Raw genomic sequence first — 144,179 nt, 5'->3', positions numbered from 1 at the left:
AGCAGCATCCACTATCATGACAATCGTCCTTGTCACAAAAGTAGGGCTTTCCACATTTCACTTCTGAGTGCCCAAAGTAACTCAAGGCATTCCATGAACAGCAGGCCTGATGCTATCAACATGACAAAATTGCACCCCTATCAGTTTTATACCACATGTCACCATCCATCAACTTAAACGTACTGTTAATCATAGTGATATTATAAATCATAGTTGGACGCTGAGGCAGACTTAGCCATACTCACCTGGAAAAAATTACAGCCTCCTCATCAATTGCCCATATAGGATGAATAACAGCTATTATAATGTATATTCCAATTATAACAATCCTAAACATACTAATTTATATCATAACAACACTATCTTCTTCTTATTTATGCCCAGATCATGTACTACAAGAGTATCATTATCACACACATGAGATAAAACACCTCCCATCACAATCCTTTTCCTCACCATTATAGTATCATTAGGACATCGCCCATCACTATCAGGGTTTTTACCCAAATGAATAATTATCCAAGAGATAACAAAAATGATAACATCATTCTACCAACACTAATAGCCATCACAGCAGTCCTCAGCATATATTTCTACTTGCAGCTAACATACTCCACATCACTAACTATATTCCCTTCAATAAACAACACAAAAATACAACAATTTGAACATACAAAACAAATAACCTTCCTATCATTACTAATCATAATAGCCACACGATTACTACACATAACACCCATTCTATCAGTGCTGGACTAGGAATTTAGGTTAGTTCAGACCAAGAGCTTTCAAAACCCTAAACAAGTACAATTTACTTAATTTCTAAAAATAAGGACTGCAGGACTTTATCCTACATCAATTGAATGCAAAGCAAACATTGTAATTAAGCCAAATCCTTACGAGATTGATGAGCTTTAACCCCAGGAAATTTGAGTTAACAGGCAAATCCTCTAGTCAACTGGCTTCAATCTACTTCTCCTGCCTTTGAGAAAGAAAAAAAGAAAAAAAAAAGGCAGGAAAATCACTGGCAGAATTGAAGCTGCTTCTCTCAAGTTACAATTCAATTTGTTGATTCACCACAGGGTTTGCCAGAAAGAGGGCTCAATCTCTGTCTTTAGATTTACAGTCGAATGCTAGCTCAGTCATTTTACCTCTGTTCATACACTGCTGATTATTTTCAACAAATCACAAAGATATCGGCATTTTATCTTTACTATTTGGTGCTTGAGCTGGAGTAGCAGGCAGCACCTTAAGTATATTAATCCAGGCTGAGCTATGCTAACCTGGAGCGCTACTTGGAGATGCCCAAATCTGTAAGGTAGTCATAACAGTCCCTGCACTTGTAATAATTTTCTTTATAGTTGTACCCATTATGATTGCAGGGTTTGAAAACTGACTTGGGCCACTAATAACTCGGACACCTGAGGTAGCATTTCCCCAAATAAATCATATAAACTTTTGACTACTTCCCCCATCATTCTTACTCCTACTCATATCACCAATAGTAGAAGCTGGTTCTGGTACAAGTGGAACCGTATATTCAGCTCTAGCCTGCAATCTGGCCCACGCAAGAGCCTCTGTCGACCTAACCATTTTCTCCTTACATTTAGCAGGTGTCTCTTCAATTCTTGGTGCTATTACTTTTATTACTATAGTCTTTAATACAAAACCAGCAGTCATATCCCAATACCAAACACCATTATTTGTTTAATCTTTCCCAACTATAGCCATATTACTATAATTACCACTCTCAGTCTGAGCAGCCAGAATTGCCATACTGTTAAGAGATAGAAATCTAAACACTACTTTCTTTGACCCTGCAGGAGGAGACCGAATCCTATACCAACACCTATTCTGACTCTTTGGTCACCCTGAAGTCTGTATTCATGGCCTACCAGGGTTTGTTATAATCTCACATATCATGACATACTATTTAGGACAAAAAGTGCCTTTCAGCTATTTGAGAATAGTATGAGTCATGTCCACTGGATTTTTAGGAGTTCTCTTGTGGGCCCATCATATGTTTACCATAGGGATAGCTGTCAACTCAGGAGCATACTTTGCATCAGCTACCGTAATTACTTCTATCCTTACAGGAGTAAAAGTATCTAGCTGATTAGCAACTCCTTTCTAATTTTTTTTTTCTTGGCTGCATTGTGTCTTCGTTGCTGCACGCGGGTTTTCTCTAGTTGCAGCGAGTGGGGGCTACTCTTCGTTGTGGTGCGCAGCCTTTTCATTGCAGTGGCTTCTCTTGTTGCAGAGCACAGGCTCTAGGTGTGTGGGCTTCAGTAGTTGTGGCACGTGGGCTCAGTAGTTGTGGCTCACAGGCTCTAGAGAGCAGGCTCAGTAGTTGTGGCGCACGGACTTAGTTGCTCCGTGGCATGTGGGATCTTCCCAGACGAGGGCTCGAACCCGTGTCCCCTGCATTGGCAGGCGAATTCTTAACCACTGCGTCACCAGGGAAGTCCCTGATTAGCAACTGTTCACGGAGGTAATATTATATGATCTCCCACTATATTATGAGTTTTAGGCTTTAGTTTTTCTTTTTACAGTAGGTGGTTTGACAGGAATCATCTTAGCCAACTCATCCCCAGACATTGTCCTCCAGGATACATACTATGTAGTAGCACACTTCCATGACCTAATGTCCATGGGAGCAGTCTTCACTATTATAGGAGGCTTCCTACACTGATTCCCACTATTCTCAGGTTATACACTTAACTCAGCATGAGCAAAAATTCACTTCACAAGTATATTTGTAGTAGTAAATATGACTTCCTGCAGCACTTTCTTGGCCTCTCAGGGATGTCACTACATTACTCTGAGTACCCTGAGGCACACACAACATGAAATATTTTGTCTTTAGGCTCATTCGTCTCAGTAGCAGCAGTAATGCTAATAGCCTTCATACTTTGAAAAGCATTTGTGTCTAAACAAGAAGTCTTAGCAGTGGAAATTGCTACTCCTAACCTAGAATGGTTACACGGATGTCCTCCACCATATCCTATGTTAGAAGATCCTACCTATGTAAATGTAAAATAAGGAAGGACTCAAGTCCTTCTCAACCAGTTTCAAGCCAACACCATAACAATTATGTCTTTCTCAATAAATGAGATAAAAGTAAAAAGTGATGTAGCTTTGTCAAAGTTAAATCATAGGCTAAAATCCTGTGTATCACGAAGGCATATCAATTTCATCTAGGCTCTCAAGATGCAATATCGCCGATTATGGAAGAACTTTTACATTTTCATCATCACACATTAATAATGATTTTTAAATAAGTTCTCTAGTCCTCTATATTATTTCACTAATATTGACAACTAAACTAACTCATATACATACAATAGATGCACAGGTAGAGAAAATTTGAACAATTTACCAGCCATTATTGTAATCTTAATTGCCCTATCATCATTGTGAATCCTTTACATGATACATGAAATCAATAACTCTTCCCAAACCATAAAAAACTATGGGTCAGTAATGATACTGAAACTACAAATACACAGATTATGAAGATTTAAACGTTGACTCCTTTGTAATCCTCACATCAGAGCTAAAACCAGGAGAATAATGACTAATAGAAATCAACAACTGAATAGTATAGAGCTAGTCATTGAATATTAGTTTCATCTGAAAAGGTTTTACACTCCTGAGCTGTTCCTTCTTACGCCTAAAAAGAGCTGCTATCCCAGGACGCCTAAATTAAAGAACCCTAATACCAACAGGACCAGGCCAATGTTGTGGACAATGATCAGTAGAGGTCGTTTTCCTGAGTTCCAAGACAGGACAGAGGGATATGGCTGAGATATGGGGTGAATCTGGAGCCCATGGGGGATGAACTCTCCAAGCTCCAGGATAAGAATGGGGCCTCTGGGGTCCCAGGCCACCCACCACGCCCTCCCGAGCAGGATCTGGGCAACATTCCCTGTCAGTGATGAGGCAGCCCTAGCACTTGTCATGCCTCAATGCTGTGTCCTATGTGGGCCCCATGCTCTTGGGACCACACCCCACACTCTGCAGGTCCATGCTACAGGGTCCTTCGTGCCTCAGGAGTAGAGACCACACAGCAAGCAGTTCCCTCCCCAACCAGCAGGAGGAGGGGAGGAGAGCAGGGGCACCAGGGGAATCTCACTCAGACAACAACACCCCAGCGGTGCCAGCGGGGACAGTGATGATGCAGATGAGGCACAGACCAAGAGATGGGACCAGAGGACCCAAAAGGCAGCTGGTCAGGTCCTGGCTCACCTGCACTCCGGACACCTTTGTCCCGCATACACCCCCTTCCTCATACACCCTCTCCTTAAATGCAGATTCTTCAGATGCAAACAGGCAGAGCTTCAGACTGAAAGTCAGCTCTTCCAAAATGACCCGTCAGCAAACACTGCAGGATTCCACTCCAGTGGGTGCCCTGGAGTCGACAACTCAGGGACTGAAGTGGATATCGGTGCCAGGGGCAGTGGGAGGGAATGGGGAGTGAGACTTTCATGGTTGTGGAATTTTGGTTTTGCAAGATGAAAAGTTCTAGGGATGGTGGTGATGGCTCCACGAGAAGGTGAATATATCTGATGCCTCAGAAACGTGCACTTAAAATGGTGATGATGGTAAAGGGTATGTGACGTGTGTTTTATTTCACTTAAAATAAATTCTTAAAATAATGTCTTGTTAATTGAGATTCCATTTCGACTCCCCTTCATCACAAATGTCGGAGGCCCAGACACAGTCCCCTACCTTAGGGGCCATCACGGTACCCTCACAGAGCACGTGGGAGACCATTCTTAGGGGGGAACTAGTCTGTGCTCACCTGACCTCTGTCCAGGGGGACCCAGGCAGTGGTGACCCCCATAGATTAGACATATGATATGCTATGATATTAATATGATACCACCAAGTGTTGTCACTCACCAGAACACAGAGCAGCAACCCACTAAAACATGCCTGACCTCATATGATTGTGACAAGATTAAGAGAAGAAAAGGAACCACAGGATAATCAGGGCAACACTCTTCATTCAGATGTTGTAAATCTCAAAGGGGACAAGAAACTCTGTAGGCAAAGAGCAGATATGGGGTCTCCCCGTACATGTGATCCCTACCCATGCAGATGTAGTGAGACCCACACAGTCCCCACACCCTATACCTGGGGTCACACATCCACACTCACCACGGTGACCCACCTCCCAAGACCCTGCATCTAAAGTCACACGTTCTCACTCACCAGGTGACCTCACCTACCCAGACCCCTCCACCTGGGTCACACGTGCACAGTCTCCAGGGTGACCCCACCTCCCCAGACCCCCCCACCTGGGGCCACATGTGCACAGTCTCCAGGGTGACCTCACCTCCCCAGACCCCCCACACCTGGGGTCACAGGTCCACACTCACCAGGTGACCCCACCTCCCCAGACGCTGCACCTGGGGTCACACGTCCCCTTGGTCAGGACACCATGGCTCTGCTGGGTTGTCCCCTAATGTGGAAACAAGCTGAGTCCCTGGGAACTCCTGGGTTGGCAAAAGAAGTGTGAGGTGGGTCTCCTCTCCCCACACTTGTCCCAGAGAAGTCCTCCTCTTCTCACTTTGGTTCTGTGTGATATTCACTGTTTTTGAAGCTTTCATACTAGAGTTGAATACACTACCTTGGTTCTGGCAGGCTCAGTCCTTTCTCGTCTCACTTACATGTTGAGAAAACTCACAGGACAGCAGGGCTGAAAGCCGAGGGGCAGCTCTGGACTCTGCTGAGTAGGGACGGTAGACTGGAGGGAGAGCTCAGCAGCAGCCTCAGCTGTTACCCATCGGCCTTTTGTCCGATCTGCGTGCCCTGCAATCAATTCACCAGCTAAACCTGTCTCCCTATGAACCATGCACGTGCTGGTAAATTGGAATTATTGTCAGGTAGCCCTCCTGAGGATTCTCCACGAGCCCCAGGGAAGGTGAACTTGCAGGGATAAAGACTAAGGCCCCGACCATAGCACTGACCCTTGGGAGGGCCAGGTAACCACACTCAGAAGAGAGGCTGTTACGTAGACAAACCCACCTCAGCTCCAGACCCCAGACATCTAAGCACTGACATTCAGATGCAGGCACGGAGCTTCCCAGTACTGAGGCCAGGCCTGGTCTCTACCCAGGTCCCCATAGTCCTAACGTACACAGAACATGGTCAGGTGTAAATGTTCTTATTATAGACAACACATGGTCAGCTCTAAACATAATCAGTAGACAGGACATGCAGAGGTCTAAATCTACCATGTAGACAGAACTTGATCATGTTTAAACTACCTTAGGGCTGATCTCATAGGAGGTACAGGTCACACACATGGGTCTCTCATCTTTGGACACCCACATCAGGAAACTGAACAAAATCTTTGTCATTAAACATTTCAACAGGCAAAACAGAAATGTTCCCAATTTCTCTGGCCACCTGATGGTCAGGATCCACGGGCGAGCCACGAACTTCTTAGAGTGCAGCCCAGTCTGCTGCCAGGACAGACAAGAAGTGGCCTGATTCCAGCCTCCCAGGCTTCCAGAAGGAGGCGGCCACACTGGAAGCCCAGGCAGGAGAGTCCTGCATGGTCCGGGCCGGGAGATCCGGTCTGTCCATTCGGCTGGCCGATTCCGGGCGGGGCGCTCAGGGCCGCTGAGAGCCCTGCACTCAGGTCCTGCTTCCCTGCAGCGTGTGCGGGGGATGGGGGGGGGATGGAGGGGGGTGGCTGACGGCTCCTATGGCTCCTGGTCAAGTGACCTCATGCCCTGGGGCTGACACCCAGCACGGGCACCGAGCTGTCTTCGATGGGAGGCACGGGGAGAGGTAGGGACACAGAAGCCGTTGGAGAAGAGAACTCCACTGCAGAACTCCTTGCACACTGGCTCATCCCCACCTGGTGACCCGCCTGCCCATCGTGGGCCGCATGCCACCACCCCACCACCCCTGAGTGCAGAGTGCCTGCTCTTTCAAAAGCACAGGGTCTCACATGAAGGAGACCCAGTGGGGACTGTCACCCTTCCCTCCCTCCTGATGCTGTGTTTGGGGAGAATGAACCCCCTTGACTGGGCGATGGGACCCTGTGAGGAAAGAGGTGGCAGCCCCATCCAAGTTGGAGCCTGGCTGAGAGATGGGAACACAGGAGCCACGTTCAGGGCCTGGAGGCCATGCCAACAGGAGGGGCACACCCAGCCCTTGCCAGGCTCTCCAACTGTGACATTGTAGCTTATAGGGGACCCGGGGCAGGTGACTGAATGTAATGGGTGCCTAAGGTGGACCCTGAATGGAGTTTAAAGAAGGTGTGAAGGATGTTACTGAGACAGTGACAGTCATTGGAAGACAGACTCTGTGTCAGGACATCCTGCTAAATCCATTTAAATCCCTGAGATCTGTGACCTTTACGTGGCTATGCAGGATTGTTAGAGCAGGTGCGTGCGGACATATCTGGGGCACAATTCAGTCTGCAACCAACTTGCAAGTGGTTCCAACAAACACACAGGTGTGCGCACAGGCAGGCACAGCACACACACAAACATATGCACGTGCACAGCACAAATATATTCACACACTAGCATGTGAACACACATGCACGCATATGCCCATGCACACACTAATGTGTGCAAGTGCACATACCTATGCACATGCACAGCACATGTATGCAAACAGGCACATGCACACGCATAGCACACACACAGGAAATAAAGTGAATACCATATAGCATTAATTCCTGAACACAAGTGAAGCTGACATGTATTCTTCCCTTTTTCTTAGCTTTGATGTTTTTCACAATAAAAAGTTTAAGAAAAAAGTTAATGGCAAATGACTTTTGATTCATAGGACTTTCTGACGTTATTCCATAAATATTATACGACATGAGAAATGAATGTAGATATTACATGTATCCATTAACGAATGAATGGAGAAGCAAAATATGGTCTATCCATACAAGGGAATGTTATTCAGCCTAAAAAGGAAGGCAATTCTGACACAGGCTGCAGCAGGGATGAACCTTGAGGGCATTATGCTCAGTGATGTAAGCTAGACACAAAAAAACAAACAGTGCTTGATCCACTCATACAAGGCCCCTAGAGCAGTCAGAACCATAGAGACAGAAAGCAGGATGGTGGGTGCAGGGGCTCAGGGAGGGAGAATGGGGAGTGAGTGTTTAATGGGGACTGTTTCAGTTTTGCAAGATGAAAATGTTCTGGAGGAGGATGGCGGTCAGTGTTGTACAACAGTGCGAATTACTTCATGACCCTGAAATGTGCACTTAAACATGGTTAAGATAGTAAATTTTATGTTATGTGTATTTGACCACAATTTTTAAAACTTTTTAAAAAACAACAGGAAATAGTCCATGAATACCACAAGATGCACAACTTCACTAATAACCCAGGGATTAAAACCATAAGAAAAAAACTGCGTACACCTACCAGAATGGCAGACATGAAATACACAGTATCAAATATCAGCAGGACGTGGAGCAATGGAAAGCCTGGTACGCAGCGGGGGGATGCAACCACTTCTGAAACAATCGGGCCTCAGATAGCGAAGTCCCTGCACAGAGACCCACAGTGCTCCTCCCAGCTGAACACAAACCCACCAGCCCTGCACCAGGACACACGGACATGGACTCGCAGCCACAGGAGCCAAACCTGAAAGCAACCTGAAGGCCATCACAAGCGGATGCAGAAATGAACCATGCACGCTCCTATGAAGGAATATTCCACAGCAATGGAGTACATTTTGTTTAAAGGTAGTAAAACTATAAAAATTATTTAAAAATACTATATTCACAAGATGAAAGAATCTCATGGACACAATGCTGAGCCACTGAGAGCAATAAAGCAGCCTGCACGGTACACCCACTTACCGACTTTGGAACTAGGCAAAGCTGGGCTGCGTTATTTAGGGATGCGTGCCTGGGCATAAACTATGAGGACAAGTCACTGACACAAAATCAGGAGAACAGCTACCTCACGGTGGGGAGGACGCTGTGACGAGGGAAGGGCACTCCTGGGTGTCCACTCATCATGTTCTGTTTCTTGATCTTTATGATTATTCTTTACATATGTATAACCTAATCCTTAATATGTACTTACAGCTTATCATTTTTGTTTATTAAAAAGGGGGTATCCCAACAAAGTAGAAGGAGACCTGCTTCTCTCAGGGAAGAAAAGGAATAGTTTCTACCAGTGAAATCTCGATACCATGTCTGCTTCAACCATCAAGCCTGACAACAACTCCCGTGAGAGGGGCACTGGGGCCACGACACTCAGAAGGAGACTCTGGGACCTCAGTCCGGGGTCACTGCCTCTGAGGAGCCCACGGCACCTGGTCAAAGTTCTCAGTCATTCTGTGCATGACGCTTTTGCCTTGGTTGCTCTGGCACAGCTTGGCCAGCACCATCGCTGGGAGAGAAAGAAGAAACGTGCAGAAGAGGGAACAGGGCTTCAAGCTGACCCACCTCCTTCTACGGAGACGATGCCACAGTCCCTAAGAGAGGACAGCAAGGCCACAGAATCCAGCCTCTCTGCCTGAGGCCTAGCCACACTAGCGCCCCACGCTTCTGATGCCACAGGGAGAATTTCGCAAGGTGCCCTCAGACCACCTGGTTGGACACAGTGGGGCTTTCAGACACGCAGGTCCTGTCCGACCCCACACCTCTGCTGTCAGATTCTGGAGGTGGGCCTGGAAGCCTCCAGTTTTTCACTTTTGATAACAGCTTTATTGAGATTGAATTTCTATACCACACAGTTAACCCATTTTAAGTATTAAGCTCAGTGGTGTTTTGCATATTCACAGGGTTGTGCAGCCACCAGCACAATGCATTTGACAACATTTCCATCATCTCCCCAGAAACCCACTCTTTAGAGGTCACCCCTAATTTCCCACAGCCCCAGCATCACCAATCCACTTTCTGTCTCTGTGGGCTTGCCTGTTCTGGATGTCTCATGTAAGTGGAATCCACTAATTGTCTTTTTGTGCCTGGCTTCTCTCACTGAGCATCATGTTTTCGAGGTTCATCTACATCATAGCCTGTGTCAGTGCTTCACTCCTTTTCCATGGCTGAGAAACCCTTACCCTCTCTGCTTTTAACTCTATAATTAATTGTGTCTCCCTGCCTTCACTGCACAGAGCTGATGAGAATTTCACCTTCCGTCATTCTTGGGGTGTAAGCTGAACTTTGAACCAACACCAAGGGGTCCTGTGAAGAGGCTGAAAGCCCAGCCCCACACGGTGCACAGTCGCCGTGTGTGACCAGAGCCCAGGAGGAAGGGTGAGATGGGCCTGCCTGTTTACAGGACCAGCGTCCTACGGTCTCATGTGAAACGAACTCGCTGGACAGCGTTCCGTGGGAGCTGCTCCCCACGGTGCCAAGCGGGCAAGACAGAATGGTCAGGGACCACGGTGCTGCCTTCAGTTCAGGCCCACTCATGGTAACTGTCTATTTGGAAAGTGCTGAGGCTCCAGGGGAGGGTCCTTCCTGCTTCTTCCAGCTTCTTGGGGCTCCAGCCATCCCTGGGCTTATGGCTTCATCCCTCCCATCTCTGCCTTCATCTTCATGTGGCTTCCCCTCTGTGTCTGTGTCTCCGCTCATCTTATAAGGACACAGTTACACAGGATTGGGACCACCCTAAGGCCCTTGTCTTACCTACTTACACAACCAGGCCCTATTTCCAAATGAGGTCATGTCCTGAGGCCCGGGGGTCAGGACATGGATGTCTCTTTCCCTGGGGGTACACAATCCCCCTTCACTCTGAGATAACAGATAATGTTGCCCAGAAAACAAGCAAGCCCCTTACCTAAGCCAGCCCCTCAAAGAGGTCTGAGCCTGCCTGGTTTCTTGGAAACTGACTGGGCAGGAGAGTGCGGCTCATGACCCGAGTGTGAAGGACACCAGGAAGCACCCGTGTGAGGCTTCCCTTCGCAGCTGCAGCACTGGACCAGCTGATGAGGTCCAGCAGGGCAACTCCGACCTCCTTATAGGACTCGACCCACGTGGTCTGGGGGCGACAGGCAGCAGTGAGTGGGTGTATGATGAAGTGTATGTGACGGGCCTGCAGTGAGCAGGTGAGCACATCTGTGTGTGTGACATCAGGCACACCTGATGGGTCAGCAGTGAGCACACATGTCTGAGAGATCAGGTGCGGTACACACTCACGTGATCAGGTTCACGTGGCATCTTAGCGGGCAGGGCACCACAGGGCTGCACTGCTGCCACGGGCTCGAGCCACCGACCCTGCCTGGTGTGGAGCATCCCTCCCCCACCACGTGCCCCAGCAGCTCCCACGTCCGCAACTGCGCAGTGGCTGCACCTGCACAGAGTACTTCCCCTGGGCAAATACTTCTTGAAGAGGGTCACCTCCGTGGTGACGGCGACCTTCCTCTTCTGCTGCTTCAGCGGGCGCCGCCCCCGCCAGTGGCTGCTTGCACCAAGGCATCCGGGCCGCAGATGGCTGGTCCCTGCACCTGAGACCAAAGAGAAGGACTGGAGGGGCTGCGCTTTCTCCCACCAGGAGCCCCGTTTCCAGGGGGGGCCAGCGCGGCCATGTCAGACACACAGGGCCGGACATTCTGGTTCATCTTCCCCAACACGGTGGGGGAAAAGAAAGCCATGTGGGACCTCAGACCACGTAGGACAAGGCGCGTGTCGAGGACCATCTCACCACTGTCGATTGGCCCATTCAGTTTGCACTCCTGTGAAATGCTCTTCATGACCGGCTTTTCTCTACGTGAAAGCTGAAAAGAACTGCTTGTATTTAAAAAGTGACACATTTGTGTGAATTTGACGAAGGGGTACGTGCAACCAAGCACACAGCTTGGTAGGAGGTTACTGCTATTCAGGAGGGACAGATACCTTAATGGTTTTACTGCTTTTCTAAATGTGGGAAGAGGCAAGAATCCAGGTTCATAAAAATTTTCTCCTGAAAATATCGAACTCTCTGAGGGTCAGTTCTGCCAGTTTTCCCAGAGTACAAAGTGCCTCATCCTGATCTTCGCCCTGAATTCCTTTCAGTGTGTCCTGTAAGTCCGTGATTGTGGTGGTTGATGACTTAATTCTTGTACAACTGAATGGTGGGCAACATTCTTTATGTTACAATCCCCCGTCTTTTGGTCTTAATTTTGACCAAGGTTTAGGAGGCATTTCATGACCAATTTATCCCACGGTGCCTGGAATACTCATTCCCAGTTCAGGCGAGGATTTCCTTGATAGGCCACTCAATGTGCTGTTACTGGACTAGGCCCTGTTAACAGTAGCCCAAAGCCTCTGGGTCGCCTGTCCTACTAGTCTGTTATGGTCCAGGAAATGGTTCCCTCTTGTAGCGTCTTCCCATATCTAGAGTTATACTACTAAAATCACTGATCTTAGAGAACTATGTATTTGACAATTGTTTTAGACACTGTCCTGTGCCTGCCCGCCCTTCCTGGGAAGGACCTGCTCGTGATTTTCTGAGCTGAGAATCTGACTCTGTTCTACTTTACACACAAGTTATTTCTATATGGCTTTAAGATAGGCTGAATTTTGCAGGAATAGAACAACGATGTGATTCTAGGAAAGCTTGTTCGCACAGTTATTCAGAACTTTACCAAGAATTCTCTGACATTTTGGAAAATCCAATCTCCTGGTAAAGTGGCTCAGAGTTTCTGAATTGCCAGTTAATGCACCAGGATTGCTGTCACCACAGTAATTCGAATTATATACAACAATGCCTATTTGTCCTCATTTAAAAACATTAAATATAAAGTTTGAAGCGAGTTGAATGTTACCTGCCTTTTCTTAAATCTAAATTGAAGAAAAATTTAAGCAAACATCTGATTACTTAGTGTAGTTGAAGCCAAGCATTCACCTATTAAATTATGTATTATTTCATTAAAATGTATTTATCTTTAATTCTCCTCTCTATTGTAACTATAGCTGCATACACACATATACATAATTATACTTAAATTGTATGTGTAGAGAGATTATCTTATCTCTGCCTCTGATTTCAGAAAGTGAGGGGAGCGTTACAAAGTACTTGGTATAAAAGGGGTGAGGGTCTGACGGGCTGACAGAACACCCATGACATAGCATTTCATTCCCTCTAAGGTACTAGAATCCAAAAGACAGACAATAAAAAGGAGAGAAATTGGAACCTTCAAACAGCGCTAGTGGGAATGTGAAATGGTGCCACCATTTTGGAAGACAGTCTGGCAGTTCCTCAAAATGTCAAACATGGAGTCACTACAAGACCCAGCAATTCCACTCCTACGTATAAACCCAAGAGAAAGGAAAACACACGTCCACACAAACACTTGTACATGCATGTTCATAGCAGCATGATTCACAACAGCCAAAATGTGGAAACCACCCAAATGACCATCAACAGGTAAACAGAGAACAGATACACACAATGTGCTCCATCCACACAATAGAATATTACTCAGCCATGAAAAGGAGTGAAGCACTGACACTCACTACAGTGTTGACAATCCTCGAGAACACAATGCTCAGTGAGAGAAGCCAGACACAGAAGGACACTGTCTTAGTCTGCTTGGGCTGCCATAGCAAACTACCAGGCTGGGGACTTCAACAACAGAAATGTATTTCCTACAGTTCTGGAGGACAGAAGTCTGAGATCAGGGTGCCACTACGGTCAGGTCCCAGTGAGGCTCTCTTCTTGGTTGTATGTGGCATCTTCTCCCTGTGTCCTCACATGGAGAAGATGTGAGGGAGCTCTCTGAGGTCTCTTTTATAAGGACACTAATCCCATAATAGGGGCTCCACGCTCATGATCTAATCACTTCCCAAAGGCACCACCTCCTAATACCATCACCTTGGGGGTAAGGATTTCAACATGTGAATTTTGGAGGGACACAAACATTCAGCCAAGAACAACCACAAACTGATTCCATTTATATCAAATGTCCAGAACAGGCAAATCCACAGAGTTAGGAAGTGGGTTACTGGGCTAGGGGAGGGGGAGGGGGTCTCCTTTTGGGGAGATGAGAATGTTTTAGAACCAGAGGGAGGTGGTGCTGGCACAACATTGTGAATGTGATAAATACCACTGAGTTGTTCAATTTAATGGTAAATGGTGAATTTTATGTTACATATATTTTAATCACAACTAAAAAAATAATTATTCGTCACATCAACAACTTGACACCTCAGGGAATTTCCATTTCTGCCAAGAGACCCTGTCTGCTTGCCCAGGTGATTCCTGGGACCCCGGGTGACCTCGTGGGGGCCGTGGAGTGTAAATGAGGGCATGAACAACCCCTCACAGGGACGATCCAGAGGCAGACCCAGGGCTCGTCCCCAATAGCACAGGACAGAATCCATTTGGATTTATTGTAGCACTGTGAACAGCCCCATGGGGCCGGTGACCGTGTACTGCCTGACTGCAGCCCTGGACACCAGGGCCGTGGCCCGATCTCCCTCGCCCCAAGGCTGGAACCTTCCAGGTGAAGCAAACGGCGCTGCAGTCAGTCCTCGGGAGCTGCTGGAGCACGGGCACAGCCACAGAGTAAGGCCAGAGCACTTCCAGCTACCTGAAAACCCGCATATTAGAAACATGATTTTTCCATAACGCACGGGGGACCTGAAAGTGTGTTTTCTCAGGTAAACTGATAACACCGCCCCCTCCATGTGTGGACGCCACGCTTATGGCCGCAGAGTTGAACCCTTACCCCTCCCCCACCAGAATTGACCTCCAAGGCCTCCTGGGGGTCCTCCCCAAACCCTGAGGATGTGTCCTGCCTGAGGCTCCTGACACAATATACTCCCACTCAGGCCGGCCTGCAGAGGTCATGCAGAGGTCGGGCCCCAAAGCAGCAGGATGTGACCCTGGACACAGACATGTCCACCCTGCACAGATTGGGTCCCTACGAACAAGTGTCAGGTCACTTCTTAGGGCCACGCCCCTGTCCCGCTCGAGGTGCAAGGCCCACCCCACTGCCCGGCCCACGTCCCTTTCTCTGGGGCACCTGCGGGACTCAAGCCCGCACCTTCCCCAGCCCTGCCTCCCCACATTGTAAGGCTGTCAGCATAACTGATGCCATCCTGGGCTCGTCCTTCCGCTGACCCTACCCAGGACTGTACTGTGTGGTCAATCACTTCTCTGTCCTCAAGGCATTTCTAGTTAATAGAGGCTGTTTAATAATTATCAGGACCAGGTGGCCTCTATGCTTTGTTAGTCCCCAAACAAGGAAGACCTTCGCTGATGTGTTCCCGGCGCCCATGAGGCCAGTTACCCATTCATGAACCTTGACTTAGGAATGTACGTCCTGTTTCCAAGCACCCCCCACCCCATGTTAACCATAAATTGTCCCGGTGACCCCTTGGCCATGCAGAGCGCGGCTGCACATGCTTCCGATCGTTGTCCACCACATCCCAATCCCACTCTGTGAGTAAATTACCCAATAATAAACTGATCCATTAATTACCTGGAGCTGCCTGCCTCGGTTTTCGGTCTCACGATGCCCTGTCAGTTCGGTGGGCACTTCTCATTCCCTCCATCCTCTAACACCTCACCTACTACTGTGGGTTCAATAGTGTCCCCCCCCCCAAATTTATATCCATTCTGACCCCAGAATCAGGCCTTATTTCTGAAACAGGGTGTCTGCAGATGTGGTTAAGATGAGGTCATGCTGGATTAGGGAGAGCCCTAATTCCAACAGCTGGTGTCCTTATAAGAAGAGGGAAATCTGGACACAGACACAGAGGAGAAGCCACATGACGATAGAGGCAGAGGTGGGGGTGATGCAGCCCCAAGTCCAGGGACGCCAAGGATTTCTGGAAACCAGAGAAGCCGGGAGAGGCCAGGGCAGATTCCCTGAAGTTCCAGCAGGAACCAACCACACCTTCATTTTGTATTTCCAGCGTCCAGAGCTGCGAGAGAGAAATCTCTGCTGTTGTGACTCCCCCGGCTTGTGGCATGTTGTCACGGTCGCCCCAGGATCCCCACACCTGCCAGATGATGAGACACGAGGCATCGGAGGAAAGAGCCCCTCAGTATCTGGATGAGCATCTCTACACACACGTCTGGGTGCTGAAGATGGAGGACACCCAGCTGCCTCCCCACCTGAGCTGTGCCTCGGGCTGGCCTTGCTGTCCAGCTCACTCTTGTCATATGTCCAGTGGATGACCAGCCTCTGTTGATGCAGGCATCCCACCGCTGTCCTGCAACCTCCCCACACACATCCCACCCACAGGCCGTGCTCCGGCCCTGGCCGCTCAGCAGCCTCAGCTTGGCTGCAGTGACAGGTCATGGGACACGCTGGCCCCTTCCAGCCCAGGGGCAGTGCCCAAAGCAGGAGGCCCTGGGCAGCCGCCCTCCATTCCTGACCAGGTGAGTCCTGGAGCAGGCACCTCGAGCTCCTCAGGGCCCTGGATGCAGTCCCACATGCCACCAGCCCCACACACTCCCCGGCAGGCTGGAGGCTCTGTGTCCCCAGGCACAAGGCACTTCTCGAAGGCGGCCCTGGGATGTGTCTTCAAACCGCTCCACGTTTGGCCCAACCTGGCAGGGAGCCCACGGCCAGCCGCCTTCATAGGAGCAGACAGAGGGCATCCCTGAGGCCACCGTGCCTCTGCCCCTAAGTGACCCCGCACGTCGCAGACCAGGCCGCCCGCCTCTGACCTCCGCGTCCCACCCGCCAGCTCCGGCCCGGCCCTCTAGAGACTCCTCACTCCCCGGAGGGCAGGGCTGACCGCCCCTCGGCCTCCCTCTCGCCTCTGCCTGTCCGTCCATCCTCCCTGAGTCAGGACACCACTTCCTCCGTGAGGCTCCTGGATTCCGGCCTGGGGCCCCGCCCCCCACACGCCCCCACGAGCTGTGTCGACCACCAGGATTGGTCACCTCAAGAGGCCCCGGAAGACGGACTCCCCGGGACGTCAGAATGGGACTTTGTGTGCAGATGGGCCACCGCAGAGTGGCCGGGTTGAAACAAGGTCACTGACCTGTGTGTGTGGGGGTCCTCATGGGGGGAATTTGGACACAGACACATGGGGGAGAAGGCGATGTGACGGCAGAGACAGAGCTGGGGCTGGGAGTGGCATGGGACCGACTGACCCCAGAACCCATGAGAGGAGCGGGCCCCCAATACCTTGACCTCGGGCTCCAGGCCTGAGAGTAAGCGTCCCCTGTTCCAACCTGCCCCCTCCCCCCCGCGGTGTTCTGTGACGGGGCCGCAGGAATCCCACACCCGGCCTGCGGGGGGCGGCGCTGTGCTTGTTGACACCCAGGACAGTCACCGGCCGCCGCCCCTCTGGGCATGATGCCCACTCCTCCTCGGGGAGGGACCCAGGGCCCAGGACCCCCGTCCCACACATCCTTGTCACGGCGACCTCCCCCCCTCACCCAGCCACCCCTGGGGCATCTCAGACCCCAGAAAGGAGCTACAGCGGCGTGGTGACCACGGTGAGTGGCCGCAGGCCACTGCACCCACCCCGAGACCTGAGTGTGGCCATCTGAGAAGGGACCCACCAGCCCCCCGACCCAGGCGCCCCATTTCACAGGGCAGGTCCTTGTGCCGAGTTCCTGGAGGGGGGTGTCGAGCAGGGGTGACTGAGGCCTGTGAACATGTGGGCCAGAGAGGTCCTCCCCAGGAGCCCAGGCACAGCTGGGCCAGGCTGAATCCATCCCTCCCCTCCTGTACCCCACAGAGCGAGGATAAAGCCCCAGTGACCCCCAAGAAGAGACATGACACCCAGAGGACTAGACCATCCACAGACCGGGGACTGAGTGTCCACCTCATTCCCTCAGACTGAACAATGTCTTCACCGGGGCTGCCAGACTGGCCCATGTCCCCACAAACACCCAGCTTCAGTGAACCAGCCAGACAGAAAACCCCGTTCCAGGGTCCCCTGTGTTAATAGACCCAGCCTTCTGGGGAGGTGGGGCCGGCCTGAGGGAGGATGGATGTGCTCCAGCGCCGGACACTCACTGACTGTCCCCCTGCCCATCCCCCATCCCTCTCCTGCTCCCTGTGGTCTCACGCCCTCAGGAAACCCTCCTCTCCAGGCTCCAAGCACCCACATTTCCCACCTCAACCCCATCACTCTCCACTTCAATTTGCCTGTTTCCCCGCCTGGTGAAGAGGAGGGCAAACGTCCCGCACCGATGTTTTCAGCAGTGTAGACGGGGCTTCCTTTCTTGTCCTGGCGGGGGTCTGGCCGGACACCAGGTGGCTTCCAGCGGTGCGGGGCTAGGCGCTGTCCTGCAGGGAGCAGCCCTAATCCCCGCGCCTACAGCGCTGCCTGCTGGACACAGGGTGGTTTCCAGCCCTGTGGGGCTTGGGCGCCACCCTGCAGGGAGCAACCCTGATACCCGCGCCTACAGCACCGCCTGCTGGTCTCTCCATCCTCCCGTCAGGCACAGTCTTCACCTTACCCGCCGCCTCGGATGATCCCTCTCCACACTGTCCGGCGATCAGCCCCTCTTCCCCACCGCTATCACCCCCAGCTCCACAGCCCTTGTCCAGCCTCAGGGATGACCCAGGATCCTTCCTGGGCTCCCCCGCCTGCCCACCCTTAGTCGGTGTCCTCAGTCTACCTGTGCAGACAGGTGAGGATCCCCTCCAGATGCTCCCAAATGCTTCACCCCAACATCCTCCCCGGGGTCGGCCCCGTGTCCCGTCGGGATGTTCCACCGTCACCAAGACCCCAACTCCATGGCGAGGGCAGGCATCAGGACTGCTACGTGCACTGCTGTGTGTCCTGCTGTATACACAGGCATGACCCTGCCCCAGCACTCAGGAAAAGCAGCCCTACAGTGGGATGTGGGGAGACGACTGACCGCAGGGTGGACGTCAGCTCTCGGCTCACCAGGCAAGGGCAGCTGGATTCTTGCTCCTTGGACCCTTTCTCACCCAGCCTGACTGTGACCGGCTTTTTTTCCAACCCTTTTGTCCTTCCATTGGCCTTGCTCTTGTGAGCAGAGCAGGACAGTGTGGTCAGCGGTCACAGGCTGAGGCACACAGGCACTGGCTGACCCGCATGCACCCATGCTGACCACATGGAATGAGCACTGCACCAGGGCCTGTGCAGTGCAGGTTCACCCACCCACAGGGAGGCCGGGCCTCTGCTCCTGACTCCGGGAGGTCACCGTGAGTCTGATGGGAGTGTCTGTGCTCCATGGGCCTCGCTCCAGGCTGGTCTGTGCTGACGGCGTGATGCATAGTGGCGCTTCCTGAGTCCCCCCCGGGGGCTGGAGGCCAAGGTTAGGCACATGGTGGTCCCCACGCTGACATGAAAGACCCCAATAAACCCTGCACCTCAGGACTTAGGTGGGCTTCCCTGGGCTGCCACAGCCAAGGACGCTGGACCCTGCTCCTCACCTCTGTCCTCGCTGATTTTAATCTGCATCCTTCACCATAATAAACCCAGATTGTAACAGCTTTAGGGAGTTCTGGGAGCCTCCAAGAAAAAGAAGCCAGGGAGGGGGTCTCTGGGTCCCCGACTCTGCAGTCAGGGTCAGAAGTCAGGGGTGGTCTTGGGCTCTGGAATCTGAAGGGCCCCCCTACCAGGGGAGGGGTAGGAGACCCCGGGTGAGTTAAGCTGAGTCCAAGGCCCTCCTGGGTAGGAGGCATCCTGGCCCCCGTGGATCACAAAGAGGCCGGCTCCCTCCTCCCCTCGGCCCCCAGGCCTGGCCCCTGCTCTTGAGAAATTCCCTAGGGTGGGGTCCTGGTGCTGGAGGTGCCCCAAAGCTGTGGCCTCCTGAGCCTCCAGTGAGGATAACGGGAGTGGGGGAAAACTTGTGCACAGAAAGGGAGCTTCTACCAGAACAAAGCCTGGGTCTGCCGCCACCCCACCCTGCCCCCGCCCCCAGGCACACTGGGGGCAGAAAAGTGAGAGCAAGGCTCCTTCACCTCCCAAGACACACAAGACACGTGGGCGCTGGCCACTGGACTCCCACACAATATTAAAATCTCCCACGCAGGCCTGTTGGGTGAGAGACACAATTTAAAGACTATTATTGGGGCCAGGGGGGCCCAGGGGTTGAAGCTGGGGGTGGGGAGAGTTGGAAAGTCACCCAAGGACGCTCTCCCTGTAGTGACCCCCAGGTGAGCCCAGGTGGAGGTGGACCCCTCAAGTCAGAGCCCTCATGGCTCAGACACCCATATTCTGGGCATTTGGGAGACAAGTACCCAAGCACCCCCAGTACTTGCCTACACCTACTGCAGTTAGGGCCTGCCCTGTCTTCTTCATGGCCAAGTTCTCACCCCTCCCAGAAGGCCTCTTGAAGGCTAATGGGATGGGGGTTCCATGGGAGGAGCAGGGGTCCATGACTGGATGGGGGTGTCCACAGCAGGACTGGAGGGTCTGTGGTGGGCTGGAGGCCACGTGGTAGGCAGGAGGGCACCCACCCATCTTGCCAGTCCACATGTCATGGTCATAGGCCTGCACACAGTGCACCAGGCTGTGGATGTGGTAGAAGGTGCCGGGGACCAGTCCAGCCCATGCAGGTGTCTGACCACCGAGCGGTCACTGTAGGGTATTCACAGGGAGCCCTGGCCGTGCTCGCACACTCCCGGGAAGGACCAGCATGGTCCCTGGAATGACCAGGAGGTCGGCCAGCAACGCCCCCGACCCAACCTCACTGTTACCACAAGAAAATAAGACAACTCCGTGCAGATAGACAGAACATCACCAGCCTGATGCTGTCCTGAGGAAGGTCGGCTGGCATCTGGGAACTGGGTGCTATAGTGGGTTGAATGGGTGGGTCCCCCAAAAAGTTATGTCCAGGTCATGCCCCCCAGAATCTGAGAATGGAACCTTTTTTGGAAGTAGGGTCTTTGCAGGTATAATTAGTTATGGATCTGGAGATGAGGTCATCCTGGATCAAGGTGGCCCTAAATCAATGACAGTGTCCTTCTAAGAGACCAGAGGAGAGACACAGACACAGAGGAGACAGCAGGTGAAGACGGAGGCAGAGATGGGAGAGATGTGGTCACAAGCCCAGGGACGCCTGGAGCCCCCAGAAGCTAGAAGAGGCAGGAAGGATCCTCCCCTGGAGCCTCTGGAGGGAAGGTGACACTGGGACACCTTGATCTCAGACGTCTGGTCTCCAGGGCTGAGAGAGGACAGGTTTCCTTTGTTCTGAGCCTCAGTTTGTGGTCATTTGTCACAGCTGCCCCAGGAAGCTAACAAAGCTGGTGAGCAGCTCCCTGCCTTGATCTAAACCCTCCCGCCTCCCATTAGGGGCAGCCCCCTGCGCCTGTGCTCTTTGCACAAGCCATGTGGTTCATGCTGAACCCCAGCTCCCCTTCTGGGCACTGGCATTTTGGAGGGTGAGGGCAGACAACACCACGTGACCAGCCCCCCAGCTGGGTGCCAGAGCTCTAATGAGCTTCCCTGGGGGTGTGGGTAAATGTCATGGTTCTGCTCTTCATCACTGGAGAAAGAGACACCCTAGAGACCCTTGAGGGAAGGAGGGGGCATGAAGGGTCATGAGGTGACTGGAGGAGGAGGGGTCCTCCCACCTGTGCATCCCTACTGTACGCCGTGACCCATCCGTGAGCACACAAATGTGTGCTGAGTTCGTGTGAGCCGCCCAGCAAGTCCCCGAAGGTGAGGGCAGCCCTGCAGACCCCACCCCTTTCCTCCAAGCCTAGTAGATGGAATACCCACTTCTCCTTGCCATTCCAGAAGTGGTTCTGGAGCTGATCTGGGAGTGGTCCTGGGGTTTTGTAGGCTGAGCCCCTGTTGCTATGACCCCACTTCCCTACAAGAGCATCCAGAGCAAGCAGTTTGCTCTGTTGCCTGAATGCCCCCTTCCACCAATATTCTCAGGAAAGAATCAGAGGACACTTATTCACACGCCCCTCACAGCACAGAGGGCTCTCGTGGGCAGGCCCCTCCCAGGATATGGAGGACACCGGGGCAGGCACCCAGCAGCCCACGGGGCTCACGTGGACAGGCCCCTTCAAGGGCACAGGGCCCATCTGGGCAGGCACCCCTACAGGGCTTGGCACACAGGAACCGTGCACCTAGCCCTCATTGCAGAGCACCCCCAGCTCACCTGTCGGTCAGAGCTGACACAGAGCACCTCAGAGCAGGACTTGAACTAACAAACAGCAGCTCCGACAGGTCTGTGACCCTGGGCTTCACTCTGTGCGGCCTCCCTCCGCCTGGTCTTCCAGAGACTTCCACTGCAGCCAGGGCACCAGGCCTCTGTCTCCACCCACCACCCCTCCTCTCTCTGACTCCTGGGTTCTTCTCAGTAGGAGAGGGTCTTCTTGAAATTGTCTCCCACTCTTGGACCAGATAAAATGATTAGAAAACAAGCCAGAGCTGCCGCCCCTTGTCTATCCTGATCCCCTGGATGCCACACCTGTTCCTTGGACCTGGCCGGTGCAGCAAGGCCCATTTTCTGCAGCTATGAGCCCCTGAGGGGCGAGGATTGGCTGACATGGGCGGCCTGACCCGACCAGCCAGCCCTCCTCAGGTGTGCCTGGTCTGAGGTCAATATAAACACCCCTCCAGGCAGCAAGAGCCCCTGCAGCTGTGCCTGATGCCACATTCTCTGCCCCATCAGCAGTCTCGGGGCTGGGCTGGTGGGAGGGAGTAGGGCCTACGGCTCTGTGGGTGGCCCAATGTGAGTGGGGCTCTGCTGGACTTTCTGCAGGAGTTACCAGGCTGCCACCTGCTAAGGAAGAGGATGTGTCACCCATACTGCCATTGGAAGTTCTCCCCACGTAGAGGAGAAGAAGCAAGAAAAAAGGCAGTGGAAGATCTACCCACCACCAGAGCATCCCATCAAGCCTCTTAGATAGCCTCAACCACCAGAGGGCAGAGAGCAGAAGCAAGAAAAACTATAATCCTGCAGCCTGTGGAACAAAAACCACATTCACAGAAAGATAGACAAGATGAAAAGGCAGAGGGCTATATACCAGATGAAGGAACAAGATAAAACCCCAGAAAAACAACTAAATGAAGTGGAGATAGGCAACCTTCCAGACAAAGAATTTAGAATAATGATAGTGAAGATGATCCAGGACCTCAGAATAAGAATGGAGGCAAAGATCGAGAAGATGCAAGAAATGTTTAAGAAAGACCTAGAAGAATTAAAGAACAAACAAACAGAGTTGAACAATACAATAACTGAAGTGAAAACTACACTAGAAGGAATCAAGAGCAGAATAACTGAGGCAGAAGAATGGATACGTGACCTAGAAGACAGAATGGTGGAATTCACTGCTATGGAACAGACTAAAGAAAAAAGAATGAAAAGAATGAAGACAGCCTAAGAGACCTCTGGGACAACATTAAACGCAACAACATTCGCATTATAGGGGTCCCAGAAGGAGAAGAGAGAGAGAAAGGACCAGAGAAAATATTTGAAGAGATTATAGTCGAAAACTTCCCTAACATGAGAAAGGAAATAGCCACCCAAGTCCAGGAAGTGCAGAGAGTCCCATACAGGATAAACCCAAGGAGAAACACTCCAAGACACATAGTAATCAAATTGGCAAAAATTAAAGGCAAAGAAACATTATTGAAAGCAGCAAGGGAAAAATGACAAATAACATACAAGGGAACTCCCATAAGGTTAACAGCTGATTTCTCAGCAGAAACTCTACAAGCCAGAAGGGAGGGGCATGATATACTTAAAGTGATGAAAGGGAAGAACCTACAACCAAGACTACTCTACCCGGCAAGGATCTCATTTAGATTCGATGGAGAAATCAAAAGCTTTTACAGACAAGCAAGAGCTAAGAGAATTCAGCACCACCAAACCAGCTCTACAACAAATGCTAAAGGAACTTCTCTAAGTGGGAAACACAAGAGAAGAAAAGGACCTACAAAAACAAATGCAAAACAATTAAGAAAATGGTCATGGGAACATACATATCGATAATTACCTTAAACGTGAATGGATTAAATGCTCCAACCAAAAGACACAGGCTTGCTGAATGGATACAAAAACAAGACCCATATATATGCTGTCTACAAGAGACCCACTTCAGACCTAGGGACACATACAGACTGAAAGTGAGGGGATGGAAAAAGATATTCCATGCAAATGGAAATCAAAAGAAAGCTGGAGTAGCTATACTCATATCAGATAAAATAGACTTTAAAATAAAGAATGTTACAAGGGACAAGGAAGGACACTACATAATGATCAAGGGATCAATCCAAGAAGAAGATATAACAATTATAAATATATATGCACCCAACATAGGAGCACCTCAATACATAAGGCAACTGCTAAGAGCTATAAAAGAGGAAATCGACAGTAACACAGTAATAGTGGGGGACTTTAACACCTCACTTACACCAATGGACAGATCATCCAAAATGAAAATAAATAAGGAAAGAGAAGCTTTAAATGACACAATAGACCAGAGAGATTTAATTGATATTTATAGGACATTCCATCCAAAAACAGCAGATTACACTTTCTTCTCAAGTGTGCATGGAACATTCTCCAGAATAGATCACATCTTGGGTCACAAATCAAGCCTCAGTAAATTTAAGAAAATTGAAATCATATCAAGCATCTTTTCTGACCACAACGCTATGAGATTAGGAATGAATTACAGGGGAAAAAACACAAACACATGGAGGCTAAACAATATATTACTAAATAACCAAGAGATCACTGAAGAAATCAAAGAGGAAATCAAAAAATACCTAGAGACAAATGACAATGAAAACACGATGATCCAAAACGTATGGGATGCAGCAAAAGCAGTTCTGAGAGGGAAGTTTATAGCTATACAAGCCTACCTAAAGAAACAAGAAAAATCTCAAGTAAACAATCTAACCTTACACCTAAAGGAACTAGAGAAAGAAGAACAAACAAAACCCAAAGTTAGCAGAAGAAATCATAAAGATCAGAGCGGAAATAAATGAAATAGAAACAAAGAAAACAATAGCAAAGATCAATAAAGCTAAAAGCTGGTTCTTTGAGAAGATAAACAAAATTGATAAGCCATTAGCCAGACTCATCAAGAAAAAGAGGGAGAGGACTCAAATCAATACAATTAGAAATGAAAAAGGAGAAGTTACAACAGACACCGCAGAAATACAAAGCATCCTAAGAGACTACTACAAGCAACTCTATGCCAATAAAATGGACAACCTGGAAGAAATGGACAAATTCTTAGAAAGGTAGAACCTTCCAAGACTGAACCAGGAAGAAACAGAAAATATGAACAGACCAATCACAAGTAATGAAATTGAAACTGTGATTAAAAATCTTCCAACAAACAAAAGTCCAGGACCAGATGGCTTCACAGGTGAATTCTATCAAACATTTAGAGAAGAGCTAACACCTATCCTTCTCAAACTCTTCCAAAAAATTGCAGAGGAAGGAACACTCCCAAACTCATTCTATGAGGCCACCATCACCCTGATACCAAAACCAGACAAAGATACTACAAAAAAAGAAAATTACAGACCAATATCACTGATGAATATAGATGCAAAAATCCTCAACAAAATACTAGCAAACAGAATCGAACAACACATTAAAAGGATCATACACCACGATCAAGTGGGATTTATCCCAGGGATGCAAGGATTCTTCAATATACACAAATCAGTCAATGTGATACACCATATTAACAAATTGAAGAATGAAAACCATATGATCATCTCAATAGATGCAGAAAAAGCTTTTGACAAAATTCAACACCCATTTATGAGAAAAACTCTCCAGAAAGTGGGCACAGAGGGAACCTACCTCAACATAATAAAAACCATATACGACAAACCCACAGCAAACATCATTCTCAATGGTGAAAAACTGAAAGCATTTCCTCTAAGATCAGGAACAAGACAAGGATGTCCACTCTCACCACTATTATTCAACATAGTTTTGGAAGTCCTAGCCATGGCAATCAGAGAAGAAAAAGAAATAAAAGGAATACAAATTGGAAAAGAAGAAGTAAAACTGTCACTGTTTGCAGATGACATGATACTATACATAGAGAATCCTAAAGATGCCACCAGAAACTACTAGAGCTAATCGATGAATTTGGTAAAGTTGCAGGATACAAAATTAATGCACAGAAATCTCTTGCATTCCTATACACTAATGATGAAAAATTATTTCTACTGGGCATATACCCAGAGAAAACCATAATTCAAAAAGACACATGCACCCCAATGTTCATTGCAGCACTATTTACAATAGCCAGGTCATGGAAGCAACCTAAATGCCCATCAACGGACGAATGGATAAAGAAGTTGTGGTACATATATACAATGGAATGTTACTCAGCCATAAAAAAGAACGAAATTGAGTCATTTGTTGAGACGTGGATGGATCTAGAGACTGTCATACAGAGTGAAGTAAGTCAGAAAGAGAAAAACAAATATTGTATATTAACGCATGTATGTGGAACCTAGAAAAATGGTACAGATGAACCAGTTTGCAGGGCAGAAGTTGAGACACAGATGTAGAGAACAAACGTATGGACACCAAGGGGGGAAAACCGCGGTGGGGTGGGGATGGTGGTGTGCTGAATTGGGCGATTGGGATTGACATGTATACACTGATGTGTATAAAATTGATGACTGATTAAGAAAAACAAAAGAAAAGAGGCAGTGGGGGTCAGGAGAAGAGGGGTAGCTCAGGTAGGTAAATGGAAAGCTTCCAGAAGAGCACCCGGGGCCAGGACCATCCTGCATGGCTTGCGGGAGCCAACTCTCAAGCGTGCTGTCACTGGCGTGGCTCCAAGCCCTTTCCTCCAGCCTGTAAGGTCCTTACACATATTTAGGTTTGCTTCCCTGGGAAGGGTGGATAAAGTTCAGGAGCAGCTGGCCTGGGGGTCAGCTAAGGTTCACTCAGAGACGCCTCCGCACCAGCTTTGCAAGGAGGACGCTCCTTGCGGGGCTGAAGGGGGTGCTGGCAGTTAGGCTGCTGGCTGCATGTGAGAAAATACCCCACCTCTGACCAACTTCAGAATTGTTCATCAGTGTAGCAAGTGTCCTGATAGGGTTTTTCTTCTTTTTTTCCATCTTTATTGGAGTATAATTGCTTTACAATGGTGTGTTAGTTTCTGCTTTATAACAAAGTGAATCAGCTATACATATACATATATCTCCATATCCCCTCCCTCTTGCGTCTCCCTCCCACCCTCCCTATCCCAGCCCTCCAGGTGGTCACAAAGCACCAAGCTGATCTCCCTGTGCTATGCGGCTGCTTCCCACTAGCTATCTATTTTACGTTTGGTAGTGTATATATGTCCATGCCACTCTCTCACTTCGTCCCAGCTTACCCATCCCCCTCCCCGTGTCCTCAAGTCCGTTCTCTAGTAGGTCTGCGTCTTTATTACCGTCTTGCCCTTAGGTTCTTCCTGACTGATAAGGTTTTCATCTGTGTAAATGGGTTCTTAATTAGCAGCCTGAATGGTGATATCAAAGGTCCTGAATCAGGATTGAAATACCCCCCACATGTACAGGTGTAGAACCTGGGGAGGCTGTGTGCACACAGCACCCTTAGGGCTTCCGACTTGACCCCTCAACATTCTGGTGTCCAGCCACTGCTTTAGGATTTCTGGGGGCCCAATGCTGACTCTAAGGGTTCCATAATCCAGCGTCTGTCTGCCTTAAGTGAGACCCACATTTCCAGGATCCTACAGAGCAGAGTCTGTGTGACTGTTCTGTAGCTTCTCTAACAAATGACCACAAGCTGGGTGGTTTAAAACGACAGGAATTCATCCTCCCCCAGTCCTGGAGACCAGACATCTGAGATCAAGGTGTCGCAGAACTAAAGTCCCTCCAGAGGCTCCAGGATAGGGTTCTAGCTGCCTTTTCCAGCTTCTGGGGGCTCCAGGCATCCCCAGGCTTGTGGCTGCATCCCTCCTGTCTCTGCCTCCATCTTCACGTGGCTTCTCCTCTGTGTCTGTGTCTCTCCTCTTTTGTCTCTTACCAGAACCATGTCATTGGATTTAGGGCCACTCTAACCCAAGATGACCTTATCTCGAGATCCTTAACTACATCTGCAAAGACCCTTTTCCCAAATATGGTCCTGTTCTTGTGTTCTGGGGGGACACATCTTTTGGGGCCAACATTCAACCCATTATCTGTGCATGAAATAACCCTCTCATTTTAGGAGATTGCCAAGGTCCTGTATAGACTGGCACAGACATCAGCCATGTGAGTGGGGGTCTGGGGAGAATGAGGACCCAGGAAGCACCTGGAAAGGATCAAGTCGTGGTGAGCTCTTCCACCATGGGGCCGTGAAAACAGCCAGTCCACTCTGTCCGTGGAAAGGGTCCCAGTGCCAAGTCCAAAATTAGTTACCTTGCAAAGCTGGCTCTTCTGGGATTTCATCATCAATAGCATCATGTAACCAATAACTATGGTCTTGGAGGAATCGCTTTCTGGTGTATAATGATGGCACTGTCACTTTAGGCTCATAAGCCTAGAATAGGAATGTTTGAAGGAGAAGAGTTTGGGAGATTGGGAAGGAATCTTCTTAGGGAGATTTTGAACCAATCTTCCCTGGTTGTCAAGGAAACCAAGCAGGTTTGTCCAGGTTGTCAAGGAAACTGCTTTGAAGCACCATTACCTGAGTAGTGGTCTCAGCATGAGCTGTGGTTTGAGAAAAGTGTGATGAGACTAAGCCTTACTTTCTGTGACAGCTGGGGAGGGGTTTGTAAAGTACCTTGGTTTTTAGGGCAAAGGTTCATTGCTGGAACGAAGTGTCTCCCAAAATGGGCCGAGCCTCAAGGTGTTTCTTTCCCCTTCATGCAAGAGTCCAGGGCAGGTGGGTGTCAGGGCCCAGACTCTGTCCCCCTTGTTTCTCCTCCCTGCTTCTGGGTGGAGAGCTCCAACCAGCAAGGTGGGGTGACCACGTGGGCACAAAGCCCTATGTCCTAGCATGCAGACTGGCCAAGACCCTCACCTCCTCCAACACTTCCCCTTGGTAACAGGAGACACTGTGCCCCAGCTGCAAGGGGTGGGAAGGCTGGGAGGTGCAGGGGGGCCATGAACAGGGAAAAGGGAAGCGGGTTCTGGTGGGCAGTTGGGCAGCCCTGCCGCGAGGGTCACCCAGACACCAACACACAGTCTCTGGGTCCTGTGAAATGTGATTACACATCAGCATGAGCTCTTCGATGCTCTGTGGTTCTGCAAATCCTATAGGGGATGGTTCATAGCATGTGAAGCTAATGTTCTCAGTGGAGGTGGTCAAGCCAAAGGTCTGCAGTTCAGACTGAAGGTGTCGATGTACATACAGAACAAAACCACCTAGTGTGAATGCAGTTCAGGCACGTTTAACATGAATGCAGTCGTGTTATGCCTAAAATCTTCTATCTTGTGCCTCTCCTCAGGGACCCCCTCTTCAGTTCCTGAGGTTCCTGTGACTCACGTACAAGGGAATGGAGAGTGGGCTCTGTCCAGTCTGAGTCCTGAGTTACCCTGTGTGTGAGTCTGCTCGGGGCTGCCATAACAAATACCACAGACAGGGCAGCTTAAACAACAGACCAATCTCTAGCCCCCGTTGCTGTCCACAGGCTGGTTTCTCCTGAGGCCTCTCTCCTTGGCATATAGACAGCCATCTTCTCCCCATGTTTTAGGTCTTCTCACATGGTTTCCCCCTGTGCCTAAATGTGTCCTAATCTCTTCTTGTAGGACATCAGTCCTATTGGATTAGGATCCACCCTACTGACTGCATTTTACCTTGATCATCTCTTTAAAAACTCCATTTCCCAATATAGCCACATCCTGGGGTTCTGGGGGTTAGTGATTCAGCATATGAATTTTGAGGGTACACGACTGAGCCCACGCCATCCTGCTTAGGAAAAAACACATGCCTTGGTCCCTCTTTCCCTCAAGTCACACGGGAATCATGCGATGGCCCAGGGAGAGGCCACTCCTGCAGTGTTTGTGTCCCAGCTGGGGAACCCTTCTCTGCTCTATTTGATCACACAGCAGCAGTGCCAGCCCCTTCCTGAGGTGAGCAGTTCTGGGGTTTTGTGCCATATTGCCTGGTTTGCTGAGGTGCTCAGTGTCAGGGAACCAAGGAGACAGCAGTCTAGTAGGGATGCCGGGGACTCTCAGGGCAATGGCAGATGTCTCTCTCACCAGACACCACAGCAAATGAGGGAAAACCTTTGGGGGGAATCACAGGAGGGAGAGAGTCACAGTCTCATTTATGCTTCAGAAAGACCACACTGGGATGGGATATGAGATGCACCGTGAGGGTGTTACCAAGTCCGAGCTCACTCTGCTCGCTGCACGACAGGCCAATGAATCAGAGACGAGGTGTTGAGGCAAGGAATATGACTTCATTCGGAAAGCCAGCAGACCGAGAAGATGGCAGACTAGTGTCTCTGAAAAACCATCTTATCGGGGTTTGGATGCCAGCTTCTTTTATGGAAAAGAGAGGGAGGAGATGAGGAAGTAAAGTAAAAATGTCATAAGATTTGCAAATGTCCCCTGGAATGGCCAGCCTCGGGGAGGTGATGTGTCAATTTCTTCTTTCTTGACGCCATACACAGATAGACAGGGTCAGAATGTACAAAGGCACTTTGGTTTAACATTCAGGCAGAGGGGCAGGGTTCCCTGAGGCAGGCCATTATGTATGACTATAATAACAAAAGCAGCAAAGAGCAAAGGTTAAAGTCAAAGAAACAGATCGAACTTGGAGTCCTATTTAGCTCTTCCCTGTTAAAATTCCCCACTGTCAATGTCCATTCCACAGTCTTGTGGGAAAAGGGGTGACAACGTTCTAACTGCCCAGTCAGATGGATCTTTCTGGGAGTGTCCGCCATCGGTGTCAGTGTTCCAAATGGTGAGATTTGTCTTTTGTTCTGCTTTGGAAGTGTTTACTTTACACCTGTAGATTTAAAAATATTCACAACCTAAAAATTGAGAGTTATCAGGAACTTTGAGGGCTTCAAGCCCAGGAGGCCGCATCTCAAGTTAAGGAATTTAGCATTTTTTTAATGTGTGGGAAGATGCAAGAGTCTGGGCTCACCAAAATCATTTTTTTAATATGTACCACAGCTATCTGGGACCTGCATCCAATATTTGCATATCCTGAGTTTCCTCAGGGCTCACCGGCTCATGTTGGAGGGCTGCAATCACTGATGACTGATCCTCTCCTCTTGGTCAGGAATTTGACCAATATTAGGGAGACATTTCGCGATCAAATTTTGTCCCATGGTGCTGGGAAGCTCATCCCAGGGCAGGCAAAAATTCTCAATATGCCACTCCAGGTGCTAATTTTCGGATTAGGCCCTATTGATAATTAAAGATTCTCTGGCTCCTCTGTCTAATTATGATCCAGTCGACATTTTCCCTTGTTGCTCCTTCCCAAACTTAGAATCACATTATTACAATTATTTTATGTTATAAACATGATCTACTTCCTTAAGATTTTCAGCCACAGAAGTTTTGCTGGAGGCCTGGTTACACACTGGGTACTGCAAGAGACAACAATATTATAAAATAGGATATAAGTAATGCAGCTAGTAACACTGACAAAGACATAGTGCAGCAGGGAGACACAAAGCACAAAAAATTTGGAAGTAAAAATAAAATAAAACTATGATTAGCATAATATCAAGTCCACAGGAGAGCCAGGTGGAGACGACAAATTCTGACAGGATCCAGTAGAGAGAAAAAGATAAATGCTTTGTCTTTGTTTACAAAGTCATACTTTATCAACTTGTTGTAGGTCATAGCATAAGAGAAAATGTTTTTCCAAAAAACGAAGATTAAAGCCAGTATATTTCCCAAGTCATAAAGTTATAAATCATATTTACCAGTTTATTTAGTCCCATGTCATTAATTCCTGTTGATCTGGATGAAATCATCAGGTTTCCCATTAGTTTTGTCATTTGTTGCCCAGTCCAGTGATATTATCTAAAGGCTATCAGAAACTTATATTTGTTGCAAAGTTCCTTTTTATCAGTCTTCTTAAAAATCTTCATTTTGTAAAAGCATCAGGACAAAACTTAAAATAGCATGGTTAGGCTGGTGAGGGCCTGCACTCTGCTGAGTACTCACTGTCCCCCACCAAGTGGTCGGATTCCAACATTGACCAGGGACTGGGTCTTGGTGCTCTGGCCTGGTGTCAGGCCTGAGCCTCTGAGGTCAGAGAGCTGAGTTCAGGACATTGGACCACCAGAGACCTCCCGGCCCCACATAATAACAATCAGCGAGAGCTCTCCGAAAGATGTCTGTCTCAACACTAAGACCCAGCTCCACCCAATGGCCAGCTAGCTCCAGTGCTGCACACCCCATGCCAAACAACTAGCAAGACAGGAACACAGACCCACCCATTAGCAGAGAGGCTGCCTAAAATCATACTAAGTTCACAGACACCCCAAAACACACCACCGGATATGGCCCTGCCCACCAGAAACACAAGATCCCGCCCCACCCACCAGACACAGGCACTAGTCTGCTCCACCAGGAAGCCTACATAAGCCACTCACCCACTGGGGGCAGACACCAAAAACAAAAACAACAGGAACTACGAACCTGCAGGCTTCAAAAAGGAGACCTCAAACACAGTAAGTTAAACAAAATGAGAAGACAGAGAAATATGCAGCAGATGAAGGAGCAAGGCAAAAACCCACCAGACCAAACAAATGAACAGGAAATAGGCAGTCTACTTGAAAAAAGAATTCAGAGTAATGATAGTAAACATGATCCAAAATCTTGGAAATAGAATGGAGAAAATACAAGAAACGTTTAACAAGGACCTAGAAGAACTAAAGAGCAAACAAACAATGATGAACAACACAATAAATGGAATTAAAAATTCTCTAGAAGGAAATAATAGCAGAAAAACTGAGGCAGAACAGATAAATGACCTGGAAGATAAAATAGTGGAAATAACAACCGCAGAGCATAATAAAGAACAAAGAATGAAAAGAATTGAGGACAGTCTCAGAGACTTCTGGGACATTAAATGCACCAACATTCAAACTATAGAGGTCTCAGAAGAAGAGAAAAATAAAGGGTCTGAGAAAATATTTGAAGAGATTATAGTTGAAAACCTCCCTAACATGGGGAAGGAAATAGTCAATCAAGTCCAGGAAGCACAGAGAGTCCCATAGATGACAAGGAGAAACACGCCAAGCCATATATTAATCAAACTTTCAAAAATTAAATACAAAGAAAAAATATTAAAAGCAGCAAGGGAAAAGCAACAAATAACATACAAGGGAATCCCCATAAGGTTAACAGCTGATCTTTCAGCAGAAACTCTGCAAGCCAGAAGGGAGTGGCAGGACATATTTAAAGTGATGAAAGGGAAAAACCTACAACCAAGATTGCTCTACCCAGCAGGGATCTCATTCAGATTCAACACAGAAATTAAAACCTTTAGAGACAAGCAAAAGTTAACAGAATTCAGCACCACCAAACCAGCTTTACAACAAATGCTAAAGGAACTTCTCTAGGCAGGAAACACAAGAGAAGGAAAAGACCTACAAAAACAAACCCAAAACAATTAAGAAAACGGTAATAGGAACATACATATTGATAACTACCTTAAATGTAAATAGATTAAATGCTTCAACCAAAAGACATAGACTGGCTGAATGGATTGAAAAACAAGACCCGTATATATGCTGTCTACAAGAGACCCACTTCAGACCTAAGGACACATACAGATTGAAAGCGAGGGGATGTAAGAAAGATATTTCATGCAAATGGAAATCAAAAGAAAGCTGGAGTAGCAATTCTCATATCACACAAAATAGACTTTAAAATAAAGACTATTACAAGGGACAAAGAAGGACACTACATAATGATCAAGGGATCAATCCAAGAAGAAGATATAACAATTGTAAATATGTATGCACCCAACATAGGAGCACCTGAATACATAAGGCAAATACTAACAGCCGTAAAAGGGGAAATTGACAGTAACACAATCATAGTAGGGGCCTTTAACACTCCACTTTCACCAATGGACAGATCATCCAAAATCAAAATAAATAAGGAAACACAGCATTAAATGACACATTAAACAAGATGGATTTAATTGATATTTATAGGACATTCCATCCAAAAATAACAGAATAAACTTTCTTCTCAAGTGCTCATGGAACATTCTCCAGGATAGATCATATCTTAGGTCACAAATCAAGCCTTGGTAAATTTAAGAAAATTGAAATCGTATCAAGTATCTTTTCCAACCACAATGCTATGAGACTAGATATCAATTACAGGGGAAAAAATGTAAAAAATACAAACATATGGAGGCTAAACAACACACTACTAAATAACCAAGAGATCACTGAAGAAATCTAAGAGGAAATCAAAAAATACCTAGAAAAAAATAAAAACATTATTCTTTATAATAAAAACATGACAACCCAAAACCTATGGGATGCAGCAAAAACAGTTCTAAGAGGGAAGTTTAAAGCAATATAATCTTACTTCAAGAAACAAGAAAAATCTCAAATAAACAACCTAACCTAACACTTAAAGCAACTAGAGAAAGAAGAACAAAAAAACCCCGAAGTTAGGAGAAGGAAAGAAATCATAAAGATCAGATCAGAAATCAATGAAAACAAATGAAAGAAACAATAGCAAAGCTCAATAAAACTACAAGCTGGTTCTTTGAGAAGATAAACAAAATTGATAAACCATTAGCCAGACTCATCAAGAAAAAAAGGGAGAAGACTCAAATCAACAGAATTAGAAATGAAAAGGGAGAAGTAACAACTGACACTGCAGAAATACAAAGGATCATGAGAGATTACTACAGCAACTATATGCCAATAAAATGGACAACCTGGAAGAAATGGACAAATTCTTAGAAAAGCACAACCTTCCAAGACTGAACCAGGGAAAAATAGAAAATATAAAGAGACCAATCACAAGTAACGAAACTGAAACTGTGATTAAAAATCTTCCAACACACAAAAGCCCAGGACCAGATGGATTCACAGGCAAATTCTATCAAACATTTACAGAAGAGTTAACAACTATCCTTCTCAAACTGTTCCAAAATATAGCAGAGGGAGGAACACTCCCAAACTCATTCTATGAGGCCACCATCACCCTGATACCAAAATAAGACAAAGATGTCACAAAAAAAGAAACTTACAGGCCAATATCACTGATGAACATAGATGCAAAAATCCTCAACAAAATACTAGCAAACCGAATCCAACAACACATTAAAAGGATCATACACCATGATCAAGTGGGGTTTATCTCAGGAATGCAAGGATTCTTCAATATATGCAAATTCATCAATGTGATACACCATATTAACAAATTGAAGGAGAAAAACCATATGATCATCTCAATAGATGCAGAAAAAGCTTTCGAAAAAATTCAAAGTCGATTTATGATAGGAAAACTCTCCAGAAAGTAGGCATACCTCAACATAATAAAGGCCATATGTGACAAACCCAGAGCCAACATCATTCTCAATGGTGAAAAACTGAAACCATTTCCTCTAAGATCAGGAACAAGACAAGGTTGCCAACTCTCACCACTATTATTCAACATAGTTTTGGAAGTTTTAGCCACACCATTCAGAGAAGAAAGAGAAGTAAAAGGAATCCAAATCGGAAAAGAAGGAGTAAAGCTGTCACTGTTTGCAGATGACATGATACTATACATAGAGAATCCTAAAGATGCTACCAGAAAACTACTAGAGAGATGGTTACTAAATTTCTTGAGTCCCAGTGACCCAAACTGGCCTCACATCCCTGGAGCCAGAGCTGGCTTAGGTCCCCAGGCGGCACTGTCATGGGGCTGAGAGAGCTGGGGAAGTAGTGTCAGCAAGTTCAGCCTCCTTAGACTTGTACTGCCTGGTGCCAGCTACACGGGACCAAATTCTCCAGGTCCAGGCAAGCCCGGCTACAGCTAAATCATGCCTAGGACACCCAAAGGATGGTGGACCCTCTGAGCTGGAAGAAATTTGAAAAGTCACCTGCTCTCCACATCTCCCAGTGTTGGGGTTCCCACAGCTAGCCTTTTGTTTTCTACAGTCGCCCCACCTGCAGGAGACAGCATCCTCAACAGGCGGTTGGGCGGGGCTTGGAATTAGTCCAGGGCATGATGGGTAGCGGGGGAGAAGGAATGAGATACAAGCCCTTGAATGTTTGGGCTGGCACATTCCCCTCTAATTTCCAATCAGGATAGGGATTCTCCCTAAGGCTCAGGTTGCCCCAATAAACAAAGTGAGGCATGAAGAAATCCTGCTGCCTTGCGGCCATTTCCCAAAACAACAACTTGAAAACTGGTGCTTAAGAACACTGCATATTCACAAGGCCCTCGAGACTGTACATGACACCTGTGTCTTGGGGCTAGTCATCTAAAACGACTTCAGAACAAGGCAGAATTTCAGGAACCGGATTTCAAGTGGAAAATTTTACTCCCACTGTTTGGAAAAACATAAAGCACATGAAAAGCTACTCAACATGGCAAACTAGGAGGGTAATGCAAATCAACACTACAAGGAGGTATCACCTTTCAGGAGTCAGAATGGCTGTCATCAGAAAATCTAAAAGGAAGAAATGCTGTAGAGGGCATGGACAAAATGGATCCCTGCTACTCAGCTGCTGGGAATGTAAATTGCTAACAGCCACTCTGGAGAACAGTATGGCAGTTCCTTGAAGATCTAAAAACAGAGCTACCAGAGGATACTGCAATTCCTCTCCTGGGTGTCAATCCAGGGAAAACCATAAATCGACAAGACACATGCACCCCAACGTTCACTGTAGCACTGTTTACAAGAGCCTCGAATTGGAAGCAACAAAAGTATCCACTGAAGGATGAATGGATAAAGAAGATGTGGTACATATATACAATGGAATATTACTCAACTCAACCATGAAATGAATGAAATAAGGCCATTGCAGCAACTCAGATGGAACTAGATACAATCATACTAAGTGACATAAGTCAGACAAAGAGAAATATCATATTCCACTTATAGGTGGAATCTAAAACTTGATACAAATGAATGAACTACAAAACAGAAACAGAGTCACAGATTTAGAAAACAAACTTATGGCTACCAACGGGGAAGGTGGGGGAGGAGGGGAGGCATAAATTAGGAGGTTTAAATTAGCATACATACCCTTATAGAGAGAAAATAGATAATCAATAAGGACCTACTGTGTAGCACAGGGAACACGACACAACACACTGCAATGACCTCAAAGGAAAAAGAATCTGAAAAAGAATATATAGACGTCTCTGTATAAGTAATTCAAGTTGCTGTACACCAAAAAGAAACACAACATTGTAAAACAGCTATAGTCCTCTATACAATTAAAATTAAGTTCCAAAAATAAAGAGAGAAATGGTTACTAAATTTCTTGAGGTGCTGTGACCCAGCCTGGCCTCACATCCCTGGAGCCAGAGCTGGCTTGGGTCCCCAGGCGGCACTGTCATGGGGCTGAGGGAGCTGGGGAAGTAGTGCCAGCAAATGAGGCACCCCTGGAATTGCACTGCCTGATCCCACTACAAGGATCCAAATTCTCCAGGTCCAGGCGAGACCCCCTACAGCTAAATCATGCCTCAGTGCCCAAAGGATGGTGGACCCTCTGGGCTGGAAGAGATTGGAAAAGTCACCTGGTCTCCACATCTGTCAGTGTTGGGGTTCCCACCTCTAAAAACATAACCTTGAGTGAAATAAGGTGCAGAAGAGTACATACAGTATAATTCCATAATTCCTAAACTACATGGCTTAGGGATGTGTGTCTAAGTGGTAAAATACTATGAAGAAAGACAAGTAAATAATTATCATATAAGTGAGGACAGTAGCTACCTTTTGGAGGAGGAACACTTTGTAGTTACAAATGGATACATGAAGCACAGGGATAGTTTCCTGAGTTGCCAATACCATTCTATTCCTTGACTTGGATGGTGGTTAACAAATGTTCACTCTATAGCTGTTTCTTAAACAATGTATATAATTGTATGCATGTTTCTGTATGTATATTACATTAGGGGTGACAACCCCATGCAGTCAAAAATAGGGGTACTTTAATCTGCGCCTCAAAAACAAAGGAATTGATAAATGACTCATCCAAAGGCATGAAGCTGAAACAGTTTGGATAGAATCAGGACTCAAACCCTAGTTCTTTTGATTCCACATATTGTGATTTCTAATTGAATACAAACTTTCCCCCACACTTGAAGATCTATACAATGAAAATACAAGTACTATATTTATTGAAAAAAAATCTGCATATTAAGTGGACCCATTCAGTTCAAACCCATGTTGTTCAAGGTTTAGCTAACTATCTCATAATAAAAAATTGTAGAAGTCATACTATTAATTTGTTAATTTATTCAATAAATACTTATGGAGCAACTTTAGGATGAAAGGCACAGTTCCAACGAGCATACAGTAATAGAAAGAGAAGGTCTCTATTCTCATGGAGCTTACAGCTTTGTGGGGAGATAGACAGTAAAAAGTAAGCCAATAAAAAGTAATTTCAGATTACAATAAAGAGTACAAAAAACAGGGCTACACACAATGGAAGGTGTTGGGGATGAGAGCCTTGAGCCAGATTTGTCAGAGCAGGACTCTCTGAGGAGATGACATTTGAGAACTGGAGAGTGAGGCATCTCATATAATAATTTGGAGTAAGTGAAAGGCACATACTTACGGGAAGTATACTTCAGGGAGAGAAAATAACAAGTTCAGAGCTCAGAAAAGTCTGGAGAAGGAGAAAGTGACACAGGAAGGATTTGCAAGCTAACATCAAACATCTGAAGGATTTGCTTTGGATGGACTCAAGGAAGTGGAGTGAGGATCAGCAGGTGAGCCGCAACTAAGGAGCCCGCAGGCTGCATCTAAGAGCCAGCACAACCAAATAAATAAATATTTTTAAAAAAGAAAATATCAACTTAAAATCATAGACTGTCAGAGCTAGAGGAGACTAGGAGCAGACAATCTGAATCCCCTCGTTTTACATGAGGCCCAGAGACAGGGCAGGGACTGCCAAAGAATTGACAGTACAGCTTGTAATGGCAGAGACAAGCTTTAATCTAAGCTTGCTACCTCCTCCTCCAGCACTGTACCGTTATTTAACTTGTAGCCCTGTCAAAAGCCCTATGTGGGGCTTCCCTGGTGGGGCAGTGGTTGAGAATCTGCCTGCCAATGCAGGGGACACGGCTTCGAGCCCTGGTCTGGGAAGATCCCACATGCCGCGGAGCAACTAGACCCATGAGCCACAACTACTGAGCCTGCGCGTCTGGAGCCTGTGCTCCGCAACAAGAGAGGCCGCGAGAGTGAGAGGCCCGCGCACCGCGATGAAGAGTGGCCCCCGCCTGCCGCAACTAGAGAAAGCCCTCGCACAGAAACGAAGACCCAACACAGCCATAAATAAATAAGTGGATACATGTATTAAAAAAAATCCATATGTGTTAGAATTGGCTAAATGTGTCCAGTCCACAAAGGTGTCAGGAGGCAGGCCACAGAGGAATTTATGTTCTTTATTGACACTGTTAAAACTTGTGCAACTTGCAAAACCACAGTGACATCTAGTGGTGCTATTTGATAATGCAACTTTTGATGCAACTCGGTTTAAGCAAGCTTGTCGTAAAAAAGCGAATATTGTTCTGTCATCTGGGGTTGGTCTGCTTTCTCATAAATAGGATTAATTTTTAACAGAACTATAACATACATGAAGTTGTGCCTTCCTTAATGCATCATACCGAAAGACACATGGTGATACATGCCCTCATTGTGCAGGGGTCCCCTGTAATATACATACAGAAACATGCATACAATTATATACATTGTTTAAGAAACAGCTATAGAGTGAACATTTGTTAACCACCATCCAAGTCAAGGAATAGAATGGTATTGGCAACTCAGAAACTAGCCCTGTGCTCCATGTATCCATTTGTAACCACAAAGTGTTCCTTTGGGGACACATGGTCCCATCATTGGTGATACTAACTTTGATGACTTGCTTTACCCGCCTTAAACTTACTGTCTTTTCCTTTCTAGTTAATAAATGATTTATGGAGCAATATTTTGAGGCTATATAAATATCTTTTTCCTTTTCAAACTTTCATCCACTAGTTTTAATATTCATTGATGATTCTTGCCTGAATCTGTTATTACTTATAATGGTTACAAAATGGTAATTCCATAATTATGTCATTCCTTCCTACATTTGTATTAGTTATTATTTTACTGAAAGAAGACATTTCCCTATTCTCTTATTTGTTTATATTTATTTCTTAGTCTGGATTCATGAATTCTTACATCATCTATCATCTATACAATAGATTATATGTATAGATATTCAATATGGCTACCACACTGGACAGAGCAGAAACAAAAAATTTCTTTAGGTTTTCAACCAACTATGTCTTCTCTTGCCTCTGGAACTTTGCCCTTGCTGTTGTTCCCTCTCACTCGAAGACCTAATCCCAATAGATTATAGATTATGAAAGAATTAATGAGTATGTTCGCGTATGCATTATATGGTACATATTATATATGTTAGATATGTTGTAGATTATATATTCATGTATATATTATAAATTATAATGTTTACTATACATAATCTATACTCTATCACTATTTTTATTTCTCTTCAAAAATAAAAATGTCATGAAAGTCAAAAAAGTATGAGAAACTGTTCCAGATTAAGGAGATTGAAGAGCTATGACAGCTCAATGCAATGTTTAATCCTGGATTCAGTTTAGTTATCAAGGACATTTTGGGATAATTAATGAAATTTGAGTAATCCTGTGAATCACCTAGCATGGATTAAATAATGATACTGTACTGATGTTAAATTCTCTGTCTTGATCATTTTACTGTGATTATGTGAGAAAACGTCCTTGTCTTAGGAAATATACTGTAAAATATTGAGGGGTAAAGCAGCATTATATCTTCATCTTATTTTCAAGTGGTTCAAAAAATAATAATATTACGTGTGTGTTGAGAAAGAAAATGATACGCAAATGTGGCAAAATGTGAACAATTGGTGAATCTGGGTGAAGGGTACACAGATTTTTTTGTACTATTCTAGCAACTTTTCTGTAAGTTTAAAATTTACATCAAAATAGTAATGACAAAAAAAGGTAAAATAAGGTTTTAAGGAATTTTTTGTCTTATTTATTAAAAAACAAATTTAAAAAAGATCAAAGTAAATACATAAACTTGCACCTAGAGGCTTGAGAATTTCAAAGTTTTAGCTACTAAGCTTCTTTCCACTGCTGCTCTTTTCATTAGGGAATTATCTTGCTAGTCAAGGAAATCTATTATAAATTACTAGTTCAAATTCCTCAGATGCCTGAAGAATCCCTCAAAGGTACACATATTTTATAAAAGCTCACACATTTAATATCATCATGTACAAAAGACTTTTATCAAGGCTGGGTTCTGGCATTGAACCCAACCAACCAAACAACTGTGATTACCCTTAATTTAGAATGAAGTTGGCTATGAAGAAGAATTGCTGTGAAATATAATTCTCCCCATCTAAGAAGGAACAGAAAATGAATACTGGTGAGGATACAGTCGCAGAGAGTGGCTCACTTGGTTTGGGGGGAAGTTGGTGTGAACACTGTATATAGAGAAAAATAAAAATAAAAAATAATCTCAGGCTTTGCAACTAAATGGACATGGGTTAGAATCACAGTTCTGCAACTTACTCGCTATGTGGTCTGTGAGGTCTATTTATTTAACCATTATGAACCTCAGTTTCCTCATCTGCAGAATTGGGGCTATTTTGAGTGGGTGTTCTTTACCTGGCACTATAAGCAATCCCTGTCCTCTAGGTCCTGAGCCAAGCACTATGGATAGTGGATAATGAATGGATAATGTCTGACTGCTGGGGCATCCTGATCTCTTACCTAAACTACCACAGCTTCTTATCAGGTCTCTAGCAACCATTCCTTTCCTCCTTCCAATCCATTTTCCACACAACAGCAGCATGAACTTCCTAAATGGTGAATCTTCTGCTCAAAGTCCAAACTGCCTAATGCGGAGCACCAGCCCCTTCGTGACCTCCTGACCTCGTCCCTGAGTGTCTCTCCAGCCTTTCTCATGATGCCCCTTCCCAACCCTCTTCCTTTCATCTCCTCCACTCTCTAAGCTCTAGTGCTGTCCAGTAGACTTATGTAATGATGGACATGTTCTATATCTGCAAGATCCAATATGGTAGCCACTACCCACACATGGCTACTGAGCACTTGAAATGTGGCTACTGTGACCAAGGAACTGAATTTTTTTCAATTTTTATTTAAATACCCACATGTGGCTAGTGGCTACCGTAGTAGACAGAGCAGACCCGCAAAACTTCTTTAGGTTTCCAACCAGCTATGTCCTCTCTTGCCTCTGGGTCCTTGCCCTGTTGTTCCCTCTTATTAGAAGACCTTCTCTTCAACTGTTGTCTCAGCCTCCATGTCACTTATTATATGTTGCATAGGATAGGATGTATATAAATTATGCCACTAACAACTTTCAACCAACAAACTTTCACTGGTGCAAAAAAGTTTATATTTCAGAGCAAGAACACATTAACTATGCCCTTTACTTGCCATGGATGATTTGCAAGGTGTTTTTCTCTTTGCCCTTGGCTTTTCACTGATCCAGTGGGAGGAGGACATAGATGGTTGATCACAGGCCATGATTCATCCCATCAGTATATTTTATTTGATCTTCACAACATTTTTTAAATGGAGCCAACATTTTAAGTGGAAGAGACTTCACTAAAAATCTGGATTCCTGGATGGATGCTCTGGAAAGACTGGAACATCTGGGCCCACATTCACTTCTGCTCAGCAACAATCAGCTGGACTCTCTCCAATGTGGTAGTTACTAGGCACATGTGGCTATTTATATTTAAATTAATAAAAATTAAATAAGATTGAAAATTCGATTCCTCAGTCTCACTAGCCACGTTTCAAGTGCTCAAGCCACATCTGGCTAAAGGCTGCCCTATTGGCCATTTCCTTCATCGTAAAATGTGCTCTTGAGCTGCATTACCTAGAGGGTAGTGGGAGTGCTGCCTCTCACAGTTGGAGAAACAGCTCTTCAGGTCTCTGTGGTCCCCAGCCAGCCCACTTCATCCCTTTATGTTACCTCCCTGACCCCTGTAGGCATTTGAACTTGAGAACCTGGGCTACCATGTGCGTTGGGGTTTCTGCTTAGTTTTGCAATGTTTTGGAAAATACCACCAACCTTATCTGGTCATGAAAGTATAAAAGGAGTAAGAGCTAGAAGTGATCTGAAAAAGTGGTTACGAAAGTAGAGATAATAAACCTGGATAGTGTGTGTGTGTGTCTGATCAGTGCTTCCTTGGTAGAAACTATTCAAGCAGGAAGCAAACTGTGGTTAGAAAGTGCTGTGCATATGTAATCAATGCTCAACAAAAGGTGAGCAACAGCACCTGTCAAATGCAGTAATTCCTGAGTATGTGACCTGCAGGGGGCAAAGGTAACATAAATCATGGAGTCTTGGCAGGACCTGATGAAGTAGGGGGTCAGGGGAGTCAATGCCAGCTTAAAGGGCAGGAGCCCCTAAGCTCCTGTTGAATATTACAAGTGGGAGTGGGCTTCTACTTTCTGATTTTTCCAGAGAACTCAGGAACCCAGATTCTTTATGTGAAATCTCCTAATTTTTAAATATTAACTCAAATTTTTTAGAAACACTGTCCAAGCAAAATAAAACAAGTTTACCAGTCAGATTTGGTCCCCAGGTACCAGTTTGCCAAGTCTGAGTCCATAGTTTGGTGGTGGCAGCAGAGATCCACTTGCCAGGCTGAGTCAAGAGAAGACTGGACATTGAGAATACAAAGGTTCAGGGTGGGGGGAATTGTGCAAAACCCAGGGACCCGGGTTGCAAAGGCCCCCAGCTCATCAAGATCCAACTGCAGGGCATTCAAGTGACAGGGCAGCAGAGAACGCTGATCTCTTGAACACTGATTCCCAGACTTTGATGCACATAGGGATCCCTGAGGAAGCTTTTCAAAATCCTGATGTCCAGGTCTCACCTCAGCCTAACAGAATGTCTGTGGGAAAGGGGGGACCCCAGAGGATTCCGATGTGCAGCAAAGTTTGAGAACCACTATGCTAAGGGATGCTCTATGATTCCAAGAACCTGTCTCCACAACATTGATAAAGCTGGTCTTTGGAAGTAAAACATGCTTCAATATGCCTTACAGAAGGCAAGAAGACTATTTCAATTTTAAATATTGAAGGTTTCTCACATTTGGTGGAAAATGAATCCAGGAGTAACAAGCTTAAACCCCCTCCTTAGTCACTTTGGACTATGAACAATGGACTTCACAAAGAGCCACAGGTAACCTGAGAAATTGGGCTCCCCATAAAGGAACTCATCACACTTTATTGTTCTTATTTAACTGCGTATCTTCCGAATGGACTATGAAAGCTCTAAGAGGGCAGTGACTACACCTGGCATTGAGCTCATGGCTGGTGGCCAGGAGTTACTTACAAACATGTGTTGATTAGATGCCCTGGGGACATAGGGAATGTAAACTAGTTGGGGAACGGGGAGGATGTGAGATGGGATACTGGTTGGAGCTATGTTTCTACAACACCTTACACAGAACTGAGAAAATATCAGTTGTCCATATCAAAGAACACAGGTGGAGTTTGGAGATCATCTGTCAGCTACTGAACAAATGAAACCTACAAAGTACCCAGCACAGAGAAGTGTCCAGGAGGGAGTCCCTGAGATGTCTTCCTTATCACCTCCACCGATTTTAAGGATAAGAATGAAAAATTCTAAAAGCCTGCGTCTGTGAACAGGCATGCACCATAATGTAATTATTAAGTAGACTCTGAAGCCAGACTGCCTGGGTTCAAATACTTAGCACTTTGGACTTTGAGCAGGTCATTGAACTCCTCTGTGCCTCAGTTTCCTCATCTGGAAAATGGGGATGATAATACCTACCTCAACAGAATGGTATAAGGGACAAAGGAGGTTTTTTTGTGTGCGTAAAGAGATTAAAAGAGAACCTGGCACAGGGCAAGGGTTAGCCATTATTTTGTGGGAGAATACAAGAAAAAAAGAGGATGTAATGCTACTTTGGGATAAACATGTCAGATATTTGGAAAACATGGACCACGAGCTCAGTTAACTAGAAAGCAGGTATTCATAACGCCTTGGGGTCAACCCTAAGGGGAAAGGGAGGGGATTCAGTTCCCTAGTTCTCAGGCCTTATCTAACTCTCTTTAAATACAAGGCAATAGTCACTAGAAAGATTGGGTGGCTCAGTGAAATGACTGTGCTTACACTGATCCCCTCACCCCCATGCTGGGGGTGGTCAGCGGGGGACCTTCAAAGTCCATGTCCTACAATGTCCATGGTGTGTTATTAATTGTGCCTCCACATTGGATTCTAAAGGCATAACACTGGACCTGAGTCCACTGAACTCCCTCCACCTCTGTCTTCAGAGGTAATGTAAAATGTATGCACATCCATCTGACAAAGCAAAATGTTAGCTTGTGTTTGCATTTGTGACCTAGGAAATGTCTGCTCCATATTTCAGTAAAAGGACTCTTCTTCTAAGTAGTTAATACTGCTTTTTTTTTTTTTTTTTATAAAAGTTGGGTTTTTTTCTTCCTCCCGAATGACCAAGTGTACTTCGGTTGCTCCTTTCACTTTCCACTCTAGATGCAAATGCATTTCTTAGGTATCATTTCTTCAAGCTATTATTTGCTTTTTTTTCTTAAATGTGGAAGAAATGACAAAAACCTAAACCCCTAACATAAGATAAATGGCGGTGGCATGAAGGCAGGCTGTGGGCCTGTGAGATACAGATTGAAAGTTTTAAATGTTCTCATGATACAAAGTAGCTCAGTTAATTGGTTTCCTTCCCTTGGCAACATACTTCCTCACACACATGGCCTTTTAGGAATCAATCCTCTACTGTCAGCAACACGAAAACACAGAGGCTCGCATCTTTCAAGCTGACTTCTATTTGAGTAGCACAAAACATTTGGTTTTTACAAATGTAAAAAACTGTGCTTCTTTTTTCTAAGGGAGAGGGAGGAGTTTCAGGGTAATTTAGGGAAGGCTTTGGAAAAGATTAAACAGCTAGAGAGAAGATAGGGATTTATATATATATTTACATCTATCTATCCGTCACGTGTTGTCCCTCAGAGCGATGTTAATATTTATCTAGGGAAGGAAGCAGTTTTATTTTAAAATTCTCCAAACCAAGACTTGACTCCCAGTCTCAAATACTTCCCATCTGTCCTCACAGTGTGATCACAGGGTCTGCATGATTTGTGGTTCTAACAACATGGACAGCATTTTCCAAATAAATGGTACAAGGACACCTTATAGCCAGCAGCTTACAACTTCCATGTCTTGATGGGCTGTGGCTTGCAATATATTGATTTATTCTGCACCCCAATTTTTATTTACTTGCCCTTTTCCCTTTTTAAGCAATTCACCAAAATTTTGATGTCAAATTGATAGTTTTACATTTTATAATATCCCAGAAATTCTGCTTCATCTTTTCACCAAAGCTTACATATAATACCTTTAAATGTAATGAAACGGCTCTCGTGAATGCAACGTAATAGACACAGGTATTTGGATATTGTTTTGAGGTGAGCAGATTATAACAGAAAGAGCACCAGACTGGAATTCAGGAGATCCAAGCACTGTTCCCAGCTCTGCCATCAACTGTGTGGCCTTGGACGAGTTGGTAGTTTGCTTTCTTATAAAATAGGATAAATGATCGAAATCTCTGAAGGCTGGTTTACCTCCAAAAATTCTATAGTTCTTTAATTCTGTATGCTTGTGGGAAAGAAACTGACAATGTTTTACCTTCAAATATAAATAATTTCAGGCATTTCTGGGTGGTTAATCAACCAAAGTGGTCAGTAACCTAGGTCAGATCTCATGCATGCACCTGCGCTGATGTGCCAGCCAGGCTTTGCTGCTTCACTGCAGAAGCCCTGTAGGCTGTTACATCGGCTGCGATCCTTAACCACAAGTGTTCCTCAGAGGCAAACATCTTCATGTCTATTTCTTCTCTAAGAATCTTCTTCTGTAAAAGCAGTAGTTCCAAAAACAAGGACCCCCCGCCCCCACCCTCACCAAAAGAGCAGGAGTATTTGTTCCAGATCAAACACTCTCACCTTCCAATGGAATCAGAATCATCTGCAAAATCTGTAAAAAGGTAAATACTCAGGTTCCATCCCAAACCTACCCAATGAGAAGGTACAGGGTGGGCCCAGGCACTTGTATTTTTCACAAGCTCCCCACCTGCTTCTAATGCCTAACAAAGATGGAGAAACACTGTAACAATTTGGTGATATCAACAATGCAAAATTCAGATGTAGATCCAAACTGAAAATACATTCAAGTGAAACACTTGGTCATTGATTTTTTTTTTAATGACTAATGTAATTAAAGGAAAATGAGGTTTATCCACATTGCTTCTGGTTCTCATATTTTTCACTTTGATCAATACAGAATATTTGCACTATACGATTTTATTAAATGAGAAACCAAACTTGCCCAGTAATCACAGCATCTCTCATGTGAACAGAGGGGTTTGATGATTACAATCTAATTTTCTAGAGCAGGTAGTGGTGGGGAGGGTATCTGGGGTGGATTAGAAAGCCCCCTAGACCCACCTCAACTCCTGGCAACTGCCACCAGGCAGGAATGAGTAACCTCAAGTGGCCAGCTCTTCCAATTTTCCAAAAGAAGCTAGAAATTTTGTATGTATAGTCTTGCAATTTTTAAATGGTTGGCAACTAAATCAAATGGTTTCTTCAAACATCATCTAAAAATGCACCATTGAGCCCCAACAATAAAACAAAGCAAAGTTCATCAACCCAGATTTCACCTGAATATCTGAAGTTTTCAAGTTCTGTTCTACGAGTTCTGAGTTCTGTATCTGAATTCGGTTAGATAATCAAAAATTATCTCACAGAAATTACTTCCAGCTGACACGTAACGTTATGCTCTCTGCCTCTAGAACTAATAGAAGTCTCTGCCATTTTTGAACTAAGGGGTTTACACAAGGAGCTACGTACTAAGTCCCTCTGTTCACTCAGTAGGTATGCAGAGGGCTCCTGCCCTATGCCAGGCACTGAGAACACAGCAGTAAACCAAAACTTAGTTAAGTTTAGTATTTGGCATAGCACATAAAAAGTACATAAAGCTCATCACTCCATCAGTGGTAAAGATTAAAAATACAGATGGGCAAAGCCTTAAGAGCAAAATGGTACCTCAAAGATTATTTTTTCAGATGAGGTTGAAGCCCAGAAAAACAAAGGCTGGCCAAGGATCATACAGCTTGAAAGGGAGTAAAAATGATAACTCAGAGCTTCTGCCTTTACTCAAAGCTCCTCTCACCCCTTCTGCTGCCTACTTCCCTAAATACAAGGGGACTGATAAAGGATCGTCAAAGGAAATTAGCAGGCTTGATGCCCATCAGAGAGATGAGTTCAGTTTGGCAAGCTGTCATTTGGAAAATAATAGAATATTCCATCTAGAACTGACTCAGAATTTCATCTACATTCATGGAGATTATTATTTCCAGCTAGTCAGAGGCCATTCTCTCTTACCTTAGAACATATAAAACAATAGAAAAGCAAGGAATTGCTTATATCTATTAAGAATAGAAATAAAAATTAAGGGTCAAACAGCCAACATTCATAAAAAAATAGGTTAGGAAAAGAACACCAAGATCAGTGTCAGCGAGATTAAGTAAGATGAACAGGACACCAGGAGTGTGGTTAATAGCAGGGTTTACTGTCTTCACTGGCAATGTCCTACCTTTTACTCTCAACCATACTGCAACCGAATGTCCAGTCCACTGGAGGAAGGAAAGAAAGTATTTTTCTGAGTGGCCACAATCACTCATTCTATAAACTGCTCCCAGTATTCTTGATTATTTTCTAAGTAAGCACTACCTACAAATACAACCCTGTTTATTTTTTCTAATTTTTATTTATTTATTTATTTATTTATTTATTTATTTTTATGGCTGTGTTGGGTCTTCGTTTCCGTGCGAGGGCTTTCTCTAGTTGTGGCAAGCGGGGGCCACTCTTCATCGCGGTGCGCGGGCCTCTCACTGTCGCGGCCTCTCTCGTTGCGGAGCACAGGCTCCAGACGCGCAGGCTCAGTACTTGTGGCTCACAGGCCTATCTGCTCTGCGGCATGTGGGATCTTCCCAGACCAGGGCTCGAACCCGTGTCCCCTGCATTGGCAGGCAGATTCTCAACCATTGCGCCACCAGGGAAGCCCTACAACCCTGTTTTTAAGAGTATTCTCTATCTTCAAAGGTGGGAGAAACAGGTGTGCCGTAACTGATAAACCACAAAATTGTTTGGAATGTATTTGAATTTCAGAAGCTAATGACAGGCAGCTGACTTCAAAAAGAGATGTGAAAGAGACCCTTGGGTGGGCAGAGTGCTTGTCAATGGGGGTAGTTCTGCTATCACTGAATATAAAAGCAACTTGAAGAGACTAATTCCAAAAGTGAGATTATGGGTGATTTTTGTTTTTTTTAATTCTTTACTTTCCAAATAATGTGTTGAAAAAATGAGGGAAAAGTATTTTTTTAAATCATATAGCATTTAAAAAAAATAATCAAAATCTAATAATTAATTCCTGTTTTCAACTTGCCATAATTCTAAAACTGGAAAAATTCTATTTTTAATATGAAAGCCAGAGTAGAAGCAACTGGAATGTAAAACTTGTTCTTTACAGCTTTTTCTTTTCCCCCCAAGATCGGCACATGATTTAGTAATACTTAAATCTCTGTAAGGTTCTTGTCCCATTACCACAGACATAGAAAAAAGCCTTCCCACTTAAACACGGAGACTACAAAATTTTTCCTTCTCCATTAACCAATTAAATTTACAATTTGACATACGTTAAAACCTTCTGCGAAAACAGAGTGTTTCCGATGTAAAAGGCTTATGAAAACAGGGCATGTTCTGAAGAGAAAACATGGAAGCCCTAATGAGGGATTTCAGGGAGCCACATGTTCAGTGTTGGAAAATCAGACCTCTAGAGACATGCTGTGCAAATAGCATGATTTAGATCATTAGGACAACAGTTTCACATGAAAAAAATGAAAAGCAACACAAAGTGGAAATATAAGTTGAACAAGTATGACAGTTTCAACTGTTTAGTAACTAACTTTGATGTCAAAGTTCATAAGGTGATAAAGTTTTTAAGAGGAAACTGATCATGACGGAAAATACGTATGCACTGTCTGAAAAACAGTGGAAATCATTAAGCAGACAGGGCTTACAGGGATGTGATATTTTCTCACTTAATTTGATCAAGTATCATAGAAGGGAAATTGAATCTAATTTTCTGGTTTTCTCTTCAGTAGTACAAATTAGGCGGTTTAACTTTATGTCTTCTTCTTAAATCAGAGGTCTGACAGTGAGTTGAATACTATTAAAAAAAATGACCAGAAAATAGAAATTTGAAATACAGATGGCATTATACAGTGCTACTGTCCCAGCATATTAGAACAAGGAACAAATTAAGTCAGAGGTGCTCAACTGGTATATTTTCAATCATTCACAGGTGTGCTCCCAGATTTTGAATAATGTGTAAATAAAAAATTAAGTGGTGCTTCCACTGAGGTGTGGCAGTCATCAGCACATCTGATGCATTCTCTTTCCAGGCCTAGGAGGAAGACTGAACTTCCGCAGCCTCTTGTGCGGGTGGGACCACAATTCTGGCCAGGGGGTGGTGCATCCACTGCTGGGAGGAGCAAGTAACTGCTAGAGGACAGCCTTCCAGAGCCTTTTCCCTTGCCATGACCATCAGGAAGGTTCAAGACAGTGACTGTTCCACTAGCCTAGATCCCTGAGTACCTGCACCAAATACAGCACCCCACCCACTCTCCGACAGACACATATGCAGTGTGTGGGACATAAAACTTTGTTTTGAAGCCACTGAGATCTTGAGGGGTTTTGTTACAACAACATAATCTTGCTCTCCTGACTGAAACAAAAGGATACACGCTGATAAAAAGAGTGTTATTTGCCCACCAGGCTGCTGGGCTGAGAGGCTCATGTGACTTGGTTAAGTACAGCTGGGGTCTCTGTGCTATTAGGAGGTTAAAAAGTGTTTTGTAGGGGCTTCCCTGGTGGCGCAGTGGTTAAGAATCCGCCTGCCAATGCAGGAGACACAGGTTCGAGCCCTGGTCCGGGGAGATCCCACATGCCGCGGAGCAACTAAGCCTGTGCGCCACAACTACTGAGCCTTCACTCTAGAGCCCACGAGCCACAACTACTGAGCCCGTGTGCCACAACTACTGAAACCCACGTGCCTAGAGCCCGTGCTCCGCAACAAGAGAAGCCACCACAATGAGAAGCCTGTGCACTGCAACCAAGAGGAGCCCCCGCTCGTTGCAACTAGAGAAAGCCCGTGCGCAGCAACGAAGACCCAAGGCAGCCAAAAATAAAAATAAATAAAAGAAAATAAATTTATAAAAAATAAAAAGTGTTTTGTAATATGAAACTATGACAAATAAATAGTTTTATGAAAACATCTGAGAACTTTTCCTGAAGTCTATGAGAGAGTCAGTCCTTTGGTGCTTAAGGATGGCCGAGTTCACTGTGCCATAAATAATTTCAACTTCATAGGCAATTTTATTCCTTTAAACAAGGCACCAAATATTTTTTTTTTTTTTAATTTTATTATTTATTTATTTTTGGCTGTGTTGGGTCCTCGTTTCTGTGCGAGGGCTCTCCCTAGTTGTGGCGAGTGGGGGCCACTCTTCATCGCGGTGCGCGGGCCTCTCACTATCTCGGCCTCTCTTGTTGCGGAGCACAGGCTCCAGACGCACAGGCTCAGCAATTGTGGCTCACGGAGCTAGTTGCTCCGCGGCATGTGGGATCCTCCCAGACCAGGGCTCGAACCCGTGTCCCCTGCATTGGCAGGCAGATTCTCAACCACTGCGCCACCAGGGAAGCCCGGCACCAAATATTTAATATTTGAATATGTACCTTTTACACAAGGGCTGAAATTCAGTTTGAAATCCAAGATTACTACTAGGTTTTTGCACAACAGCCTGACTACCACCAGAGGGTGCCATCTGCTGTTTTCTACCTGACCAGGATCACCAAAAGGACAGTGAGAAACTTTCGGCTATACCTGGGGAGAAATTCATTCTGGTCTAGCCACTTCCTTTCTAAATGTAAAATCATGCTGGTGTCAGGCTAGTTGGACAGAATCACCCAGGAAGCTATGAAATGCACATTCTCAGGCACCCCAAAGGTTAACTCAGTAGGTCTGAAGTGGGGTTCAGAAATGTGTAATTTTTTTAAAAAGTTCCCTAGATACTTCTGATGCAGAGCTAGGTTTGCTACCACTGGTGTAGAAGATTTCAAAGAACTGATCCTTTTCAATCAAAATGTTTTGCCATCTGCAGGGCATTTTTTGACAGGGATCAAGATATCAGAAGCCCAGCTGGATAAGCAAAACCTCCTGAGAACAGAATTTCGACAAGACACCTTACAATAATAATCATCACAGAAATAAAACACTGTTATCTTCAAATTTAAATTTATTAAGACATTCAGCTATGTCTGTCAGTCTACATCCAAATTTGCTACTAAAAATAAAATAAAGTCACATCCCACATTAGGAATACCGAGTCTGAAAAACACTTTTTGAGCCAAGCCTATTGTATAAATAAATGACTAGTTTCTTTTCATATCAAAATTCCCATAAAAAATTACATTCCCCCCCTCCCCAGTTCCACCTGTAGCCATGATGAATGTAAAAATTTAAATATGACAAATCCTTGTCAAAGAAAAGGTGCAAAGTCTATTAACAGCTTTAAAAGTGGCATTTGCAGAGTGTGATCATACAGTTATGTACTCATTCCCAAAGTGCAAATATTGCCATAATTTAACACTGTTTTGATTCAGTTGCAAGAATTAAACATTACACAGGATTGAAAAGTACACTTAGGGCCTTTATCAGTGCCCTAAAGCCCTTCCCACTTTGGTCTCCTATACTAATGTGGACTCCAAAGTGTTCATTAGAGTTTTAGTTTACTTCACACAGCCAACACAGTATACGACGTATTAACAAAAGTTTCATATACATCAAAATATTGAAGACTCCATCATAAAGTTCAAGAGTCTCAGATTACATGAATGCACCCACAAGGCCCAAGTGCCCACCCACCCCCTCCCCCAAAGCACATACGAAGTATGAGCGTGCTTCAATCTTTGAATACAATCAATGCTTTTACGTCTTTGATTTCGTTTCAGTGCTGTACAAATAATCACCTGACTGAGTTCCAATTAACTGAGGGAAAAGGGGGTAGAGAAAAGGGCTGGTCACCACTCATACTTTGTAACAAGAATGGTCCTGTCCCATAGAAAGTGAAATATCAGTTCCACTTCTGCCTGCTTCCTCCCATGGTGTCCTCATGCTCTTTATCCTCCTTTCTTTAGCCCCTTTCAGACACTCAAATCTGATTTTATTTATCCCTTACAAATCAGGGGCCGTTTCTGAAGTTGCTGAGGTTGAATTTTCTTGGCAAACCTCTACCAAACATCAGCATAGGATATATAAATACATTTTGATTAGCATACTTCGCAAAATTTCTCCCACAAAGTCAAGGGGATGAAAGCAGGTGGTCTCCACTGAGAGTACTTCCTGGATTAGATCCTTGGAATGTCAAGTTTCCTGCCTAATCACCTCATATATTCACTCCTCAAATCTGGGCACGAATTCCATCATGAGTTAACTTCTCCTCCAGAGTAGCAAAGCATTACTCCTGCTGCTTTTCTTCTAGGCTGACCTCAACAGGATGTGCTGCATCTTTTGCACTACGAGGATTTTCCTTGGGATCACAAGCCCCTTCCTGGCTATCTGATCTTCTGGCAATGCACTCGTCATTGTCCCTAGAACCTTCTTGCACCCCGGTCGCCCGAGGACGCTCCTGGCCTGGGGGTTCCGTACCTTCCTGAAGCACATTTTGCTCAGCTCCAGCAGGAGGCTGTGGAACCGGGTCAGCTCCTAACCCTGGCAGCTGCGAGGAGTTTTTGAGGTGGCAGTGGCACAGAGGGCACGTCTCCTGGACATACAGCCACTTCTTGAGACAGCCTGCGTGGAAGAAATGACTGCAAGGTGTGATCACAGCAGATTTCATGTCCTAAAAAGGGGGGAAAAGATAACTCGTAAATGTCTATTATCTAAAATCTTTGCTGCTATGCTCGAGTTCTTGTTCCAACATTTCTTTATCACAAATTCTCCATCGAAAATTTGCAACACAGATCTTACAATAAAACTCATTTTATATTTTTGTAATAATCCTCTTGCCATCAGAGACCCCTTTATACAAATAATACAGGAACCACTGGCTAAGCAATTTTTAAAAAGAAGTAAAAACCAATAATGAGGAAGAAACGACCTTCGTAATGGGGTTCGGACTTAGTATGAAACAAAGGTTATAAAGCTGTAGCAGTATGATCGCTGGGTCTCCACGAGTATAATTAGAACCTCAGGAAATCTGATGAAGATTGGACTTTTTCCACTTTTTTGCTTCAACACAGCTCAACACATTATTCCATGATGAGATTATTGGCAAGGAGACAAAATCAGCCACATAACACCAGGGTATTGGCAAGGAAGTGGCAACTTCATTAGGGACAATGTACATCCCAGTTTTCACGATATAAGCCAGTGTTTTTTCAACGTGCATCAGAATCACCTGGAGTGCTGGCTAACCATGCATATTCTGGGGCCACCCCAGACCTACTGGATATCTGAAGATGGCATTCACAAATCCATAGGTAAAGCAAGCCACCCATGTGACTTTAATGCACACTTAAGTTTAATAACCACTGGAATAAGAAATGGTATACTTTGCACTAGTAATCCCTGCATAAGATATATTTGGGGAGGGAAGGCTAGGGATATGAAGTTTAAATTGTAACAACATACATTTGGTTGATCAACCATTAATTTTGTTTAAAGTCCCAAAACAAGGAGTTGTGGCTATAATAGAAATTCCTTGCCAAGAACTGGTAACACCTGGGAGTCAACTTTTAAGCAGAAAGCCATCCAAGGAAGAGCAGCCAGCTAGGAAGGTAAGCAATTTGAGTTTTATTTTCAGTGTGGTATCAGCAGGTAGTTCAAGCACCTCAAAAAAAGTGATGTGACAACAGGAAATACAAAAAGAGGACTCTCAAATCCCAGAGATGGTATATTTAGACATAGGCTGCTGAAGTTGATGTGCCCCAAATCTGTCTTGGCTATGCTTTGTCCTGCATACAACAAGGCTACCGAGCACAAAGGACCCGAAAGAAGACAATGGCCACTTAAGTTTGGGGGAATCTACATGGCTCCTCAATCCCCCCAAATGCAAAAACAACCTGGAAAATATTATTTTGCTAGTACCCAAAAGTATGCTCTAATAACAATCAAAACGTGGCAGCTTAATTTTACTCTTAGGAAAAATTCTTACTCTAGATGGCCTTCACGCACAAACACACATCCCTTCTACACTGTAAAGCAGCCTTGGAGCAAGTACCTCCCCTGTATACTCATTGACACTATCTATAGTTTTATTCCGCCAGCCCACACTTTTTAAGAGTGATTTTAAAGGAACAGTTTGTGTTGTGGCCCAGAATTTCTGCCCATACTTCCAACAGTACAGTTTAGCTGTAAAAGCTGCTACTCAATCACCCTCCTGCACAGGTGACTGGTGACTAAACTCTAGGCCTGTTGTTCGTTACTGTTATATTTCCAAGCTGATTTAAAAACTATCTTTCAATTCTTGCTAGAAGGCAGTCATCAGCTATTGAGGGCTCATGTGCCAAAGATGCCAGGGAGGCCAACCATAATGTACACCAACTGGGTGCCTCTGCCGTATCTCCTGCCCCCTACTTCCACACAGAGGCTGCATCCACCTCAGATATACCTCAGCCCACAGGGAAGCACTCTCCACCCACATCAAGTGAATGAACGTTTACTCCCTACCCTGGAAATACCAGAGGGAAAGAGTCAGAATCTTGGCACACCACTTTTCAGAAGTTGCTGACTCCTGATTGATAGTATGTATTTGATAGTACACATATGTGTGTGTGTGTGTGTGTGTGTGCACGTGTATATTCAGGAGTAAATATAAAATACACCTGACCTGTTTTTCCTTTATTTATGGGTGAGCAATAATGTTGAAAATAACAATAAATTAGAACTTGAGGAACTAAATTTAAAGCTTACTTTAGAAATAAAATGGAAATATTTTATCAGGTCTTTAATAATATCTGAGGCCCACTTTTTTTTTACCCAGGAGATAATTTCTGCCTGGAAATTTAACTTGAATTTGGATAATGTGGTTAAAGTCCCAAGGGATACATGGTATGAACCACCCAAATGGCTTCTTACTGTATGAGTTACCTGATAACAGATGGCACAAATATCATTGTGTTTCTCAAGCTGCTCTTTCGTAGCAACGGGTAATGATTTAATCTTATTCACAGCGTCCCTTCGGAGAAGGAAGCTCTTCCACCCCAGTTGGGCCCGAAGCCACACATTATAGTAGGAATGGATGAAGATGATCATTGAGCCCATTACTGTCCATTCTCCAAAGATGGTCTCAGAGACGCCGTAGGCCACCACACAGAGGGCCACGAGAAACTCCAGCAGGCGGTAAGTGCCGTTCACATAGTAGATGACATCATCCATGTTTTCTACTGGCTCTTTTCTGAATTCCTCAACCATAAATAAGACATAAATAAAAAGTGTTCCTAGAACCTGAAAAAAAAAAAAAGTATGTATATAATCACTAATAAAGGTTTTTCCTAGACTTTAAGTGATAACACATTACTAATACCTTTAGTATACCAGATTTCATATCCAGAGGAGACAGTGGTACAATTAAAATGTGGGTGATCTCAGTAATACAGGTCTTTGATACTGAAAAGTACCCTGAGATACAACTTTACTAAAATGATTCTGATTAGTAATCAGTCTTCTCTGACATTCTTTCTCTCTTTCCCCTGGTCACCAAAACCCTCACAATTCTATCTAAAATTTCCTAATTCTGTACTCATATCTGTTCCTCAACTTTCAAAGAACGTTTACTTCTACAAGGAACAATGAATAAATCTTTATCGCCAGTGCTACATTTTTCTTTTACTTGTTACTGATTAGGCAGCCAAGATACACTTTTAAGTTACAGTAAGTTTATCCATTCCATGGTAACATTGTGTGTGTGTGTGTGTGTGTAAAGTATATATCATGTCCGTGTAATACATACACAGGTATCATTTATTTATATACATTATGAAACTATGGATATTTTTGAGTGGGCAAAATGTGCTCCAAACAAGCACTAAAATCTTTTAATATTTTATAGTTACTTATCTATTTAAGATTTACATGACAGTTCTGTATCATACCATTTTGAAAAAGAGATATTGCGAAGTTTAATTACCTTGATTAAAAAAAACTACAGTGACAGATAGGCTTAGTATTTTAATAACCTACCTTCTAACTCCTATGCTCAAATAAATGTAATGCATTCTAGTAAAGAGGATGGGAAGTAATCACCTAAATAGACCACTTATCATCATTAATCTTGAAAAAGTTTAATTCCTTTTCTGGAAGGAAAAATAAGAAAATCAGTTATTATATAAAGTTAATTAATCCTGGGCTTACCTGAAGAGAGGTGAGAATGCTGCTAGAAATAATGATAAGAAGCCAAAAATCCATGTGGAAAAACTGGCAAATCATATAAGCCATATAAGCAGGGAACACCAGTAAAAATAAACAAAGGCTCACAGCGCGGAAGTGTTTCCATAAACTCCTAGAGAAAGAAAAGTATTCTTTTAACGTGCCTGTCACCTAGCAGCACAACTAACCGATCTTGTGCCATGCTTCAATTTCACAGCATTTTACTGCACACCCTTCTCCATGCCAGTCACAGTGCTAGATTTCAGGGCAAGTCATGTCAAAGGCTTCAAAGCACCTTTTCTCTTAACACCCCACACTCAGTCAATTGACAAGTACCACCAATTCTTTTTTTTTTTTCTGAATAGTTTGCTTTCAATCTCATTCCCATTCCAAGCAATCTCAAAGCGATGTCAGGCTTTTATAACATTAAACTTCAACAATTTTAACAGTAATGTGCTGTCTTAAGTCGTGACGTCCTCTCCTCACCTGCACCACCCTGGATGAAAATCTCTGCAGCCGTGAGTTCAGTGTTACTAAGAGGAATGGCTCTCCGATGAGCAGGGGTATTACCCCTCACATCTGTTGAGGTTGGGGAAAAACTATGAACCACTGCACTTTAAGACCTACTAGCTGATCTTCCTCCCTTCTAGCCCCTGTTCCTAGAGAGATTAATCATTCCAAAGCTCTGCTAGCATAATACTGTCAATACCTTCTCTAAACTTCCTAGCCTGGCATTTTAGGTCCTCCACTCCCAATTTTTTTGTTTTTTTAGCCCTTTTTTATTTATTTTTTTTGGGCTGTGTTGGGTCTTCGTTGTTGCATGTGGGCTTTCTCTAGTTGTGGCGAGCGGGGGCTACTCTTGTTGCCGTGTGCAAGCTTCTTATTGCGATGGCTTCTCTTGTTGCAGAGCACGGGCTCCAGCAGTTGCAGCATGCAAGCTCAGTAGCTGTGGCCCACGGGCTTAGTTGCTCCGCAGCATGTGGGATCTTCCAGGACGAGGGCTTGAACCCACGTCCCCGCATTGGCAGGCGGATTCTCAACCACTGTGCCACCAGGGAAGTCCCCATCACTCCCAATTTTTTGGTCCAAACTTGCCAACATCTGTCCCTCACTACAAGCAAAGATGGTTAACTCTCTTCCCAAGAAAACACAAGCACTCTTAAAAATCCCACCAGAAATGCCTGCATCCCACTCTCTCCTTTTCTAAACCCTTTAGACTAGCTCAAGCTAAACAAATATATTTACACAGGTAATGATATCCTTTCTCCAGGAATCACCTACCCTCTCAGAATTCTTAACATCTGTACCAAACAATCATACAATATATTGCAGCACTGCTTCAATATATAGATATTTATATATAATATTTTATATATTATGTATCATATACACCTAAACATTCTTACTTATATTTTTATTTTATATTTATTATTTAAATAAAAATATTTTATATATGTACACACATTTTAAAAAAGTCTTATCACCCATATTTAATCTCCTCAAAAATAGGATAACTCCAGCTCCTAAGCACAGAGGCTTGTTTGAAATAAGTGCCAAATAAAACTTGAAAACTTATTTCTGCTTGATATTTTTCAAATTATTTTCCATCAGTTACTACCTTTTCTTACCTACCCACCTATCCACCCAAGTGCAAAGCCCTATGATATAAGCAGGACAAAAGTTAATTGTGGTCATTACACAGCAGAATAGTTCCATGTATAACTTTATGCTTTTAAGACACCCAACAAGTCAAGAAATTTCTTAGACTTAGATTTCAGCTTCTGATTCCACTTGAACCCTCCTTGTCAATAGTGGAATACACAGCAGGAGTCCCCTAGTTATGGCAAAAGGAGAAGGAACATAATCTTTTCTTTTATTTAGTTCTTCGTACATTGTACTATTCTAATAGATCATTCCTTAAATATACCCCCAATTTAATACAGACTGTAAACCAACTTCTAAAAGAAAAATGACACAAAACCCTCCCCCAACAAGTGCCTTAAGCAGAACCTTGAAAAAATCTTTTTGTGCAATAAAAAAAAAGGTATGATTTCCACCCCCTACAAGTTTATTGTTTACTTTATATATCCAATTTATAAGACAAATGATGATGTAATGACTTATTACCCCAACAAGGGATTTAAAAAAAAAAAAAAGATGCTAGATACTTCCATTTCCTTGGTAAATAAAAGCCAAAGTTGGAGTAATTTTTTAACATAAGGATCACAAATCTAGAAAGAAATCAGCGTGAGCCCCAAACAGCCATTCCCTCTCTTAAAAACAAAACTCAATTACAATCTATGTAAACTGAATATCAAGACTTAAATCATTTAATGACTTCCTAATAAAAACAAACACAGATTATTTAAAAACATTATGAGGAAACGTGAATTTCAACCAAAATAGTTTAAAGCTCATAGCCACAATAATTATGCTGTTTTAATTAAATATCAGCATCTGTGATATGTTCTCAAGTCCATGTGAAGTATCTCAAGGAGACAGAAAAATCATCCTGCCTACCTTTAACTCTATTACAACATAGGTGGGAGGAAAAATAACCACACTAAGTTAAATGCTATACTGGGTGGGACTGTCCATAATTAGCAAGTCTGATAAGAAAGTAAATTATTATTCTGGTTAAAATTAAAGCTAGGTACTTTGGAAAGTGTTTTACATCTTTTCTTGTCAAACATTTTTCTTACGAGAAGTTAAGGGACAAATATAAACCTGCCACAGTAGCTCTGCTTTGAGATTCCAAACTTTTACTTTTTTTAAAGAAAAGCAGGCAGAAAGGAATTACTGTAACAGTAGTTATAATAGGGCAATTTGCCTTAAAACTTTAAATATTTTTTTCAAAATCAAGCTAGCTGTGATCCACTTATATAATTTACATATATATACAAACATATATTTATACATGTACACAGAAAAGTAAATATAACATTATGCCAACAGTTTTAAACTTACGTCTAATTTCTGTGTTTTATATACACACAGACATTACATACATATTTATCCTTATTTAAGCAGTTAAAATTCAATAAAAATCTAATTTAAAATTAAACATAAAACGAATAGCGGAAAATGATGCTAGAATCACATCCCATTAACAGGTTAAGCACTATAAAGTGAAAAAAAAATGTTTTTAATTCACCTCAACCCATTTCATGAAAAGTTAGTCATTTGAAAATCTGCTATATCATTTGAATACAGTAGACTCTAGTTGTAAAATTCCTTGCTAACAACTGTAATAAAATTCCTGGATAAAAGTAACAATTACATCTACGGCTAAAACTATCTGAGACACATTTTTAAGTTTAAACACTGGAAGTTACCTCCAGTCCAAGCAACACCAAGACGTGTGAGGATTTTCCCCTAATAATTACTTCCTTAACGACAGAGAGAAGCAGAGTTTCAATATTACCTTTTAATTGTTCTCCTAATGTGAGAATTAGGATATTTTTCATTTCCTTTTTTAATGGTACACTTAATTGAATTAATTACAATCCTGGTACACTTAAGTGAATTAATCACAATCCTCTGTTTAGACTGCACTATCGTTATGGTCTGTGCATGTCCCTCTTTTTATTAGTTCGTAATCCAATTAGCTATTTTAAATACCTGAAATGTAGCAAGCATTCATGAACCCATCTCCCCGTACAAAAGAGGCCCTGGACCACATGGCAGGCCAGGCTAGTCCATGTCCTGCCTCCCTCCACCCAATGAAACCATTTCATGAGTCCTGTGCTCTTCACGCTCTTGCTTGCTTCCGTTTCTACAGTTTTGTTTATCCATATGTACTCCTAAAGAGTGTATTTTAAAATTCTGTTTTTGACATAAAAATAACATTCTATATTGTCATCTTTTTGGATTTACTTCATCTATTGCTATGAATCATTCATAATGTTTAATGCATCACTATGTTTTTAACATTCCACTGTGACTATTATCACATTTATTCACCCCCTTTCCTGTTTGATTGGCATATGATTTGTTCCCAGGCTTTTGCTATTGTGAATTGTGCTATGAACATTCTTCTACATGTCCCTCCTGAACATGCACAAGAATGTCTTGAGTATCTACGTAGGAGGAGACAATGCTAAACTGTTTTCCAAAGTGATTACACTAACTTACACTCCTACCAGAAACCTGGGATATCTGGGGATCTATGTTTTCTTCTACCCTAGGTATCAGCTTTCTTTCCTCTCTCTCCCTTCCTTCCTTCTTTTCTATTATTTTTTCATTGCCACTTCCATAGGTTTAAAACAGTATCTCACAGCAGTCTTGATTCACATTTCTCTGACCACTAAAGACACTGAACCTCTCTTCATATTCATTGTTTCCGCTTTCACTAAAAGCCTGATGATGTATTTTATCCACTTCGCTCACCAATCTGAGCTATTTACATATTCTTGATACTAATTCTTGAGCAAGTGTGAATACTATAAATATCTTCTCCCAGGTTTGTAACTATCATTTCTAATACAAGTTTCCTTTAGGTTTAGAAAATGTTATTAATTTTGATAGTTAGATTTATCATTCTTTTCTTTCATAATCATAGTCATTCTTAGTCTTTCACGGCCAGTTCCATCAGTTTAAGAATTTTTTTTCCTACTTGAAGGTCCAAAATATACTACTCTATGCAGATTTAATTTTTTATTTTGACATTTAAGGCTCTACCATTCTGGAGTTGATTCTTTTGTTTACAGCCGTGAGATAGGAATCCAATTCCATCTTTTTCCAATTAGAAACCATTTTTTTCCAGCTACATTACAGAAGAGAACCACCTGCCCCACTCATCTGACATGCCACTTCAGTCATACACCAAAGTCCCATATATATATGGACCTGTCTGGGGGCTCTGTTCCATTGGTCAAGTTGTCTATACTTGAGCCAATTATTATAAAAACTTCACAATATCTCCTATTGTAAGTGAAATAAACTTTAATTTATCTTTCTCAAATTGTCTGTCTGATTTCAATATGGATTTATACTGGTTTCAAAGAATGAGCAGGGGTAGGGGCATAGTCTTTCTGTTGTCTGAAAGTATTTGTTTAAAACAGGGATATCTGCTCCTTCAAAGTTTGGCAGAACTTGCCTATAACACCACCTGAGTCAGGATGTTTACCATTTGCTTCCATTTCTTTAACAGAACTATCCAAGCTTTTTACTTAAGTCAGCTCTAATAAGTTTTATTTTTCTCACAACTTTCCCATTTCATTTGTTTAAAGAAGTACTGCCATTTAACTGTTGATTGTATTTTCTAATTACCATAGGCAGTGGTGGGAGAGAAGTAAGAACAGAACCCTAACTGTTCATTCCTATCTCATCCTGTCACACACAGCCAAGAGCCTCTCTTGCCTCAGGCCAATTAATGCTGCTACAGACACGAGTAACAACAGTGACACCAATCCAAAATAACCACTCCACACCAACACACAGGGCTTCTCAGTCTTGCTTCTTTCCCTCTAAATTTCCTCTGTATTTGATCTTGGAGGAAGAAGCCAGTAAAATGATGCTAGTTCAGCACCCTGGAAGGACCCAGAACTGAATTTACTGGTGCCTATGGCAGTGAAATTATGGTCTTATTTCTCTCTCTTTTCCAAACTTTCTATTGTATTATATCAGTCTTTTAATTGGTATAATTAATAATACTAAAGGATACTGCCAGATAGGACAAAATAGTAATTGTACTTAGGTCAAAACCCCAATTTAAGTGACTATTTAACTAAGTTCACCATTGAATTCAACATCTTAAATGCTTCTGCTGAGAAACCTTAAACCTAAAAACCAAATCTCAAATAAGTATAATGATTAAAATTATCTGAAACATATCCAAGAGCTTTGAGCTTATTTAAATTAAATTGACTCTTTCAGCCATTCTACGGTTTGACAAGTTTTCAGAATGTTTGGCAATATGGGATATGGGGATAGAAAGATAAATCTGATTAACTATAATTAAAATGTTAATTTCCTTACTTATAAAGCACCACCAAGGAAGCAATTAAATCGGGTATTTCAATAATCAATAATCAGAGTGTGTAGAAGGATGCTGGAAAAAAATAGTGGCACTGAGTTTTAAGCAATTCCTTATAGAAAATCCTGGTATAAATTACCATAAGCCTACCATTAGGTAGGTTACACTCCTACCATTCTTAGATATCCACTGAATTATACATATTCATATCATAGTATCTTAAAGAGCCAAATAATAATTTGACTTTTATTCCTTATGAAAATTTCTATAATATGAGATGAATATGAATCCAGCTAGTCCCATAAGGTATCAAGAATCCCCATTATAACCTCAGTTAGTTGCAAAACGCCATCAGATGAGACTTGTTATTCCATAAATGCCTATCTTTATGACTGTCTGACCACCTTTATTTTTCTCTCCTTCATTTGCCCTTTCTCTCAATGTTTCCTCTCCTTTAGCATTGCACAGAATAAAACTGTATATTATTTGTTATATTTACTGTACTGAATTTTATGCTCTACATTCTTAATTTTTTTTTTTTTTAATTTTTATTTATTTATTTTATTTATTTTTAATTTATGGCTATGTTGGGTCTTCGTTTCTGTGCGAGGGCTTTCTCTAGTTGTGGCAAGTGGGAGCCACTCTTCATCGCTATGCGCGGGCCTCTCACTATCGCGGCCTCTCTTGTTGTGGAGCACAGGCTCCAGACACGCAGGCTCAGTAATTGTGGCTCACGGGCCCAGCTGCTCCGCGGCATGTGGGATCTTCCCAGACCAGGGCTCGAACTCGTGTCCCCTGCATTAGCAGGCAGATTCTCAACCACTGCGCCACCAGGGAAGCCCTATGCTCTACATTCTTAATTTAAAAACTGGATAAGTATAAAAAAGTACTACATTTCTCTGAAGAAGAAAAAGCTGATTTGTAATTACTTGGCCTTTAATGTGACTTTTATATACAGGAATGTTGAGAAAAAAAAAAAAAAAACAGAAAAGTCAAATACATACAAAAAAATAAAAATGTAAACTTGTTAATAAGCTAATACCAATTATTCATCCACCTTGTCTCTAAACAATACCTAGATCTTCAGACAACAAATTATGTAAACAATATGACAAAAATTTCTTTTAGGAAGTTTCTTACTTGTCTCTAGATGCTCCCAGCGCCAAAACAATAGGATCTGCAATCTCTAACATAGACTGCAGGATAGAAGCTACAACAATGAAAAGGATAATACTGAGCAGGAATGCCCGGTGAACAACCTGCAGCTCTATCAGACCAGTCTGCACCGCCAGGATTAACAGCGTAACTCCTTCTGTCATGCCCCTAGAAAAGCACACGTTTTTGGAAAAACAAACAATAATCAGAATCACATTTAATTCTGAGGGAAAATAATTCAAAGGCTTAGACTGTTATTACATATTTGTGATCTATTCTGACTTCGACAAAAAAACTTGATCAGAATATTAATGTCAATGTAATAATATACAAGCATAATGTATCACTACATGTGCAAAACATAATAGCTATAATTTTAGCATACAGTGAGGAGAAAAAAGCAACTTCTCAGATAAATAAAAGTGCTCTAACCAGGCTTTGCTAACGAGTCAGACACTCCTACCATTCTTAGATATCCACTGAATTATACATATTTACATCATGAGCTATATCCCAATTATAAAATAGAGAACCACAGGTGAATGTCTCTATAATCTTGGAGTAGGGAAGGTCTATTTAAGAAGACCATAAGAACCAGAGATGTAAACAAAAATACTTTTTTTGAAATTCAATTTCCATATGGAAAATATATACAAAGTCCTAAGACCTTTTTATCCTATTGACTTGAATTATAAAGAATCTCACAAATAAATGAGAAATGAGCAAAGGACAGGTACAGTTTTCAGATACACAAATTAGCAAATATTTCAAAGTTTGATGACCCAAGTACTGACAAGGAATGTAAAAAAATATGGGCAGACTAATATTGAGATATAAACCGGTAAAATGTTTCTGGAGAAGAATTGCTAATAAATTTAAAATATACATACCCTTCAGTTCAATAATATTATTAGTAATTTACCCTATGGATGTACTACAAAAGTTAAGATATATAGATATAGATTTTTAAGAGATATATATATACACACACACACACACACACACACACACACACACACATAGATTTGAGAGATAAAGTAAACAATGGAACATGTTATGTGACATCATGGGGATACAATCAGTAAAATCCAGACTGAAAAACTAAGTAGGACAAACAATCTGATGTCTTCAACAAATAACATTAAAGGGAAACAATACAGAGATAGCAGGGACCTAAATATTGAAAGAGACTTAAGAGGCATACCAGTCAACTACAATATGGGCATTATTTGGATCCTGAGTTGAGCAAACAAAATGTTTTTAAAAATTTAGACAGATAATTAGGGAACTATGAACACCAACTGGGTATTTGATGTCAAGGAATTCTTCTATCAGAAATGAATGCTCTATTGTAGTTACGGCTTTTTCCTAAAAGATTTAGAGGTAAAATAATATTATATCTGGGATTTGCTCCAAACAAATGCAGCTAGGGAGTGTTATGGGACAAGGTAGGTGGAACTGACAGGGGCACACAACACACAACACTGGCCATATTACTGGAGATGGGTGCCAGGTACATACATAGGGGTTCATTTTACTATTTTCTCAGCTTTCCTGGTTTAAAATTTTCCTAATTAAGGGTTTAAAAAGAGAGACATGAACAAAGACACTCATAGCAGCATTATTTTTAAATAGCAAAAAAAAAAAAACGATACATTATTTTTGCAATACTATGCATTCATTGAAAAGAACGAGGTATATGTGTTGACATAAAAACAAAACAAAAAAACCTATCTAAACCATATTAAGTGACAAGATAAGGTACAGAACAATGTGTATAGTATGTGGAAAAGACTATATATACTTTTCCCTATAAGAAATGTTTTAAATTACCATCTATAGCTGTTACCTTTGGGGAGAGGAAATGGGAAGTAGGGGAAGAAAGTTGTCATTTTCCATTTTGTGCTTTCTGAATGGTATGAATTCTGTGAACTTAAACATGAATTATTTTTCTGTCTTGTCCCCACTCCCTTTTTCCATTATAAAGGTGTTAGCTGGGACTGGCAGGAAAATTACAGAGCATAGGTTTTTTCTTTTCTGTCATTAAAAAACTAATATACAACAAATTAAAATTTCCCCTCAATTTACAAGGTACTCAGCATCTACTAATTATGAAATATCCCATAAAAATTTAGATACTTTAAGAAGAGGTTACATAAATTTATATAAATAAAACCATTAAACCTCTATGTTAATTCAGATAACAGAAATCATGACAAGTTTTAGAAATAGTTTCCTAATACCTGATCTTAGTGATTTAATAACAACTGGAATAACTATTCTGCATCCTCATTAATGCATCCTTTGAAACTTCAATCAGTATCAAAATTATGTTCAAACATAAAAAAAAATCTTTAAGAAAGTATCAAATTTAGAAATCTGATTTTAACAGAGCGACACAAATGTCAAATGGGAAAAAGCAAGCTATCCAAAAATCTCTTAAATAAATCTAGGAAAGGAAAGTGTCTAATATACATTGTTACGTACATACAATAAAAATACATCTTTTATACACAGAAATTTAGTTATTTTTTCATAGTATTTTAATCTAAATATTGCAACCATTCCAAAAAAAAAGTCCTCAAAATTCCATTTCCTCTAAGATTCATCAACAAAGAAATTCATCATTCCTTCTTCAAGTTACATAAGATTTAAATGCCTAGAGCTATTCAGGGTGAAGAACTTACCGATTCATGGCAGGATCATTCATGAAAGCTCGATAACCCTGCAAGTAAAACTTGCAGAGTGTCAGAACACCCAAGGCAACAAAAGAAACCGTGAAGACCAAACCCAAAAGTGAGTAAGGAGTGCTGCAGCATTCAGCAATACTAGAAAAAAAGAGGGGGAAATATTGACCGATAAAAAATTGTTTATTTGGAATTGAAACATCTTAGGCCTTTAAATAACCACCAAGCTTGATCTGATCCTCAATGAAAACACCCAAAATTTGAGATGAGATCACCTAACCACTCTGTTAATAATTTAAATCCATTCTTATTATTATTCTAACCTCATTTTTCTAACTCTTTGGCAAATATTCAGCACATAGCACCAAATCTGAAACACAGTCTTTTTTATTTTTATTAACTATCATCTCCTTCAAAGGTAGTAAAACTCTGAAGGCTTAAATCTTGTTCAAACCTTAAGAAATATCTAATTAACATGCTGATAATATTCAAAAGAAACGTGTATAGTTGCCCATTGTTCTTCTGAAAGGTTCTGGCTGTTCAAATCGATCAGACTGTACTGCTAATGTGGTTCCTTGTCAAAACTCCTTCTCTGACCAAACTGCTATGGGGTAGGGCCTGTGCAGACTCTGCAGCCCCTGACTCCTCTCACTCCAACAGTGCCTTCCATGCTACTGGTGCTTTACATTTTAATTAATTTAGGCGTAGGTAAATGCAGGTTTTTTTCTGGGTTATTTCAAAAGCACGTCCAAGAATACAGCCCAAGACCATTTAAAAATAATTTTAATACCAATTTTTAATAAGGAGAACTGGACTTGCACTAAACCTTGGAAATACTTTCATATTTTATAGAAATACATTCAATACTTTTATTGAACATGTTTGAGAATAATTTAACAAGTATTTTGCAAATATATGTAATATTATGTACCAATAATTTGGATTTAGCATTTACAAAGCAACTAATAAAAAACCGTTCAAAGCACAGTATCTTAAGTTTTGAAATTTCAGTGAAGAGTGTCTTGCATGGATGAGGAATTCATTCAGGCAAATCAGTATCTGCCCTTTACTATGTAGGTCCATGCCTCTGCTACACGGTTATCCTTCTTACACAACTGTTTTTAAGTTACTTTTTATGTGAAAACATCTAATTTTACGTAGACCACTGTGCATTATGATGTGGAAAAAAATGTTTGGTTTTCCATTAGGAGCCAAAATATCTACCAATCATGGTAGTTGACAGCTAATGAATAAATAATTTTATGGCATTCTTACAAGTCTAATTTCTGAAATGTTTGATATTTTTCTCAGAAAAATCATTATATAACATGTTTCAACAAATTGTCCGGTAATTTAAAAATATGAGAATCACGGCTAAAAATAACACTAAAAATTTTACTTCATTCCCATTGGAAAAGTCTGAAAGTTTTACTGAATGTCCATACAATTTCTCTATTCTTGTATCTATATTTAAAGAAATCTTTTTTACCCAAACAGTATGATTTAATTACATTTTCAAGAGGAGCACATTCTTTTTCTCTTACTTTAAAAAAGAGTGTGGTGCTATTTTTCAAGAGCACACTAAAGAAAACGAAAGGTTTCAACCTAGCTTTGGGGAAGTGAAAGAGGCTGGGAAATTTATAAAACTTTTCTTCCCATCTCTCCTCAATGAGACATTTTATTGATTTTAGTTTCTATTTCCTGGCTGCAAAAAAACCCTTCTTTTTGTTTTTCAGTTTGTTTGCCGTGCTTTGTTGGTTTGTTTTAGTCAGGGTATCCTGGTAAACTTGTGATCCTCCTTTTTGAAAGTAAGTTGTTCTTTGGCAAGGCAACATACACACATAACCTGACTCACGAGAGCATCAAGAAGGACAAAGAACAATGCTGACAGAGATACAAATTAATGAAAGAACCACACAGGAACTTCTCTATAAAACACCAAATTAAAATATTCTTATATAGAGAAGGGGCAACCTATCCTATGTATGGAAAAGGAATAAAGAAGAAAATTATTTTGGCAAGATATCTAAGCCTCACCTAAAATCTCAGCATTATTTTCTTACTTTGTTAAGTCCAAATTCATTCATAACTTACTGATTTGTTAAGCCTCTTACATTATACTGTGCTTCATTTGATTGTGCTTCACAATGGATAATAATTTGGTTTAAAACATGACCAATCCCAGTCCCACACTTAGGTTATCCTAACCACAGAACTTTATATCTCTCTTTCTCTTTAAATTCAGTTACTTTTTGGACCATTTTAAAACTCTGCATAAAATCTCCATAATACTTACATAAAAACAAATAGCAGTGAAACAATGAATTGGCCATTAAAATATGTTTGATATCAGTTATTGCATGTTTATAAAAGCTACTTTTTAATTAAAAGTCTCAGAAAGTACAAAATCTGACTCAGTATCAATAAGTTTATTTTACTTACTTGTCAAAATAGGTATTGCCCCATGACATTTTTATTGCTGTTTAACTTTGTAACATTTTCAATCTTAACAAGTAACATGCTCCTTAAAGAGAGTAAATTTGTCTTAAACTTCTCCTCCCCTACACCACTTAGTGCACAACACTCCATCATTTTGGATGGCTGGGAAACAACAGCTCTACTAACTAAAACTCTAAAGTTGTATTCGCCTGTACTTACTTCCCAGGAGGAGAGTTTCTTTCTTGCCTTTTAAAGTGACAATGAGCCAGGGAATGAAGATGTAGACCCATTTGCTAGATTCTGAGGGCTTGAGATGGAAACTTGGAATTTAACAGTGACAAATGTCTAGATAAGCTCACAACAAAGATAATGAGGTGGAAAAAGGACTCTAATGACTTAAGATTTTTTTTTAATAATTTACTTTAGAAACCAAGTCTTAGAATTCCTTTAGGTTAAATAGTAAAATACTATGATATACTCATTTTACCATTATTTGACTCTATCTTAACACGGAAGCAAAACATTGAAAATAACAGGGCATAGTGAAAGTATATAGGTAAGTCATAGGATTTGGACTCAGATGGGGTTTGAGTGTCAGCACCCCTTCTTTTGGCACTGGCACCTGGGCAAGTTACTCTTGGTACAGTTTCCTTAGCTCTGAAATGCTAATGATAATAAACGCACCTTTCTTGCAGGGCTGCTATAAAAGTAAGTATGAAGAAGTGTTTATTAGTGTGGCTGGCACATATTAAATACTCAATTAAAGTGACAGTTTTTAGTAACATATTTCTTTTCCAGTAGTTTAACTTGAAATTGAAAAAACATTTTTACAATTTGCTACATACCTTTCCACAAATCATTTGCTGTACTACAGTGTACAGTGCAGCCAAATATACCACCATTATTATATTAGCACCTCCCTACATTGCCAGACCTAGGCATCCACTGAGTGAAAATCCTATTTTAATTGAATATGAAGCACTATAAAAAGACTGACAAAAGTTAATTTGAAAAACTTACTATTCCTAGATCAAAGTTTTCTCTTCCTAAGGTTATATATAGTATCGTATACTCTTATTAATTACCTTGTGAGGAAAAGGAAAAGAAGCCTCTCTCGTGATGCAGGCTGATCTCGAGTACTGAAATAGGAGTAAATCTGAAGAGCAAATAAGACGAGCCAGAAAACCATGAACAGTACAGGGACTACCAGCTGATTCCACAGGGACATCCCCAAGGCTAGAAGGCCATATACCTCCACTACCTGAGTAAGAAAATACGACTTTAGGAAAACACCTTGTATCACTTCAATAAACACATTTAAACACAAAAGAGTTTAACCTAAAGTACTTAAAGAGAAAAACTGAGTAGCTTTTCTTTTCTTGCAAGATTATTTCAACTCAATTCCTTCAAAGTTAGCTCTATACATACAAGTAGGAATTAGCATGTCTTTGTTAATTTTCTGATTTTGCATTATTATTAACAGTTGACACACATTCATCAAATGGCAACAGTAAACTGCCCTAACAGTTCAGGGATAATGTCAAAATAAAGTCACAGTCAGAGTAAAACTACATCAAGGGAGTTTGAGGAGCCTTGGTAAACTTACTCATGTCTAACAGGACTAGCATGAACGATGCAATACTGCTTAAGGGGCTAGGAGGAAGGGAAATATAAAAGAATTTTCCAGAGTTTATTCAGGAAGGTCATAGATGAGAAGTAGTTTGATGGAAGACAGAATAATCACTGGAGAAGTTTATTATGGAGCAAAGACAGGAAGTCTTTTCCCCCAGACAAATCAATTCCCCTTGCTCCTACTGTGTATTTATCAAGCAACATTTCTCAAATGATTTGGTTTGCCAAGTGCATTAACACCAGGAAAAAAGGTACACCTAAAAAAATTTATTAAACTACTATAAGTCAATAAATTAGCTGTCTAGTTTATAAAACAATTTCTTATGAGACTGATTAGGAGGAATTAATTCTCATAATCTGATTCAGCCTAAGAGTATAGCCGTAACCAAGTTTCTGGAGTTACTAAGCCAGGGACCGGATCCTGACAACACAACAGGGTTTTGCCAAGTAGGTTACAAACTCTAACCTAAGCAGCCAATTGGTCTTGCCGGAATGCTCGGTGTGACACCAGAATGTTTCAAAAACTATAAAGACCTTAAATGAAAATACACTGACTTGTAGGTTATTCTAAATTTACATTTTTTCATCTGTAAATCAAATATTTTTTCTAAAACTGAGTTATGATTAACCCCTATTTTTTCCCAACTAGAAAATACTGAAAGAAAAAGGAAATTGTCCAGCTAGCTGCAAAATTATTATTAGCAGCAAACTAATCACTGAGAGGTAGAGTACTTTTCCTCCTTTCCATTCAAGGAAAAGACCACTAAAATACCTGACAGTTTCCATCTCTTGTCTATCCAATTCTTTCCAGGTCACGAATTTCATAACCTATACTTTATTTTCAACTGCAACACCTTGTGCTACAAGAACCTTATGGCAAGCGAGAAGGTAAACATGACACTGAAAAACGGAGGCTTTGTCCTTACAGTGACTAAATAAACAGTATCCAAGTAATATTTACTGAATATCTACCGCTTCTTACAAACCAGGGTAATTCCACAAGATTGAATTCAAATAAAAAATACATAAACTCGTCATTCTGACTCTGAATACAACAACCCTTCCCCATGAAGAAACTGTTCAATCAGAGTATGAAAATAACTTCATCTTCTTCGGAAGATCTACTTTCAAGAAAGTTGCTCAAGTTAATCATTACGTAAGATGAAGAAATCAGTAGAATCAGGGTAAGGCCAAGAGCTTAGGTAATTTTTCTGGGAAATCTGCCCCTGGGGCCACAACAATAACAACAAGGAAAGGATTCATTTAGTAGTATCAGTTTGACCAATCTGAAAGCTTCCTGTACCTTACGGTCATGCACACAGTAAAGAGCTAGGAAAGAATGCCCATTTTAATTCTCTCTTTATACCAATGTCAGTTTTAAGACCTATTTTATATACTGAAATTCACTGATTAAATCAAATAGAACTATTTATCTGCTGAATACCTACTGTTTGTGTCTGGAAATAATCTGTTTGAGAGCAAAGGCTGATAAAAGTAGGAGAAACAGAAGCACGTTATGTTGGCAAAATCAGTCCAAGCACCACATCTAAATGAAATCTGTCATACCATACCAGAACTATTTAACTTCTCAGTCTATTAAACAAACGTAAGGAAAAAACTGTACTCACAGGACTATAATCAGGAAAAAAACAGGATTTGACCTCTAGGTATTCAATTCTACATCATTCTTGTCTTTGTTATCGTAGTTAACACTGAATATCATCTACCTGGCACTGAACTCATTCAAATCTCACGGCTACCCTATGCGTTAAGTACAACAGTTATTATTAGCTCCATTTTACAGATGAGTAAACTTAAGTGAGTAACCCCAGGTTACACAGCTGGTAAACAGCAGCATCAGAGTGAGAACCCAGACCATCTGCTTCCGGAGAAGCACTTACCTCACTTTACTGCCTCTCAATAGAACTTAATAAAGAATCTCAGATGCTCCTAATTAGGTTGAAAATAGTTACTGTTTTGAAACTGTCAAACATAATGTTACCATGACCATGACTGTGAAATAAAAGTGAACTAAATCTTTAATATACTTAATATTTATGTAGAATTTTATCTACACAGTCTTACCTGAACCAACTCTCTGTATGCAGACTTGGCAAGGTTATAAGGTACTAGAAGGTTAGACCCAAGAAAATAAAGAACTTCCAATCCAGTAAAAATCATAGCAAATTTGTTGATGATAACAATTGTCTCCAGAGGAACAAGGCAGAGGCGTGCTAGAAGAGGAAGCATGTGAGCTGAAAAGAGCCAAATCTGCTTCGTTTTCATGACACAGGAGCATAAAGTACACACCACCAACTGACCTAAAAGGGGGGAGGGGGGGAGAACGTATTTAATTTTGAGATTTGGTATCCACAAAATAAAAACAAGACACTGTTAATAAGGATGATGACACAGCTTTTGAAGGAGTTTAGTTAGGATCTCTTAGATAATATTTTAAATCAAATTTTAATTTCATCTGACCAAAATTACATATTCACATGTTCTGTGAATTTTGAGCACCCATTCCCTAGGATTGACTTAAAAAAAACAGCACAAATATCCACTGGTCTTTATCACATTCCAGATGGCATATATAATATGGCAATTTTTTTAAATGTCTCACTCAAACAATAATTCAGCTACAACTAAATATATTTAGCTCCTTTTACAAAGGCCCTCAATATTTAACTGTTCTCATCTAGAGGTAAAAGTATAAAATCCAAGAGATACAGTTACTTGTCCAAGATCATGCTGTGACAAGATTTATTCTGAGGTTTTCAATCTTTAATTGCTTCTACAGGACCGTGCAAGCCTTCCCAAATGACTCAGTAATGAGAAGTTAAAACTGAAAAGTTTAGGGGGCTTCCCTGGTGGCGCAGTGGTTGGGAGTCTGCCTGCCGGTGCGGGGGACACGGGTTCGAGCCCTGGTCTGGGAGGATCCCACATGCCGCGGAGCGGCTGGGCCCGTGAGCCACAACTGCTGAGCCTGAGCGTCTGGAGCCTCTGCTCCGCAACGGGAGAGGCCGCGATGGTGAGAGGCCCGCGCACCGCGATGAGGAGTGGCCCCCACTCGCCGCAGCTGGAGAGAGCCCTCACGCGGAAACGAGGACCCAACACAGCCAAAAAAAAATAAAAACATAATAAATAAATAATAAATAAAAATTTTAAAAAAAACTGAAAAGTTTAAACAACAAATTCTTCTCACAGAGGATTATGCATGATTATAGAAAAGTTAGGAAATACAGAGAAGTAAAAAGGAAAAAGAAGCCTCAATCTCCTACAATCCTGTCACCCAAAGGTAGCACTGTTAATGTCGTGTTCATTAAATAAGGTATTGCACGTAAAGCCTTAGCATTTTATCTGAAACCTAGGCAGTGCTCAAAGTTATTCATGTTGTTACCTTTTCAGATTTATTCTATGCATGTGAATATACACAAATGTTTTATATAAAGGAGATTATAGCATACACACAATCAGCTTTTTTCATTTAATACATTATGCATATATCTCTCAAATAAATAAATAAGTAAATAAAGCCTTTTGTTGTTTTTTTAGTTAAAAAACTGAATGCATATGACAATATTAGCATTTGGCTATTTTCAAATATTTCACAATTATAAAATGCTTTGTTATGAATAAGCTTGTACATTTACATCACTGTATAAACTACTTGGAGCACATTTCCTAATATTTTCTTAGCCTAAATTCCTATAAGTGGGATTACTGAGTCAGAAGAAACATTTTTTAAGGCTTTTGACACATGTACTGTCAATTGCCCTACAGAAACAAAACACACAGTGTACAGGGTGCCCATTTTCCCACCTACCTGTCAACAGTGAAAATAATTTAAGAAAGGGCAGGGCAAGGAATATTTTCTAAGTTTTTGTTAAATTTGTATTTTGTCGTTTACCAGTAGCACTGAACATTACCAATAAATAATGGGTTGGCCAAAAAGTTCGTTCGAGTTTTTCTGTAAGATGTTACGGAAAAACCCGAACGAACTTTTTGGCCAATCAATATGTAAAAGCATTTGCAATTATTTGGCAAAACGTTTGTTCACATTCTTTGTCTATTCTTTTACTAGGATATGTAGCCTTCTGTTGTTTGATCAAGATATTAACCTCCTTTATCATATGATTGTATTTTACCAATCTGTCATTTGAGTATTTTAATAACTTTTTTCTCTCATAGTATAAAAGTTTTTATTATAAAGAGTCAAACCTATCAATCTTTTCCTTAATGGTTTCTACTTCTGGTGCCATGGTTAATTATATGGCTCCCCCTACTCAAGATTATACATGTAATCACATATATTTTCTTTAATTTAAAAATTAATATATATGGAAATTATTTTAGAATAAGGTAAAAAGTAAAGATCTATGTTTGTTTTTCCAGATGTGTAGTCAGTTGTCTCAAAACTAGCTATTGGAATCATCCAATTCTTTTCTCATTAATTTGAAATGCCACTTTGGTATACTTCAAAATCTTCTGTATATTTTGTGTCTGTGTCAGAACTTGCTATTTTTTTTCAGTGCTCTACTCTGATGACAGTGCCCAGTATTCCTTTTCACTGACTGGACAAGTCTCCTCTTATTGCTCCTCTCAGAATTTCTTAGAAATTCTTGAACATGTCATCTTCCAAATTAATTTAAGAATCAGTCAAATTCTTTTCCTTCTTGCCAATGAAAAGCAAAACAATATTTTTAGATTCTAATTTGTGTTCTATCCATATTATTGTTAGAAGAATTCAAAAACGGCAACTATTTTTATACAAAGCTGAAAATTTATTAACAATTTACTACACTGTATGTAACATATGTGGTATTTTTTCCCACAAAGTACTAATTTTAGCTTTTAAAGAACTGATATTCAAATCATATGAAAAACATTCATAAAGGCATTAAGAAAGAGAAAAACACCTAATAATAAAGAAAATTGAGGCAGATCCCCCCGCCTTGCTCTCACCCTCTGCTCCCTTGCAGTGTACTCAATAGATCTCGCTTTCTACCCTCACTTGTGGCTTGGTAAATTCTTTTACCACCCACACTGCCAGCCCCATCACCGCACTCCACAGCATTTTGGTGGCCCATACAGGGAATGCCTCTCTCTCCTCTCTCTGCCTTTTCTAATCAGTCTTCCGATAGTAATGATCGACCTAATGACTTGGGGCAATTGAAGGTCCCCGTCCAGGGTTATTGCTCAGCGGGACCCAAGGCCTCCGGACAGGCTCCGACTCACTGTCACCCCAAGGCCTACGTTCTGGAAAGTCTTTTCTCCTCTTCAACACTGCCGATGGTCTAAGGTCCCTGGAGACCAGGGATTGCACATCCTGACTCTCTGGCGGACCTAAAGCCCAGTCCCATATCGACTGACTGTCCCTGCCCAATGGGGTGGCAGTGTCCTTTGGGCCTAGCCTTGGGACTCCTCACTTCTAACACCTGGTGCATTCGGCAGCGGCAGCTCGTCTGTGGCAAATCCAGGCACACTGTGAGATCCTCTTTTCTCTTTCCATCCTGATCCACCAACGTCACCAAGTACTTCAAACAAGTTGCTACAAAACCGACTTCATTCCATCAAGCTACAAATGGTGACAAGACAAGGATTCCAACCTCTAGAATCAATACAGTTGACTACTCTCAAACAGGCCTCCCAAAATTTCTATTCACACAGAATCCCACAGCCCCATAGCCGACCAGCAAAGCCAACTGGGACCCAATGTCGCCCCTTCTCAGCAGGAAGTAGCCCAAGATGATGTCGTTGCCCAGATGTCAATGATTTGACTCTGCTGATCTGACAGGGGGGAAATGTAGAGCTTAACAAAAGAACAGCCATCTTAGGCTGGGGCAGTCCTTTTAAGATAAGACAAATGCACTCTCCCCCCAAAAGAAATTACCAGCAGTCACAAGCAGTTGGCATTCCAGGCAGATAGAGCTATGACACACTGAGCCCTAACCACCAAACGGGTGGAACATTAACCCAAGGGTGACCAGAGCGGACCATAAAAGAAGCCCAGTTTCCTTCCCCCAGCGCAGACCCCCTCTTGGTCTCCCCCGCTGCTCCCCTGCAGTGTACCCAATAAATCTTGCTTTCTACCCTCAGAAAAAAAAAAGAAAGAAAGAAATAGAAAAAGAAAACTGAGAAGAGAGGCCACCTAGTAATAAGATAAGTCAACAAAATCTTAGGGGCTAGAAAACAACCATCAGGCCACTACTCTTTCCCCACCCTGAGAAGAAGACTGAATTTTGCTCTCCGGAAAGGCTGAAATAGGCTCCTGGGCACCGTGCACAGCTCAGGGCAGAGGTGAGGTGCAGTGCCCAAATGAAAAACGGAGATTAAAATAAAAGTCTGCACCCAGAAAGATGAGATCGCTCTAGATCTCCAAACACTGCTGCCATGTTTATTGCCACCCAGCTCTTGTCACTGACACTAGCCTCCCCTACAGGAGATAGAAAGATTCTTCTTTGGGGAAACTGACCCAAGTCCAAGTGAAAAGACCTACAAATACGCACACTTAGGGGTCCCCCCAAAAACAGCCAGTCCCACTTGACACCAAATGTGAAACATACCCGTTGGTAAGCCTTAAAGAGATTCCAATCGACAACTTAATAACTCACTTTAATACAAATGATCACACAAGGATATTTAAGTAACACTTACAGTTTATCAGCCTCATATGGGGTCTAGGCATCAGTATTTATAATTTTTTATGTAATATAACCAGGTGATTCTAATCCAGGCTTAAGAAATACTGCTGTCCCAGGTAAGGCAAAGACCAAAACAAATGGAGAGAACGCAAGGAACAAAAGAAAGCTTCAAAGTAAATAATATATCTAAGAAATTTAAAAGACTGTCACAATAAAAAGAAAACAAACTCCAGGATATTAAAATATATAACAACAAAAGGGTTGTAAGATAAAGTTGGGAAATCTCAGAAAGTAAAACAAAAGACAGAGAGACAGAGAGAGAGAAAAAGGAAAATGGAACAGTAAGAAAATTAGGGGCTCAATGTGGGAGGAACCTTATCCAATTAAGAGAATTTCCAGAAAGGGACAAAAGAGAAAACAGCAGGGAAAAGTTACGGTGAGTTGAAAGGAGAGAGGCCTCTGGGGAATGATACCTGAGAGTAGAGAGGAGTGGTACAGGAGAAAGCCAATTTTCATCATAAAATTGTGGTATTTCTTGACTTTTAAAAGTAAGTATATTTCTTTGATTAAAAAATTAGCTAAAACTCTGAAAGAAGTAAAATACTCAGAGGAAATGCTTTAATATTAGGAATGATTAGGAATTTTCATTCTGGTATGTCTTACTTTCACTGTACTCATAGCTATGATATTTAAATTTCCTTGTTCAAGTTCTCAGAGCTTTCTGAGAATCTGCTGCCTGTGTTATAATCATCAGTTTGGCTCAAATAAAATTCTCTTTTTTCTTCTTAAAAAAAAAAAAAAATGTTTCCTTGTTCAGCATGATGTAAACTTCCTTTAAGCTCTGAAAATTCCCATAAGTCTAGGACAGCACATTCGGTGTTCAGCTCTGGGGTTACAGGCTTCATTTATCTTCTTTCACAGAAGAGTATGACTCATATGCTGTGATTCTCTTTAAGAGAAGACTACTCCTCTTATTTAGGTGAAAGAAGGAAGGAGTCATACTGTTAGTGGAAATCTTTCCTATAGCTCCAGAAGAATAGGAAGTTGTTTAACTTGACATGCCTATTCCAACTGACAATTCTGAATAAATCAAAATCACAATGTACTCTTTGGATTTCAGGATTCCACTGTAAGAACTATCTCTAAGAAGTCTGTAATCCTAAGAAATGATGGCATATTCAAATTACTTAATTTTTCATTAAAAGTTCATTAGTGAAATGGAAGAAAAGGAGTAGAAAGTTACTTTAAAATCAAAGTCTAAAGAAAATTGCTACTTAATAGTTTATGGATTTTGTTTTATTTCCAATTAATTGAATCTTAGTTGAGTAAACACACTATCATAACCATTGATAGGAAAAATTTAAGGAAATATACAGATTTACACTAAATTGTGTCCATTATAGAATAAAAGAGAACACTTTATGAGTTTTCTAACCTAGCAAATATTTTCATACTTGGATGTTACCACTACTGAATATACCAATTCATGGGAAACAGCCATAAAGCAACATTATTTTTGTGTCCTACTGTTTTGTTTTTTTTTTTGTTTGTTTGTTTTTTAATTAATTTATTTTATTTTATTTATTTTTGGCTGTGTTGGGTCTTCGTTTCTGTGCGAGGGCTTTCTCCAGTTGCGGCAAGCGGGGGCCACTCTTCATCGCGGTGCGCGGGCCTCTCACTATCGCGGCCTCTCTAGTTGCGGAGCACAGGCTCCAGACGCGCAGGCTCAGTAGTTGTGGCTCACGGGCCTTGTTGCTCCGCGGCATGTGGGATCTTCCCAGACCAGGGCTCGAACCCGTGTCCCCTGCATTGGCAGGCAGATTCTCAACCACTGCGCCACCAGGGAAGCCCTTGTGTCCTACTGTTTTAAAAGCCACTCTGTGAACTGAGTGTTCTCCTGCCCCTAAGGCAAGTCCCATACCTTTTCTAATCTAGCACAGGTTACACAATCTAATCTAATCTAATCTAACCTCAATCTAATAACAAACAAAACTTTGAAACTGATTTAAAGTTGAGAGTTTTCCTTTATTACAGCTGAGGCCTCCTATGGCATCACAGAAAACCTGCAATTGTGAGAGGGAGTAGAGAGGTTAAGGCAAGCTTCTTCCTCTTTCTCTGCCAGCACAGTCTCACTCTTTTCCTGACTTACTCACGACTGAAGCAGGCAGGGAAGGAGAGGGAGGGAAGTAGAAAATTCTTACTGAACTATGTTCTTACAATGGTATGGTATTGGTGCTCCCTGCAGTTGGCGTATTTAAAATGGATCTCCTTTCTCCTGGGCACTTTTAAGGATTCTTCTGATTGTTCCCATCACTGTGGATCTCTCACCTGCAGTACCCTTGATGCTTGTTATGTACCCTCCTCTGGCTGTTTTTGGTTCTTTCCTCAGCTCCTTGGAATCTAGAAGTTCAATCCCTGTTGGAGTCTTCTCATCTTTATAAGGGCCCTCTTGGGAGGACCTAAGAAAATTCCACTGACTCTTGGGGCCCTCATCTAGTCCATAGTAAACTAACATCGTTTGCCTACACAGATTAGATGATACAGGAGAACCCCGCAAGACATTTTCACTCCACAGTCAGAAACTCAACAGCCAGCCAGCCAGCCCAGTGCTGGCCTTTATATCAGACTAGAATTATAATACAAACCATATATATAATGTTTAATATTCTGGTAGCATCATTTTATAAAGGTAAAAAAAAAAAAAAAGTAAAATTAATTAATAATATATTTTATTTAACCTAATATATCCCAAATATTATCACATAGACATTCAATCTATATTAAAAAATTAACAAGACATTCTACATCATTTTTGTACTACGTTTGAGAAATTGGGTGTGTTTTACACTACAGTATATTTTAATTTGGACTAGTCACATTTCAAGGGCTCACAAGCCACATGTGGCTTGTTTTGGATGGTGTAGCTTTAGATATTGCAGGCCTAGGTTGGATACCAGTCTGTAGTATCCCCCCTAAGCCACAAAAAAATATGTGTCTCCAAATGGTCTACCACTAAATTCTCTAAATGAGAAGGGCCCGGCAGGTATTTTAGAGAAAACAGCTCCCTAAAGAAATCCTCCTTCAAATCCCAACATTCAACCTCTTAACACCCTCTACATGGGTGAATTTAAGAATCACCTACTGGTTTTCTCTCACTTTCTTTTTTGCAACTTTGGCATGGTAGGGTCTAGTATTTCACTTTGGACTGTATCTATATTGTTTTGGGGTCCCAGCCAACACTTCTATTTTAAGCATTCTGCTACCTGAATATTTCAATCATGTCTCAAGTTCTTGATGTTTCTGGCACTTTATTTTTGACTATAGGATAATGGCTTTCAACAACAGTAAACAATATTAAGACATTACATATTTCATTTTAATCTTACAAAGTAATTATTAGCTTTATTTTACAATTAATCTTCCCAAATACTTACATTACCCTTAAAAAAACACAAGGAACTACAGGCTATATGTGATCATAAACATGTAAAATAAGAAACACCTATGTATGAAAGAAAAAGACTAACATTTAACAATGGCTATGTTTTGAAAGTTGTCATGAATAACTTTGAGTTTTCCAATTTTTTGTATTAAGTATGAACCAATTTTAGAAGATAGTAATTAAGATTGGTTGGTTCCTACGTACACTTTTAATTCTTTTATAATACTTACCTATTAAGGCTGTGGTAAACCGATTCATGGAGAGAGGTTCTAAATACATTGGTCCTTCATAGGCGGACTCCAGTTCACTCCTAACGTAGTCCCTAAATAAGGAAAATGATACGAATGCATTAGATACATTCCAAGCACATATGGGAGACAGAAGTTGCTACAGCAAAGCATTCTTATAAAAAGCATATTATGTTAATAACACCTCTCTCCACATCTATACTAAGGAAAAATTTAGGTACAAAAAATTATAGAGGGATGGGCTTCATCTCCTTCGTCCATGCACTGGAAACAGAATTTACTGAAACTGAATTTTACTATGCAGAGAAGCAGCCAAAGCTCCACTTTGTGGGATTTTCTTTCTTCCCACGACCTTATTAAATAATTTATGCCCAGGAAAAAGCCAGTTGAGATGCCATCTCTCAACCCTACTACTTAACTGATAACACCTAATACTATTACATTGAATTTCCCCTCTTTTGACTAGCTTCCAACATCCCTCCCATCTTCTTTTCCCCAAAGTTTTGTCCCAAGTTATACTTAATTAGTTACAGGTAAAATCACAAACTAGCTAGCAAACTAGCTTGTAGCAGGACAGTCCTTAAAAACTGTCACTTTCAAGTCTACAGGGAATCTATAATTAGAATTATAATATTTAGTAGGCTACAAACTTATTTTGAGATATATTTTAAATCAAATCAAATATTCCTTTTAAAACTTAATTCATTTAACATTGATCACTGAGAAATAACAAGATTTAAGTAGTGGCCAAAGAGCCTTTACACTCTGAGAAAACAGAACTTTTAGGGCAGAGGAGGGAAGCACAAAAAGGGAGAATTTAATTTATTATCAATAAGTTCAGTGGTAATAGTAGAACATGGTTGTCTTAAGTTCTTCTGACATCAAAGTAGGAAAGTTTGTGTTAAAAAAATTCTCCTTTTCTTCACCTGCTGAATGCTTTATTCACTGTACTTTAATACAGTTTTAATGTTTCAAGTATTTCTGAAAAACTCAGATGGCTGTATTTACTTTTTCCATGAAATTACTTCCTATTAGGCAATCAAGTTGAATTCCTTTAGCATAACATAGCCAAACAAGAAATGACCCTTACATAATTAGCAAGGAGAGTATTGCCAAAAATCAACATTAAAAACTAAAATAAAAATTTAAAGCAGTTTTGGGAACAATTATAAAAACCAATGAATGACTAAGCTTCTTGGGTGATTTAGCAATTCTCCTCTATAACTCTAGGAGGATTATTTTTAACAAATAACATATTAATAGTCTCTTTCTAGTAAAGAGAAAGCCAAATTCTCAAGGGGAATGATTCTAATGCAGTGGCTGTCAACCAGGGGTGATTTTGCCCCTGAAAGGATAGTCCACAATGTCTGGAGACACTTTTAGTTGTCACAACTTGGAAGGGTGGAGGGGTGCTACTGGCACCTAAGCCAAGATGTTGCTAAAATATTCTACAGTGCACAGAACAGCCCCCACAACAAAGAATTACCCACTGCAGAAGGTCAGTGGTTGAAATCCTGTTTTAATGTAGAGAGACACGAACGCTACACGTGCAAATTATATATAAATATCTGATTACTAGAGTAGTATAGGTAACCGTCAATGTAATTATTATATTTTATATAGCTTTAAGATAGAAAGCTAAAGAATTAAGAGAATTATGAAGTTTAAAATAAAATAGACACATAACTACCATTTACATTTACGAACTCTTTGAAAATGCTATTAAAGAAATAAATTTATATTTAAAAGATATGTAGCTCTGAGTCCCAGTACTACCTAGGCCTTTAAAGCCAAATAATTTCTTCTTGGCCATAGCACATCCCTCTCAAATAGATCCAGTTTAAAAAGAGGCCACGTGGGACTTCCCTGGCGGTCCAGTGGTTAAGACTTTGCCTTCCAATGCAGGGGGTGTGGGTCTGATCCTGGGTCAGAGAGCTAAGATCCCACATTCCTAGTGGCTGAAGGACCAAAACATAAAACAGAAGCAGTATTGTAACAAATCCAATAAAGACTTTAAAAAAATTAAATTAAAAAATAAAAAAAAAAATAAAAAGAGGGCAGGGACAACCCATAAAGACAAAAGGCAGGTTGGTGTTTGCCAGGGGATGGGGGGAGGGGGAATGGAAACAACTATTTAAGGGTAGCAGGTTTTATTCTGGGGTGATGAAAATGGAATTAGATAATGGTGAAGGTTACACAACATTATGAACGTACTATATGAACTGTTCGCTTCAAAAGGTTAATTTTGTTACGTGAATTTCACCTCAATAAAAAAGGGGGGCCTACAAGAGCACTATCTCCAAGGGGAAAAGCCAAAAGATGGACCAAAAGGACCTCAGTCCCAGGAGCTCTCTCATAGAGAGGGGCGAGGGGAGGAGATGACAGAGTTGGGTTCCCTGTCTTATTTTCTCTCACATGTTTGCTTTTGTCATTGTATTACTGATGTTTCATAATAATCTCGGGAAACTCAACATTATCAAGAATTTCTTAATGCTGAGACATTTGTTAATTGTTTTGTATTATTTCCTAGCCTACTTTAGTTTACCCTCTTTTTAAAAGCCTCTTTGTTTTTCTTTAGTCCCTTACCTTAAATTCTAATTTCACATAACAAAACTTCTAAGGAAAATTAATATTTTCTATACTTTTTTATCCTAACTCAAAAAGAATTTGCTGTATACCTATGTTGCTAGCACACTGCTAGGCCCTGAAAATACTGCAGTAGACAAGAAAGACACACTTGCTGTTAGGATGAAGCTTACAAACCAGGAGAGGAGACATACATTAAACAAATACTTAGGCTAACAATTAGTAAATTACAATTGTGTCAAATGCTGTAAGAAAAAAATATAAGAAGCCAGACGGCTGGGAGGCGGAAACGGGAGGGACACAGGGACGTGGTTTTGAGGGCCGAAGCGTGGCTTGTTTTATGAAATAAAACACTAAGCATGAAATAAATAAATAAATAAATAAAATTAAAAAATTAAAAAAAATTAAAAAAAATATAGAATGTTGTAATGGTTTTTTAAATTTTTATTTTTATATTCACAACTCTATTTATTTAAAAATTATCTTCTATTATCTTCACTTCTAGATTCATATTTTTCCATTTAGCTAGTTTTTTCTGCCTTTTTATTTTAAATATCACTTATTTTACCTCTCATTCTATTTCATAGGGTTATTTTAAAGGGTTTAATGCAACTATTTCCTTTTCTTTTATCCTACCCTATGTTCCTTTGGTTGTTTTGTTGTTGTTGTTTTTAAAGTTTCCTCTTAACTTTCTAATTCTTTTTATGATTTTCTTTTTAGTTCTTTTTCTCTTTCCATGTTTCATCACTCTGTGATTTGTTGAGATTATAGGACACTAAGGGACGACTACGTTCCAGAATAATCACCAACCTTTAGGCCACAATGACAACACCCTGAGGTTAAGCAGTTTCCTCCCACTAGCTCTCCCACTTTGCCCTCTTCTAAGACCCTATGAATAGCTCTCTCTCAATGCTGCAACCTCTCCCAGGACTGCCCGACCTGTCATTGCATCAATCACCCTACCACAGAAATTAACATCTTTCCTAAGCACCTCAGACCCTCTCCCCTTTGCTCAACTCCTATCTCTCAAGACAGTCTTCAGAATTTCTCTGTTTGGCTGACTCACCAATAGGCCCCACCTCAGTAAAGACAGCCAGACCCAGAAAGCCTGCAGCCCCTTTGGGTCGGCCGAGCTTGGCTTGCCAAGAGCCAGGGCAGTGGCTTTGGTGGAGGCTAAACTACTAGTCTTGCCAGGCAGCCACTACTTATCTATCTCTTCTGAGAGAAGAATCTGAGCACTGCCTCCCAAACTATACAGAAAAACTGGGGGAAAAAAAAAACTGGCAACATTAACAAAGATCTCTATATCTAAGTTATGTACAACTTCAGGGAATCTCATGCTGGCAATGAAAACTCTTGGTTACTCAGTCTCAACAGAGTGCGTCACTTACAACAGTAAAAAACAAGACAGTAAGCCTAAATAAGAAGGATCCAGAGAAAGAATTATCCAAAATTCCATGAGTCATTTTAGGTCAAAATTTACTCTGAGGCAAGAGCCACGAAATTCTATTTTTAACAGAATTTTATACCTATTTTAAGACTGAATCAGATGAGATGTTCAAAAGCAGTATTAGAATTTTTAAATTTAGATTTAAAGAGTAGAATGCATTAATTTAGTCAGAAGCAAGAATTCCTGCATTCTGCTTGTAACTGAATAAAATCTTCCCCTTCTTAAACCTCTTTTTTCACTTGTGCAATCTGTGCAATGCTAACAATTAACGCTGAGCACCAGTAAACTGAACACTTTGAAAATCTACTTCTCTACACCCCTTGTGGTACACTACTTTCCTGTGGTTGCAACTATTTGGGGGCATAAGGAATGTGTAAGATGTATAAAAAAGAGCCCCAAGGATAGCTTACAATAGGAAAAACTCTTGCTATAAAGAGAAGTATACAAGTTATAAAAAAAATAAGTAACAACAAAACCTAGAAGCTTATCAATTCATCAGCTGATTAAAGACCTTTATTTCTAAGTCTCTCAAGCAACCTGGCTGCGTCACTGAACAACGTAGGAACAATCTGTACATTCTGGCCACTTAAAGCTTTCAAACAATATTAATTCCAAAGAAACCTAATCTATTTGTACACAGAACGAAGTGGTGAGCCCTCCAAGTTATATTTCGCAATATGTGCAAACAAAAGGCACTGCTCAATTTAAGAGATCCCAGATAGTGAGATGTTCATTTTTTTCTTTTGGCCGCACAGCACGGCACGCAGGATCTTAGTTCCCCGACCAGGAAGTGCAGAGTCCTAACCACTGGGCCACTAGGGAATTCCCGAGATGTTCAAACACCGGGATTTGAGTACCTACCACACCCTAAGCGCTGTACTAGCAACTGAACAGTTCATTTACCCAGTTTCATCATTTAAATCTTCTCTGCCACACGGCCACCCAATTTTCTCTCTTCAGCTTCTTTCTGACCAGCTACTAAATATTTAGTGCCTTGATCTGATAATGTTCAAAAGAAGAAAACATATCGGACACTGAAATGGACCAATTTTATTCCTGTCAAAATTAGGAGTTGAGTATATAATGATAAAATTCATTTTACAATTCCTTTATCTAACAGCAGTTCTCAACTGAAAAAATCTTGTTCCCCGGGTGACAACGTTTGGCAATTAGTGGTACTTTCTGGTTTCACAATTGTGGGGAAGGGGTACTCTGCTATCTGTTAGCAGAGACAGGGTGTTGTTAACATCCTGTAATGCACGCAACTGCTCCATAGCAAAGAATGACACAGCCCAAAATGCTAACAGTTCCAAAAGAGAGAACCCCTCATCTATAGCTTTGAATTACACAAGCTTTCATAAAATGGAGACCTAGTTATCTGTATTGACACATAAGTAACTCCTGGGAAAGGTTTACATTTGAAATCATAGTTACACACCCAAGACAAGGATGAAAAAGAGTACATTTTTATCATTTGAAACCCATGGGCTCTTAAGTCATACATGTACAAAATTGATACACTGGTTCATAAACCTAACAATAACACAAGGCATTTAAAAATAATGAAGTTTAAAATTTTAGAGAAAAACACTTAATGTGGATGTAAACCATGAAAACACTCTCACAGTAATGGTCATGTCACTTTGTACAATTTCTCTTTTTTTCCCTGTAGTTCTGGATAGTCTCAATTTTAAAGTAGGATTGACACTGGAAAATACATTCCTTAGATCACTCAAAATGAAAAGCATAGTTTAGAATTTTAAGTATTAAAGAACCTGACATTTATCAAATTCTAATGAGTTCAATTAGAGTATTAATATTAAATGTTCATACTAACTGAGCTGTGCCCATGGATTTTCTAAAGTTTAATTCTTGTGAACTGCAAGTTATACCCATTTTATAAACATATTCTAAACAAGTTTTTATTCACTTAAGGAGAATCAGCTTCATTATATGAGTAAAGGCATACCTTGGAGATACTGCGGGTTCAGTTCTAGACCACCACAACAAAGTGAACACCACAATAGAGCAAATCACATGAATTTTTTGGTTTCCCAGTGCATATAAGAGTTACATTTACACTATACTGTAGTCTACTAAGTGTCCAATAGCATGATGTCTAAAAAAATGTACATACCTTAATTTAAAAATACTTTGTTGCTAAATAAAAGCTAACCATCATCTGAGCCTTCAGCGAGTCATAATCTTTTTGCTGGTGGAGGGTCTTGCCTCAAGGTTGATGGCTGCTGACTGATCAGGATGGTGGTTGCTGAAGGATGGGGTGGCTGTGGCAATTTCTTAAAATAAGACAACAATGGATGGAGGACCTTCAAGATGGCGGAGGAGTAAGACGTGGAGATCACCTTCCACCCCACAAACACATCAAAACTACATCTACATGTGGCACAACTCCTACAGAACACCTACTGAATGCTGGCAGAAGATCTCAGACTTCCCAAAAGGCAAGAAACTCCCCAAGTACCTGGGTAGGGCAAAAGAAAAAAGAAAAAACAGAGACAAAAGAAAAAACAGAGACAAAAGAATAGGGACAGGACCTGCACCTCTGGGAGGGAGCTGTGAAGGAGGAAAAGTTTCCACACACTAGAAAGCCCCTTCGCGAGCAGAGACCGGGGTAAGGGTGGCGGGGAAGCTTTGGAGCCACAGAGGAGGACACAGCAAGAGGGGTGCAGATGGCAAAGCAGAGAGATTCCTGCACAGAGGATCAGTGCCAAGCAGCACTCACCAGCCTAAGAGGCTTGTCTGCTCACCCGCCAGGGCGGGTGGGGGCTGGGGGCTGGGAGCTGAGGCTTGGGCTTCGGAGGTCGGATCCCAGGGAGAGGACTGGGGTTGGCTGCCTGAACACACCCTGAAGGGGGCTAGTGTGCCACAGCTAGCTGGGAGGGAGTCCGGGAAAAAGTCTGGAACTGCCTAAGAGACAAGAGACCCTTGTTACGGGGTGCACGAGGAGAGGGGATTCACAGCACCGCCTAAACGAGCTCCAGAGAACAGCATGAGCCACGACTACCAGCACGGACACCAGAGACAGGCATGAAACGCTAAGGCTGCTACTGCAGCCACCAAAAAGCCTGTGTGCAAGCACAGGTCACTATCCACACCTCCCCTCCCGGAAGCCTGTGCAGCCCGCCACCACCAGGGTCCCGTGATCCAGGGACAACTTCGCCGGGAGAACGCATGGCGCGCCTCAGGCTGGTGCAACATTACAGCAGCTCGCCCCACATTCCAATTATAACTACCGTACCCCTCCCTCCTCCCGACCTGAGTGAGCCAGAGCCCCTTAATCAGCTGCTCCTTTAAACCCCTCCTGTCTCGGCAAAGAACAGACACCAGAGGGCAACCTACACACAGAGTGGGGCCAAATTCAAAGCTGAACACCAGGAGCTGTGCAAACAAAGAAGAGAAAGGGAAATCTCTCCCAGAAGCCTCAGGAGCAGCGGATTAAATCTCCACACTCAACCTGAGGTACCCTGCATCTGTGGAATACCTGAATAGACAAGGAATCTTCCCAAAATTGAGGCCGTGGACTTTGGGAGCAACTGTAGACTTGGGCTTTGCTGTACACGACAGACTAGTTTCTGATTTTTATGTTTATCTTAGTATAGTTTTTAGTGCTTGTTGTCACTGGTGGATTTGTTTATTGGTTTGGTTGCTCTTTTTTTAAAAAATTACTTTTTAAATTTTAATAATATTTTCTTATTTTTTATTTTAATAACTTTATTTATTTTATTTTATTTATTTATTTTCTCCCTTTTCTTCTGAGCCGTGTGGCTGACAGGATCTTCGTGCTCCAGCTGCGTCTCAGGCCTGAGCCTCTGAGGTGGGAGAACCGAGTTCAGGACACTGGTCTGCGAGAGACCTCCTGACCCCACGTAATTATCAATCGGCGAGAGCTCTCCCAGAGACCTCTGTCTCAACACTAAGACCCAGCTCCACTCAACGACCAGCAAAGTCCAGTGCTGGACACCACATGCCAAACAACTAGCAAGACAGGAACACAACCCCACCCACTAGCAAAGAGGCTGCCTAAAATCATAATAAGTTCACAGACACCCCAAAACATACCAGTGGACGTGGTCCTGCCCACCAGAGAGACAACATCCAGCCTCATCCACCAGAACACAGGCACTAGTCCCCTCCACCAGGAAGCCTACACAACCCACTGAACCAACCTTAGCCACTGGGGGCAGACACCAAAAACAATGGGAACTACGAACCTGCAGCCTGTGAAAAGGAGACCCCAAACACAGGAAGTTAAGCAAAATGAGAAGACAGAGAAATATGCAGCAGATGAAGGAGCAAGGTAAAAACCCACCAGACCAAACAAATGAACAGGAAATAGGCAGTCTACCTGAAAAAGAATTCAGGTAATGATAGTAAAGATGATCCAATATCTTGGAAATAGAATGGAGAAAATACAAGAAACATTTAACAAGGACCTAGAAGAACTAAAGAGCAAACAATGATGAACAACACAATAAATGAAATTAAAAATCCTCTAGAAGGAATCAATAGCAGAATAACTGAGGCAGAAGAATGGATAAGTGACCAGGAAGATAAAATAGTGGAAATACCTACTGCAGAGCAGAGTAAAAAAAAGAATGAAAAGAACTGAGGACGGTCTCAGAGACCTCTAGGACAACATTAAACACACCAACATTCAAATTATAGGGGTCCCAGAAGAAAAAGAGAAAAAGAAAGGGACTGAGAAAATATTTGAAGAGATTATAGTTGAAAACTTCCTTAATACAGGAAAGGAAACAGTCAAACTTAAGTCCAGGAAGCGCAGAGAGTCCCATACAGGATAAATCCAAGGAGAAACATGCCAAGACACATATTAATCAAACTATCAAAAATTAAATACAAAGAAAAAATACTAGAAGCAGCAACAGAAAAGCAACAAATACCATACAAGGGAATCCCCATAAGGTTAAGAGCTGATCTTTCAGCACAAACTCTGCAAGCCAGAAGGGAGTGGCAGGACATACTTAAAGTGATGAAAGGGAAAAACCTACAACCAAGATTGCTCTACCCAGCAAGGATCTCATTCAGATTTGACGGAGAAATTAAAACCTTTACAGACAAGTAAAAGCTAAGAGAATTTAGCACCACCAAACCAGCTTTATAATAAATGCTAACGGAACGTCTCTAGGTAGGAAACCCAAGAGAAGAAAAAGACCTACAATAACAAAACCGAAACAATTAAGAAAGTGGTAATAGGAACATACATATCGATAATTACCTTAAATGTAAATGGATTAAATACTCCAACCAAAAGACACAGACTGGCTGAATGGATACAAAAACAAGACCCATACATATGCTGTCTACAAGAGACCCACTTCAGACGTAGGGACACATAGACTGAAAAAATGGAAATCAAAAGAAAGCTGGAGTACTAATTCTCATATCAGACAAAATAGACTTTAAAATAAAGACGATTGCAAGAGAAAAAGAAGGAAACTACATAATGATCAAGGGATCAATCCAAGAAGAAGATATAACAATTGTAAGTATTTATACACCCAACAAAGGAGCTCCTCAATACATATGGCAAATGCTAACAGCCATAAAAGGGGAAATTGACAGTAACACAAAAATAGTAGGGGACTTTAACACCCCACTTTCATCAATGGACAAATCATCCAAAATCAAAATAAATAAGGAAACACAAGTGTTAAATGACACATTAAACAAGATGGACGGGCTTCCCTGGTGGCGCAGTGGTTGAGAATCCACCTGCCAATGCAGGGAACACGGGTTTGAGCCCTGGTCTGGGAAGATCCCACATGCTGCGGAGCAATTAGGACCGTGAGCCACAACTACGGAGCCTGCGCGTCTGGAGCCTGTGCTCCGCAACAACAGAGGCCACGATAGTGAGAGGCCCGCGCACCGTGATGAAGAGTGGCCCCCGCTTGCCGCAACTAGAGAAAGCCCTTCCACAGAAACGAAGATCCAACACAGCCAAAAAATAAGTAAATTAAAAAAAAAACAAAAAAAAAACAAGATGGACTTAATTGATATTTATAGGACATTCCATCCAAAAACAACAGAATACACTTTCTTCTCAAGTGGTCATGGAACATTCTCCAGGATAGATCACATCTTGGGTCACAAATCAAGCCTTGGCACATGCAAGAAAACTGAAAGCATATCAGGTATCTTTTCCGACCACAGAGCTGTGAGACTAGATATCAATTACAGGAAAAAATCTGTAAAAAATACAAACACACGGAGGCTAAACAATACACTACTAAATAACCAAGAGATCACTGAGGAAATCAAAAAATACCTAGAAACAAATGAAACTGAAAACACGATGACCCAACACATATGGGATGCAGCAAAAGCAGTTCTAAGGGGGAAGTTTATAGCAATACAATCTTACCTTAAGAAACAAGAAAAATCTCAAATAAACAACCTAACCTTACAGCTAAAGCAATTAGAGAGAGAAGAACCAAAAAACCCCAAAGTTAGCGGAAGGAAAGAAATCATAAAAACCAGATCAGAAATAAATGAAAAAGAGATGAAGGAAACAATAGCAAAGATCAATAAAACTAAAAGCTGGTTCTTTGAGAAGATAAACAAAATCGAGAAACCAGACTCATCAAGAAAAAAAGGTAAAGACTCAAATCAACAGAATTAGAAATGAAAAAGAAGTAACAACTGACACTGCAGAAATAAAGGATCATGAGAGATTACTACAAGCAACTATATGCCAATAAAATGGACAACCTGGAAGAAATGGACAAATTCTTAGAAAAGCAAAACCTTCCAAGACTGAACCAGGAAGAAATAAGAAATATAAACAGAACAATCACAAGCACTGAAACTGACACTGTGATTAAAAATCTTCCAACAAACAAAAGCCCAGGACCAGATGGCTTCACAGGCAAATTCTATCAAACATTTAGAGAAGAGCTAACACCTATCCTTCTCAAACTCTTCCAAAATATAGCAGAGGGAGGAACACTCCCAAACTCATTCTACGAGGCCACCATCACCCTGATACCAAAACAAGACAAAGATGTCACAAAAAAAGAAAACTACAGGCCAGTATCACTGACGAACATAGATGCAAAAGTCCTCAACAAAATACTAGCAAACCAAATCCAACAGCACATTAAAAGGATCATACACCATGATCAAGTGGGGTTTATCCCAGGAATGCAAGGATTCTTCAATATAGGCAAATCAATCAATGTGATACACCATATTAACAAACTGAAGGAGAAAAACTATATGATCATCTCAATAGATGCAGAAAAAGCTTTCGAAAAAATTCAACACCCATTTACAACAAAAACTCTCCAGAAAGTAGGCATAGAGGGAACTTACCTCAACATAATAAAGGCCATATATGACAAGCCCACAGCCAACATCATTCTCAAGGGTGAAAAACTGAAACCGCTTCCACTAAGATCAGGAACAAGACAAGGTTGCCCACTCTCACCACTATTATTCAACATAATTTTCGAAGTTTTAGCCACAGCAATCAGAGAAGACAAAAAAAATAAAAGGAATCCAAATCAGAAAAGAAGAAGTAAAACTGTCACTGTTTGCAGATGACATAATACTATGCATAAAGAATCCTAAAGATGCTACCAGAAAACTACTAGAGCTAATCAATGAATTTGGTAAAGTTGCAGGATACAAAAATTAATGCACAGAAATCTCTTGTATTCCTATACACTAATGATGGAAAATCTGAAAGAGAAATTAAGGAAACACTCCCATTTACCATTGCAACAAAAAGAATAAAATACCTAGGAATAAACCTACGTTGGGAGACAAAAGACCTGTATGCAGAAAACTATAAGACACTGATGAAAGAAATTAAAGATGATACCAACAGATGGAGAGATATACCATGTTCTTGGATTGGACGAATCAACATTGTGAAAATGACTATACCACCCAAAGCAATCTACAGATTCAATGCAATCCCTATCAAACTACCAATAGCATTTTTCACAGAACTAGAACAAAACATGTCACAATTTTTATGCAAACACAAAAGACCCCGAATAGCCAAAGCAATCTTGAGAAAGAAAAACAGAGCTGGAGGAATCAGGCTCCCTGACTTCAGACTATACTACAAAGCTACAGCAATCAAGACAGTATGGTACTGGCACAAAAACAGAAATATAGATCAATGGAACAGGATAGAAAGACCAGAGATAAATCCACACACATATGGTCACCTTATCTTTGATAAAGAAGGCAAGAATATACAATGGAGAAAAGACAGTCTCTTCAATAAGTGGTACTGGGAAAACTGGACACCTATATGTAAAAGAATGAAATTAGAAGACTCCCTAACACCATAACACAAAAATAAATTCAAAATGGATGAAGGACCTAAATGTAACGCCAGACACTATAAAACTCTTAGAGGAAAACATAGGCAGAACACCCTATGACATAAATCACGGCAAGATCCTTTTGACCCATCTCCTAGAGAAATGGAAATAAAAACAAAAATAAACAAATGGGACCTAATGAAACTTTAAAGCTTTTGCACAGCAAAGGAAACCATAAACAAGATGAAAAGACAACCCTCAGAATCAGAGAAAATATTTGCAAACAAAGCAACTGACAAAGGGTTAATCTCCAAAATATACAAGCCGCTCATGCAGCTCAATATCGACAAAACAAACAACCCCATCCAAAAATTGGCAGAAGACCTAAACAGACATTTCTCCAAAGATATACAGATTGCCAACAAACACATGAAAGGATGCTCAACATCACTAATCATTAGAGAAATGCAAATCAAAACTACAATGAGATATCACCTCATATCGGTCAGAATGGGCATCATCAAAAAATCTACAAACAATAAATGCTGGAGAGGGTGTGGAGAAAAGGGAACCCTCTTGCACTGTTGGTGGGAATGTAAATTGATACAGCCACTATGGAGAACAGTATGGAGGTTCCTTAAGAAACTGAAAATAGAACTACCATACGACCAAGCAATCCCACTACTGGGCATATACCCTGAGAAAACCATAATTCAAAGAGTCATGTACCACAATGTTCATTGCAGCTCTATTTACAATAGCCAGGACATGGAAGCAATGTAAGTGTCCAACAACAGAAGATTGGATAAAGAAGACGTGGCACATGTATACAATGGAATATTACTCAGCCATAAAATGAAACAAAATTGAGTTATTTGTAGTGAGGTGGATGGACCTAGAATCTGTCATACAGAATGAAGTCAGAAAGAGAAAAACAAATACCATATGCTAACGCATATATATGGAATTTCAGAAAGTGCTACTGATGAATCTAATGGCAGGGCAGGAATAAAGATGCAGACATAGAGAACAGCCTTGAGGGCACTGGGTGGAGGAAGGGGAAACTGGGATGAAGTGAGAGAGTAGCACTGACATATATACACTACCAAATGTAAAATAGATAGCTAGTGGGAAGCAGATGCATAGCACAGGAAGACCAGCTCCATGCTTTGTGACCACCTAGAGGGGTGGGATTGGGAGGGTGGGAGGGAGAGCAAGAGGGAGAGGATATGGGGATACATGTATACGTACAGCTGATTCACTTTGTTATACAGCAGAAACTAACACAACATTGTAAAGCAATTATACTCCAATAAAGATGTTAAAAAAAAAAAAGACAAGAATGAAGTGTTCCACACTGAGTCTTCCTTTCATGAAGGATTTCTCTGTAGTATGCAATGCTGTTTGATAGCATTTTACCGGCAGTAGAACTTCTTTCAAAATTAAAATCCATTCTCTCAAACCGTGTCGCTGCTTTATCAATTAAGTTTACGTAATATATAATATTCTAAATCCTTTGTTGTCATTTCAATACTCTTCACAGCATCTTCACCAGGAGTAGATTCCGTCTCAAGAAACCACTGTCTTTGCTCATTCATAGGAAGCAACTTCTCATGTGCTACAGTTCTGTTTTTTTTTTTTAAGTTTTTTTTTCCTTTTTTTTTTTAATATACACTTTTTTATATTTATTTATTTATTTATTTTATTTATGGCTGTGTTGGGTCTTCGTTTCTGTGCGAGGGCTTTCTCTAGTTGTGGCAAGCGGGGCCACTCTTCATCACGGTGCGCGGGCCTCCCACTATCGCAGCCTCTCTTGTTGCGGAGCTCAGACTCAAGACGCGCAGGCTCAGTAATTGTGGCTCACGGGCCCAGCTGCTCCGCGGCATGTGGGATCCTCCCAAACCAGGGCTTGAACCCGTGTCCCCTGCATTGGCAGGCAGATTCTCAACCACTGCGCCACCAGGGAAGCCCTGTGCTACAGTTTTTGTTGTTACATTCCAGCAATTCAGTCACATCTTTAGGCTCAACTTCTAACTCTAGTTCTCTTGCTATTTCTACCACAGCTGTAGTGACTTCCTCCACTGAAGACTTAAACCCCTCAAAGTCATCCATGAGGCTGGAATCATCCTCCAAACTCCTGTTAATGTTGATATTTTGACTTCTTCCCATGAATCACAAATGTTCTTACTGGCATGTAGAATAGTGAATTCCTTCCAAAAGGTTTTCAATTTCCTTTGCCCAGATCCATCAGAGGAATCACTATCTTCAGCAGCTATAGCCTTATGAAATGTATTTCTTAAATGGTAAGTCTTGAAGATCAAAATCAAAATTACTCCTTGATCCATGGGCTGCAGAAAGGATGTTATATCAGCAGGCATGAAAACATTCAATTTTGTTATATATCTCTGACAGAGCTCTTGGGCAACCAAATGCATTGCCAATGATCAGTAATATTTTGAAAGGAATCTTTTTCTGAGCAGTAGGTCTCAACAGTGGGCTTAAAATATTCAGTAAACCATGCTGTAAACTGTTATGCTGTCATCCAGGTTTTGTTGTTCCATTTATAGAACACTGGCAGAGTAGATTTTAGCATAATTCTTAAGGGTCCTAGGATTTTCATAATGGTCAATGAGCATCGGCTTCAACTTAAAGTCACCAGCTGCATTAGCCCCTAATAGAGTCAGCCTGTCCCTTGAAGCTTTGTAGCCACTGACCTCTCTAGGTATAAAAGTTCTAGACTGCATCTTCTTCCTTATAAATATAACACTGTTCTGTCTACACTGAAAATCTGTTCTTAAGTGTAGCCTCCTTCATTAATGATCTTAGCTAGATCTTCTGGATAACTTTTGCAGCTTCTACATCAGTGCTTGCTGCTTAACCTTGTATTTTTATGTGATGAAGATGGTTTCTTTCCTTAAACCTCATGAACCAACCTCTGCTAGCCTCAAACTTTTCTTGGACAGCTTCCTCACCTCTCTCAGCCTTCATGGAATTGAAGAGAATTAGGGCCTTGCTCTGGATTAGGCTTTGGTTTAAGGGAATGTTGTGGCTGGTTTGATCTTCTCTCCAGACCACTAAAACTTTCTCCATATCAGCAATAAAGCTGTTTAGCTTTCTTATCATTCATGTGTTCACTGAAGTAGCACTTTAATCTCCCTCAAGAACCTTTCCTTTATATTCACAACTGGGCTAAGTGTTTGGCACAAGAGGCCTAGCTTTCAGCCTATCTCAGCTTTCGACATGCCTTCCTCATTAAGTTTAATAATTTCTAGCTTTTGATTTAAAGTGAGAGACATGACACTTCCTTTTACTTGAACACTTAAGAGACCACTGTAGGGTTATTAATTGGCCTAATTTCAATATTATTGTGTCTCAGGGAATAGGGAGGACCAAGAAGAGGGAGAGAGATGGGGAAATGGCCAGTCAGTGGAGCAGTCAGAACACAGAGCATTTTATTAAGTTTGCCATCTTATATGGGTGCAGTTTGTGGTGACCTAAAATAATTACAATAGTAACATCAAAGGTCACTGATCATAGATCACCATAACAAATATAATAATGAAAAAGTTTGAAACACTGCAAGAATTACCAAAATGTGACAGAATCATGAAGTGAGCAAATGCTGTTAGAAAAATGGCACTGATGGACTTGCTTGATGCAGGGTTGCCACAAACCCTCAATTTGTAAAAAAACCTGCAGTATCTGCAAACCAAAGCAAACCCCAATAAAACAAGGTATGCCTATACATGAATTAAAGCAAAGAGAGACCCAGCTTTTCAAGAGTTCATGAAATTTTCAATATAAGGAATTAATACTTGCAAATGTCTTTTTCTACAGCCAATTTTTGAAGTATCAAATTAATTATTTAAATTATCCAGGTATTGATTTTCCTTCTCAGGACCATACTACACTCTACCTTGATATAAGTAGACTGGAGTGAATGCTGGAAAATATTTGCAAATCATTTAACTGAGAAGGCACTTGTATCTAGAATATGTAAAGAATTCCTACAACTCAATTTTTTAAAAAAGACAAATAACCCAAGTAAATAATGGGCAAAGGATCTGAATAAACATTTCTCCAAGGAAAACTTACAAATGGTTAATGAACACATGAAAACATGCTCAACGTCATTAGCCATCAGAGAAATACAAATCAAACGCACAATGAAATATCAGTCCACACTTACTATGATGGCTATACTGAAAAAGACAGATATCAACAAGTATTAGCAAGGATGTGGTGAAACTGGAACACTCATACACTGTTGGTGGAAATGTAATAGTGCAGCCACTTTAGAAAATAGTCTGGTAGTTCCCCAAAAGTTTAAACATAGATACTATATGATCCAGCAATTCCACTCCAAGGTATATGCACCCCCACACACAAAAAGGACACCTACACAAAAACCATAAATGTTCATAGTGTTATTCGTATCAGCCAAAAAGCAGAAACAACTCAAATGTCCATCAATGGATGAATGGATAAACAAAATGTGTTATATTCATACAACAAAATATGATCTGGACGGAAAAATGAAGTACTGAGACATGCTACAACATGGATGAACCTTGAAAACATGCTAAGTGAAAGAAGCTAGGCACAAAGGATCACATACTATACAATTCAATGTATATGAAATGTCCAGAATAAGCCAATCCATAAAGACAGAAAACAGACTGACATGCATAGGGCTAGGGGAAGGGGATTGGTAGGAAATTGGAAGTGACTGCCGATGGATACAGGGTTCCTTTCTGGAGTGATAAAAATGTTCTAAAATTGATTGGGGTGATGATTTACACAGATCTGTGAACGTATTCAAAACCATTGAGCTGTACACTTTAAACAGGTATCTGAATTATATCTTAATAAAGCTGTTATTTTTTTAAAAAGATACTTGTTTAGGAAGCTGCCACATGAAATATGAACCTTTATACTTTTTAAACTAAAAAATTCAGCCTTAATAGTCTATAAATGAGACACCTTCAAGACACAAAGTTTATTAAACGTGACATTTTATTAATAATTCAAGGATTAACACATCTTTGCTAATCTTTTTGAGATAGCACCATGTAGTGTCAATTATACTAAAAAGAGAAATACTAAAATATGCCATAACTTGAAATTTGTTAGTTTAACATCAAAACTAACTCCATAAGATAGGCATTGTCTTACTTTACAGTTTCGAAGAATCAACTTGCCAGGGTAACATATTTACTAAGTAGGGAAACTACTTCACATCCTACTGATTCTAAAACTAATTTTCTTTCCACTAACCATGCTATTTCCCTAACAGGACTGAACTAGGAATCCGAAAACCTGGATTCAAGTTAAAGTCTGGGATCATGCCTTCCTAGATGTTGGCCAATTTCAGTTTTTTTTCATCTGTAAATCTCAAAGGATTATAAGAAGGATCAAAATGAAATAAAAAACAAGAAATGTTTTTGCACACTGTAAAATTTTATTACAATTCTTTTTACTGTTTAAAATAAATATAAATTTTCTGATAATGAAAACAAACCTTAAATATTGGAAAAAACATTCCTATAAACTAAAAGTAAAACGTTGAAATTGGCAAAGAAAAATGGTTAGAAAAAGGCTTTCTTTATCTCTGACACTGTTAGGGTCCCCTTTATCCCTACATAACAGAATTTTGATCTCTCTAGAAAAGCCTGGATGATAATACTGCAGATAAAAATAGAGATACAAGGTTTTAGCCATCACTACATCACTAAACCTCATGGAAACCAAAAAACCATAAGGGGAAAGTGCTGGTTCACTGTTCTTTCACCAGGAATTATAACAACATATAAAAATAACAATTTTAATAGCTCTACCTTCAACTTTCAGATTTCTTTGATTGATCATCAAAATCCTATCAACTCTAAAAAGATAGCATTATATAGCTATACCATGGAATACCCCGCCATGAAAAAAAATCATTTTTTAAAGACTAACAACACAGGAAAATGCTCACAAAACATCGCTGCATAATAAAAGCAAGACATAAGAAAGTTAAAATTCACTGAGCACTTATGATGTGTCAGAAATTGTGCTAAGAGTTTTAAATGCTTAATCTTAATGAATCTTTATTAATAGCCCCTTAAAATATTATCAGCATTTTACAGGTGAAGAAACTGAGATGTACCTTTCTGGTAAGTGACACTAAGGTTATAGAGCAGTAAATGAGAAACATGGATTTGAACCTATCCAATCCCCATCCATTCTTCCAAAAGATATGTCATTCTTAGGTGCCCAAACACTCATTTTACACACTAAAATGGTGACTAAGGAGCCCATGCTCTAACTACTGCATTATACTCCATAGATACCATTTTTATTTAAAAATGAATAAATTAAGATAGGTTAGTGTCTCCAGCTTGAGCTGAGATTCAGAAGTGTCTGGGTAAGGCCACAGGAACAGACTGCGTCAGGGTTTGGGACTGGTGGTCCTGGAATGGGAAGGATATCCTGTTGTCTGAGTCAGTGCTGGCCCTTGGACTCCTAGTCTAGGCTCTATGGAGAAAGATGCTATAGTAAAAGGCTCAAGCTGTTCCCGTGAAGGAGGCTAAGACACAGGGACATACTTGTGTGACACGAAATTAGAAAAGCCTAGAGTAAAGCAGCTTGATTTGAAACACTGTGACAATTACAAACATGCAGCACTGCTCTTGCAGCTCCATATTTTGCAATTCTGACATCCAAGAACATACCCTGGGCAAGGATAGCAGCAGAAGTTAAAGAGTAAGACACCACCCTCCAGGTACCATTTTGAGCAGAGGAAATCAACCAGATAGGAACAGAGGAGAAGAATGTGAGAAGACTGAGTTTCTGGGAAATACTTGGGGGACTTCAGGAAATAACTAGATGAAATAAGGAAGATGGAGGTCCTGCTTCAGCAAAAGGGACCAAGAGTCAGTGACTGTTAGTAACTGTCACTCTTTTGTACCCAATGAAGTGGTGAAAAGTGGAAGGTATTAAAAAACTGGAAGGAAATAACAGAATCTTAACAGGTCTATCTCAGGGTGGTATAATTTCAGGTGATTGCTACTGCCTTTAAATTTTCTATATTTCCCAAAAACTGCCTACAGCGAACAGTATAATTTTATAATCAGGGGGAAAAAGGTTTTTTAAAAGTCAACCATTCAATTCTAGTAATACAAAAATGCTATTTCTAAGATTAAATTTCAAACCTACACCAAAATCTGTGTTTCAAACCTCTAGAAAATTATATCTTGTTATATATGCAAAGTAACTGCCACTCTTCTTAGAATTGGGAGTACATTTTGCTACAGTTATACATTTCAATCAAAACAAATATTGTACCCACAATACTTATTCTACCCCATTACATTTACTGTTAACAATATTAACAATTTTAATATTGTTTCAAAGTAAGAAGCTCATATTCATTGGCAGACCAGAGTCTTAAAATTTAGGACCAGCAGACCAAGACAAACAGACAATACTTCTAAAGAGGCAGAAGTTCTGAGCTATACAATTAACCTCGTGAAATAATTTATATCAATCATCCACTATATACATGGTTGCACCTTATGCTGATAACTCATGCATCATAAACCGACTTCCTAAAATGATGACAGTAATGAAGTCCGTAATTGTTAAATAGTTCCTGTATCCTGTCTTTGGATATTCTTTTCTCAGGTAATAAAGAAAAGCTCATGGGTATCTTTGTAAACATACCCTTAAGGTCCGTTTCATAGTAAGATTGTTTTTAAAAGCAGAAAAAAATTTTGAGACATAACCCCAGCTATTAATCCTATATGATAATATTCATTTAGAAAACAAGTATCAAAAAAAAGTCTGTTTTGGATACCTACCAAAGCCTCAGCTTCTTAACAGTGTTCATGAAGAGTATTTTATTGGTAAAGGAAAACTTTAAATTCAGTCATACATTTCAAAAATGGCTCACATTCTTACCTGGAGATTTGATGTCCAGCATAGAGGAGCAGGGCAGTCAAAAAATATAGGTAAAGCTGAACCAGATGCTGCCTGGGCAAGGTTAGTAGCACAACACTTAAGATATAACCTGTAGTAGAAGTTAAGAGAGATATAAATAAAATTCGATTCTAATTTAGTCTTCCAGTTAATTACAATAATAAAAAGAGCTTGAAGTAAATTACTTCCCAATTAGGTTTCAACAACTTTGAGGTTTTTTACTTCACTACCAAAGCAAGTTTAGGACAGCAAAATCAGTATGGATTTTTCTATTAAAAATATAAAGCATTTTTCATTTCCTTTGTAAATTTTTCTACTTTATAATCAAATATATCACACAAAGGTACAAGAGGATTTACTCCATCATCTACCTTTCCTTGTCTCCTTATTTCTTCTATGCCATTTCTCTCATTCTCTAGTCCCAGAAGAACTGAGTGTCTTACTGTCCCTCTCTATGACTGCGCTTTCTATGTGACTCAGATTTTATTTTTCCAACTCCAAAAGACCCTCTACCTCCTATATCTTCAATCATTCCCTTGACACCATCCTCAACTCTCTTTTCAAAGGATGTGCAGGGCTCTTCTCCCCAGTCTTAAAGAAAAACTTCTCTCCACACTTATTTCTCCTTTTCCTATTACCTATTTTTCTCATTCCACTGACAAATGTTATAAATTATCTGTACCAAAGCCTCTATTTTCTAACTATTATTCCCTCTTTACCCTTTACAATCTTAGATCCTCTACAAACCCCCTTTTCTTTTCTCTAAAGAAACTTGAAAGTCAACAATTACCTACTTGACAAATCTAAGACTCAAGTTTAATCCTTGTCCCAGCATCTGAAGCAACTACCCTCAAAACTTATTCTCTGGCTCTGTGACGTGGATTTCCTTTTACCCTCTAAATCCTCCCCTCTACTTTCTTTTCACCCTCTCAAGTGAACACAGAAAATTTAGTTCCTGAACAACTTCTATTCTCTATATAAAGTATCTAGCTCAAAGAATCTATTTTCTTGTTTCAAATATACCATTCCAGATGACACAACAATAGTTCTGAGAACCCACTACATAAGCAAAAAACCTTACTCATTTCCTATTCTAAGTAGACATCTCGTAGCTCATGATGCCTGAGATATACTCCACTTAAAGGTTCTCATATACAATAAGTACAAACTGAGCTCCCATCCTCCTCCCTCAACAAGCTAGCTCACCTCACCCTCTTTCACTCTCCTAAATCCCATTCACTCTGACTCAAACCTGAGTCCCCTGTTATCACCCAGTCCCACTGAGTCTTCCTCAACAGATCTCTTACGTTACCCCTCCTTTCCAGTCCCTATGCCCCGTCTTAATCCGCTCTGTAATGTAATAATTTATTGATACTAATTGCTATTTTTCTTTGTCTCTTCCCACCCTTATCCATCCTATGCTTTGTTACCAGGGTAATATTCCCAAAACTATCACTTTCATTTAGACAACTCTCTTGCTCTAAAACCTTCAAAAGTTTTGAACCTCTCAGTGTAACATTCTATGTCTTGCAAAAATCTGATCCTAGTTTATTTTCCTCTTATGAATGAGTCTTTATTAGGGCACAGATGTCCCTTCTTAGCACCTAATGTCTCGCTCATGCTGAATCGATCATGCTTAAAGCTAAAGAAACAGGAGTGGTGCTACAGACTACAGACTTCCCACACATCCGAACTTCAAGAACAACCCAGCAGAAGCCAGAGATACATATTTCTATCTGCTTTTCACTTCTTAAAATAATTTCCCCCAAATAATTGTGTTAATCCCTATCTCACAGGACCTTAGAAGTATTTAAAAGGATGTTTATTATATTTAGCAAGCATTTTTACTGTTTGTGGCTGAAGGATTTTCTAATCAGTCTACTGCATGAAACGTTCCCTTAAATTCTTGACTTTTAATGAACTATCGTTTTCCTTTCCAGATATTATCTTTCCCTTCTCCTGCACATCTCATAAAATGAGCTGCCAAATCCTCTAGATGGAACATACTCATTTCATTCATTCTTTCAATTATTCAGTCATTCAACCAACATTATTATGTGTAAAGTATGATCCATATGCATTCCTAGACATGGAAAATCCAAAGGAAAAAAAAAGATTCACAGTCTAGTGAAAAAACAAACAAGAACAAAAGTATGATACATTACTGGTGCTCTATTAAACAAAAATTAGAAGGGCTATGGTTAAGTGATTAAGTTTCACCTGGACCTCAAAGAATGAATGGATCTTTACTAGGCTAAGAAAAGGGGGAAACATTCTAAGAAAAAAGAACACAGCAGGTCCAAAAGCCATGAAAGCACGAAGGATATTTTCAGGAGACAGTAAATTCTATAGGCTAGACTAGATTCTGGTGTAAATAGAAAGAGTATTGGGAGGGTACTGGGAGATGATGCTGATAGAACTGGTGGCTAAAGCCTCAGTATAAAGACTTAAATATGATAATAAGGAGCTTAGCCTGGGCTAACGTTCTCAGATCCTTTAGATACCATTTAGGTGAGGTAAGAAAACAAAAAACAACAAAAACCATATGGCTCACCTATACCCCCATTTTCACATTCCAGTGAAAAAATAATTCTGTGATAATAAAATATATCACACAAGAAGATTTTTGAGAGATTATGAATACTTATGCTGATATAAGAGCAGTAGGAATAAATCATCCGAACTACAATAAACAGTTGATCCTTGAACAATGCCGGGGTTAGGAGCACCAACCCCTCCCCCTCCTCTTCAGTAGAAAACCTGAGTGTAACTTTACAGTTGTCCCACCGTATCCACAGTTCCACATCCACGGATTCAACCAACTGTGGATCATGTAGTACTGTAGTACGTATCTACTGAAAAAATCCACATATAAATGGACCTGCACAGTTCAAGGGTCAACTGTATACATAATCTAATTATTTGAAAAATACAAAACTACTGCAGATGCAAATATGCATCACTATTCATGCTATAGGATTATCCAAACAGAACACAACAAACTAAATTGATAATGATGAAGCTAACCCAACAGTAATGTATAATTAAAAAGCAAGACTGGCAGTATTTAAAAATGATGACCTGCTTAAAATAACATTGATGAATCTTCCTAACAAAATATAGAAATTTCTAATATTTAAAGGATTATTTTAGCAGTGGGGGAAAAAATGAAGACATGGAATAAAACAGTAGCTTTGGATATAGAGTTGGCAGGGTCAGCTATGAGATACATATTCAAATACGTCTTAGTGGTGATCTACTGGTGAGTGGTTGAGAACAAGGAAGTGAAGATGGTTCTGATGTTTTTAGCTTAGATAACTGAGAGGATGGCTTTGCTATTAAGACAGGAAATACACAAGAAGGAAGAGGTTTGAGTTGAAGTAAAGATGATGAGTTCAGTAATAAGTTGAGGTGTCTGTAGAATATTTAGGTGGAGATATCTAACGGTAGTTAGAAATTCATTTATTCAGCACCAGGCACTAGCTAAGTACTGGGAATACTGAGATAATAGACAACCCCAATCCTACCTTAAAGGAGTTAACAATCTAGTTAGGAAGATAGATGAGCATATGGACCCTTAGAATGCAGCACAATAAGTGCTATGGTGGAGGTATGAACTGGATACCATGGGATCAAAGAGGAGGAACACTACCATAGGCTAAGGTGGTCAAAAAAGCTGTGAAAAGTGTAGATAGAGATTTGTAGCCAAAACTATGTGAAATCACCCAAACAACAGAAGATGAAAATTAAACACAAATTCTGGGAATATCAAGACTAAAGAAGTCCAAAGAAAAAAATACAGTAAAAGAGTCAGAAGGAATGGTCAATAAGTTAGAAGAATCCAGAAACAGTTTTAAAAAAGAGAAAGTGGTCAACAGCTTCACAAACATGGAAAGGTCTGCAGAATAGGGATATAAATGAAGTTTGAGTTTTACATGTTAGGTCGCTAATGATTTCAATGACTGCAGTTACAACAGAACTATTCTCATATCCACTCTTTCCTTTGCTGCTGCTACCATGCTAGCTCTGGCTCTCATTACCTCTTGCCTAAAATCCTAATTGGTCTTCTTACCTCCAGTTTCTCCCCTCCCCAACCTATTATCCTATACAACATTGCCTAATCAATTTTAAGATGCAGCTCACCTGCTCAAAATTCCTTACTGACCCATCACTAGCTACCAAATTAAGCACAATACCTAACATCTGTATTCAGGGCTTTTCACAAATGGCCCCATTCTTCCTTTTCAATATTATTTCTATTCCCCTTTTTATATCCTATACGCTGCAAAACAGTTCTATAATTAACATTCCACCAATTACATTTGGACAGTCACTTTTCTTTGCTGTTCTCAGACAGAACCAACACTGGAAAGCTTCTAAGTTCAAAGGTACAATTATACTCCATAAGCAAAAATATTAACACTGCCCACCTTTATTTTTAAGCTCTTAATAACAAACAATTAGAGGCTATAAAGGGGAAAAAAAACTCATAATAGTAATAAAAAAGATAAAATACCTAGGAACAAACTTAACAATAAGTCTAAGACCTATATAAAGAAAACTTTAAACACTCCAGAAGGACTCAAAAGAAATCTGAACATAGCAAGTCTCTCTGTGTTAAGGAAGAGTTAGCATCCTTAAGTTCTCTCTTCATCCTAACTTAAAATTTTAATAGTTTGCAATCTCAGCAAAAAGGTCAACAGGGTTGTTTTTGGAACAAGATTAGATAATTCTGAAGTTTATATAGAAAACTAATAATAACAAAAAAACTCAGAGAGGGAAATAAAGAAAAATGAAGAGACTAATTCTATCAGACAGTAAAATATAATCTAAATCCTCAATAATAAGAAACTAAAAAAACAGAAGAAAAAGTTTAGAAATGGAATAAAACACACTGTACAAGCAGATAAATTCTAAATGGAGCAAAAGACTTAAATGTAAAAAATGATAAAACAAAAATAATGCAATAAAACATGACAATTCTTTATAAACTCAAAAACAGAGAAGGCTTTTTTTAATTGATTGAAAATCCTAAAGCTATAGGAAAAAAATGATAAATTCAATCACATAAAACAAATTCTGCATGTCAAAAAAATCTGAAGCAAAATCAAGAGAACTGAAATTGGAAAATATAATTCCAACTCATCACACAGGGTTTATTTCCCTAATATATACCAAACTCCCATAAATTGGTAAGAAAAGGCTAACAAACCCATAGAAAAGTGAGCAAGGGACATGTACTGACAACTCAGAGGAGGAAATACACGTTTTTATAAAACACGTGAATAAATTCAATCTCACTCATAAGAGAAATACAAATTAATACTACATTAAAAAACAACCATTTTTCACTTACTGAGCAGCCAAATATTAAAGTATGATAACTCTGTTTTGATAAGGATATAGGATTTCAGGAACTCTCATCCACCGTTTGTGGAGGTACAAAATAGTAAAATCCTATGGAGAGCGTTATCGATCAATAGTACAAATGTATATATACTCTTTAACCCGGCAGTTTCACTTCTAGTAACTTATCCCAAGGCTATATTTGCACCTTTTGAAATGATGGCTATACAAAATTATTTAGTACAACACTGAATGAAACAGCAGAAGACAGAAGCTATCTAAAACATCCTCCAATGAAGTAATTCGTTCAATAAATTACGGTACAGCCATACAAGGGTACTGTGCCACTATGAAACAGAATTGGAGGGCTGGGGGGAGAGTGAGGCCTCAAGAGTTAATCAGAATCTTAAGATTTGGCAGAACAGAAAGTGTCAACGTAAAAAAACAGTAAATATCTAAAAACAGCAGTTATGGCTCTATGATACATCATTAAGTTAAAACAAAGTTTCAGAAGAGTAGTATTATCATCTGTACTAAAAAGGGAAATATATACATTTGTACTTCTATATTATATTTACATTTATATATCAATATATCTTTATATTTACTTATACATGCATAAAAATATCCGTAGAATTATACACAAGGAAATAAAAATAGCTACTTGTTGGGACTCAAAGTGAGAACTTAGTGGATGAGGAACAGAGATAGGAGGAAGGCACTTTTCACTGTGTACCTTTTATGCTTTTTGGTTTTTGAACCATAAACTACCAATTTTAAAAATTTATTTAAGGGTGAAATTCTGTAAACTGGAACATTACATAAACACTACATAATACTGACACAGAGGTTACTCTAACCAAAAAACTGTTCAAGCTGAAAATATCTACTCATGCAATCACTGAGCTTACTCTACCATAGCATGTAATAAGTGTATTTAAGGAGGCTCAACTGGGGCTCCCATGGTGGCGCAGTGGTTAAGAATCCTCCTGCCAATGAAGGGGACACGGGTTCGAGCCCTGGTCCAGGAAGACCCCACATGCCGTGGAGCAACTAAGCCTGTGTGCCACAACTACTGAGCCTGTGCACCTAGAGCCCGTGCTCTGCAACAGGAGAAGCCACCGCAGATGAGAAGCCCACGCGCCGCAACGAAGAGTAGCCCCTGCTCTCCGCAATTAGGGAAAGCCCGCATGCAGCAATGAAAAATAAATAAATAAAAATAAAAGAAGACCGAAAGCCTCCAAATTCTATCTGAATGAGGCTAAGCTTGTAAAAGTATTGATGTCTTTCCTTAAGGAGGGCAGAAATTCCAATGATCTGTCCTTTGTTTTTATTTGCATAAAACTGTATTTTAAAATAAATAAATAAATAATAAATTCTTAAAAAAAAAAAGAAGGCTCAGCTGAGTTCCCAAAGTTATAAGCTGGTGAGTATGAACTGCAACTGTACTAGGACCCATACAATTTCTGCAATTAATGTTTCTGGTTATTAGGCAGCTGTTTTTATAATAAATATTTCAATCTATTCAGAAATAATACATATGATAATCACATTTTTAAAACCACAGTACGAATTACTTTAGCTGATCAAGCTAAAATTCTAAGCCAAGTACCCAATTGTTCTTCTACTACAGACTGGAATTATTTTCCATAAATTGGCTAACATACAAGCCTTGAATAAAGGGCTGAGAATTAGTGTTTTGCAGCATAAAAGAACCTTCTCATTTCAGAGACTTTCCCAAGGTAGTACCAACTAAGAGAGATGAGTTTATTGTACCCAGATGTTCTGCCTCTCGTGCACTGTCTTTTCTACTATACCACACTCCTTCCCACAATGGCTTACTTGGTAATCTCTTAGAGCTGTAAGGGGTTCTCAGGGCTAAGTTCTGAAACGCAGAAAGTTCTTTTATAGATAAAAATAAGTCTCATAGAGACAGGACAACCCTTAACAATTTTATAAAAGATAAGCTTTACAAATTTTAAAAAGATATACTTGTTGACAGACAATTCTAATAATAAAAATATTAATAAAACCACTACAGTACATCATTCAAACCACATCTTGAGTTATAAAACAGCAATGTTAAATGAAAATATATTGTTGCTATTATTACATATAAAACAAAAACTAACCTAAAAATTAAGAATCATGACTTTTATTCTAGATGGATTTTATCTGCCTCCTGCCTGTATTTCTTGACTTTAATTTCTTTAACCTTTAACTCTAATTTCTTTCCACATTATTTCTACCACTAACTCCAAATCATATCAATTATATTTCAAGGAGCACTTTTCTTAATATTATAATATCATTTTCCATATTTCATTTAACTGAAATGAATACTTTACCTTCAAATGATACTAATGTTTTGGAACAATAAAAATACTGCATTTTAAAAAGCTTACTTTCTGAATTACTACCAAATCCCAAAATAATGACAAATTAGAACAGGCCAAATGCCTGGGAAGGTATTTCCTGTTATTTATTTTATTCATATTAAAATCTAAAATGTTTTCTTCTATGTACATCAATTATATCTTATAAACCTAGAAGAAAAAAATAAATTAAAAAATAAAATGTTTTCTTCTGCCTTCTCGTTTCATACAGTAAAATAAATCCAACACTGTCTGTTTTCCTCTACCCCTAATAATTCATGTGCAATTGTAAGACAAATAAGACTATAAACAAGATTCATATTCATCAACTATATTACTGTCATCTCAATGTAAAAGGACTTCATTTTACCCAAATTTAAGAATATTCAAAGACATAAAATAAATCAGAATGCTCACCAGAAGCTTAAGAAAGATACTGTAGACACTTACCTACATAATGCATATTAAGAGCCAAATACTTATACTGGAAAAGAGGGTTGTTATTGAGGCTACTCCTCTGGATCTGCTGGAAGAAGGAGCTGACATCCCATCTGTACAGGACATCCAACAGCATGATGCTTGGCACCCGCAGGGCCACATTTAACACTGCCTCCAGTTTCTCCTTTGCAGCCATGTTTTTTTCTTGGAGCAGACCTAAAATTCAGGAGACACAATATATAAAAATAAGTTACCTCAAATAGCTTTCAGATATCCTCTTATCAATCTAATGGATTCTCACATACTACACAAAAACTATGTTACAATGTAAAAAAAGCTCCTTAGACACATCTACTACTTCTAGATATTTAGGAAATAAGCTTTGTATTGTGTTTTCACATGGACTCTCTCAGGTCTGCTCAACTTTAAGACTCTGATGAAATGTTCAGACCTCAAAATTTGTTTATAAAAAGCTCCTGGGCTTCCCTAGTGGCAAAGTAGTTAAGAATCCTGCCAATGCAGGGGACATGGGTTTAAGCCCTGGTCCAGGAAGATCCCACATGCCGCAGAGCAACTAAGCCTGTGCGCCACAACTACTGACCCTGCGCGCCACAACTACTGAAGCGTGTGCGCTTAGAGCCCGTGCTCCGTAACAAGAGAAGCCACCACAATGAGAAGCCTGCGCGCCATAACAAAGAGCAGCCCCCGCTCGCCGCAACTAGAGAAAGACTGCACACAGCAACGAAGACCCAATGCAGCTAAAAATAAATAAGTAAATAAATAAATCCCATAAGCTGCATGGCATGGTCAAAAAAAAAAAAAAAAAACCTCCTAATTCCAAATCTAGGCATTTAACAAAACACCCTATAAGAATACTGTAACCTTTGTCCAATTATCTTGAAAAATTCACTCCTATAAAAATCTTTGAGATTTATGCAGCTTTTTAAAAAGAGGGCAAATTTTAAATAGTTATTACATGAAAAAGCCTAAGTTACTCAATAAGAATTTCATGATTGCACATTTAGCGCACAGCTTCTCGTAGTCTATCCTTTTCCTTATTACTTAAAATCAAAACTGAAGTACTAAATTTATGTGATATAGATACAGTTCAGAGAACTCATGATATAGGTAAAGATAACATTATTTGCAATATTGTTTCCTTGAATCATTAAAATTAAACTTAGTCTGAAATTCCCACAATCTGCCTTCAAAGTAGGAAAAAGCTCATTAAATTCTTCGCCTGACACACAAACATGCTGGCACATGGAAGAAGTCAGGCATTGTGGGTCTGCAGCCTCTGTCTTTGCTTAGCTGTTGATTAGTAGTGGTGGAATGGGGAGAAGAAAAAAAAGGAAGGAAATGAAGGATCTCCCAGACAATCTACTATTTAAAAGGACAATTTGGCATAATACTGCTTTACATGATACAGCTGCAAATTAATCCAAGGAATTATAGACAAGAGAAGAGAACAAACTGAAGTGGTAAAGGACAATTTTAGGAGTAATGATAATTCTAGATTGTTGGCTCTGACAATATTCTTTTAAGAACTTTGCTGAGAAAGCAAAACACACTTCTAGCTTTGGCAGTAATTTCAGACATTACAGGACAAATGAAAACATTGATTTCTGAAGAAAATTATAGTGACAGATTGCTATGCTATGGTTAAATATTTGTCAGTATTTCCATTTCACCCTCTAATTTTCATAGCTTCCTAGCTCAGATAGCTGGGGGAAAAAAAAGGCAGCTCAACTTGGCAAACCATTAATATAAGTTTTTCAATCACTTAAAAACTGATTTATTACATATCATTCCCACTACCCAAATGTTATGTATATCCTACCAATAATGCAGAATTAACATTTTTATAAATAAGAACTGTAATTCTGATTACTTTAAAAGAACAACACCGCTTTAATAATTTTCCTACATAAGAAAAAGATAATATTGTGAGAGAATCACAACCAAATAGCTGTGTCCTAAGGAGAAAAAAGCGCTGAGAAATAAAATCTCTAATCAACATTTATTACAAATTATGCCATTCAGGAACCTAAATTTCTCAAAGCTCATAATATTATTAAGAAAAAAAATATATTCTGGGAAGATATACACCAAAATATTCACATTAACATCCTTTCAACAGTGGCCCTGGGGTGATTTTTATTCCCCTCTATCTTTTTCTGTTTGCCAAATGTTTCAGTATACCCATGTATTACTTGGTGGGGAGCAGCCCACTTGAAAAAATAAATTCTTGGTAAAAAGTGTAATATAATGTGCCTAAGCTATCTAGATGACTTAAGGAAATACACAGAAAGTAACTACTTACTCTGGTGGTCAAACTGGTAACTCAATGCACTCTTGGAATTCATATCAAAGTACACAAATGATAGATTTTTGTCACAAACCACCAGTCACCAGTGTGAAAATTACCATGGACCTAGGTAAAAATATCACTGACAGGCTTTATTCTATAATGGAAAAGTATTTTTCCATATTCTAGAATCCAATATAAATCACTACTGCTTTTGTAAGTAACAACAACAACAAAAAGAGACAATTACTGAGTTAATATTTGTGGTCCAGGACTTCCCTGGTGGCTCAGTGGTTAAGAATCCACCTGCCAATGCAGGGGACACAGGTTCGAGCCCTGGTCCAGTAAGATCCCACATGCCACGGAGCAACTAAGCCCGTGTGCCACAACTACTGAGCCTGCGCTCTAGAGCCCGCAAGCCACAACTGCTGAAGCCCGCAGCCCTAGAGCCCGTGCTCCACAACAAGAGAAGCCACCGCAATGAGAAGCCTGTGCACCGCGACGAAGAGTAGACGCCGCTCGCCACAACTAGAGAAAGCCCGCACGCAGCAACGAAGAGCCAACGCAACCATAAATGCATACATACACACATAAATAAAAAATATTCGTGGTCCATATTTATTTCATCTGACTTAGAGCCTTTGTATGTTTTTAATGTTTTCATTATTTTTAACTGTGCCCACTTTCACTATTTATTGTAGCTCTTACAGGGGTAAAGAAAAAAATTTAAACCAATCCTGCATTAGAAATCAAAATTTGAAATGCTAAGGAAAAAAATCTCCCAGTTCTTACAGAGGACCATATTTCTATTACAAAAGGCCATTAGCAGAATGGTATACATTCCCTCTTAATTACCACTACTCTTGCCTCACAAACAGAACAAGGATAAAAAGAAAATTTTGGGTTCCTAAAGCTATTGATACAAAAGAACATCCAAGACAGATCCCTAAACTCTACTGCCTGCAGAGAATGAAATATCCCATTGAATAACAAATATATTGCTTACTACATGTTTCATTTATTTCTGTATATGAGTGATATTTCAGTACATCACTGGCAAACTGGCCATGTATAGGGGAGGGACATGGAGGAAACAAGTTTAACACACAGAAAACCAAATCTAAAATGTTACCCACAAGAGCTGTGGAAACAAATGAGAGGTGGGGGGAAAACACATTTTGAACCTTTCTGCAGTAGAAGTGCCACATGATAGGGTGGTGACCATCACAGACAAATACCATAAACCACACTCCGGCACCACAAACTAAACCAACACCTAAACAAAATGTTGAAATATATGTTACTTGCAGATACCTGAAATCACTCACATGTGCCAAATGACTAACTTAAAAACGTGAAATAAAAATGGAGCCTTCTCTACTGGGGTAAAGAGATTATTATACCACTAAGATGTTTGGTTCAAGCCTAATTTATCTTTTTCTTAGATTTGTTAGTGCTAATGAGCATATTCTAAGTCAGAGGGAGCTCAAAATTCTCTTAAAACCAAAACAATACCAAATAAGCCTCGAAAATAAGCAGAAGAGCTGAAGGCAAAGAAAATTCAAAGGCCTGACACTCTCTAAAGCCAAGTATATAAGATACTTCCTGCCTTGTTCAGTTACGTACATTTTGCCTTCTGTGCATGATTTTTTTTTAACATCTGTATTGGAGTATAAGTGCTACACAATGGTGCACCAGTTTCTGCTTTATATCAAAGTGAATCAGCTATACGTATACGCATATCCCCATATCTCCTCCCTCTTTCGTCTCCGTCCCACCCTCCCTGCCCCACCCCTCTAGGTGGTCACAAATGTGCATGATTTTTAAATTTCCTCCTTGAAATGTGAAAAGAACTGGGAAAATAACACTCCACCACACCATCTCAGAAAGTAATGAAAACTAAATACACAGTAAAACAGCTTTAAAAAAAAAAATCCATCCTTTTTTTCCAATAACAGCAAAAAAAAAAAAAGGCTCAACAAAAGCTAACCAGGGCTTCCCTGGTGGCGCAGTGGTTGAGAGTCTGCCTGCCGGTGCAGGGGACACGGGTTCGAGCCCTGGTCTGGAAAGATCCCACATGCCGCGGAGCAACTAGGCCCGTGAGCCACAGCTACTGAGCCTGCGCGTCTAGAGCCTGTGCTCCGCAACGAGAGGCCGCAACAGTGAGAGGCCCGCGCACCGCGATGAAGAGTGGCCCCCGCTCGCCGCAACTGGAGAAAGCCCTCGCCGCAACTGGAGAAAGCCCTCGCACAGAAACGAAGACCCAACACAGCCATAAATAAATAAATAAATAGATAGATAGATAAATAAATAAATAGATAAATAGATAAATAAATAAATAAATAGATAGATAGATAGATAGATAAATAGATAGATAGATAAATAAATAAATAGATAGATAAATAAATAAATAGATAAATAAATAGACAGATAAATAAATAAATAAATAGATAGGTAGATAGATAAATAAATAAATAAATAGATAAATAGTAAATAAATAAATAAATAGATAAGTAAATAGATAGATAAATAAATAGATAGATAGATAAATAGATAGATAAATAAATAAATAGATAAATAAAATAGATAGATAGATAAATAGATAGATAAATAAATAAATAGATAAATAAATAAATAGATAGATAAATAAATAAATAGATAAATAAATAAATAGATAGATAAATAAATAGATAGATAAATAAATAGATAGATAAATAAATAAATAGATAAATAAATAGATAAATAGATAAATAAATAGATAGATAAATAAATAAATAGATAAATAGATAGATAAATAAATAAATAAATAGATAAATAAATAAATAAATAGATAAATAGATAAATAAATAGATAGATAGATAAATAAATAAATAATAAATAAATAAAATTAAAAAAAAAAAAAGCTAACCAAAAAGAGGACCAAACGATTTCATTAAATGACATTCCCAGGCTTGGAAGCAGCAAGTTGCTACTTACAAACACAAGAATGTCCTGTACAAGTATAACATTGCACAGTTCATCCTTCACGTTTGTGGTTAGGACACACAGGGGGCCTCATTCTACACTTTCCTGAAAACACTACATTTTGGTTTTGAATATGAAGAAATCAAACAAATCATCAACAATACGAAAAACCTAAGTTTTTAAAGTCATAGCTCTTCTCATCTGCTGAAGAATTATGTTAAATAAGAAAAAGAAATGAAAATGTTATCTTACCCAAAAAATGAACAGAATTCACATCTCCTGGACAAAACAAAGAATGCCATATAATCCAATTTAAAATTATTCAGTACAGTATTAGATAATTTAATGCCGAAAGTTTTTACACCTTTTTCCCTCAGCACAGAAGAAAAACTATCATTCATCATCTTTGTCCAATCCAATTTGAAAAACAAAACAAAATTCTACCATCAGCTAAAGCCAATCTTCAGAAAGACAGATTTTCTGGCTGTCCATATCCCTGAAAATGTCAGAGGGCAGAGCAAAAACCTAAAATCATAAGTAAACTCAGCCAAAAACTTAGATACCAGGGAGAAGAACGCACTTCTTACATAAGCATTGGCACAAGTTTTAAATATAGCTGGCCCTCCCCACTCCCACTCACTGCTAGCTAACTTTGTACCTGATTTCCACATAAACTACTAGCAATTCTGTGGTTTCTGGTCATCTCCAAATAGACAAAGATAGGGAGTCCACTCTGAATACAAGGGCCATCCTTCAACTTAAGCAGCCAGACAGAGGAAATAAAAACTGCTCTCTCTGTCATTGGGCGCTCAGCCTGGGTCATGACTGCAGCACCGACAGCTCATCCTTTGGGCAGGATTCAAGATTCACCAGAACTGCACAGTCCGTATTTTAAAAAATAAAAAGACACAGTCCCTCTCCTTTCCTTTCAAACTAGTTTCCTGTTTACTGCAGACTGCGATGCAAAGCCATCCATTAATCTTTGATGCCTTCTCACTGCAAAGCCCCCTTCCTCTCTCCCCGCACCTCCTCCCCCGCCCCCCACGCCTGCTGATCTCAGTTGCGTTTGAACTATAGTAACCCCAACCCAGCTCGCTGCAAAGCAGGCGCTGCCGCGGGGCTAAGGGATTACGTCCACAAAAACTCTGCCAGGAGAGAGGCCCGTGCCAGGGAGCTCCCCTCCTGTCTGGCCAAGGGTGCTGGCTCGGCCGCGCCACGCACCAAAAAGATTCTGAAGAAAGACACGGGCGAAGTTCTTCATCCCTGAACAGAAAGGGGACCCATTCCTGAAGGAGGGCAAGGGTCTCGGGGTCCTTGGTTGGTAAAAGCATAAGTGGAGGGGGATGCGGAAAGGATGGCAAACGAGAGAGGAAGCGATGGGGACAAAAAGGGATGAGGACCCCTTTTACTGTAAAAAAAGGACTGACAGACACCATGCAGAGCAAATGGGTCCCCACTTGAAGAATGACTTGGCAGGCCTTTCCGCACCCCCAAACAACCTCAAACCGAATGAAAGGGGAGAAGCTGAGTTTGGGGCTGCGTAAACCAAAGAAGACTAGGGTGAAATAAAAGAGGGAGGGAAGCTTGTGAGCAAAGTGGACAAAAACGAAAAAGAAGGAAAGTTGGAAGTGGGAACTGGAAGAAAGGAGCTAGAAAGGAGCAGCTAGGAAAGGGGCTGCTCAGAAAGGGGCTTAAAAAAGGCCTCGAAATGGGGTACTGGGGAGGCGATGGGGGAGCGCTCAGAGCGAGGGCATCTAAGGAATGCCGGGGGAGATGAGAGAGCTCCAGGAGGGTGGAGGGTGGAAAGGCGGCGAACAAGGCCCGGGAGCCGGGAAAGGGGGCTCTAAGCTGGGCCCCGGGAGGGGAGGGCAGAGTCGGAGACAGCCGAAGGGGGGGCCAGGAGGACCGCGGGAGGGACTGGCGGTTGGGAGGGAGAGAGGGGCGCTGCGGGTGAAGAGGGGATGTGGACGCCGCCGAAGCTTGGGAGAAGAGGAGGGAGGCGAACGGGGGAAGGGGCGAAGGGGGAGAAGAGGACAGAGCGGGCGACTGGATGGGGGAAGGGAGGAGGGAAGGGGGAGGGGGGTGAGAGAGGATATGGCATGCGGACCGGGCGCCGGGATAGGAGTGGGCCGGCCGGGGCGGACGGCTCGGTCACCTCAGGCTGCGGCCTCCTTCCCCGCGGGGCAGCGCCGCCGGCGGACAGACGGACTCCGCAACTCCCCGGCTCTCTCGCCTGCCCTCTCCTTCTCCTCGGGCGGTGGCGGCGGGGGCCGGGACGGCGCGGCTCACAGCGGCGGCTCCTCCGCGCCGGGCCTTGGTTGCAGCGTCTTGGGAGGCGGCGGCAGCGGCGGCGGCAGCGGCCCGACCCGTGCGGTCACCATCGTACGCGGCGGCAGGCGCTCGCGGGCCGAGCTCTTCAGCAGCCGGCGGCAGCCATGACCCCTTTCGTTCACTCTTCCAGCCCCCGGCGCTCTGCCGCGACGGTGGCCGCGCTCCCGCGCTCTGCGCCTGCGCGCGGCGCTGCCAGCGCGGCGCGCCCCTCCCCCGCACGGGCGCGCGCGCACACGCGGTCACTCGCAGTCGCTCTGGCCGGGTGGTTCCCGCGCCGCCTCCGGTAAGTGGGCGGGAGACACAAGCCTCCCGCAGCCCACACTGGCGGGCTCCCGCCGCAATGGAGACGCGTACAACGCCGACATCTGCACGCGCACTGTGACACGCGCCATTCTGACACGTGCTGTTTCACACTCCCCAAACACCAGGAGCCACACGCGCTCACACCCATACTTACCTGCCAGGACCACGGGGGAGAGTTGGAAGGGCTGATTCTCACCCGATGCAGCCGCAGGAGCAATGATGCCAGAATTTTTTTTAACTCCCTTACTGACTGGTCTAGACTGTCAACTCCTTGGCGTCAGAGACCACATCTGTGATGGCTCAGCAGTGCCTAGCACAGAATAGGCGCTCAATAAACTTCTGTTGAATAAGTGAGTGGATGTATGAATAAATGAATTAGAACAATTCACTATCTGTAATTTTAAAATTCCGACCCCTTGGTTTAAAGAATTTGTTCAAAGAATTTTACTGTAGTATGAAATCAAGTAGTATGTGTTTGTCTTTTAGTCCACGGTTAAAAACAGATTAGTGTACACACCCCCTTCCCAAGGTTAGGAAATCCATTTGTTCTGTCCAAGTCCCTAGCACTGACCAGCATTCCTACCTTAATTTAAATGTGAACACACCTTGGCAGGAACTGTTCCGCACTTACCCACGATACAAAGCCTGAAACACATTGTGCACAGAATGAATCAAGGATGTTGCTGGTCTTCTGGGCTTTGGCAGGACTCCTTATTCTCCAGTTTTTCTACTTCCCTGCCTCACCACGACCCTCCACAAATCCCCTGGCCCTCGGCCCCTTCCCAAAAATACCCCTACACTGTTCCTTGCTTTGTCTTTGGTTAGTTCCTGAGAGCCAGTTGCTACTAAAAACCAGTCTGGCCTTTGAGGTTGGCAATGCCTACATACACAGAAGATACACACCCAGTAGTGGATAAAATGTTGCCACTAGATTGGAGCATCTTGAAATTGTAAAGCCTCAACTTCTGCGTGTTAGAAAAGAAATTAACGTCCTTCAACCTAGATTCGTGTTGCGGGCTCTCCTTGGAAATTCAAGCCTCTGGCCTCTGTACTCCGGTAAATCCCCAATTCTGAGCGACCTTTGTATCTGGCTAAAATTGTAAATGCAAACTCTACATTTAGAAGATGTAATTCCTGTAGGCATCAATCAATCAAATTCAGAGTAACTTCCCTTCCACCAGTTTGATATCTCTACAGAAATCAAGTTTTTAAAATTTCTGGGAATTGCGTTCATGACTCTTTATAGCCACCTTTCATCCTGGTGCCTTAGACTACTTAAGAGTAATCATTAAGCCTGCTACATTGCCAGGAGGCAGTTTTATAAGTCTCTTTATATTGCCTGGTAAATGAGAAATTACAGAGGCCACATGACTAATGACTGGAGTAGGAAACTGCCCAAGATAGCAAGGCCTTTCCTTTGATTTCCTCCCTGTTTTAACAATTTTACTACTGACTCAGTCAAGAAAACATAAGGCCAGAAACAAGATTACAATGAAGTCAAAACCTATATAAACAGATTCGAACTGGATTGATTTATTCTTCTAGGGTGAATTACAGAATCTTGAAAGTATTACTTTAGCACTGTTACTGGATTTGTGTGTTTTGTTTAAATGGAGGAGAAGCCTACCTCAGCTCTCACCTTTCCTTTTTTAAAGGGAAAAACACATTGTTGCGAAGCCCTGTAACCCTCACTTAAGTTCTCTGGACTGGTAAAAGCAGGAAAAAGTCACGTGTCTTTTTCACATTTGATTTTTACAGCAGCTTCCTGTAAAACACTGGAGCTCAAAACAAGCAAAGAAAATTACTCTGGTAATTAAAGGGTTACTGCTGTTAGCGCTGCTAATCCAGTTTCGGGAAAGCTCCACATAGCCAGAAACAGGTAACCAAATCAAACTAAAGAGAAAAGCAGACGGAAAAAGAAAAAGGGGGTGGGGTATTAGAGAGGACTGCTCAAATAAAAGAAAGCAATCACAGTGCAGAGTAAGTACTTTCTAGAGGCACCCAAACCCACACAATCAGGAAAGGTCAGGAGAAAAAACATGGTAAGTACCTGGAACCAAGCTTAAGGAAATACCCAAATGCCACAGCTTAGTCATAAAAGGAATTAGCTTCATGTGCTAGAAGGAAAGAAGTGGAGTGTTTATGACTATGGAATAGTCATAAACTGTTCAGGATTCTAAAGGTTATCTTACTGTTCACTAACTGTATTCAACATGGAGGAGGAAGTCAGTTCAAAGTTTGGAAGAGTGCATATTTGTTACAGTTCAAGCCATTCCAAAAGGCAAGTCTCTGAATTCCTTATAAAACCAACTCTTGCTAATAATCACATAGAAATAGTCCTTTGGTTCCAACCTGCAGATATCCGGTGGCCAGTTATGCCCTGCCTTTTAGATCCAGAGATAAAAGCTCATATACCAAACTTCACATAATGGGGCCAAAATCCAAAGAACTTGGATAGCCAACATTGGAAACACGGGGAGAGGAAAATTTTCATGAATTCACTTATTCACTCACTTTATTCATTCCTAATGTTTTCTGGGAACTTCAAGGGTTTTCTCTGTCCAATTCAAAGAGTTAACTCTCTAGAATAGAAGAGTCTTGATATATAAAATCTCATTCAACCTGGCACCTCCATAGTTTGATTTTGAAAGCCAGTTCTAAGAGAAAAACTATAGTTTTCTCAGGTAACATGGGTCAGTAAAGGGGAGAGTCACTCTTTTTGAGATATAATTGAGATATAATTCACATACCATACATTACACCTATTTTAAATTGTAAAATTCAGTGGGTTTTAGTATATTTACAGAGTTGTGCAGCCATCACTGCCATCAATCTTGGAACATTTTCATCACTATCTCCCTTCTGAAAAAATCCCTGCGTCCATTAGGTCACTCTCCCTTCCCCCCAGCCTTAGGCAACCACTAATCCTTCTGTCTCTACAGATTTGCCTGTTCTAGACATTTCATATAAATGAAGTAATGTAAGATGTGGCCTTTCACATCTGGCTTATTTCACTTAGCATAATGTTTTCAAGGTCCATCCGTGTTGTAGCATGTATAGGTACTTCATTTCTTTTTATTGCCAAATAAAATTCTATTGTATGAATATACCACATTCCATCTATCCATTCATCAGTTGATGGACATTTGGGTTGTTTCCACTTTTTGACTCAGAAATAGAGCTGCTATAAACATTCATGTACTACAAGCTTTTGTGTGAACACATCTTCATTTGTCTTGGGTATATACTTAGGAGTAGAATTAAGTTTCTGGGTTATATGGTAACTCAATGTTTAACTTTCTGAGGAACTGCCAGACTGTTTTTCAAAGTGGCTGCTCCATTTTTACATTCCCACCAGCAGTGACAAGGAAAGATTTACTCTTAGATTCAGATGCCCCCTACTTGTTAGATGTGGGGCCCTGTGCCAAGTATACAAACGCCTCCATTTGTCATCTGTAATCAGGAATAATGATAGTATCTACTTCACAGGGTTATAATGAAAAATAAATGAAACGATGTATGCTAATATTCCTGGTACAAAGTAAGCCCTCAGTAAATGTTATTAGTTCCCTTCCTTCTGCCTTTGGTATTTGGTTGGCAACATTTATTCTGTAATAAAATCAGATAGAGATAAAATTATAACTCCCTATTAACAATGAGATGCATACACATAGTTGGTGCTGAATAAATATTTTTCATGGATAATTGGAAAAGCAATAGCACTTGTATATTGTTTTAATACCAAAATAAATTTATTTTTTTCTACCTCTTGTGGAACTAAGACCTAGACTGCAGGAGGAAAAAGCATAGAAACACGTCAGCTTTTTGTTTGGTCAAGATTTTTTAGCTTTTCCCTCAAACATTTTTTTATTTCCCCAACTTTTTATTTTGAAGAGTTTCAAATATACAGAAGAATTAAAAGAATATTACAATCATCACTCATACACTCACCATCTAGAATCAACAATTGTTAAAGTTTTGAGCATTTGCTTTATCTATATGTGTGTGTCTTTTGTTAAGCTATTTGAGAGTAAGTTGTATACATCAACACATTGCACCCCTAAATGCTCTAGCCTGCCTCTTCTAATAATAAGAGCTTTTTCCAATATTACCAAATGCCATTACCACACTTAATAAGATGAAGTATAATTTCCCTAAATCTTTTACTGTCCAGCCAATACTCAGTTTTTCCAAGTTCTCCTTGAAATATCTTTTACAGATAACTAGAACAAAGATCCAATCAAGATCTTTTCTAATCTAGATCCAATCAAGTTTCACTCATTGCCTTATTGCTATGTCTTACAAGCCAGCTTTGCTTTTAATCAGTCTGAGAGCTTGTGACTGTTTTGAATCTCTAACATCAGCAGAGAAAAAAATGTTTTGTTGTTGTTTTCAGATTTAAGCTCAGCTGGTGTACCTCTGTCCTACCCAGCCACCTTCTTTGTCTTGATTCTAAGTAAGCCTGAGATGGTTAATAGTATAAAACTGTGTGTTGCTTTTCAAGCATGATGACATCCAACTAAACAGAATGGATATTGATTGTCATAGACATTACTTATTTTGCCTCCTCAATATCTATTTCTCTCTCTCTCTCTTTTTTTTTAATACTACCTTGAATGTTCTAGCCATGTAGTCTATTGGCTATTGGCCATGGATGGATCAATCAGTTTATCCTATCTCCCATAGTGATTAGTCCAGGGAAGGACCCATGACCCAAGTCAAGCCAATCAGGGAAGACACAATAGGGCTTATGACTGAACTATTGAGAGAGTAAAGTTTCTCTTTCCTGCTAGACCTAAAGAAGGAATCCTATAATTTCATGGACTACAGGCAGCCATCCTGGATCCAAAAGGGAAGAGCCAATCTGAAAATTTGCCAAAGGAAGTAAAAGAACCCGAGGCGTAAAAAGAAACCAGGACCTGGTCACAGTGTATAAGCCCTGATCTAAGCCTCATCTGCACCCAGCATGTCCAACCCCTATTCTTTAATTATATTAGTCAATAAATTATCTTTTTTGCTTAAACTAGTTTGGGTTGTGTTTTCTGTTATCTGTAGTGAAAAGAGTCCCAAGGCCTTCAATCCTTTTAATTTGCTAGTCGGTATAATATGCTGTTATGAAGATAAGGAAGTAACTACAAAAAATGATGATGATTAAGTACAAAGAAACACAATTGTACAACTGAACAAGTTATTGAGAAACACAACCATTTAACTACTATCCAGAAATAGAAGCTCGCTAATACTCAGAAGTCTCCCACGTATTCTTTCCTATTCAAAACGGTCTCACTAACCACAAAGGTAACCATTTTTCTGATGTAATATAGTGACTTCCTTTTCTTTCTTTGACCACCTAAGTATGAATCCCTAAATACTGTAGTTTCCTTTGCCTGTTGTTGAATTTTTTATACATGAAATAATATGGTAACTGTTGTTTTGTGACAAGCTTTTTCTGCTTTACATTGTGTTTGAGATTCAGTTATATTCTTGTGTGAAACTGCAGTTCATTAATTTTCACTTCAGTATAGAATTCTATCTTATGAATATAACACTATTATTTATTCATTCTGCTATTTATGAACATTTGGATTCAGGAACACCCAAATTCCAGTTTGATGCTACTATGAATGATGCTGATATCAACACTTCTGCAGTTGTCTCCTGGTGCACATGTGCACACATTTCTCTTGAAGAGAACTGCTGGCCCAAGGGTCCGCAGGTGTTCAACTTTCTTAGATAACTCCAAACTGTCTTCCAAGATGTTTCTACCAATTTACACTCTCAACAGCAATCTGTCAGGGTTCCTATTACTCTATATTCTAGCCTGCAATTAAGATTGTCAGTCCTGTTAATTTTAGCCATTCTAGTGGAGTTTTTAGCTTGCATTTCCCTAATTGCTGATGAGGTCAAGTATGTTTTCATATATTTGGTGGCCTTTTATATTTCCTCTTTTGTGAATTGTTCAAGTCTGTTACCCAATTTTCTCCTGGGTTATTTATCTTTTGCTTTTTGTCTTGTAATCCTTTGTATATTCTGAATGCAAACGCCTTGTTAATTATATACGCTGCAAAAATCTTCTTTTGTTCTGTAGCTTCCCTTTTCATTCTCTAAGTGGTATTTTTTTTGATGAAAATAATTTCTTCATTTAAATTTAATATTTTTATGTTTAATACTTGTTTTAAGCGTGTTTTCCTCCTGCTCCATAGAGCCTTCCCTATCATAAATCAAATGTACATATCTGAGGAGCTCTGTTTCTGAACTTTCTATTCCAAACAACTGATTTGTTTGTCTATGCTTGTGCCAATACCAACAGTTTCAATTACTCTGGCTAAAGAAGAAGACTTGATATGTGGAAGAACAAGTCTTCGCACCAGGTTTCCTTTCTTCTGTTTTGTTTTCTTCAAGAGGATCTTGGCTCTTTGCATTTTCTTATCAATTTTGGAGTCAAATTTGGAATTTTGGCTTGTTGAGTTTTCCAAGACACCACTGAGATTTTAAGTTTTCAACATAGAGGTCTTGCATATCTTTTATTACATAAATTCCTAAGTTATTTGAGGATTTTTATGCTATCACCAATGGTAATTTAAATTGTATTTTGTTAGACTTTGAAGATATAACAGTACATCTCAAGAGTCCCTGCCTTCCAGAACTTCCAGTCTCATGGGGTTAGGGACAAACACAGAAATGGCTTTAATATGAAGTGGACTGGATTGGTTATGACAGGTAGGCAAAGGTTACCATGGAAATACAAATAAAAGAGATTAGCCCATTCTATGGGGTCATGGGGTGGGAGGAAGGGAGAGACATTCTAAGTGTTGAAAATAGACAAGGGTCAGCTAGGTGAGTAAAAGGTAAGGCAAATAGAGGGGGAGGAGAACACATACTTCACACACACATTTCAGAATGGTAAGATGGAACACTTCCTACCTCAGTGACAAATGAGGTGCCAAAACAACAGATTCAGAGACTAGCAAAAGTATAAGGCAAATTCCCCCATGGCCATAATTTATAAAAGGAATGTGAGTAAACTAGTTCCAAGACTCCCCAATGCTCAACATCACTAATCATTAGAGAAATGCAAATCAAAACTACAATGAAGTATCACCTCACACCAGTCAGAATGGCCATCATTAAAAAATCTACAAACAATAAATGCTGGAGAGGGTGTGGAGAAAAGGGAACCCTCTTGCACTGTTGGTGGAAATGTAAATTGATACAGCCACTATGGAGAACAGTATGAAGTTTCCTGAGAAAACTAAAAATAGAACTACCATACATACGACCCAGCAATCCCACTACTGGGCATATAACCTGAGAAAACCATAATTCAAAATGAGTCATGTACCACAATGTTCATTGCAGCTCTATATACAATAGCCAGGACATGGAAGCAACCTAAGTGTCCAGCAACAGGTAAATGGATAAAGATGTGGCACATATATACAATGGAATATTACTCAGCCATAAAAAGAAAGGAAATTGAGTTATTTGTAGTGAGGTGGATGGACCTAGAGTCTGTCACACAGAGTGAAGTAAGTGAGAAAGAGAAAAACCAATACTGTATGCTAACACATATATGTGGAATCTATATACATATTTGAATCACTTTGCTATACACCTGAAACTAACATGACATTGTAAATCAACTATATGTCAATTAAAAAACAAAACAAAACAAAAAAAGCCAGCTAGCTTCCTCTACTTGAAGTAGGAGTAGCAGTAGGTTGCTGATTGTTCAGATCCTACAAAATAACTAGTAACCAGTGTGGAAGCAGCCTGTGCACTCTGCAACCAGGGCCCTATTCTAGTCACTGTATGCAGTAGTTTCCCAGAGCGATTAGAGAATCAGTGATACTGTGGGTCCTCTTCTATCAATTATATCACTTTCTGTTATATGTCCATATATCCTTTTCAATAAAAAGCTTCAGGTGGCTTCCACCCAGGTGGGGTCTGATGTAGCTGCTGGTTGACCACAGGCCTTCACACATGGAGAGAACTGTCACTTTTTGAAAAGAGATGGAGGTATTTAACTAATCTCTTAACTAGACACATTCTAATTACGAATCAAGACTGTTATTTGTGACTTAAAATGAGTAGCACTGTCCATTAATTAAGACGTCTTGGGATTTGCCCAAGTTTGCACTGGAGGGCAGGGCAAAATTAGCTCTTCTGAATAAAAATGCTAAGGTCTAGTGGGTGACAAAATTGGGTTGTGCTTTGACTACATCACGAGTATTGCTAGGTATGCCCAGAAAGTGAAGTGCATGCAAGAAATGACAAGCATACAATTATGACAGGATCTTAGATTTACAGAGGGAAAGTGGGGAGAGATAAGGTAAGCTGGGGTCTGTTTGGGAGTTGAGGAAAGACTTTCCAAGCCATACTAAGGAGTTTGGACTTTAACGGGAAATGGAGCACCGCTGAGGAGTTTGTGCAGGAGAGGAGTTTGTATTGGACATTCACTCTGCTCTAGGTTCTGTACTAGGTGGTTTACATGAATTATCACACTTAATCTCACAAATACCCTAGGAAGTAGATAGGATAATTATCTCCATCCTTAAAGTGAGGGAACTGAGGTAGAGAGAGGTCAAGTAACTTGCCTGATGTCACACAACTAACTAGTCAAGAGCAGAGCTCAGATTAAACGCAGATGCATCTGGGTTGGTTGTGTTGTGTCCCTGACCACACTGTACTCTGCCCTCTGTCGGACTGACTGTACCGGAGAGCTAATGAGTTTGTTCACGAGGCACATTTCAGAGTCTAGAACACAAATTCCACTGGTCTCCCTTTGGTAATGAATACCTTGGTATTAGTTTTCCCTAAACTACCTATATAAACAGGAAGGAGAGTAACACTTCAGGAGTATTCCCTGTGAGCACTCTTTGATGTCTGTACAAGATGGCACAAATTGAGAAAGTTTGCTTTGGGCCATAGACTTCAGAGTACAGTGTGGACAATTGCCTTTTCTTAAATAGGAAATAGAGATGGTGGTTAAGAGAGTGGAGTTGGGAGTTACTCCACCTGGATTCACAACCTGTTTCTGCCACTTCCTAGTTGTGTGAGTCTGAGCAAGTTACTCAACCTTCCTGTGCCTAATTTCCCATGTAATAACCCCTACCTTGTAGATTAAATTTTATACACACGCACTATACATATATTGCTTAGAACAGTGCCTAGCACAAGAAAAGCAGCATTAACTATTGTTATTGTTATTATTGTTGTTTCTATTTTGGCTCATCATGCTAATAACTTCACTATTCAAAGATAGTAAAGATACTAAATGTCAGTCAATATTTATTAAGCACATTCATAGCATTTGTTAGATGCTAGATAGGATATAAATGAATCAGAACACACAATTCCTGCAGATGTTAAGTATGATATAAATGAAACAGATAATTCCTGCCTTCAAGCCTCTTATTGATGTTAGATGGATGGACTACTTATGATGCCTTGATTTAAAGCTGCTTTGTGTGTATTTTCTCCTTTGCTTGATTATAAACTCTTTCATGGTGTGAACCAATGTTTATTTTTCTTTTGAATCTCTCACCTTCTCTCCCTTCTGTTTAGGATATTGTATATAGCTAAGTCTTTTAAAATGTGGTTGAGTGAACATGAAGCAAATGAGGAACAAATTTATAGGATTACACACCGCTGGGACAGTATAAATGGAATGACTTCATGCTTAGTCTCTCTCCCCCATTCACTGATAACTTTACACCTGGCTCACTGAGTTCCTCTCTGTCTCTGCTTATGTCCTCATTCTTGGTGACTTCAACAACCACACAGATAATCCATGTGTATTTTATTCTTTTTATTATTATTATTGAGGTGAAATTTACATACGATGAAATCAACCATTTTAAAGTGAAAAATTCAGTGACATTTAGTACATTCATGATGTTGTACAACTACCACCTCTACCTAGTTCCGAAACATTTTCATCACCCCAAAAGGAAACCCCGTACTTATTAAGCAATTGTTTCCCATTCCCCCCTGCCCAATCTCCTAGTTTAACCCTCCCACTTAAATGATCTTTTTCTCCAACCCACCTACACCCATAGTTACCTCTCAAACTGTCTTTAACATCAACTTCCAAAACCTCTATTTTGAGCATCTTTCTCTCTGGTCACTCCTACAAACATTCTGATTCTGTTTTTTATAGTGCTTACACTCGTGTTCTTCTCAGCATCAAGCTTCCAATCCACTGAGCCAACCAACTCTTTATATACCCCTCTTAGGTCTTTACATCTCTCTCTACCCACCATAAATTCTATAGTTTACCATTTAAATTCTTGCCTGTAAATGTTCTTAACTTTCTCTCCCCTCTGTCAGCTCTGCACCTGAGAGGCTGATATTGCTGGATAAACCGCACAACCGGATCACTAATCTCAAAGCTTAGCCCTCAGCACTGCTCCACAAACTCACTGCATTGTCCTGATAAGTTTTTCTTCATTCCCCAGAGTGGCTCACTCTACTTTCTACTCAAACCTCCAATACCACCTGCCCTCTGTCTCCTCCGCTCACTTTCAGCTGAGTGAGTAGCTGAGAAAATAGAAACAATCTATCAAGCTCCTCATCCTTCCACCGGGAATCTACCAGCTTTAGAATGATGTTCTGGGCCTTCCTTCTTGTACAGTGGGAGAAAGTTCCCTGCTCCTATCAAAGACCAGATCTCTACCAGTGATCTGAATCTCAGCCTCTCTGGCTTTCTAAGGACTTAAAAATCTGCAGTAATTCCCTTTCTCCTCTGTGCCGTCAACTTTTCTCCCTACTGGATGATTGCCACTAGCATATAAGCATACTTGGGATGGCAATCTTTAAAAAAACGTTTTCCTGACTTCATGCCCCACTACCATCATCCCCACTGTGAACATGTTCTGAAAAGCTGTCTATAGCTACTGTCTCAACTTCCTTACTCCCCATTCTCCCCTCAATCAGCTCCAGTCAGAATTCCATCCCAAATATTCAGCTGAAACTGTTCCAAGCAAGGGCATCAAAGACTTCCTCATTGTCATATCCAATGATCCCTTGTCAGTCCTCATCTTATTCTACTTCTCAGCAGCATCCCATGGGTCCATCAATCCTTCTTTGGAAAACACTTCCATTTCTTGATTTCTGCATTGAATTTCCAGGGCTGCTGTAACATATTACCACCAATGGGTGCCTTAAAACAACAGAAATTTATTTCCTAACAGTTTTGGAGTCTGAGAGTCCAAAATCAAGGTATTGACAGTGCCATGCTCCCTCTGAAGGCTCTAGGGAAGACTCACGCTTTGCCTCTTCCTAGCTTCTGGCAGCCCCTAGAAATCCTTGGTGTCCCTTGGCTTATAGGTGATGTATCCATCATCACATGGCCTTTGTACAGGATATCAGTCTTTAGATCCAGGGCACACCATAATCTAGTAAAGAGCTCATCTGAACTTAACTAATTATATGTGCAAAAACTTTATTTCCAAATATGGTCACATTCTGAGATTCCAGATAGACATGAATTCTGCGGGGGGTGGGGGGACGGGGACACACACACACACACACACACACACACACACACACACTATTCAACCCAGTACATGTTCTGTGACTGCGCAGTCTGCTGGCTTTCCTCCTACTTCCTGGCTGGCTCCTACTTGCTCTTCTTTGGTAGTAACTTTGTTTCCCCCGCCTCAGCTCAAAATGTTGCGACCACCCAAGGCTTGGCCCAGGGTCCCCTTGCCTTCTCTAAATGCACTCTCTCCTGAGGGAATATCATCTAATACCATGATTTTGAAATTCCACTGATGACTCCCAAATTTATGCTCCAGCCCTCACCTATACCCAAATCCCAGCCACATATTGATAATAGTAGTTAACATTTATTGAATACTTACCATGTGCCAGGTCCTATAGTAAGTGCTTTACATGTATTAACTCATTTAATCCTTAAAACAAACCTATGGGTTGAGTACTCTTTTTATCCCTAATTCATAGATGAAGAAACTGAAGCACAAAGGGGTTAAGTAAATTGTTCAAGCCCACATAGCAAGGAGAAGCCAGGATTTGAAACTAGGTAAATTGGGTCCAAAGTCTTCTCTCTTGACCACTGTATACTCTGGCTTTCTACTGGGCTCCAAGCTCACATATTCAACTACACACTTGACATCTGCGCCTAGACATCTAATAGACATCTTAGACACGAACTGAATAGAATGCCCCTTAATCTTAAACTACCATCTTAATCTTTCCTTCCCTGTTTCCACATCTCAGTATATGGCACCACCAACACCCAGTTGCTCAAATTAAAATGTGTAGAAATCAAATTTGATTCTGCTCTTTCCCCATCCACCCTTTCCTCCATTACCACCCCCAACGAATCCATCAGTGAGCCAATCAATCAATCAATCAATCAATAAATCCCTGATCTGTCCATTTCTCTACATTTTCACTACCATTCCAGTTCACACTGAGTTATCATCATCTCTCGAGTTACTGCAATTACCTTCTACCTGGTCTTTCTGCTTTCACTTTTGTAGTCTATCTGTAATCCAGCAGCTAAATTAGTTTTTTGAAACATAAATCAGAATGACACACCCAAGTTTCAAAGCCTCCAAAGTACCTGCTTACATTTGGAATAAAATGCACACTCTTGTTCTTAGCCTACAAGTCCCTGCTTGATCTGGCCCTGCTCACCTCTCTGCCCTCACTCTTACCACTCTCTTTTTTGCTCATGTAGCTCCAGGCACGCCCTCACCCCTGCTTTTCCAGAACACCCTAACCTTGTGTCTGTACCAGGTCCTTTGTACCTGTTCATCTTCAAGCTGGAAATGCTGTCATAAATGCTCTACCCTAATATCGTCTTCCCACTATGCAGGTCTCAGCTCAGAGTCCTTTTCTGAACCCTTGTTTAATTTTGTTCCCCAATCACTCTCTATCACATCGCCCTATGTTTGTGTTTTAATAGCATTTATCACTATTTGAAAATACCTTATTTATATATTTGTTTATTTGAATAGAGACGTTCTCTCTCTTAATTACAGTTATATCCTCAATGCCTAGAATGGTGTCCAATGCATAACAACTGTTCTGTATATATTTTTAAATGGGTGAATGAATGAAAATGAGTGAATGTATGAGTGAGGTCAATCACGGAAGGCTGTTTGGAGGTCAGTTTTAAATCATAGTATGAAAGTAGGGAAGATGATGAATTATTAGAGTGGAGAAAGGACATTTTTAGCAAAGAAGATATTCAAAGAAGTGATCCAGTCTTGAATAAGTGACAAACAGAGGCTAGTAACCATACTAATTCAGGTGATGTGGAAAGTTGGTCAATACCCAAGTAAAATTAGTTTATCAGAGCAGGGAGTCATCATCATTTGGTTAATCATATTGAATGCCAACTTAAGGAGTTTAAATTCATTTATGCCTTCAACAGATATTTATTGAGTTTCTGCTGGGTGCTAGGTACCATCTAGGTGCTTTTTATACAATAATGAGCAAGAGAGATATAATCTCTGTCCTCATGGTGTTTACAATCTAGTGGAAGATTGACATCAAATAATAATATTCCATAAACATTTGCAGTTGCCAAACAAACCACCAAAGTGTATGCTGGGTTAATATTTTGATAACATTAATCAATGTGGTTTCTGTTCCCAGTATTTTCTGTTCCCCTTTGGTCCTTACTCATTTACTCAGCTTAGTATTCTGTATGTAATGACTCAGAAAATGTATGACACAGCAGAACCCAATATATAACTAACAGGAACCTGGTCCCAGCTTTTGTCTTTAAAATTCCAGTCTTCAGGAGGCAAAGAATATAACTCTGGCATGAAGAGTGATTTTGGAAAATACTTGATGAGTCAGAGCAAAGCTTCCTGGCCCAAAGACTAGCACATTTCCAGGTTGGAGAAGAGGAGAATCAGAAGGGAAGTGATTAGAGCTTAGATGTTGCTGGATCTCTGGGAAAAGGAGCCTCTATCTTATCTCATTGCCAGCCCATGATCTGGTGAATGACAGAAATCCAAGGTAGGTTTGTGGTGCATGAAACCAGAAGAGAATGGTGGTCCCCTTCTCACATGGAGCCCAGCAAGCCGACCAACCTCAGAGTAGAAATGGCTTTGTGATAGGTCTAGGCACTTGACTTTTGAAGCCTCACATAGTCGCCAGTGCTTCTCTTTGGTGCAGAAAGCAAAGTGATCCAAGGGCACAGAGGAATAAAACTCAAAAAAAGCTTAGTATTGTTTTGCTGACAGCAAGCCTGTCATTTTCCAACAACAACCAATTCTCTAATTCTCTGATACCAACAGGGTATCCAACAATTCAATTCAATTCTGATCCTAACTACGTGGAATTAGTGCCTACACATAAGTTAAGGGAGTTTGTGGCTCAGTCCAACAAAAATGCCCCTACTTCGCATGCCAGCCACAAATGGGATCCCCAAGCTACTCACACCTACCCAGCTGATTACGCATTTGGGAATTCCCACTATTCCCCTTTCCCCAGGTTCAATAACTCACTAGAACAACTCATAGAACTCAGGAAAGCTCTATACCTACCATTACAGTTTTATTATAAAGATACAACTCAGAAACAGCCAAATGGAAGAGATGCATGAGGCAAGGGGTGGGGGGTGGGGTGAGGCGTACATAGAGAGCTTCTATGTCCTCCTTGGGTGCGCCATCCTCCTAGCACATGGATGTGTTTGTTCACCACCCTGGAAGATCCCCAAACCTTGTTGTTCCAAAGATTTTATTAAAGCTTCATTACATAGGCATGATTGATAAAATCACTGACCACTGGTGACTGAACTCAATCTATGTCCCCTCTCCCCTCCCCAAGGTTGGAGGCGTGGCTGAAAGTTCCAACCTTCTAATCATGTGGTTGGTTCCTCTAATGACCAGCCCCCACCCTGAAGCTATCTAGAAGCCAAGAATCACCTCATGAGCATAATTTCAGGTATGCAGGAAAGGGGCTTGTTATGAATAACAAAAGACATTCCTATTGGAAATTCCCAGGGTTTCAGGAGTTCTCTGCCAGGAACCAGGAACAAAAACCAAATACATATATATTTTTTATTATAATACACACAGAGAATTTTCCATAACTTAGCGTGGTGCCGGAGCAGCAGAATGGATTGCCCCACCCCTAAGGGATAAATGGAAGAAGCCAGGCAGAACTGTACCTGGGGAGTCCTATAGGTGGGAGCCAGAAGGTGACAGAAGAGACCAGTGTAGGTTTGTTACTGAGAAACTGAGGCGACAAAGGACTTCACAGCAGTCATCAGCTTGAATGAATGACAATCAAGGACCATATTCCCCCTCCCCTAATGTCGTGGCGCTAAGTAAGTCCCTGGGACCCCAGGAAGAAAAGGAGGGTGAGTAATGATTCTAATATTGTTTTTAATTTCTGGTTGAATGGAGGCTCAAATTATTAATTAAGGTCAGTTATATTTTTAAAAAGTAAGAGTTTTTGCAGAACTGAGTTTGTAGATTGAGATCCATCTCTGTCTTTAAACAGGGCTGTAGAAACTATACGAGATATGTGAAAATCCAATTGTATGCTATTTAAATATCAATAAGAGATAAGCTGGACCAGCTAGGAAGAAAAAGCTAATTTAGAAATGATTTAACTTAGAAGATAATTTAAGAGATTAAATAAATTCAATTATAAAGTGAAACAACCTAGATGAGGGATTATAGACTCAAATCTGGTTAGAATTAGGGAAGTGGATATGGGACCCTTTCTGGCTATGGAATCCCTTAGTGAACAAACAGGCCTTAGTGTGCTGGGAGAACACAAAATCCTAAGTCCCAGACAATCATGGGTCAATTTGTATCCTAATTGCCATCCTGCCTGAAAGATAACCCCAAATTGCTTGGTTTAGTGTAACTATCTGCTTCATCTGTCCATTTTAATTCCAGGAAGATTTTTTTTTTAACAAGTAAGATGAGATTTTTAATTGCAGGGTAACTATATATAAGGATCTCTTGGATCCCTAACCAGACTATGAAAACACTATGACTGTCTTATATTTATAAAAGTATGGGTGCATTCTGAACTGTCATATTTTTTTAAAAAACTTTTTACTTTATATTGGAGTATAGTTGGTTAACATTGTTGTGTTAGTTTCAGGTGTACAACAAAGTGATTCAGTTATACATATACATGTATCTATTCTTTTTCAAATTCTTTCTCAAAAGAATTTGTAGGTTGTTACAGAATATTGAGCAGAGTTCCCTGTGCTATACAGTACGTCCTTGTTGGTTATCCATTTAAAATATATCAGTGTGTACATGTCAATCTCAAATTCCCTAACTATCCTTCCCTGCCACACTTTGCCCCTGGTAACCATAAGTTCGTTCTCTAAGTAATTCCAGGAAGGTTTAGAATTGCAATTAGAGATAATGGAGTAAATGATGATAACTGATTAATTCAAGCTTATTATATTGATATACTGTGGTAAGTAGAGGAATAATAGTGGTATGCTTGCCGTTTAGAATACTTGTAATGTTTTGGAGAATTTTGTATATTAGCAAATCAAACAGAATTGCCTGTGATTTCAAATTGTAGTATAAATTGAACAATCATTTGATTTGTGATTTTAAGTTCAGTTAATAAGAATATTTTACTAAATTTAAAGACAGTACTGAAATATTTAAGAGAATCTAATATTCACCATATTTATGTGTTTAATATATTAGTTACTTAAATTATTTTTGTTAGACAATTGAATGACAAAATAACAACAATTACACTACATTTATAAATGTAATTTAAAATGTTTGAGAAACTAAAATTAAGTTCGTAAATGGCCTCACACATTAATGAAGGTCTCCTTAAAAGTGAATGCAAAAAGTCTTGTCTGGTGGCACAGTGGTTAAGAATCCGCCTGCCAATGCAGGGGACACAGGTTCGAGCCCTGGTCCGGGAAGATCCCACACGCCGTGGCACAGCTAAGCCCGTGCGCCACAACTACTGAGCCTGTGCTCTAGAGCCCAAGAGCCACAACTACCGAGCCCACGTGCCACGACTACTGACGCCTGCGCGCCTAGAGTCCGTGCTCCTTAAGAAGAGAAGCCACCGCAATGAGAAGCTGGCACCGCAACGAAGAGTAGCCCATGCTCACCACAACGAGAGAAAGCCCGCACGCAGCAACTAACACCCAACGCAGCTAAAAATAAATAAATAAATTTATTTATGGGAAAAAAAAGTCGTTTACTTATAAATAGAGCAATGTATTTTTATTTTGAATTTAGAGGCTTGTGGACAAAAAATATTGCCTGCCATTTCAGTAAACAAAGAATGTTGCCCGCCATTCCAGTAAACTACAAATGTTGCCCACAATCAAGCCATCAGCCACTGCAGCTGTCTCCAACGGTACACCCTGAAGGGAATTCATGATGGAGAAAACAGGATGCCGGCCCTAGATAGTTAAGATGCATATCTAAGGAATGATTTCAGTGAGCTCAGACTTTTGCATCTTCACATACTTAGAGAAGCACTAAAATCATTAACTTGAAATGTCTGTTTTTTTTAAGATTAGCAACAACAATCTTTTCATGTTTGACAACTATTTTTTTTTTCAGCCAGAACTCCTATATATCCTGGTTCCTCCCTTACGTCTTATGAGCAGTTCCTCAGAGCTATTTGAGAGGCTGTCTCCCGGGCTAAAGTCCTTAGTAAGATCCCCAAATAAAACATAACTTGCAAATTTTAGGTTGCTCATTTTTCTTCAGTCAACAGGCTTAAAGATGAATAGATTTTTGATATTATAACCTTAAGTGGAGCATTAAATTTTAAAATCAAACTAATCATTGCTAATCTTTTCTAGACACAAAAACTGCCACCAAAAAGTTCATACTGACAGAACCCACTACAGTGCCTTGAAGGCAAAGAGTATGATGCCACGAAAGAGAGTAATTGAAGGAGTTTAATTTAGATAGGGGTTCAAGGAAGGCGTCTCTAAGAAAATGTGTTGTGAGCAGAAACCTCAGAAAAAGGGATTACCAGGGGAAGAACAAGGAGAGGGGAGTTCCAGGTGGGATCCTGGAAAGAGTTTGGTGGGGTGGAGGAACTGAACAAGTCCAGTGTACCTGGAACAAAATGAATCAGAGGGAAAGAAACACAGATGGGGCTGGATGGAGAGGGAGTTTGGGCCTGGTCATACAGACCTTCAGAGGTCATGTTAAGTCATCTATTATACAAATACAAATACTATACAAATTCCTAAGTGTAACGGAAAACCACTGAGGATTTTAAAGAGAGGCCTTAGGTGCTGAGTATGGGCACTGTACCACTCCATGGGACACTGCTGACAAAGTCCCTAGTGTGGCACATTGCCTCCCTGCAGGTGACACAGTCAAATTAGGGTTTTTAAAAGAACACTCTGGGTACTGTGTGGAAAAGAATTATAGGGCCAGAGTGGAAGCAGGGAGCTCATTTAAATGGTTAATGCAGTCTTCAATCAAGTGGTCTAGCATAATATTTGTGATAGGGAAAATTGGACAGATCATATTTGCTGTTTCCATGGTAGGCAGTAGAAGCTCAGGTAGATTCCTAAATTTGAGAGCAACCTGATTTAAATGTGCTTTGAAAAATTAATCTTCCAGCCAGTGGCAGGCCGGAGCTGATCTGTAGCAGCACACACTGGCTCATAAAAGCTAACTGTCTGTACTTCTCCTTAATTCCTCATTCAGTGACACCAAGTTAATAGTCTGAAATCTGTCTTGGTAGGGGTATTTAAACCATGGAAATTGGCAAGTGCTACAAATGGAGCTTCTTTCTCCAGAGAATTGGTTGTGATACATTTACCAGCACACCACTCCTTCCAGCTCTTTTTGATATTTCAACACTAGAATACTATTTATAGAATCAGTGCATAAGATACGGTATGAAGTTATGGAACATTCACAAGGCTGCTATAGTTAAAATGAAAGGTAATTATGAGAGACACTGGGAAGAAAAAATTCTGTAAGATTTGATGGTTTATAAATGGCGGCAATGGGAAGAGAGGAACAGATTGTATTTTATCACCTGGAATAAGGAATCATTTCCAGAGCCCATCTCTCTGGTGAAGATAACAGAGAGAACATTACACAATTTGGTTCCCTGTCATATGTATTTAAAATGTTCCTGCTTCAGCTGTCAAGGATTTCAAGTACCTTTTTAAAATTCCACATTATTGTAGCTCAGAGTTCTGAATTCTATCACCATTTACTGGTGGAATTAAATGAATGGAATAATAATTGAATCCCAAACTTTAAGTCACTGAGTGTAACTGTTTTGCCAAAACAAAAGCTCTGCAAGATCTGGAGAAGAACATTCTTTAAAACTCAAAAACATCTTCCACTTTGTGATGTTGCAGAATCAAGGCAGCATGGGTGGAGACAAACCCTGGCTTTAAATAGATGTGTGGAAAGTTCACATAAGGGCTTCTAAAGGGCATCAGCCAAGGAAGTAGAAGGAGATACTAAGGGATTGCTCCAAACATTTTTTTACATGAAAATAAGTATTCTGTAGAATTGAAATCTTATGTCTCAAGAATAATACTAAACACCTTTTATCATAAACTCATACATGCAGCATTTCAGAGGTACTAAATGTGTTAACTCCCAATTAATATTAAAAATATAATTACATAAAAACATATAAATATATAAAATACATTAAAAAACAAACTCAAAATGGATTAAAGACTTTAAATGTAAAACCTGAAGCCATAAAACTAAAAGAAAACATAGGCAGTACATTCTTCAGTATCAGTCTTATCAATACTTTTCTGGGGTATGTCTTCTCAGAAAAGGGCAACAAAAGCAAAAATAAACATATGGGACTACATCAAACTAAAAAGCTTTTACACAGTGAAGGAAGCTATCCACAAAATGAAAAAGCAGCCTACTGAATGGGAGAAGATATTTGCAAATGATATACCTCATAAGAGGGGTTAATATCTAAAATATATAAAGAACTCATACAACACACCAAAAAACCCAAACAACCGAATTAAAAAATGGGCAAAGGACCTGAAGAGACATTTTTCCAAAGAAGACATACAGATGACCAACAGATGCTCAACATCATTCATCATCAGGGAAATGCAAATCAAAACCACAATGAAATATCACCTTATACCTGTCAGAATGGCTATTATCAAAAAGACAACAAATAAGTGTTGGTGAGGATGTGGAGAAAAGGAAATCCTCTTACACTGTTGGTAAGAATGTACATTGGTGCAGCCAGTATGGAAAACAGTTGGAGGTTCCTCAAAAAATTAAAAATAGAACCACTATACAATCTAGCAATTCCAGTCCTGGGTATTTATCCAAAGAAAATAAAATCACTAATTCTAAAAGATATATGCACCCCTGTGTTCATTGCACCATTATTCACAATAGCCAAGATATGGAAGCAAGCTAACTGCCCATCAACAGATGAATGGTTAAATAAGATGTGAGATTTTATACATATATAATATATTTATATATATATATATACACACACACATATAATATACACACAATGGAATATTACTCAGCTATGAAAAAGAATGAAATCTTGTCAGTTGGAACAATATGGATGGATCTAGAGAGTATTATGCTAAGTAAAATAAGTCAGACAGAGAAAGACAAATACCATATTATTTCACTTATATGTGGAGTCTACAAAACAAATGAACAAACATAACAAAACAGAAACAGTCATTGATACAGAGAACAAACAGGTAGTAGCCAGAGGAGAGGGGAATGAGGGGAACTAGGGAAATAGGTGAGGGAAATTAAGAGATACAAACTTCCAGTTACAAAAATGAGTCACAGGGATGAAATGTACAGCATGGGAGATATAGTCAATAATAATGTACTATCTTTGTATGGTGACAGATGGTAACAACACTTATCACGGTGATCATTTTGTAATGTATAGAAATATCAAATCACTGTGTTGTACATCAGGAACTAACACAGTGCTGTGGATCAAGTATACTTCAAAAACAAAGAAACAAACTCACAGAAAAAGAGATCAAGTTTGTGGTTACCAGAGGTGGGGGTGAGGGGAAATTGGATGAAGGTGGTCAAAAGGTACAAACTTCCAGTTATAAGATAAATAAGTACTAGGGATGTACAAGGTGATTAATATAATTAACACTGCTGTATGTTATATATGAAAGTTGATAAGAGAGTAAATCCTGAGTTCCCATCACAAGGAAAAATGTTTTTTTCTTTTATTTTGTATCTATTTTAGATGATGGATGTTCACTAAACCTCTTGTGGTCATCTTTTCATGATGTATGTAAGTCAAATCATCATGCTGTACACCTTAAACTTATACAGTACTGTATGTCAATTATATCTCAATAGAACTGGAAAAAAACCAAAATAACGAAATAAAATGAAGTGATAATGATTTTATTATTTCTTAATTCTTTCAGCAAACCTTTGTTGAAGGCTTCCATGTGACAAGTAGTTCCCTAGATCCTGGCGATAGGAAAATGAATAATTTGGGCACACTAATTGGGGAAGATAGAGTCATAAACAGACTAGAGTACAATGTGGACAATGCAGGAATTCAGTATTTAGAAGATACTATGGAAACCCAAGCAGTGCACACAACTCAGTGTTGGAGGAACAGAGGCGGCTTCTTGGGGAGATGATGTCAATCTGAATCTTAAACTTCATCTTAAACAGATGAAGTGTGTGTATGGAGTGAGGAAATTCCAGGCAGAGAGGAGAGCATGCCAAAAGACACAGAAGTGAGAAATGACAGAGTGATGCAGCTTTAGATCCTTACCTGAAAGGCAGATGGAATAAGTGAGGAGGTTGGAGACTTTCAAATTTTCAATGGTATACCAAGGAGAGGGCAACTGGAGTGGTTCGCCCCAGGTGCAGGCAAAAAGGGGGTGCACTATCTGTGGGGTATTTGAAAGCAATTATGAATAAATTGCCAACAATTCTAAACAATAATAAAATACTCCTCTCTTTCAAGGTGGCCACCCCACTGAATGCACCACTGCATGTTTTTCCTGAAGATCTGGGGCAAGGAAGTGACATAATCAGCTTCCTGACCCGTGCAGATACAGAGATCCTGGTGGCAGTAACATGTCAGTGAGAGAACCTTTTGTTTTATCCCTACTCGCCATCCCAGACAGATGAAGAGCACCTCCAGTGAACATCCTCAGAGCACTAAACACCTTTCCTTAGTAACTTTAGCAGTTTATAATCGTATCTACCAAATGAAGGAGAGAGAAAGAAAATGCAGGAGAAAGGATTCCAGAAGATACATAGAGTTTGGGATTAGTTGAGTTGTTATTGGCTTGTGGGAGATCAAGAGGAGATATATAGCAACTGGACATAGATTTTGCACTGGAACTGCAGATTCGGGAGTCATTAGCCTAGAGGTGGTGGTTAAATCTTTGGGAATGGAAGAGGTAACCTGGGAAAACTGAGAGAGACAGTGGGCCGAAGAAGGAACACTGGGAAGCTGAATACTTCATGGGCAAAAGATGGAACAAAAGTCCAAGAAAGAGACAGTGAAGGGATGCTCAGAGACCTAAGAAGAATCTAGATAGCACAAAACTGTGGCAAGACTTCCCAGGACCAAGGGGAGAGAGAGAATCTGAGATAATTCCAAAGAGTTAAATATCAGTAAGTGTCCTTGAGGAAAGAGGTCAAACTCGCGGTATCTGTATTGGGAGGTGGCTAGAAGGTTGGGAATACAATGGCAAAAACCCTAGAAGCATTTGAGAATTACAAACTCTCATTGTATGGCTTAAGTGGATCTATGTTTTCCCTACCCAAGTCCCATATTGAGCCCGGAAGGTGACAAGATCCCAGAGTTTACCCACAGCCCAGGGTGTAAGGGAATAAAGTGGACATGGACCAGTATGGCTCAGGAGCCCAGTGAGTGTGTCCCTTGCCTTAAAAACAGCATGTGCCCACCAAAGAGACTCACCAGACCAGAAAAGTCAGGATCCTAGGTGCACGGATGACCAAAGACCAGGTGGGATGAGCCACATCTCAGAAGATGCCATTTTTCTAAGAGCTGAAGCCCAGATGTGCCCCACATGTGACTCAACATTACTTAAGCCTGTGCCCCCCACCCTGCCTCCACTTAAATATTATCTCAGAACAACTCACATTATCTAAGGATAAGTTTTTGTCCCTGGGTGGAATAATAACAAAAAATAAAATTAAGGTCCAGATATAGAAAAATAAAGTCACATTTCTTACATACTTCAGTTTGTGCACTGGAATCCGTATGTTCATTATTATAGAAAAAAACAGCATAAACTTTGTAAATCCAAGACTCATTGGATCTTTTCACTCTATGACATTGCATTCAAAGAAGTACAATCCAAACAGCTAAGAACAATGCAAATGAAATTCTGAGCTTTAGCTTGCACTGCTCAAAAATCTTCTAACCCCCCAGGAACATTCTTCCTCTGCCCTTTTCTCTCTTCCACATTCTCCTCATACCTCTCTACCTCCCCAAAACGTTTTCTCCTACAGTTTGCACTAGATAATTTGCTTTCTAAATTCCCTAATCTTTATTTCTTAGTTTTTTAGTAGATCGATTTAACTTCCCTTTCCTTCTTCCCCTCCTCCTCTTTCTCTTTTTCTTCATGCCTCCCTCCCAAGGTAGAGAAGAATTGTGAATCTACTCAGGCAAAGAGAGCAGCATCTTTATGAGAAGATAGTGGGGAAAGAGAAAACTAGAAAAACTTAAAGGTTAATTTCTTAACCACATCTCCTAAGAAAATATGGATAAGCAAAAGAGGAAACTAAATTATCTGAAATTCCACTACTGTAAACATGTTGATATACTTTCAGACTTTTTCCTATTTATAACACACAAAATATAAATGACAAAAAATGGCCTCGTAATATATACACTTTTGTAGCCCCATTCAAGCAACTTAACTATATTATGAATTTCTTTCTGTCTTACGCTTTATATGCACATCATCAATTTTAAGAGCTACATGACATTCCATTGTTTGAATATGCCATAATTTACGAACTTTGTCTCCACTGTAAGACACTTAGGTTGTTTCCCCTGTTATACAATTATAAACACTGTTGTTGTCCTTTATTCAGTTGTGCGATTATTTTCATATGATTAATTACTAGTTGTGAATACTCTGGTCAAAGAGCACACATACTACATTAATTTTCTAGGGCTGATGAAACAAAGTATCACACCTGGGTGGTTTAAACAAGAGGAATTTATTGTCTCATAGTTCTGGAGGCCTGAAGTCCAAGACGAACCTGTTGGCAGGGTTGATTTCTTCTGGGGACCGTAAGGAGAATCTGTTCCATGCCTCTCTCCTAGCTTCTGGTGGTTTGCTGGCAATCTTTGGCGTTCCTTGCCTTCTGCTGCATCACCCCGATCTCAGCCTTTTTCTCCACATGGCACTCTCCCTGTGTGCCTGTTCAGGTCCAAATTTCCCCTTTTTATAAGGTTGCAAGTCATATTGGATTAGGGGGCCACCCTACTCCAGTATGACCTCATCTATAATGACCCTATTTCCAAATATGGTGACATCGAGGTATTAGATGTGAGGACTCCCACATATGAATTGAGGGGACACAATTCAACTCATATCATATCTTTAATACTTTTTATATACGTTTAATAAAATTTTAGAGTGCATCTTTTTTTTTTTTTTTAAAGTATTTTTTTTTTTTTTAATTTATTTATTTATTATTTATGGCTGTGTTGGGTCTTAGTTTCTGTGCGAGAGCTTTCTCTAGTTGCGGCAAGCGGGGGCCACTCTTCATCGCGGTGCGCGGGCCTCTCACTGTCGCGGCCTCTCTTGTTGTGGAGCACAGGCTCCAGACGCGCAGGCTCAGCAATTGTGGCTCACGGGCCCAGTTGCTCCGCGGCATGTGGGATCTTCCCAGACCAGGGCTCGAACCCGTGTCCCCTGCATTGGCAGGCAGACTCTCAACCACTGCGCCACCAGGGAAGCCCCAAGAGTGCATCTTTGAGAGATGTAAATGAGGTAGCAGTGACAGGACTTGGGGTGACTTATTATAATTGGGAAAGGGATCAGAGGAAAGGAATGTCTTGGGTGATTTCTAAATACTGTCCATGAGCAACTAAGTAAAATTCAGGAAAAATATACTGGGAGAGGGCTTCCCTGGTGGCGCAGTGGTTGAGAATCTGCCTGCTAATGCAGGGGACACGGGTTCGAGCCCTGGTCTGGGAAGATCCCACATGCCACGGAGCAGCTGGGCCCGTGAGCCACAACTACTGAGCCTGCGCGTCTGGAGCCTGTGCCCCGCAACGGGAGGGGCCGCGATAGTGAAAGGCCCGCAGGCCCGTGCACCGCGATGAAGAGCGGTCCCCGCACCGCGATGAAGAGTGGCCCCCACTTGCCGCAACTAGAGAAAGCCCTCGCACGAACCGAAGACCCAACACAGCCAAAAAAATAAAATAAAATAAATAAATAAAGTAGCTATTAAAAAAAAAAAAAAAAAAAACTTCTGGAGATAAAGCTCCTGATGATTCAAGAGAATTTAAAAAAAAAAAAAATATACTGGGAGAGTGAATCTGGTTGGTGATGAGTTACGTTTTAGATAAACTGAATCTGAGGCATTACAGAACCAACAAGTGGAAAGGTCTAATGAATAGCTATATGTGTGGGTCTGGAGTTTAAGAAAGACACAAATTTGTGAATCATCACTACTTAAGTGGAAGTTGAAAGTCATGAAATCACCCACTAAAGTCACCCAGTAACATGAGATAGAAAGAGGACCAAGGACAGAATCCTAGAAAGAAAGAATGAGTGAACTTAATAAACAGAAAAAGTTGAAGATGGGAGAATGGGCTGCTGTTATTGGAGAAAGGAACATGGATGGGATCTTGGAATTGGATATAATGAATGTTTCAGACAGTGGACATTTCATAGACTATTAACAAAATTTTTTTTATTGAGGTGAAATTCAAATAACATAAAATTCACCATATTAAGCATTTTAAAGTTTACAGTTCAATGTCTTTTACTACATTCACAGCATGGCCCAGCACATCCTTCACTTCAACAGTAAACATC

The 144,179-nt window shown here is 40.8% G+C and overlaps 1 protein-coding gene across 4 annotated transcripts; it reads right to left on the bottom strand.

The window, feature by feature from the left end:
- Positions 1-52,401: 52,401 nt before the first annotated feature.
- RNF145 (ring finger protein 145) lies at positions 52,402-118,015 on the bottom strand. Of its 4 annotated transcripts, none has more exons than XM_036846322.1 (11): positions 117,675-118,015; positions 110,260-110,463; positions 102,071-102,179; positions 81,758-81,849; positions 73,527-73,762; positions 70,895-71,070; positions 67,371-67,511; positions 64,669-64,851; positions 57,537-57,684; positions 56,274-56,630; positions 52,402-54,024 (listed from the first exon to the last, which is right to left on the bottom strand). In XM_036846322.1, the coding sequence occupies exons 2-11, from the start codon at positions 110,441-110,443 to the stop codon at positions 53,641-53,643; spliced, it is 2,010 nt and encodes a 669-aa protein (XP_036702217.1). In that variant the 5' UTR covers positions 110,444-110,463; positions 117,675-118,015; the 3' UTR covers positions 52,402-53,640. The 4 variants fall into 4 exon arrangements, with proteins under 4 accessions (XP_036702217.1, XP_036702215.1, XP_036702219.1 ...); XM_036846320.1 differs by lacking the exon at positions 117,675-118,015 and adding an exon at positions 116,178-116,271; XM_036846324.1 differs by lacking the exon at positions 117,675-118,015 and adding an exon at positions 116,171-116,237.
- Between the last annotated feature and the right edge of the window lie 26,164 nt (positions 118,016-144,179).

This window comes from Balaenoptera musculus, chromosome 3 (assembly GCF_009873245.2).
Source record: "Balaenoptera musculus isolate JJ_BM4_2016_0621 chromosome 3, mBalMus1.pri.v3, whole genome shotgun sequence".
Lineage (NCBI taxonomy): Eukaryota > Metazoa > Chordata > Mammalia > Artiodactyla > Balaenopteridae > Balaenoptera > Balaenoptera musculus.
Note: the sequence above shows the minus strand (reverse complement) of the source record. Positions and strands in the feature narration are given on the sequence as shown.

What these genes read in the sequence shown, in the direction of transcription:
- RNF145 (XM_036846324.1), bottom strand. Translation starts at nt 116,222, where the DNA reads ATGACCAGAAACCACAGAATTGCTAGTAGTTTATGTGGAAATCAGGTA. An exon ending in CTTTTCCTTTTCCTCACAAG is followed by an intron (nt 67,512 to 70,894) that starts GTAATTAATAAG and finishes CTTTTTTTCTAG; the next exon opens with TATTGCTGAATGCTGCAGCA. An exon ending in AATGATCCTGCCATGAATCG is followed by an intron (nt 64,852 to 67,370) that starts GTAAGTTCTTCA and finishes GTGCTTTTCTAG; the next exon opens with GGGCATGACAGAAGGAGTTA.